Source organism: Schistosoma haematobium, chromosome 4, assembly GCF_000699445.3.
Source record: "Schistosoma haematobium chromosome 4, whole genome shotgun sequence".
Lineage (NCBI taxonomy): Eukaryota > Metazoa > Platyhelminthes > Trematoda > Strigeidida > Schistosomatidae > Schistosoma > Schistosoma haematobium.
Window position 1 is genome coordinate 5,467,695 of NC_067199.1, and position 144,179 is coordinate 5,611,873.

The 144,179-nt window shown below is 35.6% G+C and overlaps 4 protein-coding genes across 10 annotated transcripts; 3 read left to right on the forward strand and 1 right to left on the reverse strand.

Annotated features, from left to right (window-relative positions):
- Positions 1-19,090: 19,090 nt before the first annotated feature.
- LPIN2_2 (Nuclear elongation and deformation protein 1) lies at positions 19,091-45,737 on the forward strand (the record flags this gene model as incomplete). 2 transcript variants are annotated; one of them, XM_035730995.2, is made up of 10 exons in its annotated part: positions 19,215-19,394; positions 24,742-24,825; positions 26,285-26,441; positions 30,477-30,624; positions 33,779-34,136; positions 36,292-36,674; positions 38,283-38,529; positions 40,348-40,496; positions 43,708-43,947; positions 44,672-45,737. In XM_035730995.2, the coding sequence occupies 10 exons, from the start codon at positions 19,215-19,217 to the stop codon at positions 45,255-45,257; spliced, it is 2,532 nt and encodes an 843-aa protein (XP_035588718.1). In that variant the 3' UTR covers positions 45,258-45,737. The 2 variants fall into 2 exon arrangements, with proteins under 2 accessions (XP_051066031.1, XP_035588718.1); XM_051215511.1 differs by lacking the exons at positions 30,477-30,624; positions 33,779-34,136; positions 36,292-36,674; ... (2 more) ...; positions 43,708-43,947; positions 44,672-45,737 and having other exon boundaries at positions 19,091-19,394; positions 24,742-29,080.
- A 261-nt stretch (positions 45,738-45,998) lies between these two features.
- TBL3_1 (Transducin (beta)-like 3) lies at positions 45,999-89,696 on the reverse strand. Of its 3 annotated transcripts, XM_051215513.1 has the most exons (22): positions 89,475-89,696; positions 89,380-89,434; positions 89,240-89,341; positions 89,162-89,206; positions 89,053-89,130; positions 88,864-89,015; positions 87,136-87,303; positions 87,023-87,098; positions 84,429-84,815; positions 80,697-81,115; positions 78,498-78,699; positions 78,199-78,294; positions 76,248-76,316; positions 73,938-74,008; positions 71,948-72,158; positions 70,198-70,256; positions 67,080-67,183; positions 65,546-65,854; positions 63,149-63,335; positions 61,393-61,583; positions 46,847-46,970; positions 45,999-46,807 (listed from the first exon to the last, which is right to left on the reverse strand). In XM_051215513.1, the coding sequence occupies exons 1-19, from the start codon at positions 89,489-89,491 to the stop codon at positions 63,154-63,156; spliced, it is 2,802 nt and encodes a 933-aa protein (XP_051066032.1). In that variant the 5' UTR covers positions 89,492-89,696; the 3' UTR covers positions 45,999-46,807; positions 46,847-46,970; positions 61,393-61,583; positions 63,149-63,153. The 3 variants fall into 3 exon arrangements, with proteins under 3 accessions (XP_051066032.1, XP_051066033.1, XP_051066034.1); XM_051215514.1 differs by lacking the exons at positions 45,999-46,807; positions 46,847-46,970 and having other exon boundaries at positions 59,983-63,335; positions 87,136-88,808; XM_051215515.1 differs by lacking the exons at positions 45,999-46,807; positions 46,847-46,970; positions 61,393-61,583 and having other exon boundaries at positions 63,034-63,335; positions 89,053-89,341; positions 89,475-89,539.
- Positions 89,697-104,217: 14,521 nt separating this feature from the next.
- On the forward strand, positions 104,218-122,540 carry ACBD7_1 (Acyl-CoA-binding domain-containing protein 7). Of its 3 annotated transcripts, XM_051215518.1 has the most exons (7): positions 104,218-104,446; positions 104,925-105,796; positions 105,830-105,958; positions 109,371-109,656; positions 112,273-112,385; positions 115,620-115,931; positions 120,619-122,540. In XM_051215518.1, the coding sequence occupies exons 2-6, from the start codon at positions 105,346-105,348 to the stop codon at positions 115,913-115,915; spliced, it is 1,275 nt and encodes a 424-aa protein (XP_051066037.1). In that variant the 5' UTR covers positions 104,218-104,446; positions 104,925-105,345; the 3' UTR covers positions 115,916-115,931; positions 120,619-122,540. The 3 variants fall into 3 exon arrangements, with proteins under 3 accessions (XP_051066037.1, XP_051066036.1, XP_051066035.1); XM_051215517.1 differs by adding an exon at positions 118,531-118,620 and having other exon boundaries at positions 104,218-105,958; XM_051215516.1 differs by having other exon boundaries at positions 104,218-109,656.
- Positions 122,541-128,671: 6,131 nt separating this feature from the next.
- ACBD7_4 (Acyl-CoA-binding domain-containing protein 7) lies at positions 128,672-133,557 on the forward strand. Of its 2 annotated transcripts, XM_051219301.1 has the most exons (4): positions 128,672-128,819; positions 128,854-128,968; positions 129,001-129,063; positions 133,207-133,557. In XM_051219301.1, exons 1-4 carry the CDS (start codon positions 128,805-128,807, stop codon positions 133,284-133,286), a joined length of 273 nt encoding a protein of 90 aa, XP_051066038.1. In that variant the 5' UTR covers positions 128,672-128,804; the 3' UTR covers positions 133,287-133,557. The 2 variants fall into 2 exon arrangements, with proteins under 2 accessions (XP_051066038.1, XP_051066039.1); XM_051219302.1 differs by lacking the exon at positions 129,001-129,063.
- The last annotated feature ends 10,622 nt before the right edge of the window (positions 133,558-144,179 follow it).

Consider the following 144,179-nt stretch of genomic DNA (forward strand, 5'->3'; position numbering starts at 1 on the left):
CAGTAAGTTATACCTATAATCTTGAGGGAATTGATGCTCCCTGACGGTCGATAGGATTCGATCGACTTCTGTTTACTTTCTATATTACTGTCAACAATGGATCATATTTCAGGCTTAATTATCACTATATTCTTGATATTATAATACAGGATTACTTTATCATATTGATCGAGTTATCGAAACATTGTCTACTTATCATTTTTTCCCCTGGATACCATAACACTTTCTAGTACTTTGAATTTTTTATGATAATGTATCATTATTATGTCACGTATTTAAGCGCTTTTGCCAAATCATTAAAACTAGCTCAACAAAAAATTCCATGAAATAGTGTGTAATTTATTTTTCTTTGTTAATATTCTATTAAGTTAACAAAAATCGATTAAATAAGAATGAATTGCTTTATAATCTCATGAAATAGTTCCATTTATAGTAACGGAACACTATGTATAACCAAATACCCAGATAATGTTAGTGTACAGTGACAAGGATATCAGATGCCATGAATTCATTTTTGTCCCCCCCCTCCAACTAAATAATAAAAAAAATAAATGAATCAGGATTATCAATTTTTATTTAAACATTCAATCATTAGTATACAACTTCTAATAATTTATAGATTTCATTCAATTATTAAGTTTTTGATTGAGATCATGAATCGATTGATGTTAAAGTACCATTGAAAACCTCGAAGCATTGGACGACCGTTTCGTCCTAGTATGGGACTCCTCAGCAATACGCATCTACGATTCTGTTCGAGAGATTCTAACCCATGGCTTTCGGTCTCGTTTAACCTCTAGATCATTGAGTCGGAATCCAACGATGTTATTGTCTAACCTCAACCAATCCACGAAATTACGCGTCCATCTTCCATTGTACTAAGGTGGATACCTGTCATGGATTACCTGACATGGATTAGATTCACTGGTCACGTCTCCACACTAGAACTCCAAGAATTCCGTCATGATCCTATTCAGTAGTGAGCACATGATAATTGCCAGTATGGGGTTGTGGAGATTATTAAGTTTTTGATGCCAGCTTAGTGGTCTATAGGTTAAGTGTTAAGGTTAGGTGAGTCCGGAGGTCCTGATTTTGAGTCTCATGTGCAGGATTGTGAATACGCACTGTTGAAGAGTCCCTTTATAGGACGAGACAGTAGTCCAGTGCTTCCAGGTTTTCAATGGTGGTCTAACGTCAATCGATTCATGATCTCAATAAAAAAATTAAAATTGTACTTGATAAAAAGCTATGCTTTATTTTACTACTAAACTCTTTACCCACCTTCATGCATTGTATTTACATTTACCAGTGTATTAGTTAATAACTTTACGATATTCAAGACTATTCTTCATCTATTTTCTTTACGCACAACCAAAGTATAGATCATATTTCTTGTGAATACTTTAAAAAAATCCTTTACATGTATTCTCCTGAGAATATTTTACAAACAATTTCAGATGTATCCAGATATACTGATTTTTAGGGTTGATTAATAAAGGTACTTTATTTCATTGCTTTATTTTTCTACAAATATTGTTCAATGTTTTATCAAAGTTTTAGAAAGATTATAAATATCACTTGAATAGCTAACTCTGTCAAATAGTTGAAGCCACAACAAATATATATTATTTTTAATAGTTGAGATCATGAGTTGATTGAAGTTAGATCCCTATGAAAAACCTAAAAGCACCGGACGGCTGTTTCGTCCTATTGTGGGACTCCTCAAAAGTGCGCATCCACGATCCCGCCTCGTGAGATTCAAACACACGACCTACCGATCTCGTACACGAACTCCTAACCACTAGACCACTGAGTCGGCCGGAATCCAACGATGTTAATGTATAACTTCAACTAATCCACGAAATTGATTCACACATCCACTATTGTCTTCAGTGAGTTACTATCTCACAACAGACCTGGTTGAACCCCACAGATCACTACTTCTCACTAGAACTCCAGGAAATAATTCTTGGAGACAGTAACTAGTGAGCATTTGTTGATACGTATTTGTAAAGTGTATGATTTTCATAGAATCTTATTCAAATGTCTTTTTAAAGAAAATATGACTCAAAGTTTTGTTATTACAATTACGTTAGATCATTACTTATTATGATGAAGTGATTTTAGTAAAATAATAAGTTCCATATCGAATGTATTCAACTTGCAATCAAGTCTAAAAAGAAATCAGTGAAATCAGTCGAAAACATGAATCATTTTTTCTCTTTTAACTTCGAATCATTTTCTGTTGATAGCAGTTACATAATAACAGATCACTTTAAACTAGGTATGTCTTATTGGATTTACTATCTCAGTCATCACAGTGATAAAAACTTATTTTGGCAAACTTTTTTTTCAATATTCTACTCCGTAAAAGTATTCCACATGAATAATTGTAATTTGCCACTGGCAAGATTATAATTTATGGACGAACCAATCAGGTATAAGATAATAGGTCTTGGATTGATCTATTTGGTTAAATAGAGTTTTGACATTATAGCTGAGGTCAGTTCATGATGATTAGCTAATAAATGTAGATTAACGAACATATATGTGTGTTTGAAAATCTCCACAGTTCCCCAAGTTGATAATTAGTATGTTCTTAGTAGTGACTAATTTCTGTAATTCTAATGAGAATTCTGTACAACTGAAGATCAACCGTGTCAGGTGTGTAGTAGTTACTCATTGCTGAGGAATGTAATACTAGGACAGAATGGCTGTTCAATGATTCCCGGATTTCAGCTGATATCTTGATATGAGTATAATGTGTATGTGTATACTAATGAACTTTCAAATGTCTAAACACTTATCATTTAAGTGAGTAAAAGTAATAAATGTTTTGGCTGTCATATGCATTTGATCAAACATACTCATTTATTCAAGTATTAAGATATATACAAAAATACGGGTAAATCATTACTGACTAGAACAACACTGTCTATGTGTCCAATAAGTTAGCTCGAAGGTTTAACTGATTGGAAAGTATACAAACTCGTGTCTAGATAGGGTTACTGTGATATTTTCTCTCATATTTTTCTAATTTTTATCCATGAGTTACAAAACAAATGCAGAACATGACAACGAATGAAATGTATAAGAGGAAATTATTGTAAATCCGCTAATAATGCGTTGGAAATCTGTGCTCTTCACCCTTGACTAAGTTGTATGACTATGTACTGTTGTTATATCTAATAACATTTCATTACAGTACAAGTAAGTGAATAATATAGTGGATAATCATACTAAAACAAAAAAATGTCCCAATCCCTCAGATTCTCATTCTTGACACGGTTTGAAGCTAAAACCTTCATTTTTAAAGTGTCAGTTTAACTTGATCGCTATTAAGCCTGGAAGTCTTAGGTTCGATTATATCTTCAAAATCACTCATATATCTATTCATAAAACTGTTTATATAAAGTCCTTTTTTTCTTAAACTATAATACTTAAATGGGAGTTTCTTTGATTGCAAAGTTTTCTTTTACAAGAATCGTTATCTAAATAAGAATTCTAACTACCATAGGTTTATAGATTTATATCAGAAGGGGTTTTTTGTGGATATTACAGTAATCTCAATGGTTGAGATCATGAGTCAGTTGAAGCCAGACTAAAATGGAAAACCTGAAAGAACTGGACTTCCAACTAGTCCTATAATGGGACTCCTCAGCAGTGTGCATTTACGACCCCGCCTCGTGAGATTCCAACCCAGGACCTACCAGTCTCGTGCACGAACGCCTAACCATTAGACCACTGAGCAGGCCGATATCCAATGGTGTTAATGTCTAACTTCAACTAATCCACGAAATTCAGCGACACATCCACCATTTTCATCAGTGAGTTACTATCTCACAACAGACCCGGTTGAACTCCACTAATTACGGCTTCTCCCTAGAACTCCAGGATATATCTCTTGAAACCAGTCACTAGTGAGCATATGTTGATTAATATCAGAAGGGGCTTTTTGTGGATCATGATTCAATTGAAGCTAAACTTATTAAATGAATAGTATGAAATCTATTTGCGGAAACGTCTAACAGAAATCTCAACAAGCTTTACATTTTCTTTCCCGATTAATTATCTCTACCATAAACATTCTCATATACAAGACGTATAGTAACTAAAACTTAATAATAATAATAATTTATTACTAACAGTGTAGAACATCGAATTTCTAGTAAACTTTTTAATCTGTTAATTACATCACGTTTCATTGCACTTGAAGTGTTTCAAGTACTTTTAACTTAGATCATTTTACTTTAGCCATTTTTAAATGCAAATAATACTTAGATAGCCTAACTATCTTAAACCTTTCAAGTAATATTATTTATAGTATAATCATATGATTATCTGTTCATTCAGTTTCATACAGAAAACATATTTTCTTTTAGTTTCTGCTAGGTTTGAAACGATTACGAGTTTACTTAGTCTGCAAATGGAACAAAGACTTGTCACCAATGATCAATAAACTAGCTATTCTACTGTGTCCCATCTTCGCTAACTAGAGACAGAAGTCGAAGTCCGAATGGGGAAGTATGTTCCACAAAAAGCCAGAAGCACGAGCGATTACAACAGATACAAATCAAAACGTATATATATAGCACAAAACCGTCTTTGGGAAGCTTTAAAAAATAGCATGCTAAAAGACAAAACGGACCAGTAGGATTTAAGATTCTCCCAAGTGGGAAATACCATATAAAGGTGAAAATGACGCTTTTGGAGCGAACACAAAAATATTCAAATTTTCAAAATAAAATTACAAAATAGGACCTTTTTCAAGTGAATTCTGTGGATCTAACGTCCCCAACAGTTTCAAAGTATCTTATTAATGATATTTCAACGTTTGATTCAACATTATTTGATAGACACCATAGTATAACTATTTGTCATTTAATACGTACGTGCTTATGGCCACTGACGGCCACATATTGGTACAAGGAAGCACCAAATAGATATGTGCCACACAAATCTCATTTGATTTGTGTGAGGGATGTGAAACTGCTCGAATGCCAAAACCGAAGTAGGTGGTTTCCTTAGGAGGACACACCCGGAGCCTTCAACCTAAAGTTCTGATCCACAAGGTAGTAGAGAGACGTAAGGAGATGCAGTCCCATGGTAGCCAGTTGTTATGACCTTGAATGTCCGACTTTTCTATCACGCGACTTATCAACCAATCAGGATCCGGCCTACACTATCTTCGCACTATGCCAAACCAATGACGTTCAACCGGTATGAGCAGTTTAGCGTCCTTATTGGTCCTATGTCCTCCTAACCCTTCCACTTGAGTCCAGAACACAATACCAGCTTCCGTAATATGAATCGAATCAGAGCAGATCAGACCAGATCGTTTATTTCAGACATACCCGGTTTATATATCAATCAGACAGACCACAACGTACCATAAAATAGGAAATAATATTTGTACACAAATAAGCCAAAAAGTGGCTGTGAATGAGGGGGACAGTAATTAATAGACTGAGCATAACTTAAGAACCGTAGATCGTACAATAATAAAATATAGGTCAAAATAAAGCTTATAATAAGAGGAATATAAATATACATAGTGTAATTGTTGAGTAGTTATACAATAAGAATATTTATAGAATATCAGTCCATGAATAGTCCTTGGAAGTTACCTGTAATTTAATCTTCACCGGATATAACACCAGTGACCAACGGTTGGTTCATACGCCATTTGTTTCCTTAGGATACTGGAATCCATGTACACCATTGGTTTGTAATGAGGATTTTACAACTCCCCTAGATGGAACCTCTGTGTCCACCAAACCGGGTAAAACTCCGGGTATTCGCCTTTCGTCCTCTCTATTTCGTAAACAACATTCCCGCCACTAGAAGTCAGTGAGTAGGACTTTCCTGGAAGAGACTATATACGCATGGCTATATGAGAGCATTTGGAGAGAGAGAGAGAGAGAGAGAGCTGACTCTCCCCACTCTCGGCCTTACGAGGCCTTTTGGGGGGAATCAATTGAATCATGATCTAAACTATTAAAATTACTATAATATCCCCAAAAACCTATTCTAATCTAAAGTATGTATTAATTTTTCAATATATTTACACATATCTAAATACAGAAAGTATGATTTCTAGTTGACAATTACTACTTAATAGTTTTTTATACTTTCCTAAATAATGTTAATTTCTGTATATGACATAATGGGCATTATATTCTTCTCAATTTTACCACTTCAGCATAAAGAGTTGAAGTTTGAATTAAAAGATTAATATAGGAAATATATATATTATTTATTCAAGTATTACTTAAGTAGTATGTTAAGATGATAAGAATAATCTACTTCGTGTTTTATTACTGATCATATCTAGATAATAATTTATCAAGGGACATTTTGGTTAATAAGCTTATTTAAGATCTTCAAGAAGAATGTGATGAATTTTTAATAATGAACTTAATGAACAAGCTTAAACACTAAATATTTGATTAATTAGGATTGTAAATGATAGGTAAATCAATTTTAGATAACGTTTAATCATATTTAAGTGTTTAATATCTTGAGTGTAATTGTAGAATTTTACTAGAATGAAATACCTTCTCTTTGATCATTTGTTCTGTCAACTGATAATCATTTCTTTTGACAGCATTCCATGACTGAAAAAATGGAAATTTTAAGTTTATTCTGTGGTAAAAATGATAGCTCAGGTGGTGAAAACTGATCTACTATTGTAGTGAAGAGCACGAGTGGGTACAATCGAATGTATTTGAGCACAAAATTACATAGCATCTCACTAAAATCTGAGAAGCATACAGTAGATACTTCATTTGCAAAATATCAATCCATCGTCTCAAACGTGTCTGTTCCTTTTGCAAATATCAGTCCATTGTCTCATATTCCATTGTTCATGTATTTTCATACTGATTGAGTTCCGTTGCGTTCTTTTTTTTATCGATCTTCTGCTGAAATACATTCTATTCCTAACTGTCGTTATATACCACTTATGTGGATATAAGTAATTGTATCCCGATAAGAATTATGAATGGTAATTTTTGGGATCCATTTGTGGACCAATATTATGAGTATGTTTTTATCGTATAATTTTTATGTAACTAAACTGTTCATATTCATGTCCCTCTTATTGTGAGCTTTATTTTGACCTATGAACTATTATTAGACGATTTACCATTCATGAATTATGCCCTGTCTGTTAATCGCTACCTCCCACATTCACAGACACATCTAGCTAATTCTTGTACGGATGTTGTTTCATATTTTATTGGTACGTTGTGGTCGGTTTGATTGGTATATAAACTCAGTGTGTGTGAAATATAATGATTCATATGTCACAGGCTGAGACTTGCGTTCTGGACTCAACTGGCTGGGCTAGACAGGGAAGCAGGGCCAATCAGAACCCTAGGTCGTTCTTACGTGTTTTACACGTCTTTGGTCCGATCGATAATACGCTGCCGTCTAATCTGCAGTACACAGTTACAACAGTAATCCACACCAAACTACTACATAGTTTCTTCGTTAAACATGAAACTACACCATTCGCAAATCTTCCATCACTTATCGTTTACATCCTTAACGATTTTTCTCTTTCTCAATTCCTTTGTTTCCCTTTCTGTTTTTTTTTCAATACAATCTTCTCAGCCTTTTTTTGAAAGCATTCAACTTGTGATTGGTGTTACATATTACTTATGTCTGTCAAGACAAGTAGCACACACTACGACACGGTGCATGTATATCTACACAAAAAGAGAAGAAAATTCTTGTCAAACATTATAAAATGATTAAGCGTCGGTTGATTTATGATACAAAATGAGCAGTTTGAATCTAATAAATGGGACGACTTTTGAAATGATGGATGTCTATCGTTTTCTAGCCGTGAGATAGTAGAAAAGAAAACGAAATTAGACTATTTTGTGAGGAATGACTTAAATTTGAAGCCATTTATTGTCTTAGTTGATAGCATCATCAGCAGAAACATCAGACATACATGAGGTGTATGTGCTACTCAAAAAGTAACTAATAATTTATTCCATCGAAACTGAATTTCATTGGTTGTGGTCAACATTCATCTTGTCATCCACTAAATATTTATTAAAGGTCTTATAGTTCCTCAAAATTTCCCTAGTTCGATAATGAATTGGATACATCCGTCCTAAGGGTGTTACAAATTTCTTATGAACACAAGACTTGCATTGTTGACTGGAATTCCTATAGCTTCTGCTGTTTTTAAAAGACGAGATTGAATCCCATAAGGAAAGCAAGTAGGAATATGATAACTAACTTTAAATGACCTATTTTTGTCTACTACATGACCGCCATCTATCAAGTTTGATAGAACCGAGCTGCGTATTGATTTGACAGTACCCTTACCTATCCATGATGGGAGGTGTTCACTAACTCTTTGGTTCAGTTGTCTGGTGTTGAGCCCAATATAACTTTCTCCACAGGAGCAGCTGAATTCGTAGATACACATAGAATTGGAATAACCAGGTAACTTATCCTTAAGTTTAGGAATCACTATAGATCGGATCGAGTACGATAGGCAGAGGTTAGTTGCATTAAACATTCTCTTCACTGCTCTAGTCAGTCTATCATGTAGTACATCACCAGCTAAATCTTCATTAAATTGTAGCTTCAGGAAAAGAAGTTAATTACTAACTGTTGACGTCGCTATTTCCTTATTTGTCACATGCAAGTGTTTCTTCAGGAAACCCTATGAATGACTTATTTCAATCAACACATTATGTATGAGCTCTAATTCCTTTTTAATTGTATCGACTGAACATATCTTCATAGCTCTATTTGAGTAAGTTCAATGATTGATTTATCCTTCTTTTTTTTGTTGGAAAATAAGTTTAAACAAATAAACACTTCTATAGTTAGTAACGTTTTGTGAAAACCTTTTCAAACTTCTTTCTTTCTTTTTTTAACTATTTCCGTCCAAGTAAGTAAATAAGTAGTTTAATGAGAGTTTAGAAGAAAAACAAAGTGCTGAACAGTGATTGTCTTTTATTTTTCGTTTTAATATACACTTTACAACTAATGAAGTTATTTCTTAGCTTAAAACCAGTTATTTGACTCAAGTTTTCAGTGGATGGTTGGGTTTCTATCAATATAATCATTGATATATATATCATGTTGAAGAAGATTAATACTTCAATTTCAGAATGGCAATGACATTTGATTGATTTTGTAGCGATAAATAAATCTCCAAAATAAATAGTTCTGTAAGTTTTCGACATTGGATGCTGACCACATTAGTTTTAATGAACTCACCTAGCTGAAGGCGCTCGACCATGCATCCGCGCCAGATCACGAGTGAGAACACCGTGCTCAACAACCCCTGCAATCGCTAGCCAGATTAGATCAGACGATCCTCGATATATTGATAGCCTATCAAATATATTTTCGAACCTTCTCGCTTCTGTCTTTTGATTTCACTTGATGGGTACGATTCGTATTAGGTGTTACCGGTTAAAGCGTTGTCAAACTTCGAATACTTGTAGCATCTTCATTTTCAACGTTTTCATTTTGAGTTGACTGATTAAATGTACATTTCCTAGTAGAATGAAAAGTCCAGTTATACCTCGTATGTGATTAATTTTTTTGATTTATGGACTTTTAGAATATAGAATTGAATTAATGAATTATTTTTATTATTATTTTGCAATGTTTTTGTTCAATTAGTTGCTATGGCGTTATGACGTAGAAAGACCATGTATTTGCCAATGTTGTCAGGTATTACATCTACAAAGTGTAAAGCAAATGAAGAGGCTTAATGTAAATTGTAATTGATATTTCGAAACACTGAAGATACTGTTTTAATTGAAATAAATGAGATTTTCAAAAAATCGAAAATTTAGGACGACGCTCATTTCAAGATTTAAAAGGCAGTTACCCACTGAATTGGTTGAAGTTAAAAATTAATATCAGCTCATTGGTCTAGAGGTTAAGTGTTTGCATGCGAGACCGAAGGTTTTGGGTTCAAATCTTGCATGCAGGATGATGAATGTGCACTGCTGAGAAGTCCCATACTACGATGAGATAGCCGTAAACTGCTTCTAGGTGGTCTAACATTGATTAAGTCATGATCTCAATCAAAGTTTAAACGAAAGTTGAGAATGAACACAACTGGATCAGTTTAGTAAGTTTTGCTTGATACCCAAAGAAGAACTCTATACATACTGAGATTTTGGTGGCCCGTGGATCTGGCTCCATTTAGATTGCACGAATGATTGTTATCACCTATCCCCGTATACTTAAATCACGTTAGTCAATAACGGAATTTAGATAAGTCAATTAACGAGAATGGGATTTTGAATACATATATTTTGTATGTAAAGTGAATGTAATAGAACAAAGCAAAATGACGCGCAGGGGAAATGGTTAGTAAGCCAACTCGTTTTTAGCCAGGCGTTACTCAATATTTATAGGTAGACAAAATAAACTACAGACATGTGATGAGACATGGGATATGAAGTCTACACACATATACGCTCATATAAAAACAGTCAAGACTGATAAGCAAATAATTAACAATGTCAAAATATGACTCAAGTAGAATGAATAGAATGGGCTGTCCGAAAGTTAGAATAAAGTATATGGGCTTAATAACATAATAACTGACACTACAAGAAACCTTACAATGGCAATTAGTTAATAGGTCGGTGGATTTCATGACTCATTATGCTTGCCCTAAATATTGTTCCAACCAAATTCAAAATCAATCAGAATTACACGTTAGTGAGTATTAGGTGATTAGAAATGTTTACTGAATACCTCAATCACTTCTGTTTATGAACATTTATAAGCTCAATAATAAGGTTCACAATTTCATCTGGTACCCTTCGCCTAATCTCAACATAGTTCATTCAATTAATCAACTATATACAGCCCATTATACTTCTATGATATAAATAAATAGTCATATAAGATAAACAGTAAGCTTGTCAATAGTTATTCAGTTAATACCTTAAAGTGACAAACTATATTGTCAGTTATTGTTTGTGACTAAATCCTGCTCAAACTTGTCCAATATGCATATTACCCCACTTTTAGTTCAGAAATCAAATTATTCTTATCATTAAACAAAAGAGCAAAGAGAATCTCAATTTATAATTCAGGTAAGATTTAAGCAAAATAATAAATTCAGGACCTAGCGTCCACTATGTAATCGATAAAATCTGAACCTTTACAATTATTCTTTAAATATCACACCTAAATATTATCAAGATAAAGTTGAAACCTTTTCTTTAAACAACGAATCATTATTACTAGCCTTTGTATTAATAAGATTAAGATTACGATACTTTCATCCACCTGTTCTTATGTACCTTCTCTATTTCAAATCACTTCGTGATTCATAACTTTAATAGTAATGAGCTCGGTGAAAACAAAATATCATCTGCTCACTAGTGACTGACTTCAAGAGATATATCCTGGAGTTCTAGTGAGAAGCAGTGATCAGTGGAGTTCAACCAGGTCATTTATGAGATAGTAACTCACTGATGAAAATGGTGGATATGTCGCTGAATTTCGTGGATTAGTTGAAGTTAGGCATTAACACCATTAAATGCCGGCTGGCTCAGTTGTTTAATGGTTAAGCGCTCGCGTACGAGTCTGATAGGTCCTATGTTCGAATGTTGTGAGGTGGGATCGTCGATGTGCACTTCTGAGGAGTCCCATACTAGGACGAAACAGCCGTCCAATTCTTCCATGTTTTCCATTGTGGTCTAGCCTCAATTAACTCATGATTTCAACTACTGAAATTACTAAAATCTCCACAAAACCCCTTCTGATGAAAACAAAACACTCAAAATAATATACTATACAGAAATCTGAAATAGACAATGAAACTTAAACAATAAACATAAATGGGACTATAACCAACAAATTTGTTTACTAGTTCAATAAATAAGTGTTTTATCTGAATATTTATTAGTTTTTGTCTACAAATATTCAGATTATTATCGATAACTTCAATACAACTTCTATTTTTAGGATGGATATTATTATTTCATCAACAACAAGTGTTTGTTCATCAATTATAACATTGAAAGCAGAGTACATCCTATCAATTACTGTGTAGAAATAAGATCGTAATAAATAATAGAATTAAGCATTATTATTATTATTATTATTATTTAAATACATAAACACTTGTACAAGTAAGCACCAAACAGATTTGTGTGAGGGCTGGGATACTGCCCGGGTGGTTTTCTTAGGGAGCCACGTCCGGAGCTCTTGACCTAAAGGTTTGGTTCACAAGGTAGTGGAGCAACGTTAGAAAATACAGTCCCGATTGGTCCATACGCCATTTATTCCTTCAGGATACTGGAACCATGTACACCATTGGTTTGGAATAAAAGTTTTCCAATTCGCCTAAGTGGACTTACCATGTCTACCAACCCGGTTAAAACGCCAAATATACGCTTTTTGTCCTCTGTATTTCGTAAACAACAACCCTGCCACGAGTAGTCAATGAGTAGGACCTCTCTGGCAGTGGTTTTATTCACGTGTCCATGTGAGAGCATTTGGAGAGAGAGAGCTAACTCTCCCTACCCTCGGCTGTACCTGGGCATTCGGGGGCATAGTTATTCATAGTAAGTACAATTATTATCTCAATGAAAAGAAATTAGAATTTCTAACGATTTGCAATATTTCTTTGAACTATTTTACTTGTGGTAATCTAATTTGGTTATTTATTTACTGAATGAAGAAGTGAAACAGTATAAATTCAAATTTCTATTCATTGAAATACCACTTATAGGTTTTCATCCTATGATCATTAATCTAATAGATTCTCAATATATTTGAAATTATCAGGTCGAATGGTGGAGAAGATATGCAGCTCAAGTGAATGATTTTCGTGGAGTTTTGTTCTCTGAACTGGATGGCTTGGCCCAGCAATATCGAGTCAAACCTTGGTAATGATATTGGAAAATTCAAATAGTTATGGATACAGTAAAGGGGACAAGAAATACTGTTACATTAGGATTGTGAATTATAACATTTATACAAGAACATGACACTATAAGCAAGTGAGAAATTTCAACAAAATAATGAGGAATGTAACAACAGTTCTTCAGGTTATAGAAATAGTTTAATTATATAGTTCTAACTACTGGACAGCAAAAAAAGTAGTATGTGTAAAATACCTAAAAGACTTGAGAAGAATGAAGTTTGGACAAATAAATGCTTTAAACAGTACTAACTGAAAAATAATTGAAGAATCATTGAAGACCAAAGTTACTCGAGATTCTTCCTATATTACTAATAATCGCTTATCAAGATCATTTCGTGTTTATGAATACCCTTCAAAGATATTCAAACAAATAGTTAAGGAATAGCTGTGTCTTTAATTCAATATAACTGCCAAGAGACTCTTTAAGACAAATGTCCTCAAGTCATAAATAATAATAGTAAGATTTTGAAAGCTAGACTAATTCTAGGAGCTGTTAACTTTCTCATTCAAAACTTACCGGTGGAAATTATTAAACATTGAACTGTCTGAAAACTTCCATAGCAAAATGACAAATGTCGAATCCCCTTTAGTTTTCGGCATTTTTTAAACTTATGTGATGGAACTATTTCAAATTCCTTGTTACCGTCATTCAAGGAATCCAATTTATAAACACCCTTTCTAACTGAATCAATAATTTTGCAGCCATATCTAAATAGATTTTATCTTTTCTAACAAATATGAAAACATTCTGCTTCCTAACTTGCAAGTATAATTTTAAATTTGGTTGAACTACTATACTTTCATACTTACTTACACCTATTACTCTGTAATAATCAGGAGTATTTGAATTATAGTATGAACTAAGAATCCCAGAAATAACGTAATCGGATCAAGAAGTACTAGATAACTACAAACGAATATACTGTATTTAGAGTTCGAAATCAAGCATTCAACAAGTACAAAAGTATCATTAGTTCATTCAAACACCACATACTCCCAATCGAGCATAGGTCACTGACCAGCATTTTCCAACCCACTCTGTCCTGTGCATTTTTGTTCCTCCGCTGTCATCTGGTTTGTTCTCTCCTAGAGTAGGTTGTTGTTGATAGTGTCTGACCAACGGATCCGAAGTATTTTGTGTAGACAACTATTAATAAACACTTGTACCTTCTGGATGATGACTATCGTAGTTCTCCAGGTTTCTGTCCAATACAGAGTAACTGTTTTGACAATTGTATTGAAAATTCTGAGTTTGGTGTTGTTTGACAGACAGTTGTTTTGAGTTGCAGATGTTCTTCAATTGTAGATATGCTGTTCTTGAATTGCCGATCCGTGCCTTCATATTTGCATCAGATACACCGTGTTCATTAATGATGCTGACCAGATATGTAAAGGTTTCTACATCTTCCAAAGCTCCTACGTCAATTGTGATTGGATTGTTGCATGCTATGTTGTATCGGGGAACCTTGCTTTTCCCGTTGTGTATGTTGAGACGTACTGCTGCTGAGGCTGCTGCTACACTGGTCATCTTCTCCTGCATTTACTGTTGCATGTGCGATAAAAGAGCTAGATCATCTGCGAAGTCTAGATCGTCCAGCTGCGTCCAAACTCTCTAGAAAGACGCTAGCCTGAACTCCTATATCGGAACATTATTTGATAATCTGTTCTCTCTTTTTTTCCATAACTCAAGGAGGATTTTTTATAAGTTTCTAAATCAAAAGTGGTTGACACTCTTACTCTCTTATTAGGAAAATTTCTTCAAACTATATTCAATTTTTTTCCAAATGAGTTATAAACATTATTGCAATATTTTTTTAGTATGATAGTCTACTACCAATTTGTCAGTAGCTAAACCTGTACAGAAAAAATACTGTAGGTGGTTCGCATGTGTTTAATGGTACCTGTTGACTTGAATAGCATGAACAAAACTGCTTACGAATGTTGGGTATGTTGACTATGGAATGCTACAGTTAATCAGAGAATAATAAACAGCAGTGACAAATGGGTTAGGAAATCCGTGAAATGACATTGATTAAAATAGCTAGTAATTGTTTTTAGTGTGCACGTCTATCTCCTACGCCAAAAGTCATTGTTGGAAATTATAAGAGAAGATTTCAAAAAGACTAACGATGATTCGATATAAGTATAACATAAAACCATTAAACCAATGACTACTGAATACAGATGTGTCTGAAGCTGAAGTTTTCATGATTAAGGCGGCTAGGACTGCCCACTGATTCTATAATGAATGATTCTAGATGATGAGTGCGTCATGAACATAAATTCTGATGTCTTAGATTCTACTTGAGCTAACCCCGTTTAGGCAAAAGTGATAATAAACAACTAAACGAAAATTAAGTTGGAAGAGTTTATTTCAGACAGCCTTTCATACAGATGGATGAGGAGAGATGCGAAGTGGAGGACGCGAACGTAATAAATGTATAATGTGTGACCCAGCCTTTATAAGCATGACAGAGACAGACACATAGGTACTAGGATGCACATATATAAGCATGCTCGAGGTTACGCGTGAGTGATTGGCAATGCCACGGACATGAGTGTCAAGACAAGTAAAATAATTAGATTAATTTATCTGTCCAACGATTAGAACAAATCACGTAGGCATATGATAATAGATTTGCTACAGGCATGTAGGTAACCATATTCTTTAAAATAAGGAATTAAGGTTGTATAATTTGGCATCATTCATAATGATACTGACCTATTCATAATTTCTCTTATTCGAATTCATTTTGTTTTGAATACATCGCATGATAAACTTAAGAAACTATTACTGTTATTCTATCCTAGTAAATTTCTTTCACTGTGAGTCAATGTATCTTTACTCCCAATTCTACATTGCTCAGTAAAAAAATAATGGTGGTTTAAAATAATTGCTTATCATTTTACAGAACTAAATGTAGAATAATCTTATCAGAAGGGGTTTCGTATCACAAAGGGATTCTGTGGTGGTCTAGCTTCAATTGATTCATGATCTCAACTAGTTAGATATTTTGATCAAGTTCAATGGGTTTGTTTTAATATCTGACAATGCTATGAGTTGAAATTATTGTCTCGTAAAATTTGTTCACCTCGTCAAATGATTTATAATTTCATTGATCTACCTAATAAATTATGGATTTTTTTGTATGTATGTGTTTATCTGATTAAGAATGAAAAATTTTTAATAGTTGAGATCATGAGTCAATTGAAGCTAGACTACCATAGAAAACCTGGAAGCACTAGACGGCCGTTTCGTCCTACTGTGAGACTTTCCAGAAGTGCGCATCCACGATCCCACCTCACAAGATTCCAACCTAGGACCCATCAGTCTTGCACGTGAGCTCTTAACCATTAAACCACTGAGCTAGCCGGCATCCAATGGCGTTCATGTGTAACTCCAAACAATCCACGAAATTCAGCGACACATCCACCATTTTCATCAGTGAGTTACTATCTCATAAATGACCTGGTTGAACTCCACTGATCACTGCTTCTCACTAGAACTCCAGGATATACCTCTTGAAGTCAGTCACTAGTGAGCATATGTTGATTAATATCAGATGGGGTTTTGTGGGTATTATAGTAATTTTATAGTAGGATCATATTTTATAAACGCCAAAACAACACATAATTACTGAACTACTAGTTTTCAACTTAGTTTACAGTGGGAGTAGAAAATTCTAAGGAACTTTATTAGTAGTATATATAATATTCATGTACATTACAAACAGATTATACAAAATTATACTCGAAACTCAGTGTACAAGCAGTGACTTGTCCAGCTCACAGAAGGACGATATCTTGTAAAATGCTCATGAAATTGTTGTTGTACCCGCGTACGAAGAAACAGAAAATAAATCAAGCGGTAAAATAAACAGAGTTGAACCAAACTGAGCTCATTATACTGCGACAAATGTTTCTCATGAATGCGATTATCGCGATTCTCTAATTGTTTTACCAGATATTGGTTATCATAATGACTCTCAGGTTTTTGATGAAATTCCTTACATAAATGAGAAAAATATGTCGGATGAATCAAATGATGGTCAAAAACCTAATGCAAATTTGATAGATACTGATTTTCCTAGTGGATTCTTTATTCAATGCGGGAAATATATTTTAAATAGGGTCACATTAATTGTAACTTGGGGATATGAGGATCCAAAACCATTTCGTAGGGGAGGATAGTCAGAAAATTTAAAGTCAGGATTTAAACTTCAAGTCTTCAAAAAGAGGGGAGGTGTTATATCCCAACGAGGATTATGAGTGGTAACTTTTGAGAACTATTTATGGACCAATACGATACATATATTTTTACTGCATAATTGTTAATCAACTAAACTATGCATATTCATGTTCCTTTTATTATAAGCTTTATTTTGACCCATAGACTATTATTATGCGATTGCCGTTCTTGATTTATGCCCGGTCGATAATTCACTGTTCTCTAATTGGTGGTATCATTACATTATATACCGACAGGGGCTGAAGGCCACAAAATATAACATACATATGTTATCCTTTCAAATTTGTTATTTCGTCTTAGATATGAAGTACCTCTGGATAATATGTCCAGGTACAAATAAAACCTTTATACATTCAGTAAATCGAACGTCTATCACTCACTGTTCTTACTATGCACATATACGCCAAGGTTTAATCAAACAAATTTAAGCAAAAACAGTAGGCAAAATGTATTTATTTAGCATCATGAAGTAGTGGAGAAAACTTATGCCTCAGGGTGGAGCTGAAGTCTGTGAACTAAGTATTTAATGGCAAGACTTTTGTTGTCTTTCTAGGCGAAGTCATCAGTAAGACGGTCGTATTGATGTGGGGTATTAGGCATGTCTAGCAGCTTGTCCGATTGACATGAGGTTTATGTACGTGTTAACGGATCATAATATGTTATTTGTAGGCGAATTGAGGTATATATATGTATATCTGCAATTCAAAACAGCTGTCTGTCAACCAACACTAAAGTCAGAATTTTCAATAGAAATGTCAAGACAGTTCTACTGTATGGAGCGGAAACCTGGAGAACTACGAAATCCATCATCCACAAGATATGGGTGTTTATTAACAGTTGTCTACACAAAATACTTCGGATCCGTTGGCCAGACACTTTTTGTGCCCGTTGATCTGTCTCCATTTAGAGCGTACGAATGTTTGCTATCGCTGATTCTCGTATATCATCGTCGACTTAAATCACGTTAGTCAATAACGGAATTTAGATAAGTCAATTAACGAGAATGGGATTTTGAATACATATATTTTGTATGTAAAGTGAATGTAATAGAACAGAGCAAAATGAAGCGCAGGGAAGATGGCTGGGAAACCAACTCCATTTCAAGCCGGGCATTACTCAATATTTATAGGCAGAAAAATAAACTACAGACATGTGATGAGTCATGGGACATGAAGTGTACACACATATACGTTCATATGAAAACAGTCAAGGCTAATAAGGGAATAATTAACAATGTCAAAACATGACTCAAGTAGACTGAATAGAATGGAATGTCCGGAAACTAGAATAAGATATATTATGGGCTAAAACTAATGACTAACACTACACACTATTAGCAACAACGTACTGTGGGAGAGAACAAACCAGATCCCAGCAGAGGAAGAAATCAGGAAGAAGCGCTGGAAGTGGATAGGACACACATTGAGGAAAGCATCCAACTGCGTCACAAGACAAGCTCTCACATGGAATCCTCAAGGTGAAAGGAAAAGAGGAGGACTAAAGAACACAATTACTTCGGGAAATGGAGATAGACATGAGAAGAATGAACAAGAATTGGATGGAACTAGAAAAGAAGGCCCAGGACAGAGTGTGTTAGAGAATGCTGATCAGCGACCTATACTCCATTACGAGTAACAAGCGAAAGTAAGTCAGTAAGTAAATCCCTAGAAAAATTATTCCATTTAAAAAGAAATATAAATGAACCAAATTAACTCAGAAACAAACAAAAAAATAGACAGGCATTATAATCTTAATTGTTATTGGTTAAAAATTGTCTATCCATCCATATGATAATATTAATGTCATAAATTGACCTTGTTACTGATTGGATATAATTGATTTATCGATCATTATGTTATGATAAATTTTATGATGGCGTGATAACTAAATACATCAGCTTACCTACCTACCTACCTACCTACCAACCTACCAACCTACCAACCATTTATGAAAGATTGTACTACTTAAACGGATTTAAAATGTGATATATATTCTTATGTCGTTAATCATTGTGATCTAATTCTAATGAATTATTTGGGTCGTTTAATTTCAAGTGCTCATCAATATTATAAAAATATCAATGTAGCTAATTTAACTGGTGCTATTGATGTGATTGTTGTAAAAAATAAAAATGGTGAATATCAAAGTACACCATTTTATGTAAGATTTGGAAAAATGGGAGTGTTATATCCACAATCACATGTGGTAAGTTATAAATGAAATGTTTCTTAATTTGATTTGGTTTTCTTTTGTAAACTACTGATTGTATTATGATGTATGTTATGTAAGGTGAGACTATCATTTATGGATGACTTTTGAGTGACGCCAAAGTGATCTTGAGAGTGTCTACCTACATAATAGTGTTAAATGAAGGTTATTAAGCAGTTTAGAGGATGAGACTATAATTTATGGATGACTTTTGAGTGACGCCAAAGTGATCTTGAGAGTGTCTACCTATATGATAGTGCTAAATGAAGGTTATTAAACAGTTTAGAGGATGAGATTATAATTTATGGACGGCTTTTGAGTGACGCCAAAGTGATCTTGAGAGTGTCTACCTATATAATAGTGCTAAATGAAGGTTATTAAACAGTTTAGAGGATGAGACTATAATTTATGGACGACCTTTGAGCGACGCTAGACTGACCTTGAGAGTGGTCACCTAATAACTAGGATCAAATGAGGGTTATAAACCATTGTGTGAGGGAATAGAATTATGATTTACAGTTGGTGGTTAGGGTTAGGAATTAGATATAGAGTTTTCATCACGAACTGACATCAGCTATAATGCCAAGAAGCTATATAATTAGTGTTCATATACAGTTTTTATTTAAAGTGTGTTATTATACTTATTATCTAAATATCAACCTTCGTCTCTAACTTGTCTTTATATAACTTCTAAATTGTAGTCAGAGGTAATTTTTCCACACCCTAATATACTTTGAACTAGAGAATATAGTTTTACAGTGATCAAAATAGTAACAACAATCATCTTAAATTATGAGGGTTATGTTTGAATAGCTGACGGGCATTTCTAAACATACATTATTTTCTTTTTAGAACGTTTAATTGTCCAATATTAAATAACTTGAAAATTAGCATAATCAAACTTATATCATATTAGAAAAGTCATTGGATCTTACCAAAATTGTAAAACTCATTTGTTGTTATTCTCAGCTAAATCGACTGTAAAATAGAGTCTGGTTAGCGTTTTCTACGGGATGGGGTCGCTAACCCCATGCCCAACCCTCCTCCTTTATCTGAGCTTGGGACCGGCAGTAGCTCCAGACGGAGTAAATGTTATGAATAAATTGTTCCGATCTTACTTCACTTATTATTTCTTACTGATCCACTCAACATATTATGTCTTCTAGTACTATGAATAAATGACGTATAGATTTTCTGACACTAAACGCAAGTTAATAACGTCTAATGTACAATACAAGGTACTTTTGTCGATAAATGTTAGTTCGATTCTATCTAGCTCCCTATCTGCTGAAAGTAAGGTTTTCTTTCAAAACTTGTGAGTTATACTTATAGGAATGGAATTTTAGAAATTACATGCTTAAAGGATTTGACAATTGTCTTCATAATTATGAGTAATTAAAGTCATACTATCTAGTCAATACCAGTGTCATTTTATCAACTAAATCTGAGATGTGGTCATCATTTTAAAGTGACTTCACACTACAGCGCAATATATTTGATACCAGATCATTGGAGGCTATGGATTTAAAAGTTAGAAATCTACGTTGTATTTTAGAAACATTTCCACATCGATGTTTGTCTCTTGGCCCAGCAGCTTAGGACGATAACTGTTCGAGTACTCATATCCAGGGGAACTAACCACTGAGAACGTACGGCGTACGGCCTTATAGTTTCAGATTGGATAATGTATCCGCTTTATTATATGCACCTTCAGAACGCCGTAAGTGTATCCATAGATCGATCAAACAAGAGGTGCGTTCCAGAGCAAATTATTACTTTGCTTGAGTCTATAATTCCATTCATCTAACCTTTTATAATTCAATATCGATAAGAGTGACGAAGGATACCAAGTTTTGGGGAGGGTGGGCATAACAATTATTGTCTACACAAATATATCATGGCATACCTAACAATCTATTCATCGTCACTTTTCATAGTTTGGCTACTGAATGTTTTCACATTAGGTGTCTATTTTTCTCTTGTATACGGAAAAGAATAGGGATCTACATGGGCCACAAACGAGTAGGAAATCCCAACCCCTATTTTGGTGAACTATTTAGTAAACTTTTATACTAGCTGCTTTTGAGAACACCAGTTCACCACTTGTCGAATGGATGCAATCAGAACCACGAAGGAAAAAAAGATTATTTTATTTTATCACTTGTATGAAAGGCATAAAGTAAGGAAGCTGTGCAAAGAAATAACGAATGTGAACACACTGAGGACTTAAAGAGCATTAATAAAACAAACAACTATAAGATAATAGCGAACAGGATTTAGAGCCATAGATATTATGTACATGGATCTGCTCCAGGCTACTTAATATGTCCATCAGACAAAATCTGATATTTTGGTTAACGACGCGTACATAGCCGTCTACATTCCAGTTATATCCCTGGTAACGTGACACATGTATTCAAATAATTTATTTTGGACGTGCGGTTAAATTAAAAATATTTGAGATAAATTTACAAAGTAGTCAGCTGATCATACATAAGATATGAAGTTAACCATCGAATCAGTACCACTTAGTGACGCAAGAGTGATCGAAGTATATATTGATAATCAAGTAATCTTTCAAATTGTTAAAAAGATATGACATCTGAGCAAATATGAGAACTACAGAGAGATCATATTACTGTCAGTAACAGCAACAGGTTTCAGCAAACAGTTGCTGAACCGAATGAAAGACTCAGTAGATGCCCAACTCCGAAATCAACAGAACGGATTCCGTATGGATCGGTCGTGCACAAACCAAATCGCCACACTAATGATCACCGTTGAACAATCGATCGAATGAAACACGTCACTATACATCAACAACATTGATTATCTGAAAGCATTTGACAGTGTGAAAAAGAGAACATTATGGAAACTTCGACACTATGAAATGATCACCTGAGAAAATCGTCAACATTATCCGGAACTCACAAAACAGACTACAATGAGAAGTGGTGAGTGGAGGACAGCTGACTGACGCATTCCAAGTGGGGACTGGAGTCAGAAAAGGTTCCTCGCTCTCCCCCTTTATCTTTCTTATGGTGGTTGACTGGGTTATGAAGACCTGAACATCTCAGAGGAAGCGCGAAATAAAATGGATAGATTGAATAAAACTAGACGATTTTTAATCTGCAAATGACCTGACCCATCTATACCATTCACATGAACAAATGCAGGTCAAGACAAACAGTGTAGCAGCAGTCTCTTCATCAGTGGGTCTCAATATGCACAAGGGAAAAAGCAAGGTGCTCAAATACAACACAGCGAACACCAACCAAACCAATCACACTTGATGGAGAAATTCTGGGAGGGATGGAAACGTTTACTTATATGGGAAACATCATCGACAAACAGGGAGAATCTGATGCAGATATGAAGGCGAGGGTCGATAAAGCAAGGACAGCACTCCTACAGTTGAAGAACACATGCAAATCAAAACAACTGTCATTCAATATCAAAGTCACAATCTTCAATGCGAACTTCAAGACAGTTCTACTGTACGGAGCTGAAACTAAGAGAACTATCACAACCATCATCAAAAATTGTTAGGTCCTGAGAAACATAATAAATGGTAACTTTGGGATCTATTGATGGACCAATACTAAACGTATGTTTTTATCGTATAATTGTTAAATAACTAAACTATTCATATTTATGTTCCTCTTATTATAAGCTTTATTTTGACCTATGAACCATTATTATCCGTTTTACCATTCTTGAATTATGCCCTGTCTATTAGTCACTGCCTCCCACATTCACAGCCACATCTGTCTAGTTCTTGTACAAATGTTGTTTCATATTTTATTGGTACGATGTGGTCTGTTTGATTGGTATATAAACCGAGTATGTTTGAAATATAATGATTAATATCGCAGAGGCTCGGGTTGGTGTTCTGGACTTAACTGGCTGGGCTAAGCGGAAAGCAGGACCAATCAGGGCTCTAGGCTGCTCGCATGTGTTTTACGCGTCCTTGGTTCGATCGACAATTCGCTGCTTCTGATTGGTGGCCTTGAGTGATAACAAAAATGTGCAAGTATTTATAAACAATTGTCTACGTAAGATACTGAATGTCCGTTGGTCGGATACCACAAACAACAGCCTACTTAGGGAGAGAAAAAACCAGCTTCCAACTAAGGAAGAAATCAGGAAAAGATGTTTGAAGTGAACAGGACATACATTAAGGAAATCATGAAACTGCATCTCGAGGCGAACCTTAGCTTGGAATCCTGAGGAGAAACAGAAAAGTGGAAGGCTGTAGAGCACAATGCTTTGGTAATTGGTAGCAGATATGAAAAGGATGAATATCGAGTTGAAAGAACTGGAAAGTATGTCACAGGACAGAGTTGGATAGGGAGCGATTGTGAGCGTACTATACTCCTCCTTGAGGAGTAACAGGCGTAAATTATTAAGTAAAAGAAAATCTAGCGATATATGTTATAATTTTTGTTCGTTACTTTTGTATTAGTTTTTTTTTACTCTCAATTTTCAACAACCATTGATTTTAATAAATCAAATCTACTTATTCAATTGAATCTGTTCTCACTTATTCAAGTTGTGATTCATTGAACCAATTCATATATAATTAAAATATTATTTTTAATTTGATCTTTATTAGCAATCACTGTAATAATAACCATAAATAATTATAAGCATCTATATAAATTATCAAGATAAATTATGTCATTAGTCTCCATGTTATCAGTTTGTGTAACTAAAAATTACAAATTGACAATTGAATGAATGACAAGTGTATCTATAGTGATAAGAGTCAAATGATTACCTAGAGACAGGTTTTAAACAAAACTTTTTCAAGATGCTGTATTGGTTATGATTAATTAACTTGAATAAAATCAATGAACGTTTTGATGTTACTGATTATTATTATTATTGTTCAGATGTAAATATTTCATGTCTGTTTGCCAGAATAAATCGGATGATTAACATGATGTAAAAAGAAAACTGTCTTAATTTCTACACTAGATTCTTCTTGACAGAATTCAAAACATTGTTTTCTTCAACTAAATAGTCATTGATATTCCTTGACATCTTTAGTGAGAATAAGAACTAAATTAAATGTAACCAGCTGATGAGTCCTAAATAGGACGAAACACGCGTCTTGGATTCCACTGCTAGCCACTATACATCTTTACTAATAACTTACTTAGTGTTTCTGATTATCACTTTTACTCTTTATCTCTCTTTCTTAATAACAATAAACTATTGTTTTTTCTTTCTGTTTTAAATTGTATTCCTTATTGCTGACAACAATTTATTTGTAGTTAACTAAGTAAATTAAAAAGTAAGTATTTTATTGTAACCAATTCTTTATTATTGTTCTTTGTAGGTTGATGTGTGTATTAATGGACAGCCAAGACCAGATATATGCATGCATGTTGAACCGACAGGTTATGCTTATTTCGATAATGAGGTATGTTTTAAATCTATATATTATTGTTCAGGATCTCTTTTAATCTTTGTAATCATTCAGTGAAATGATGATAAGTTCAGTAGATTAGGCTGACCCAATCGACAATTCATACATTTTTTCATATGCCACTTATGGATAACGTTCTCTGATTGGTTCGTCCATAGCTTAAATGGATGAAGACGGACAACCATGAGACCACAAACTGATTGTTATATCCTAGTGAAGATTAGATTACGAGTAACTTGTGAGACCTATTAATGGAATAATATTATCTATATATTCTTATGGTATAACTATTCAGTAATTAGATTATGTATATCTATATTCCCTTTATTGTAAGCTTCATTTTAACCTGAAGATTATTATGATACGATTTACCGTTCTTGAGTCATACCCAGTCAATCCATTACTATCTCCCACATTCACAGCCACTTTTTGGCTTTATTGTGTATGAATTTTATTTCCTATTTTATGGTGCGTTGCGGTCTGTTTGTTTGGTATATAAATGATTCGCATAGTGGAGGCTGTTATTGGCATTCTAGACAGCTGGACAGGCTACGCGAGCAAAGGCCAGTATGACGTAGGCTGATCAGACCGGACGAACGTCATTGGTTTAGAACAGTACGAGAGCGAATAAGTCGTATTTTGATTGGCGAGTAGATTACGTGATAATTAGCGGGCCATAAAGTCACAACACTGATCCTTATTTTTTGCTTTTACTTTTCCTTAACAAACTGGTGAAGTTGTAAGTTAAGTATAGCTAATCAGTATGTAAACTATTGTACGTATTAAATATTTTTTAAATTAGTCCAAGCTTAACTTCATTAGAAACTGTGAATTGAGTTTGGTCAACTAATATTTGGCTATTTCTTACAAGGTTATTGAGGAAAGAGACAACTAAAAACATACATCCTACACAATACAAGCTGCTAAGTAACTTGAAACCAATTTCTTTTTATGCAGAACAGGAGACGGACACCATATGGTGTCCTCGATGTAGAGCTACTTAGACTAATGAACAAACTAAAACTTAGTCAATAGAATTCGATCAGCACCAAAGGAATTGTTGGAAAGGATGCATTATTGCCTCCTTACATACCTGTTCATTCTATCCTTTCGAATCATATTTTCAATGCGTAGTCGTTCTTATTATCATTAACCTTACGTTAAATAGATGATTTTGGCATTCATCGTATCAATTTCATCTCATCGCGCTGTTGTAGTATAACAACTTGGTTCACATTTGTACCAATCTGTACTTTGGTCATGATTGATTGTACTGGAAAGAAAATCCAGATTAGTTAAGTCTACTGAACATAAAAAATCAGTGATAACTTGAAGAATCGAATCATTGGTGTTTTATAGTCATGATTTATATCTTTGTTCTCTGGACCACGTTAGTCATCATATGTGTATAAATTTTAGATCTTTTACTGATAAACATTAATTTATTTAATAGGAATGTAAACTTAAAACGAAAGATAAAGAAGTGTTACTTAGAAGCAATGAAGAATTACAAACTTGGACACAAAATGACAATGATCATATTGATTGTGTTACAAATGAATCAAATACTGAACAATTGGAAAATGTTTTTGAAATAGATATTCAAGTTAGTAAGTGAAATAATTCCGTTGATTATATACCTAAATAAAATTAACATATCGAGACTGACATAGAATTATTCATCCATTCTTTCATGGAGAATTCTCGGAGTTTTAGTGAGAAGCCGTGACCAGTGGAGCTAATCCGTGTCGGATAGGGACAGATATCTACTTCAATACGATGGGAGGTGGTCGGGCAATTTCGTGGATTGGTTGGGGTTAGATGGCTCAGTGGTGTAGAGGTTAAGCGTTCACGAGCGAGGCCGAAGGTCCATGGTTCAGAAACCGAGAGCGGGATCATGGATGTGCACTGCTAAGAAGTCTCACAATAGGACGAAACAGCCGTCCACTACTTCCATGTTTTCAATGGTGGTCTAACACCAGTCGGTTTAAGATCTCAATCAATAACTTGATAATCTCCACAACCCTATAATCTCATGGAATAGTTTGTTTCATAAAGTAATAGGATCAACGTTGCTGTATTTAGTTACTCACATCAGAACCATTAAAGATGACAGCTGGATTGAATTCACCAACTTATAAATAATTTAATTCCTGTAGCCATACAGAATTGGCATAAAAGTAAATGGTGAGAAGGAACTATTTCAAGTTTAATATTTATTTATTCAGAAAATGGTATACTCTTTTTAAATACACTTAACGCCATGATTATAAAAAGACTTATTCTAGCGAAACAACTTATGCCTATCTATTTGTGTTAGCACAACACATAGAATACATAGTTTATAGATGACATTTAAATCTTTAGGAAATAATTAATAATATCTTGCTGATTTTTTCATACAAAAGATAGGCTTAAAAATGAAGTTAGAATTCAATTAGATACAAACTAGTGATCTGATAAAGTTAATGCTTAGATAGCAACATATACAATTTAGGTACCAAAACATAAATAAAGTGATTACCAGCTATTATCAATTCTCCTACTGTTTGTCTTGAACAATCCCGCCCACGAAAAAAATGCAACTTTCAATAGATTTTGATTTTCTCTAAAATTACGGTTTTTAGGCTCACAATCCTTACCTCTTCATTGTTATCACCGTTTACTTTTTTAATTAGAGCTTTTAGCGACAGACTTCTTAGTGGTGTGTCCCTACAGGATGTCGTTGTTTAACTCCTAGATTGTGAAGGGCTATTCAAAACTTATATTTGCACAGTTAGTCTTAAGGTAATATTAAATTTATTAAAATTATTGCGTCAGTCAGCTGTCCTCCATTCACCACTTCTCATTGTAGTCTGTTTTGTGAGTTCCGGATAATGTTGACGATTTTCTCAGGTGCTCATTCCATAGTGTCGAAGTTTCCATAATGTTCTCTTTTTCACACTGTCAAATGCTTTCAGATAATCAATGTTGTTGATGTATAGTGACGTGTTTCATTTAATCGATTGTTCAACGGTGATCATTAGTGTGGCGATTTGGTTTGTGCACGACCGATCCATACGGAATCCGTTCTGTTGATTTCGGAGTTGGGCATCTACTGAGTCTTTCATTCGGTTCAGCAACTGTTTGCTGAAACCTGTTGCTGTTACTGACAGTAATATGGTCTCTCTGTAGTTCTCACATTTACTCAGATCACTTTTCTTTGGCATCTTGATGAAATATCTTTCTTTCCAAACTATCGGCATTTATTCCTTCGCCGAAATCTTCCTGAATAGAACGTGGAGCATGCTTCCAATTACTTCTTTGTGTGACTTCAGTACTTCAGTTGGTTTATTGTCATGTCTTGCTGTTTACCACTCCTGACTTGTCTGATGACTATCGTGATCTCTTTGATCGTTGTTGGAGTGACATCTTTGCTAAGGTCTGTGCGTGATGTTTCGATATCCGGTGGATTTAATGGATCTTGTCTATTCAAGAGTTTGTCGAAATTTTCCACACATCTGTTCCTCTGTCCTTCAATTTCAGTGATCGGCTTGTCTTCACTGTTTTTGGCCGATCTCTCTGATTTACGATATTTCCTTGCCAGCTTCTTCGTCGTGTCATGTAGTTGTTTCATATTCTCTTACAGCTTTTTCCCTTATCCTTGTTAGGTCTTCCACATATTTCTGCCTTTCGGATCTAACTTGTTTGCCTCCGTGCACTCAGCCTGTGTCTTGACTTTCTCTGCTCTTTTTCGACTGTTGTTGATTGAGGTCTTCTTGTTCTCCCTTTCTTCAGTCTTGTTTAGGGTTTCGATGGAGATTCATTTCTTAATGATGATGCTGATTGCCGCCCATCGCTTCCTGACACGTTGAAGTTAATGCTTTTTCAATCTCTTTCAAATTGTCCTCCGTAGCAGTTTCTTCTTTCAGTTGATCCTGTATGGCTTGGAACCTGTTTTTGAGAGTTATCTTGAATTCGTTGAGTTTATCAGTATCTCTTAGGAAGTCTGTATTGATCCTTGGTAATGCTGTTTCCCTAACTGTCCAGTGTTTCTTTTGCCTCAGCTTCATCTTGGCAACCACGAGCTAGTAGGGATATGAAGCTATGTCAGCTCCCCTTCTGGTTCTCACGTTTCCCATTGACCTTGTGATTTTTTTAGTGATACAAATATGATCTATCTGGTTCTCTGTAGTGTGGTCCGGTGAGATCCATGTAGCCTTGTGTATACGCTTGTGTGGAAATATTGTGCCTCCTATGACCAATTTGTTGAATGCACATAGATTTGCAAATCTTTCTCCATTTTCGTTTCTTTCTCCCAATCCATGTCGTCCCATAATATCTTCATATCCAGTGTTGTCTATTCCGACTTTGTCATTTAAATCTCCCATCAGAATAGTTAGGTCCTTCCTTGGGCATTTCTCAATGATTGACTGCAGCCACTCGTAGAATTGATCTTTAATGTCGTCGTTGCTATGATTGGTGGATGCATAACATTGGATAATATTCATTGTGATCCCCTCCTTCTTTGTTTTGAATGATGCTTTGATGATTCTGGATCCGTGAGATTCCCATCCTACAAGTGCATTTCGTGCTACTTTGGACAGCATAAGAGCGACTCCCTGAGTGTGTGGAGCATTTTACTCTTCGTAATCAGAGTACAGCAACATATTCTTCGAATCTAACCTTTTCTGTCTGGCTTGAGTCTAATGAGTTTCACTGATTCTGAGCACCGTCAAGTTGTGTCTCCTCATTTCCGTAGCTATTTAACTGGCCCTTCTGGTCTCCCACATTGTGCAGACATTCCATGTACCCATAAAAAAGTTTGCTCTGCTTATCTTTTACTATATTTGATCAATATGTGTGTGATTGCGTTTTATTTGTTGTAATGATGTTACAACTTTGGGAGCAACCTGGGCGCTTCCATTGCAAACTATTTTTTTTACGAACCCATTAATGCACTTGTAAGCCATAGAACATTCACTCTGGCTTACGTAATCCTTACTGTCCTGGTACCCATAATCATTATGTATTTAACTGGAGATATGGTTCGTTTTCCGAAGTGTAGTGTCGATAGAGGAAACTTTAAAAACAGTTTTCATGTCTATGATCCACGTTGTTGTCCAATGATGTGGCTTAGACGACACATCATTTAGGATCAAATGGTCAAATTGTTGGAAACACATCTCCTGCTCCATAGGAATAGATGGTTGTTTCACTTCTAACTAACATATTCCTTAATATGCGTAAGTCATTTTAATTTCTAATAAGGCTTGAATACACTTCATAGTAGTTTATCAGGACTTACACATAACTGTTTAATCTAAATGGCTTGAACTGTTATGGGTCTTCGACTACAGCTACCTCTTATACATTGTTGAAATTGGGTAAGACTTTATAGGAATATAACTGCGGGTAATTGTATAGTATTAATTAAGTAGGCAGTCGGTTGGTGTGTCTAGTTCTGGAGTTTGTTCCTTCCAGTAATTTTATTTCTCCAAGTCACTGTTAAGAATGATAGTAACTTGATATAATCCTCTACTCGTGTATAGTATTCTACTGTACTATCATAAGAATCGTCAGTTAAAAGAGAATACTGTATAATCCAATTCTATAAATAACGAAAAAAAACGTTATCATCACTCACCGTTTTCATTAATTTTTAGTTCCAAATGGTGACAATTCAAAACCCATAAATAACTCGTCTGAATTCCAGTCAAAATCCACAGACGTTATTCCAACTATTGACAAAGGAAGTTCATCAAATAATATTGAAGAACTGGATAAAGAAAATACAGAAAAGGTTACCTTAAAGTAAGTAAAGTCATCTAAAATTAAATTCATATGACTATCTTTTGTTCAATTGAGAGGTGCAATATTTTGTGTTGATCTCGGTTAAGTTTATAGGTAATTAATATCATAATTATTTTTAGAAGTAAACTATTTAACGTTCAACCAATGAGTTACATATTCACACTCCGCTCTTTCTACATCACTTTGAGCATCACCATTAGTCCTTATACAAAATGTTTGACTCAAAACTGACTGCATAATTTTGTACTTAATTACTAAAGTGTATGTCTGTAAATTTTTCAATTTATAAAATAATTTAATTATAATTACGAATCAACTGATGTATCTAAATTCTTTTAATCCCAACAAATTAACGAACATTGTTCTAAGTCTTGAATAAGAATGCATACGATGTGTAATACTAAGTTCATAGTCCTTTAAATAACTGTCAGAATAAGATTGTTTTGCATTCACTGTAAAATATTGGTTAATTTTAAAGCGTTTTCAATGTTCACTTGTTTACTGAAACAGAAACTTCAATTGATAATATTTTAACCGGTGATATAAATTTATCAGTATTGATTGAGATCTTAAACCGATTGATGTTAGACCACCATTAAAAACATGGAAACACTGGACGACCGTTTCGTCCTATTGTGGGACTCCTCAACAGTGCACATCCACGATCCCGCTCGCCGGATTCCAACCCGGGATTTTCAGTCTCGCGCATGAACGCTTAGCCTCTACACCACTGAGTCGGCATCCAACGGTGTTAATGTCTAACCTCAACCAATCCACGAAATTGCGCGAGCATCTTCCATCGTACTGAAGTAGATTCCTGTCTCTAACCGACATGGAAGCTGTGACCAGTGGAGCTAATCCTTGTCAGGTAGATACAAGTATCTACTTCAGTTCAATGGAAGATGGTCGGGCAATTTTGTGGATTGTTTGAGGTTAGATATTAACAGTGTTGGATGCCGGCCGGCTCAGTGGTCCAGAGGTTAAGCGTTCACGCGTGAGACTGAAGATCCTGGGTTGGAATCCCGCGAGCGGGATCGTGGATGCGCACTGTTGAGGAGTCCCACAATAGGACGAAACGGCCGTCCAGTGCTTCCATGTTTTCAATGATGGTCTAACATCAATCAGTTCAAGATCTCAATCAATATATAAATTTATATATAGTAGAAATTCCATATTATTGATTATCTCTCCTCGATTTGTTGGTTGTTTATTATTGTTAGTAGACAGAATAGAGATGTTTTGTTTTTCAATTGTTAGCTTGTTTTTCATGATATAGGATTTATGTCGTTTGGTCAAACTCTTATAATTTTACAAATTTTATGTTTCTTCCTTTGATTTCTTTAATTTTCCAATCAAAATTATATCTATATTTATTCATGTACACATTTAAATTGGTAATGATACATTCTAAAGCTTCACAATCAAATGCTATTCAGATTAAGCGTTATTTAGTAGTTCATAGAATGGTACTTAAGCAATAATTGTACATTTATGTCCTCTGAAACTAAATCAGATGATAAAAAGTTATAACAGGTAACATGAAGTCAAACGGTGTGTGGAGGACTAGTAGTTAAAATATTTAATTTTTAGTCACTTAGTATCATGTTTGAGTACCGACCCACTTTGACGTAGGATGTCGTATGGTATCACTAACCCAAACACATAAAGTTTAACTCAAAACATGCCATGCAAATCTACGCTTGGCGAGCTACATTACTGCTTCCAGTTTATATTATGTTTCATAGATATATTCTTTGGGCGACTCCGATCATATATTGTCTGACATCGACAAGAAGCACATTGAAATTGATCCAATTTACCAACCAATCAGGAAAATTATTCCCAAACATAGGAACAAAAACCAAACCAATGGGAGATATAACGGGAACAAAGAAGTAAACAATGATAGGTTTAAGGTCAACAAGAACCAATCAACATCGAGGTCTACAGTACAAGCTGTGAACCACATGTGGAGAAATTCGAACACTTCACTTCTACCTGGAGTTTGTGCAGATGATGTCGTCCAGGAGAACGATGAAAGCTCCACGACCAAACTATCCAGCAAAGAGAACAAAACTCCAAAATTGTCTGACATCACCAGTTTCAATTGATTCAAATTACTGATTATCTTATGCTTCTACTTTCTTTTCTATCTTTAACACATCAACCATTTCACTTCAAGTTTACTTAAAGTAATTGAAAGTAGGGCTAATCTGCATGCACTATAAATTTTACGAAGATGATCAAGATAATTGTACAAAAGCGAAAAGACGAACGTTTGTGTAAAACTACAGTGTAACCATTTAGAATAAATCAAATAATTAACATTTCTGGTCATCTTTAAAATGTCTAAGAAGATTGGTTGATGAGAAAAGGATTAATCAACTTAACAGTTATTTTCTCACTCTTCTACTAATTTATTAAGAACTGATTGTCTTGACAAAGTCAAATTACAACTCAAACTGTAATAATAGGCTTATGTTAGTAATGTGTGTTTAAACATTTATATTTTCTTTTTAAGAGTCTTTCAATGAATTCAAATAAATTATTTTCACTATTTTGAGTGATTATTAAACTAGTAGAGAACACAGTTTATCAGAATTACTCAGCTCTTTGATTAGTTTAGAACGTTGTTGGACGTATACGGGGAGTTGGTACTTCTCGGTCGCCAATTGTTAAAAGATGATTTTTAGCGAAAAGGTAACTCGACTAACTCGTGAAAACCTGAGAATGTGAATGCAAGGCCTAAGGGACATTTACTAGTGGTCGACCACACAGTTTTTCTACGAATAAACCTTTTCTCCCACAATAGGAACCTATGAAACAGGATAAGATAAAGCATTCTTTAGGCTGATCATTTCCAAGCTCCTATTTTCGTCATGAGAAGATATCATTGCTGTTAACACTGGTTGTCTAAGAGAAACACCTACTAATGCCATATCTCTATACAACCAACAGTACGAAGTCCCCCCCCCTTTGGACCATGAGTTAACTACTTATAGTCTTACCACTCTCTAACCACCTTACTTGGTATGGTCAAATATAAGATGGTAACAAGAGTCTTTATTTCAGATAATGTTTTGTTCAATCTATTAAACTGTTATGGATAAACTATAATAAATTTACTTCTTTACATTTTTTTTTATTTTTACAGAGATTTAATTCAATATCTTCAAGATACAAATCATTGGCCAAATGAATTTTATATTTATCGTCTTTTAAATAAATCTAATCCTATTAATAATCAATTAAATAAAGATAATTTGGACAATAAAACTACACAATTAAACATGTATCCAAGTAGTCCATTCAATAATTCACAAAAAAATCAATCAACACGTTCTAAATTTTTCCGTAAAAAATCATCTATCAATTGTGAATTATTATATCCGGAAGATTTTCTTAAATTAGATACTGATAAAATATCATTCAATTCTATATGGATTGTATGGTCTGATAAATGTATGTTAGCTGAAACAGCTGCTTTAATATTATTGAAACATTTATCACAGGTAAATTAATTTGATTCTATTGAATAATTATGATAAACTATTATGTAATAATGATATACTTGAGTCAGTCAGTCAGTCAGTCAGTAACAACGTAGAACTTCGCACGTACGTATATCAGTTCGAGTTGTCATACCACATTAGCACAGAGATGTAGTGGTCGATTCAAATCCTGTAGTGGTAGAGGTAGTAAGAGTATAAGCAGTAATTGGAAAGATTAGGGTTTGGAGATGTTATTTAAAGAGTATAATCTAGTGAAATAAATTTGGGAGGAGGAAAAAAAAGAGACAAGGAGGAATCAGGAGATTAGAATTTGGGAGAACACAAAGAGTTTATGCACCTGCGCCATTGCAAACGATTTTGAGCCATGTCATTCAGGGTCTCTAACCATCGGTTGCTGTCATCTCGCCGTCCCCAACCAGGTAGTCTACACCTACCAACATGACTCAGTCCACTTGTCAGTGACTTCATGGACTTGTTATCATGAATTCACTTTACTTGATAAACGGAACAAAAAGTCAAAGATACAGTGAGTGACACGATAGGCTATTCTAATCTGTTGTCCCCGACCCTGTGAACTAGATCAAGAATTCTTCATGAGGCGTAGAGAATATATTTTACAAGCACTCAGAAAATACGAGGTCACTAAGCACAGAAATCAAGTTTATTTATACAATGATAGAGACGCCATCAGGAGAGCTACAAAATAGCGTACTAAAAAAATCCGAGTGTGAAATGTAAGCTGTAGGTTAACTAAGCGTCTCTTGGCGCGAAAACATAAAATTCAAATTTTCAGAATAAAATTACAAAATTAAGACCTTTTCCAAGTGCGAGTTCTGGGGATCTAACGTCTTCAACAAATACTATTACCTGTCTAAACTAAAATTGTATTAATTTTAAATGATTATTATCAGAATATGGATTTGTGATCTAGCTTAAGTTGACTATTAAGATTTTGAATGAGTTTTATAAAGATCATTTTTAGTTGATATACAAATGAAAACCAGAAAACACTGGTTAGAGTTGGTTTTGTTAGAATCATTAAGTTTATCATTCAATGATATACATTTCTAACTTCGATCGATTTAAGATTATTCGATGTGGTAGCCTATTAAACTAACTGGTTACTAAAAATAACAGAGAATCTTATCTCTAAAGATTGTTGTCAATATATATATGATAAACATGACATTACATTCATGTTAACTACGGTATACATCACCAAAGTAAGATAGTTTGTACTGACTCTTTTTTATTTCAAATAAAGTTTAGGTAGAAATGATACACATTCATCACAAAAGCGTGAATGTATTCGTCCCACCATCGGAAGTATTCCAACTCTTTCTTATGTGTTGCTGTGAACTAATTATGCATTCAGTATTAGATAAATGCTCTTGTCATCGAACAGCATCAATTTCTAGAAACAATTGTCAGTAAGGGATTGTGGAGATTGTTGGAAATGGTTAAAATCATGGAACGATCTATGTTAAAACACTATTGTAAAACTGGAATCACTGGATATGTATTTTGCCCTAGTATGGGGCTCCTCAGCAGTTATGACCCTCGATCCCACACGTGGGAATCAAACTGAGGGCCTACGGTCTCGCGCGCAGTCTCCTGACTTCTAAACTACTAGGTCAGCATCCAACGGTGTTAGTGTCTAACTTCAACTAATCCACGAAATTGAGCGACACATCCACCATTGTACTCAGTGAGCTGATATCTCACAACAGGCCTGGTTGAACTCCACTGGTCACGGCTTCTCACTAGAACTCCAGGAAATACTTCTTGAAGTCAGTCACCAGTGAGCAGATGATTATTATCTGAGTGGGTTTTGTGGAGATTTTAGTAATTTCAATAGTCGGAATCATGCGCCAATTAAAGCTAGACGACCGTGGATGCGCACTGCTGAGGAGTCCCATACTAGGACAAGACGGCCGTTCAGTGCTTCCGTGTTTTCCATAGTGGTCTAGCTTCAGTTGGCTCATGATTTCAACTATTGAAATTACTAAAATCTCCACAAAACCCCTTCTGATAATCTCTAATTAACTGATTTTACTTCCTAACTCTTAAATCTACAATAATTCAATTTCATCTTTATCATTTTTATTATTTTCAATAACCACTTCACATCCCAATACACCATTATTCTCCATAGACTGAAAAAAATATTCGGTTAGAAAAAGATGCTTTACATCCAGCATATAATATTATACTTCAACAACATAAACGCGATCGTGGCTCAGAATTCCCATTGATGAATTCATCATTTAATGAAACAACTGATGATTATGAGACAGAAATACAAACTAATCAATCGAATACAATCAACAGTAGTAGTACTAGTGGTTGGTTATGGTGGAGAAAACGAAAACAAACTAATCCAAGTGATATTAGTTCAGATTCTGGTTCACAAGATTTAACGTATCAAGATTTATCACATCAACATTCTTCTGTACAATCAATGCTAGCTCCAATTGATCTTGGTATATCAAGTCCAGTTTTAATGCAAGAAGAATTTGATCAAGAGAATTATGAACGGTGAGCATAAGTGAAAAGTAATTTTTTATAAGAATTCTATACTTCATTAACTGGTAGTTTAGTGTGAATAAGAAGTAAGCTGTGTATAGATCAATTGAATAGTTATGCAAACATTCATTTGTATTTGTCATTTGGATCTTCCCATTGATGTTTAAAACTGAAACTGATCGGTCTCTTATTGGCATATGTGCATCATGTGCGGATTGCTTCGATATTTCCCCAAATCACAAACATTATAAGCATGGGAGGATGGTAGCTAGCAGAAGAGTTGGTAGCACAGTGAATGATCTAAAGGCGTTTGAAAAGAACGATACTGCGTTTGAGTCACGGAATGAACATCAACTCTGTTATTCAGGTACATTCAGCTGATAAGTCCCAAATAGGACAAATCTCGCGTACTGGACCCCTCTGCTAGCCATTATCTATCTCTAGATATGCGAATATGTCATGATAAAGTTTATTCTATTGGGTATATGTAACATGTCCCAACCGTGTGAAGAATGAGAAAGAAAAGAAGCAATAAACAAACAACTCCTCCCATGTATCAGAATACTTGAAAACATTTAAATGGGTTTACAATTCGTAAAAGTGGACATTTCAGTAGTTAGTATTAATTAAGTCCAAGTAATATTTTGTGTACTCTATTCCTTTAGGGTTATATAGTGCCAGAATTTGTGAAAGTATTAAACATTTTCATATCTAGTTACAAACATTAGTAGTTCTTTTGAGATACGAAACTTAACTTATCATGAATTGTGACTTTATTTTAAAATGTATTATATAATCTTATTTAACTGGATTCAAATTTTATTCTTGTTAAAAAACGCCTCTATGTTTTTGGTACTTATATTATATAGTCTATACTATCCTAAATACATTCTCGTAGCTCAATTGCTCAGCATTGTATCTGTCAATTTACTCCGTCTTATCCGATGAGACCGAAAATGACATGAACATGTTTTTTATGTGACTGCCTATCAACCACATATATCGTAGTGTAACATCTGGTTAAGCTTTAGTAGGTAAGGCAAGGCTTGAACTAGATTAAAGGTCTAATCCTTTAATTCAGGTACTTCCCATGAGATTGGTAAAGGAAATATGCAATATTGAATTTCACTGCCCCCGAAGTTAGAAAAAGCCGCACTGTTTCAAATTCCGCATCCAAGAATTGTTGTTGTACCTCAGGGAATTGCACTTATGGTTGTGATGTACATTCCTACAAACAACAGTCCAGTAACTTTCAATAATCTTACAATAGACAAAGACTGGACATTAATTGTTTTTATTGCAGTCGTTCATGAACAATATAATAACACTATTCAAATTACCTCCTTCGTCTAGACGGTTTTGAGGATCCGCTAGGTGTTCTACGGCCATCACGAATCGCATAAAGGCAGTACATGTGTTTATTGATCTTTCAACTAATAAGCTACCGTCACATAACTCAACAACTGATAGCTTCGACTGATAATTGTCGTTACTTTTTAATCTATGTCAGTTTTGATTTTTAACTTATTACTTGTTAATTGTATTGTCAATTCTCACATTTTAAATTTTATAATCATATACTGTATAATCTTATACTGGGAACGAATATTATTTCAACAGTCCTTACAATCTGCCTAAAAGTGAATTGTTAAATGTACCAACTACTGCTAAAATTCCTTTACACTCTTCAGCAATCGATGTAAGATGTAGTAAAACACCAGATCCTTCACAGACATCATCTCCTGAAGAGGCAGGATATTTCTCGGATGATAATCAAAGTAATAATGCTTATCATAAAAAAACAACTGCTAATATTGAGTCGAGGAGTCCAATTCAACAAGCAAATCGTTTAACATCTCAACAGCTTGTAAGTAGACAAATATCAATTCTTCTTTACTAGTATGTTTGTTTATAATTAACATATATTTATCCTACAATTTAATTACAGTTTTGAATTTTTTTTAAAAAGTGATCTCAAGGATTTTTGGTTTAAGTTATGGTAGTTCACTTGATATTTTGATTGTTTTAAGTCTATAATTAGACTTATTCCATTGATTATATTTCCTTTCTAAGCAATTCTCGCGTATCATGGATGAGAAATCCTGAGATTAAGCATACGTTGCTGAACAAAGATAGGAAATCGATTGGTTGGAGTATAAATCTCCTGAGATTGAGATAGTTGAGACATATGTTATGTGTGACCGACTACCTCGACTATATGATTCGCGAGAAAGAATGAATTCGTGGAATGAAAAGTACTAGATAGTTTAGATGCTTAGGATCTACAAAAAGAAAAGAGTGAATGTCCTTAAGCCATTGTGAGCGATTCTGAACCATGTATCATTCATTCGACTGATAGAATCCTGGATAAGATGATGTAATGTGAATTTAAAGGAATCGTAAAATTTAGTGTATTGCTTTGTAACCTATCAGTAGTGATTCTCTGTTTTCTATAATAACTAAAGTTCCCCAAAAATGACTAGAATTTGGACTTTTAGTTGGAACGTTGTATAACATGTGTGTCGTATAAAAGGTTTCTTAAAGGTCTTTCAATAATTTGACCCTCCTTATGTAAGTATCATGATATTATTATATATATTACCTGAAAAGTACAGGTACATTCGTACTAAAACCTTGGACCATACTAATCACATAATTAGCAGTGATACTGTGAATTCTTGATATCGTTTCTTTGATAAAGCTGACGATATTATTGAATGGCATTTATGTCTTTAAGATGATTATTTAGTCTGTAGTCTTATTGAATTCATGTATCAATCAATGTTAGACCACCATTGAAACCTGGAAGCACTGGACGGCCGTTTCGTCGTGGTATGGGACTCCTCAGTAGTACGCATCCATGATCTAACATCGATCGGTTCGTGGTTTCAATGAAATTCAACTACCTATACAAACCCAAATCGATAATTTGTTATTCTTTAGTAATGATCAAACTTAGCATTACTTTTGTTTCCGAAGTTTAATTCATCATACAGATAGACTGACTAAAGAGTCTGTACAATCTTTTTTATCAAATCTTTTTTCACTGTATGTGGTAGAACGTGTTCGACTTCTTTTATCTACAATACTGATATCCTTCATACAACTTTATTTTGTCTTCTTTTTTCGACATGATCTATATAGGTATGTCCTGCCTATTATGTAAACAAATTTCCAAAGAAACATCCGACATCAGTTATTAGTGTAAGGAATTTGTGGAGATTTTTGACTTATAAGGTTTACATCATGAAGTGACTTTAGTTAGATAATCATTAAAAGGCATAAAACACTGGACAACTGTTCCGTCCTAGTATGAAACCTGTTATCAGTGCGCATCCATAACTACATCGGTAATTGAACCCAGAACTCTCAGTTCTCTCGGCGTCAGCTTAACCTTGAGACCACTGATTCGGTATTCAGTGATTTACATTTCTAATTTCAGTCAATTCATCACATTGCATAGGAATCTTCTAATGCCACTGATGGATAAGTATTTCAGGTTCGATTTGGTTGAACTCCACTAGTCACAGCTTTTAGTTAGAGCTCCAGGGTTTAGCCACTGGTGAACACATTATTGTTATTAGCTTAATGAGATTTGTGGTCAGTTTGTAATGCAAACCATAATATTAGTTGATTGAATAATGAAATTCTTGATAACTTATTTCAATATTATTTTTTTTTGTAGAAAAGCCTTAATTTACACAAAGGTGCAAATGAAGCGGTTTTTTCTGTTGTCAGTAAATATCAAGGTACTTGTCAATGTGCTTGTTTTATATATCTATGGGATTGGTCTGATAAAATTGTAATATCAGATATTGATGGAACAATAACAAAGTAAGAGAAGTGATTTTCACATGAATTTTGTTCTATTTCTATTGATTAGTGTGTTATAAAAGATAATTAATCAATTTTAACATAAGATATCTGGAAATTTAGGTTGTCTTTAACTAAAATCTTAGATTAACTCACTGTTGATCATTATAAGAACTCTGAATAATAATTATCTTGTCATTACTGTATTCTCTTCATTAGATAATGTTTATGCAAACTGTCAAAATTGCTTACTTTCTTACGCTTGTTACTCCTCGTGTAGGAGCACAGGCCGCCGACCAGTGCTCGTTATCCAACCCTGTCCTAAGCAATCCTTTCTAGTTTGTTTTCTCACATAGTAGGCTGTTGATGATAGTATCCGGCCAACGGAAATTCAGTGTCTTACGTAAACAATTGCTTATAAATACTTGTACCATTTTGTCAGTGGTTGTGGTAGTTCTCATGGTTTCAGCTTCATACTGTAGAACTGTCTTGACGTTCGTATTTTCAAAATTAATCCAACCTTAATGATATGGACTGTTAATTGAGTGATTATTATGTTGAACATAATGTTATTTTCAGTATATTGTGGGATATTCTACATTTTCTTATCAAGCCTAATCTAGCTAGAGAGTAAATGAAGCTTCTATAAAGTTGTTCATATATTTGATATTAAATAACATCACTTCTTGGATTTCATACAGATAGCTAAAAGACATCACCTTGTTCTTGATCCTAGAACCTGCAACCAATCTCTACTTGTTCAACTTTTTATTACATTTTATAACGGAATAGTGTGAAGAGATCAGCATGAGGCATAAAAAAACAGACAAATTAAATGGTACTAGCAATGGTGAAGGAAAATAGGACGGGAAAAGGTAAGAAAAACTAAGAAACGTTTTGGCGGGACAGAGACCTGGTCAAGGTCTGTTTTAGACAATCATGTTGAAGCGTTCTGACTGATCCATTTCCAACCAATCAGCGCTAATGAGGGGGTTGAGAAGATTAGAATATTCTTGTGTTAAGTTAATATGTACACTGTGCTATGTCCAATGGTCCGTAAATTACCACGTGACGAGATCGTCAATCAGAACACCGACCTATACAATCTTGACACTATGCCAAACCAATGACGCTCTAACCAACACGAGCAGCCTAGAGTCAACTCGGAGTCCTTATTAGTTCTTCTCTCCAAGCCCTGCTCGTTTGAGTTGAGAAAACGATCTCAGCTTACACCGTATAAATCATGTATTTTAGACATACTCAGTTGGTATACAAGCAAACCAGACCACATCATACCGTAAAATAGAAAATAACAATTATACAAGATCAAGTCCAAAATGGCCGTGAGTGTGAGAGACTGTAACTAATAGATTGGGGATAACTTAAGATTAGTAAATCGTATAATAATAGCCAATAGGTCAGTTGAAAGTTTATGATAAAAGGAATACGAATATATATATATATAATCTAGTTACTTAATAATTGTTCAATAAGCATATATGTAATAGTAGTCCATAAGTAATTCCTAGCAATTACTATTCATTTATTCTTCGTTCGGATATAACACACATTTTGTTACCTAGCTTGATTTGCTGTTTTACTTCTGACCAAATTTACATTACTGTCCAAGTCTTGTTTGTTTGGAGAACCGGTCACCTGAAGTGAAGTGTTCAAGAATACTAGGCCGATGAAAACTTAAAACAAAGATATAAGTAATACGTTATTAAATATACTTAAAGAAGGATAAACACTTGGTACAGCTTTTATGTCACTAGTTCTAAGTGGTTTCATTTGAACTCTCTAATTATTGATTACATTTATCACATAACTTCAAATCAAGAATGTTTTTGATTCCATACATGATACAAACCTAATGAACTGATCCTTGCATCTTTCTAACTGTCTCTTATGTTAATCAGTGTGACATGGTTCGATAGGAGACGGCAAAGTATGCGTAACATATGTTGATAAAGGTTTAGTTCCTCATCGACTAGATTGCGGTTCCCAACCTTCGTCTGACATCAATACGGGTTAACCAATGATTCTACCACAAGCTATAAATACATCAAGCACATCTATACTTAGCGTACATGTAGAGATTTCCTTGAATTTTACTTCTGTAAACATTTATAGAGTTGGACTGGAGCCAGTGATACTTTTGCTTTGATAGGTGCACAAATTTCCTGTTTGATCAATGACATAACTTATCAAAAGTCGGAAAAACTATGTGTTGAAACTAAAATTTCACCACACAGTCTCTTAGAACAGCATTATACATCCATTTGATTTTGCAGTTTTGGTGAGAATCTGTAAATTTCATGTTTGATTAGTCTAATAAGTAAATAAATGGCAAATTTTTTGTGTAAACTATTCTCAGTGCACTTCCTACTTTTCTTACTGATAAACCATCTACTTAGTACTTTATGTATCGTATAGGACACCAGTGAGAAACCTGTGCACAGTCAATCATGTCTCAAGTGTGATAATCAATCATCAGTGTGCACTGTTTGAAATATGGATTGTTGGATTTCATCTCAAATTGTTTGGAGTTACGATGTTTACAACTCATGAGACTTCAAAGCGTATAAGCCTAATCAAGTTTTGGGTACGCATTGTTTTGATGCAACAAACTATTTACTCTAGCTGCTACCTTGATGTGGCATTAGGGCTTGCTTATCATGGTGACTCAGTTGCATTATATTGACTAGAATACTCATATATCCCTTTAGCTCCTAGCATGTTAGTAGGTCAGTTAGAGAATAATAGGACTGAAATCAGAGGACGAAATCGTACAGTTGATTGTACTGAGATATGACATCAGTAGGGTTTTTCCCGCAAACAACTATCATCCTCAGTGTTGACAAATTGTCATAACGAAAAGACAAGGTTAGAGGCCGGTTCGCAAGAGCCATAGCTCTCCTTGTTCCACAAATTTCTGTTGCTGACGATAAGCACATCAAATTACAAAGCTAACAAATGAAGAACTTCTAACGAAAATGCCATCTGTGATTAACCTCAAGTAGTTGTTCTATAGGCTTTAAGGATATACTCTCAGATCGACAAGATCACTCTTGATGTAGTTTTCTTTTCAGGTACCCCAGGTAAAAATATACTTCTTCAGTTTGTGAGATAGGAAAGTAACAACTCTTCACATAACTCTATCAGCAGAAACTATGACAAAATAATTGTTTCTTAATACTGGTTAGTAAAATATTTCATTTAATAATTATAGATCAGATTGGTTAGGACAATTGATGCCATTGGTTGGAATGGATTGGACTCATCATAACATAGCTCAATTATACAATAAAATAGCTAATAATGGATATAAATTTATTTATTTATCTTCTCGTCCTATTGGTCAAGCTAGAGCAACAAGGAAATTCCTTTATACCATTCAACAAGATAATTATCGTCTACCAGATGGTCCAATACTTTTATCACCATTTTCTGTTCTGGAGGCATTCCGCAAGTAAGTAATCGAATTTATCGTATGCATTTTCAAATATGCGTATACAGATTTTCAAACTAAGACGTAGGATCAGTTTATGAAGCCATTGACTGTCGAGTTAACCCTATGCAGTTGGGTGCAGATTATCTAATTGGGTTCCTGACGATTATCATAACCAATGTTTAGTGATGTTGGGTGACATGGTTTGAAGTTGGTCACAATTACATAAATGCATTCATTCTCGTACATCTTGAGTCTTAAAATTCGTCATCTTGTTTTTTTTATTCCACCAATTCATTCTTTCCTCTCAAATCATATTGTTTACAGCAAAAATTTTCTACTGACAACAATACTGTTACTACTTCTACTACACTTATATTTGTCTTGATAATTGAATCTCACTGTGCCATATGTGGTGTGACAATTTGAACAGATACATATATGTTCCCGATTCCGTTTTCCGTATGTCTGGCTGACTGGTAGGTTGTTTGTTGTCAGTAAAATTTCAAAGTTTTTCAGTATGCTGTCTCAGTTTATAAATAAAAGTTAACTAACATATACCACATGTATTAGTCAATACAAAGTATGATATACTCGTAAATGCGCACTGCTGAGGAGTCCCATACTGGGACGAAACGGCCGTCCAGTGCTTTCAGGTTTTCCATGGTGGTCTAGCTTCAAATGACTCATGATTTCTATCTGTGAAATTTCTATTAATAAACATTGTTTTTATAATTGTTTTCAGAGAAGTAATTGCAAAACGAGCAGATGAATATAAAATTGAATGTCTTCGTGAAGTATGCAATTTATTTATTGGTGATAAACTTAATCATCAAAATGAAGATGAAGAAGATAGTATTCCATTTATAGCTGGATTTGGAAATCGACCAACAGATATAGCAACCTATAAAGCAATTGGTTTACATGATCATCAAATATATACAGTTGATTATTTAGGTAATGTAATATGTGGTGATCCAGGAGAAAATGAAAAAGATAAGAAATTAAAGAAAAAGAATAAAACTTCTCATGTTAATTCTAATCAACAATTAAATAATGAGAATAAATCTACTTCTAGTGTTACAACTACTTCAGAAACAATTATCACATCATCAACAATATCTTCTGATAGTTTAATTAATACTACTACTACTACTAATAATAATAATAATAATACAGGACTAACTACTACAACAGTATACGCTAATAGTGTATTAGCTAAACTTAATTTAGATTCATTATTACAAATGGTTGATGTATACTTTCCACAAATGAATGATCGACTTATGTATGCTACAAATTATTCAGATTATACATATTGGAGAATGTAAAGAAGAACTAATCAAACAATTTTGGATTGTTTATTTTGTTATTATTGTTATTATTATCTTCTACGATGATTGCAAATCTGAAGCGTTTTCACTTTGATCCAAATTTAAAAGCATTTATCATGTAGATATTTCTGTCGACAACAACAATAATGATTATTGTTATTATTATGTCATTAATCATTGGCACTTCCCTCCTCTCTCCCTCCCCCCCTTCCCTGATGTATCCATTTTATAAGACATTGTGAACGGATTCCAGCTACTACTCATCTCAATCAATATTAGTTGATGTATGTGCAATTTCTTTAAAGACTAGGTTTTCTTTTTGTTTTTAAAAATAAAGAGAAAACAGGAAATTTTTATACAAAAAACTTTTTATTCAAGAAGAGTTTTATTACTATCAGTAGTAGTAGTAATGTTATTTTGAGTCTTGAAATTATAATATGATTACTGTGTGTTATGAATAAATGTTTGACATATTCATTTGTTATGTTAATTACATTTCTCAGTCCTACAGGAGGTCAGTCGCTGCTCGGATAGCTCAGTGGTAACGTCTCTGATTGTGAAGCTGGGTGACACGGGATCGAAACCGCCAGGGAGTATCAGTTCCCTCAAGATTACAGGTACACCTTGCTGACCAGTGCCAAGTAACACGAAACCCGGGTCCAGGGTTATATATATATATATATATATATATATATATATATATATATATATATATATATATATATATATACAGACCATATTTGAGATGTTTACAGGGTTAATAAGAGAAAAAAAGAATGGAAATAGCTGTTATGTGGGATTTAGAATTATTGTTTATCTTCAAAACAGATGAATCCGATGTTCGATAGGTCATTTTTAGGATAGGAAGCTTGAAAGTTTACTATTCACCTGTAACACTAGTAATAGATGGTTATGTATTATGATGGACTGGCTGTAATTATAGGAGCAGTGGTGTGCGAAATAACCCGAGTACTGATTATTCCACCTAGATTGGGCCTATATAGGATTAATGATCTTCGATCAGTCAATCACTAAATAACAGTGAAACAAAAGCCAAGATCAATCCTTAACACCTTTTGATCCAGAATGCAGTTCTCTCATGTTTACTTATCGGGTAGCCAGATTAGAACGCTAAAAAAGCAAGTAGATAGCTTCTATTTGTACAGATCAATTTTATGACTCAACTCACAATAATACGGAGTAAACTGTTGACCATACACTAAATATAAATATAAATTACAATATATTCATAACTACACGTATAAGTGAAAGAAACAGTTCCATCCGTAATTAGGAATAACTTCAGAAAGGTAAAACATAACAATAGTTTGTGTCAAAGAAAGGCTTACAAATAGTAGAGAAGTAAAACGATTCAATAATCGAAGTATTTAGTAGCTATACAATAAAAATCGGAAAAACTTTTCGGTAGAACCTTACGAAACATTCATCCATGATCAATATTTGTCCCATTATAGCAACAGCAAATCACCTGTTTAATCAGTTATTTTCTAATTGTTGATAAGAGGATCCAAGGTTTTATCAACTATCTAGAGTGGTATCTGAAAGGTAACGGTATTGAAACCTACCTGAAAACACTACAGTTGTTAGATCTTATGAAGTGTTTTATAGCTCAGTTCGAAGAAGTATTTGATAACCCTGTGTTCATTAGACTGGTTGACTGAATTATAACTTAGGTCTTATTGATGTTTTCTAGAAGGGAAATTAAAATTTCTTAATTAAAGTATTCAGATCAAAAAATTTAATATAATTACAATGTTAAGCAAACTTCTTATGATCGAATTTCATCGATTTACATATTCAGATGACAATTTACTAAAATACGTTACAAAAATTTAACTCTATGAATTATGAACTCAGTTAACGATGTGATAAAATCAATACATAGCTGTTACCTATGTCAAGTTCCTTTAAAGAGGAAACCGGAAATAACAATATTTCTGAGGTGAAACAAACTACATAGGCTGCTTGTTTATCCTTATAATTAAGGAACTACTGAAATAGAGCAACATCTACATTTATTCATTCATTTATAAAGTAAAAGAGAATGTTTATTTTGAAGAGAGAGAAAGATAAATCAACATGAAAACTTAATGATGGTTCATGGTCATTGAGCAATGAGTTCATAGATGTTAGTTATTCTCTTCTTCTTTTATCATACATTGACAATTTATTGAATATTAAATTCACTTCGTGTTGTTATTTACTTGAATCTTCTCATTGATGTTTAGAAGTACAATTGATCAGTATCTTGTTACCATATATGTATCACGTACAGCTTGCCTAGATATTGTGTCAAGTGGAGAAGATTTGTAGCTCAGGTGGATGATTTTGGTGGAGTTTTGTTCTCTGAGCTGGACCAAACCATCCAGCTCAGAGAACAAAACTCCACCAAAATATTGTGTCAAGTCACAATGGTGGTTGTGTCGCTGAATTTCGTGGATTAGTTAAAGCTAGACATTAACACCGTTGGATGCCGGCCGTCTCAGTGGTGTAGAGGTTAAGAGTTCGCGCACGAAACCGACATGTCCTGTATTCGGATGTCTCGGGAGGCGGGATCGTGAATGCGCGCTGCTGAGAAGTCCCACAACAGGACGAAACGGCCGTCCAGTGCTTCCAGGTTTTCCATAGTGATCTAGCTTCAATTGATTCATGATTTCAACTATTGGAATTTCAATTTACTACAAATTTCCATTTTTTCTTATAACTAATAATGTTATCTATATGATTCATAAGTCTAATATCATATGAGATAGATATAAATTTCATTAACAATTCTGACAGTATCAAATAGAAATACACCTACATACGTATTGTCATCTCCGTCATCATTATGACATTTCTGAATGATTCTTAACTCTGATAAGTTTTACATTATTATACACCTTAATTAATTGAGTAAATGAAAAATTCCGATGAAAACATTTTTCTTCATTCAAGTTTAATAGATAAATGATCGTAGGTAGATTGTTGTTTTTGTGAGTCATTTCATCACAAATTCATACTTCACTATATTAAAATAAATCAATGGTGATGTCTCAGACTGTGAAGCTGAATGGTGCTAGTTCGAATCCCACCAAACATCTCGAACGAATGTCAATCAGCACGGAACTTAAATTCAAAATTTCCCCTTGACTTATTCCAACCACTTGTTATCTGAACATAGTGTGTAAGATTTTGAAGCACATAAACTAGTGACTACACTGCAACTCTATAGAAAGATTTCAATTAACACTAAAACACTAGACAAACATGGTCAATTAATTGTTTATTTAGAATCAAGCAACTAATAAAGTATACCTTAGAAATATTTTCAACTGATTTATATGACTTGATGTCTTTTATTATTCGAATATGAATAATCAAAGTTGAAAATCACAGTCACAAAATAGCTAATTAAGTTTCCAGTCTCATCAGTCATAGCTTTTCTTAGTCTATATTTTTGTGTTAACAACCAGTGCCAATAATGTTATTAAATCTATTTACAAAAAAACAACGCGTTTATACGAAACTACGAAAGGTGTCTTGCAGTGGAATCCAGTACGAGCGTATCGTCCTATTTGGGACTTGTCATCTGAATGTAACAGCATCATAAAGTTGATGTTCACTCCAGGAGTTAAGGTAATCCGTACAGGATGCACATATGCCGATAAGAGACTGACCAATTGTGGTCCAATAAATCGATGGGAAGATTCAAATAAATGATAAAAAATGGATTGCATAAATTTAGATTATTTTCTCACTGAAATACAACAGTTACATTGCAATATCTATCTATATTAGTAAATTTCAGTGTAAAATAACACTTTCTGCATATCACTATTTGCCCATAACTTGCTGTCTTGAGGTTATTTCCTAAATGATTCTTGGCTCATTTTAAAGGTTACATTTTTTATGATCCTCTAAAGAACAATCAATTATTTTCCTTAAAATTAATAATAAGAAGCTACACGTTCTCCGTTTTGTTTTATAATTTTATCTATTCAAGTGGTTAGTTGTATAGATTTACATATAAAACATTCAATGAATATTTTATGAATATGATCGTGGATGCGCACTGCCGAGGAGTCCCACAAAAGGATGAAACGGTTTCCAGGTGTTTCCATGTTGGTCTAGCTTCAAATGACTCATGATCTCAACTATTTACATTACTATAATAGACACAAAAAACCCCTTCTGATAATAATTAACATATGTTCACTAGTGACTGGCTTCAAGAGGTATATCCTGGAGTTCTAGTGAGAGGCAGTGACCAGTGAAGTTCATTCAGGTCTGTTGTGAGATAGTAACTCACTGATGAAAATTGTGAATGTGTCACTGAATTTCGTGGATTAGTTAAAGTTAGACATTAACACCGTTGGATGCCGGCCGACTCAGTGGTGTAGAAGTTAAGCGTTCGCGCCCGAGACCGACATGTCCTGTGTTCGAATCTCGCGGGGGGCGGGATGGTAGATGCGTACTGCTGGAGAGTCCCACAACAGGACGAAACGGCCGTCCAGTGCTTCCGTGTTTTCCATGGTGATCTAGCTTCAATTGGCTTATGATCTCAACTATTAGAATATGATTTAGTCAACAAATGATTAGGTAATGAAGAAATTAATCAAAGCTACAAATTCAACAATAATCAGTTACTTTTGTTCAGTATCATAATATACCTTTTATGAAATGATATAAGGTCGTTGTAAAAAGTGGGAAAGTTGTAAAAATTTAAAATTATTCATTTACTTAACTGAATAATCATTTTGCGGATACAGCTTCCTGGTGAACTGAAGGAAGTTCTAAGAAGCTCTGAAAGAACCGAAGACATTCTATTCAATTGCATTTTGGAAGAACATCCCAGAATCTCGACGTGTAGTTTCCCGATTATACAAATGCTAAAGAGTACTGTATGTGGATTGAATGACTGTAATAATTATTACGTTTTGACTAAAAACTATAAATACCTGAGTGTTTTTGTACCATATTTGACACTGTTTGAAATAACATTCCTTCTCACTTGTCTTCTGTTTCCTAACTTGCGACTTGGAGGGTCCAAGCATTTGAGTGCTTAAGTAGTACGCGGTATAGCAAAAATCCAAGTTCTAGATATAACACATTTTAAGAAAGTAAGTAATATCATGTTTGTCTAGTTCTCAATTCTAATCAGATCGTAATATGATCGCTATTCTAAATGATTCGACATCGCGTAAAATATATTTTGATTTTAGTTTGTTGAAGCTAATCTACTAGAGATACTGAACTCAGGTGTCATGACAGATAGCTTCCAAAAATTCTAAAGGAGCCGGTGCTTTTCGTGCAGTTTGTGTAATAACTGTAAAAACGGGCTACAAAGATGAACAGATGAGTCTTGCACAATGCAGGAAAGAAGACGAAATCTGATGGAGGATGAAAAATTCATTCACTCTGCAAAAAAAAACAACCGTCAATCTGTTAAACTAAATACAAACCTTAGCGACATTTGATGATTAATCCACTAATATCGTATATTATCCAAACAATGGAAACACAACTGGATTTTCTACTGAAACTACTGATAAAATGCCACATTCCGTTAAAAATAGAACAAATGAATTAAAACATGATCTTGCTTTTTATCAGGCTTTGAAGGAACTAGTAGGAAAAACAACTGTATTATTTCTTCTACCGTCCTTTTCACTTTGACTTCCTGAATAGTCCTTTTTAATGAATCGACAAAACGCTCCGATTGACCATTTGATTGAGGGTGGTATAGAGGAGAAATGAAACGGTTGACTCTGTTTCCACTGTAGAATTTATCAAACTAGGACGAACTGAACTGTGTTCTATAATCAGAAATAATAGCATGCGTTGGTTCGAAACGGCTGAACACTTCTGTAAGTTTTTGTATTGCGGCACTGGTACACACACTGGACATTACAAAGACTTCTGGCTATTATGAAAATCTATCGATGACAAACAGGAACTGTCTACTGTGAAAAGATCCAGCAAAATCTATGTTAATGCGTGACCAAGGTTCTACCGTTGCTGGCTATGGTTGAGGTTCACCTTTAATGGATAGTTTCGATGACTGTGCACAATCGTAGTATCGCATTGCCATTTCTTCAATATCTCTATCAATATTTGACCAGTAAATGTAAACACGAACTATTGAGACTTATGCAACGATACGAAGAGTATATAATTTTCAGGACCGACTGTCGAAGACTATTAAGTATAATAGTTCAATCACCAGACAGAACAAAGTTATCAACAATTGATAGAGAGTCTCTCTTTCTGTGGATGGTTTAATTGTAAATACCCATTGCCGAGAAGAAAAAAATTTATGACAAAGCAATTATCTAATGATTCCTCATTTTTACTGATTGTTCAATCCATGATGAAAACCAACTTCTAACGTAGAAAATTATTTTAGGATTATATGTGAACATTTGACAGTTATATTAAGTAAGCAATAATTATTTCAAATTTACTTGGTATTGTTTACTTGGTGTTCAGGACTGTAATTAATCATCAGTCTCTTATAGGTATATGTGTTTACTGTGCGTATTGCTTCGATATTGCTTTAATTCACAAGCATTTTAAGTAAAGATAGATAATGGCTAACAGCTGACGAGTCGAGAATAGGACGAAACACCCGTCATAGATTACACTGCTAACCATTATCCATTATTGTGAATCATTATTTCAGTTTATAAATAAGTCGATAAAATTTATGTTATTCCATATTGACCTTATCATACATTGATGAAATGGTGTTTATATGAAAATGTTTTGTAATGAATCTTACGATATTATCACACGATATTCTATGAGAATCTGATGATTGTTATGATAAATATAAAACGTTTATTGCTAGTTTGCTATTAAAAAAACAACATAATATCTTAAAATATAACCTAATGGTATCATAAAACGTCTAATTGATTATGAGAAAAATAGTTTAGTATCGTATAATTCTTATGTAACTAAACTATACATATTCATGCCCCTCTTATTATGAGCTTTATTTTGACCTATGAACTATTATTATACGATTTACCATTCTTGAGTTATGCCACGTCTATTAATTACTACCTCCCGTATTCACAGCTACATTTGGCTAAATCTTGTAAAAATGTTGTTTCCTATTTTATGGTACGATGTGGTCTGTTTGGTTGGTATATAAACCCAGTATGCTTGAAATAAATATTACAGAGATTGAGATTGGTGTTCTGGACTCAACTGGCTGGGCTAAGTAGGAAGCAGGACCGATAAGTACTCTAGACTGCTCGCACGGGTTTTATACGTCACTGGTCCGATCGATAATTCGCTGCTCTCTAATTGATAGTATCATTACGTTATACATTAGCAGGGAAGACAGACCAAAAGTTATAACATAGGTACAGTGGTAAAAAGAGGGAGTTTCACTAAAAGTAATTAACTTTATACAGAATAGATTTTAAATGAGTTCAATATGTTAAACTTCATTTCAGTTTTTTGTTCACATTTTAAACGATTATCATTCTTTCCTGTTAGTGTTGGGGACGATTAGAATAAGGTTAGGGACGGCCAAATGAAAACGTGGCATCAGTACTTGAAGTCACTAACTTCTAGTCTGAGCCATGTTGGGAGATGCTGACTACTTGGTTGGGGTCAGCGTAACTATCGTAATCAATGGTTGGAGACTCTGGGTTACATGGCTCAGGATCAATTACAATGGCGTCGGTGTATACACTCTCTGTCTTCCCTTAAACTATGAGATTAAAATTGCTTTATATCTTTCTTTGTACCAATTAATTCTTTCTTGCTGTACTATATCCTTAAATGCATTTTTCTTTTATATATTACCACCATCGAATTAACTACTTCTATGAATTCGGGGTTTATTTTGTTGTGCTGATGAGGTATGGCAACTTGGACCGATGCATATATGTGCCGGATCTTACGTTGTGGTTGACTGACTGAAATCCACCGGGCATGAGCTGTTTTGATATGACGACAAAATTCGCATTTAAATTTTATCTTAGTATGAAAATTCTCAAGCGGTTCCGTTATCGTGTGATACAAAGTCGCAACTCAAGAAAAGCCATATCAGTTTTATACTCTAGCCATATGGTACTACTAGTGTTAGTAGATATTTAAATGAAAACTTTGTTCAACTTTCTTATTGGTTACTTAGAAACGGAACTTAATTTGCTCCGTTCTGTATTTATCATAATTACATAATTCTGAATGCGAACTTCATGTACTCATGTAGTGTTATACAAAAATAACTACAATTTATAGCAATTCTTAATACTGGAAAGCTTAAACAGAAGCACTGTATTTACTGGTACATTTTTTCTACTTTTCTGTTGTTTGAAAGATACAAGTAATGAATATAATAGAATTCATATATCTGATGTCATGATGGATGGTAAAAGAATTTTAGCTGTTGAAGAAGTAGGAAATTTTTGTGATTGAAGAAGGGTGACATAGATATTGATTATCAAAACATCTAAATGTTTAGAGTCATCACAGAATGTAACAGGCACAACCGAAGCCGCACCCGATTGGTTCTGTTCTAATAAATGTACCTGTCCCCTTGCGGGTCAGGGATTCAAGACATGTAGTAGTAGCACTAGAATTACTACAGTTATCCATGTAGCATTTACGATCTAAGAAACCATAGCTGATTTAATGAGCCATTCGCGGTTTCATCGTTTTAAGGTATGTACTTAGATATGTATAGCTTAATCTCTGAGACAAGCATATGAAGGCTGGCAGGATCAACCCGTTTATTCATAGTTATATAATAAGCCCTTGTTGGCCAGGGTAATTTTACATTGATTTTCAGGAGAACCAGACACCATCCAGACTTTCGCGTGACAACCCAAAAAGAACAGCTCAATCCCGTCTAACAGGAGAACCAGACACTCTATAGGCTGTAACGCTACAATCTGAACAGTACAACTCAATTCTGTGGCGCAACCACACAGGTACCAAGCACCCTGGTGGACCATTCGCACCATTCATATACATATTCCCACCACATGTATAGTTATTCCGATCAGTGATCGCGTTTTTTTGAAGAATTACAGCATGAGACCATGTTAAATAAAAAGTGATTTGTTGTCATATTGCACGATCATTACAGTGAATTCTTTAATGTAACAAAATTTATGGTATTGACTAAAGAAAAATTAAGGCTTATAACTATATAAGCTACAAAATTCAATTTGAAATATGTCCCATTAGATCTTTAGTCAGTAGTTCAATACTATCATATTCTCGTTTAGATTTGATTTACCAGGACTCTGTTTCGTATGAATTCATGTGTATGAAATACTTTAAAATCATAAGCTAGAATGAAATAATATTTAGTGCTCACTAGTATACAATGATTCTTCGATTGATCTTATTTCGTCATAATAAACATATTCAAAGAGATATTTACAAAGTATGTTAACACAAGATGGATTGGGATACTGAAATCTCATAGTGTAAAGATGAAAATGATTATCTATCCACTTTTGGATTTTAACAATTAAACTAATGACTCTGAGGACTATAAATTCTAGTCAAAACCTAAAAGGGGATGTTAATAAATAAACAAAGCGTCTATTGAATTATTATGATCTTGTGAATCTTAGTAAGGAGGATACGAATCAAGACATTTTACGATAGGTAAACAAGTGATTAAAGTATATGAATTAATACATTCGATTGAAATAATAAATACGGTATTATCAGCGATGATGAATGGTGGCTAGCAGTGAAATATAGAACGTGCGTTTTGTCCTATTCGGGACTCATCAGCTGGATGCACTTGCATCCCAGAATTGATGTTCATCCCGAGACTCGAACTCAATATTGTTTACTTAAAACGCTACTGCATTACCCACTTAGCTACTGAGACCTAATAGCCACTAATTTGTGCAATAAAGCAAAGTTTATATTTATTTGGTAGTTTGTTTGAATATTCCCATTGATGTTTAGGACTTCAATTGATCTATGAATATAAATACGGTAGTTTGTAATGTTATTACAAAACGTTTTTTACATTTCAAATATCAAAAGAACAAATTATAATTGTCGTAAATCATTGTGTCTAAAATCTTTTTATAGAGTTTTAAACCAAACAATTACCTTAAGGTGACAACCTGTGTAACATAAGACTTGGCTTGAAATAATAATTTGAAGTATGATAACTGGGACGAAATCCAAGTATGAGTCTTCTTATTACTGCCATTTGTTCGGCAAAGTACATACGATGTGAAATCCTTTAGAGTAGTTAGAACATCTCAAACTAAGCAGTAGAATTCAGTCAACGCTATGTACTGAACAAGCATAAAATTCTTTACTCGTCAGTGATCCTTCAGTGTAAATATCACAGCCCTACAGACAATTCGACACACAAATAGTTCACTGATATGTTTCTTAGGTTCTAAACAGTTCTCTGGCTAAAACCATTCCATGTTGTAAACCGTCATTAAGTCTCCGAAAACAAGTGATCCTAATTTTCTCGAAAGTTTCAAAATGACAAATTTTTCATACCTTACCTATACAAGTACGTTTCTCAAGGGTTGTCTAAACTTTTAGGTTGGTAAGAAATGTGGATTGCTCTAAACAAGTGTTTAACCCAATCAACAGATTCAAATACTACGTGGCCAATCTAGTTTTAGTTATACGACTTAAATAGATACTTTTTTTCAACTGTTTCATAGTCAGTAAATTTGGGGATATTGAAATTAAATGTATTTAATCACTTAATGTGAACTGATAAATATATATTACTGACTAAGTTTAATTTGTCAGTACCAGAGACAGTCTTTAACAGAGTGTTGCTGAACCGGATGAAAGACGCAGTGGACGCCCAACTTCGAGATCAACAAGCTGGATTCCGTAAGGATCGGTCGTGCACAGACCAAATTGCAACACTACGGATCATCGTCGAATAATCACTTGAGTGGAACTCGTCACTATATATCAACAACATTGATTATCTGAAAGCATTTGACAGTGTGGATAGAAGAATATTATGGAAACTTCTTCGAGACTATGGAGTTTCTGAGAAGATTGTCAACATTATCCGGAACTCATACGACGGACTACAGTGCAAGGTCGTGCATGGAGGACGGCTGACAGATGCATTCCAAGTAAAAACCGGAGGCAGACAAGGCTGTCTACTCTCTCCCTTCCTCTTTCTTCTGGTAGTCGACTGGATTATGAGAAAACACGGCATACAATGGACAGCTCAGAACAAATCAGACAATTTAGACTTTGCAGATGACCTGGTCCTTCCATCCCATACACATCAACAAATGCAGATAAAGACAGTCAGTGTAGCAATAGTCTCTGCATCTGTAGGCCTCAACATACACAAGGGATAAACCAAGGTCCTCAAGTAAAACACGGAGAACACCAATGCAATCAAAATTGGAGAAACTGTGGAAGATGTAGAATCCTTCACGTACCGGATGCAGACGTAAAGGAGAGGATTGGCAAAGCAAGGGCCTCATTCCTACAATTGGAGAACATATGGAACTCAAAACAACTGTCAACCAATATCAAAGTCGCAATCTTCAATACGAACGTCAAGACAGTTCTACTGAACGGAGCTGAAACTTGGAGAACTACTACAACCATCATCAAGAAGGTACAATATCCATTGACCGGATACCATCAGCAACAGACTTCTGTGGGAGAGAACAAACCAGCTTCCAACTAGAGAGGAAATTAAGAAAAAATGATGGGGATGGATAGGACACACATTACGGAAATCACCAAACTGCATCATGAGGCAAGCCCTGACTTTGAATCCTGAAGGGAAGCGGAAAAGAGGAAGGCCAAAGAACACATTACGTCGGGAAATATAAGCAGACATGAAAAGGGTCAATAGGAACTGGAAAGGATTGCCCAGGACAGGGTTGGATGTAGAATGCTGGTGATTGGCCTATGCTCCTTCACGAGGAGTATCAGGCGTAAGTTTGGTTTGTGATTTCCTTCCTATTATTGATTTCCGTTCTGGACTTTTGAGTTTAGACTGATTTATAAATGTTCTTGAATAAAATACTGTCTATTCTATACTCTATTTCTCGATATTTGGTCGTGGATGGTGTACTTAGTGTAACGTGATCCTGTTTGCGCATAGTATGTCGATCGGGTATCCAGTCTAATAATATCACAATCTCGGTAACTAGTTTGATTATCGTATTATAATAAAATATCATGGAAACGAGAGAATATATTTCCTCTAACGTTATATTAATTTTCATAACTAGAAAATAGTTTAATCGCAAGCTGAGTAATATAATACCTTTAGATAAACTCATAGCCCACCCGAACTCTGTCAATAATAATAATTATTATAATTGTGAATGACAGACTAATCAGTTTTTCTCACATATTTAGGCAAATTTAAGCAGGTCAACTTACTGTGAACTAATTATATTGGGAGTGAAAAGAAATTTAAAGAGATATAAGATATTATTAAATCAATTAAATGATCCACATAGATATTTGGTCACAGGTTTGGTCATTTATGTAGCAATAACGTAAAATGATTTAAAGCAAGCTTATAGAATACGGTCAATATAGACAAACCTTTTGTGTGACGTGTTTGAGGACAATAGATCATTATTCCTGGACTCAAGTATTAATCAGTTGGTTAATATTAAAAAAGCGCATGTGCAGTTCTTAGAACGCTAACACTCTCTATAAGGTTTAAATGTATTTCCGTCCTAATTGAAACATAGTTGTCTATTTTTTTATTGAGATCACAGACAGAATGTCATACCACCATGGTAAACCTGAAAACACTGAACAGCTGAGTCGCCCTAACATGAGACTCCACCGCAGTGCGCAACCACGATCCCGCACATCGCGCTGGAATGTAGCACCTTAGACATCGTGCGCAAACACGTAATCTCTAGACCACTGAGTCGACATACAACAGTGTTAATGTCTAACTTCAGCCAATGTATGATATCGTGTGTCCATCTCCCATTGTCCTCGGTGAATAATTGCCCCACTCCCGACGCGGTTGAACTCCACTGGTCATTGACCTTTCACTAGAACTCTGAGAATAACTCCGCAAAGCTAGTCACTTGTAAGGAGATGATATGTCTGTGGTGCACGTTTACGCTACATACGAAGCACTAGTTCTCTCGAAATTTCAGACACACCATACGGAGAGTAGACAAATTTTACGAACCTAGTTTAGCAGTTTTATTATAGTAGTGACCTCCAAAACAACGCCTATCTTTAAATTAAGTAATTCAGACTACTCATTACAACTCGGTCGATAGAATTTGATTAACACTCAAAACTAGACAAACCACCGATGTATCCAGATACATGACGCACAACAATGCTGAATGATATCTATTAATAACTGTCTAGTTGAGTAGATCAATGAAATGTCGTAAACACTTATATATGTATACATACTACAGAAATCAGAATAACAAAGAAACCCACGTTTATACCGTATCGATCGGTGTAAGAAAAACCATGTGCTTTCTCGCTTAAGGAATCAAGTGATTTATAAACCTTCAATATTTGAGTTTCTAATTAAATTAATATGATCATCCAGATTTGTTCATTATTATTTTGAGTCCGTGGTTGATAGGAATACACAGATGTTTTAACGGAGGGTCATCATCATCATCTATTCGTTGAGCTGGGAACAAAACATGTCTTTACTTTGATTTAGCCAACCTATTTGGGGGCTACAATCATATGATACAATGACGTTCGGGAATATAAGGTTTAGGTCAGAGAGATACTCGTAAAACCTATTTCCTACTTCTTCTTCTGTGTTCCAGTCGGTAAAACAATAAGTAGAGAAAACGATGTGATGACAAAAGATTAAGCGGTCAATACATCAAATACACGAAGAGATATTTCAATCTTTCAACCTAACTAGGTGAAGTTAAATGAATGACCAAATATGAGTCCTGTATGAATTGCAGAGAAAGGATACGTTGATATCACAACAATCCATAGCCTTAGCTAAAATCTATGCTGGCCGATTTTTACATAAGGTTTGAGCGTTGAGGGCGCTAATATGTAGTTTCGAATGACAACTTGAAAGGCTCAGCATAACAGTGTCGATTAAACAAATACATATTCCTAATTGTTATATTTCAAACTTTGTAATACAGCTGAATTTAATCAAACTACAAATACAAAACTCAGTGTAATTTACAAGTCACTTCTAATTACACTTAAAAACTACTATTAATAGGTACAAATTTACTTTTTTCGCACGTGTCAAACGTGTCGTATGATATTTATTTATTTATATATTTCCTCACATTACCTAAGCTCTTCATAATTACATATAACTAAAATAAACACGTCTTGTAGCTCAAATCATTAGATTTTATAGATTAAAATAAACGTGAAATGGTTGCTCTGGGGTGAATGATAAAGATTGTAACCTAGGAAACTAATTTATAAACTATGATATATGTATTCTTGTTGTATAATTACAAAATAACTGGACTACAGTTGCGTTTGTTGTAAACTTTTTTTAACCCATTAGCTATTATTATTCTTAATTTGTTACTAATTACATCAAACTTGTTCAGTTTCATTGCCACATTTGAGATGTTTATGTTGGAGTGATCTAGAAAATTTCTTGCAAAAGACAAGCAAGCATCAGGAATCACTGAAAAGCGTTTCATTCAATCAGCGTTCACTTGAAGTTTTAGCCAAAAATATCAAGGGAGTAAAACGTCGTATGTAGAGGTTCTGATTGGCTGATTGCTATACTGCTACTAAGTTTAGTAGTATTCCAGAATCTTCGAGTAACCCAGGGACATTTAAAAATATTATAAAAACGCTATATTTTCTGTGTTAAAATGGACCTTGGTGTGAAGTACTTCTCGCATACTTTGCATCTTCTCTCTCGTTATTCAGGTCGCTGTATAGTTCTAGCTTGGCGGTTACAGAATAGCTTAGGAAACGAATATAGTGTTCAATTTGCGAGACTTATCAGTGTATGTATAACTTGTTTTATGGTATGATGTGATTCGGTATGTCTACATGTAAACTTATTTATGCTTTAAATAAATAATAATAGAAGCTTAGTTGCAGTATTCACTTTTCAAACTCAAAGCTATGGGACAGGAAAAAGCGTGAGAGTTTTAAAATCAATAAGAGTGAAGTTTGCGTTAACTCGAGATTTTAATCAGACCGTATCATTGGTCAAGGTTCAAAAACGATACTAAACAGAATATGCGGGGCCAAATTATATTATGAACGGGAATCAGATCAGTGAACTTACAAAGTGATGTACATCGATATTCCTCAGATATAACAAATATACGAATAATTTTAATCGTGACACCATTTACTGGCTAATAGTGATGAAATTTATTTAGTCAAGAGGTTTTGGAATGATTTCTATATTCAAGGAAATTACTGAAAATAATTTCACAGTATCACTTCTTCAAAGAACATGTTATTTTACATGTAGCATTTCACTTTAAATTATAACTTGTTTACATTAATTAGTGACTAACATAATTTCTATGAATTGAAGTAAATGAACTTCCATTTCTTAATTTGATTTTAAAACGTTATATACTATGAACAGCTGATGAGGATCTATTGGGACGAAATCAGTTCAATTTAATTACATTCATTGAACAAAAAATAGCTTCTTTTAAATTTCCTACCTGTTTGGAAGGCTGTAGAATGTAGTAGTTAAAACGTTCAGATTATAAGCCAGCAAAATTAAAAACTACTTCTTTTGAATATTGCTAGTACTGTGGTTTGGGTTTACTTATATTCACATAAGTAGTATGTAACGGTGGTCAGGCATAGAATGTATTTCAGTAGAAGATCGAAAAAACAAAGAACGGAAACGGGACTCAATTGGTATGAATTTGAGACACGGGATTGATATTTGCAAAAGGAACAGTCAAATTTAGGACGATGAATTGATATTCTGCTAATTAACTATTTACTATATGCTTATCAGATTGTATTGAGATGCTCTGTAATTTTGTGCTCAAATACATTCGATTGTTCCCATTCATGTTCTTGTTCATCAATCATCATCATCATCATCATCATCATTATCATTTTACAAAAGAAAAACCAAAGAATAAAATATAAAATAACAAAAATACATGAACAATTACTTCATAAAATATGTATATACTTCATTTTTTCCATTGGATTTTACTACAGATTTATCATATGACTGAATAATGGATATACATATACGCAATCTGGACATTGTTTCAACGATAGAAAAAAAAGAGAAAGAGATTGTACACTCTCATAAAGATTTTATTTATATACAATGATTTGTGTTGTGTTGATTAAACGTTTACATCATTAATCGTTGATCTGAATGAAGAAATTTTAAAACCAATATCAATAAGATAGAATTATATAAATAAATATGCGTAAATTTCAACTATTTAATCATACCTTGGCAATACTATAATTGATTGACGAACCAATCAGATATAAGATAACGAGTCTTGGATTTTGGCATGGAATTTATCCATAATTTCAACAAAATATCATTTTGACATTTATAGCTGATGACAGTTAATGATGAAAAGCCGAAATCTAATTCTTAACCCTAACCATCAACAGTAAACCCTAATTCTAGTTATTCACCATGGTTTATAACAATCATTTGGTCCTACTATGTAGATGGACATTCTCAAGGTCACTTTAACATCGCTTAAATGTTATCCATAAATTATAGTCTCACCATGTGGGTGACCGAGGTATATTACTTGTCTAAACATAGCTTACTATGAATTGGCCTGGAAAAAGTCAAAGACGACCAAACAAGAAAACTTTAGTCCAAGAAGCTTATGATTCTATTAAATGAGCTGAGCTGGTACGTGTAGACTACTTTATTAAGATCAATCAGATATTAGTCATCTAAAGTAAGAAAGTAGATATCGAACGGATGGATAGATAAAAGTCACGTATATAAGTATATTTCTATTATACCTTTGACAGTTAAGCATTTGTCTTATACTTTTCTTAATACCCCTTTAAAAGAATAGGTGTACAACACAAACCAAAACAGTGAACTATGAAATACACGCAATACACTCTGTGACTGATAGATTCATACAAATGACTAGGAGTTATCACTCAGTAATCAATTCATGAATGATAATAATAATTTTTGAACTAAACGAATTACTAAAAAAAGAAATATTCATTAACACAACCCAAACGAGTACAATTATCATTAGCTTATACCCAATGTTACTGTAATTCGAAATTCGAATACTCACACCGATTAAAAAATGGTTACGCCTCACAAATTGGTCACTTTATACGATATACAACCTACCTGAATCACTAATCCATGATCCTAATCGTTGACCAACACAGGTGTGCACAGATGACAATAGACAATTCGAACGATTAATTTACTGAATACTTGTACTTACAAAATATAAGTCCTTAAAATTTACAGACTTATTAGTTGGTACATCACTTGTTTACAAACTAGTGACACTAACACGGATCTTAAATTATATTGAGTGCAATAGGATTTCAATAATTAATATATCTATAAAGTAAGATTATACTAGGAAAATATATCTTATAATCCATGTCAACGAATGATCTAAATAAGACAACCGCTGAAAACCAGAAAGGACTGGCCAGGTGTTTTGGGCTAGTATGTAGCTTCTCAACAATGCACATCCACAATCTTGCTGGGAAAATATAATTGATTTCCTTACTCTAAAATTTAATGGAGAGCAGAGATGTGGTCTGGTAGTTGCGAATAAATCCTTCACAAAGACAAAACAACTGTACATTGTATTTATATCATGATACTATTAGTAAACTGAAAATAACCGTATAAAAAGGTCAGTAGGTGAAGTTGTTTGATGTTATAGTATACATAATGAATAAGAAGAGAATTTAATCACCTTGTCTAAGAAAGTGAAGTATTGACATTTTGAGTTGAATTAAATGATACATTATTTTGATCATTGTCTAACTCCATTGGTTCATCAAAAGCGTCAGTAGAAATTAAATGTTCATCAGTCACCTCAGAAATATAGTTTAAAATTGCCAGTTGTTCTTCCAATCTACATATACGTTGATAATGACGAGCTATTGTTTAAAAAATAAAAACACAAAGTTACTGCTCTAAATATTACGTTACTGAAAAACAATAAAGTAGTATGTAGGCATATATACAAAAATAAAGTTGAATAGTATGTGGGTTACATGGTATTAATAACAAGACTGTATAAGGATCATAGTGTACGGCTATCGTATTCTTTACAAAACTCCATACTTTGTATATATATAGTCTCTATATTTCCAAATTGAAACTTATCTTACAATTTATACACTGTCAATATGATAGCATGAGAGAAAATCGTGTACAGGTCATCTGTTTAATGATGTACTACATAGATGGTGGTTGGAGGTAGTCGACAGGAAACCCTGGACCCGGGTTTCGTGCTACTTGGCACCACCCAGTGATCAATCAATTATTAGGCAAGGGTTAATATAAGATTATTTTAATAATCCATTGTATCTTTTATCGTCAGTATACCAAACACCTTTGATATGAAATTGTATTGTGTAACATATTATTTAACGGAATGCATTGTGACCTTTTTTACAGTGTGACTCCTGCTATTCAATAATGACGAATGTAAGTTTGTATATAAGCAAGTTCATTCTTTGGTATTTGGGTATCTATGGAATAAATCTTTTCTTGTTCCTGATGCAGTGTTCACCTTCTTTATAGCGTCGAACACCATTAAAATTTCAATTCGAGTTTAATCACAGTTTTGGTGCCAATTTGTAGTTTCGTCATATTATAGTTTCATTTGCAGTTATATTAAGTTCTATTTTCAAGTCGCTAGTTCAATCAAAATAACCCATTGTATCATTAAATCGAAATAACGAGAATTCAGCAATGAAAAGTTTCTTTTCGACAAAATCATTTACTTAAGCTGTACATTTGTATTTATAGTTATATGCCAAATATATGCCCATTTATTGTTATTTGTTTGAACACATAAATAATGGTACAAAGGGGCAACGAAGCAGGTGGTTTTCTTAGAGGGTCTGCCTTAGATCGACTCATGCATCCAACTGTTAAAACCACTACAATCTCAACAAATCTCCATACTGGATAATAATCATAAAACATTCTCAAACGATAATAAAAACCGATTGTAGTTTCAAATTACAAAGCAATAATTTTAAAAAAACAAGACCAAAACATACTACAAAAGGGAATTAGGGTCGAGGATGGATGAGAGGTTAGACGTATCGTTTTTGCGCGTGGGATTCACTTTATGATGAAATTTTCTCTAACCCTCTATGGACATATATTTAGCATACAACTATAAATAAGAATGTACAGCTTAAATAAATGATTTTGTCGAAAAGAAAATTTTCTTCGCTGAATTACATTTGGTTTAATTAAGAATAAATCAGAAGGGACTTTGTGAAGATTGCAGTAAATTCAGTAGTTGAGATCGTGAGTCAATTGGAGCTAGACCACCATGGAAAACCTAAAACCACTGAACGGCCGTTTCGTCCCAGTATGTGACTCCTCAGCAGTGCGCATCCACAACGCCTCGAACCCAGGACCTGTCAGTCTCGTGTGCGAATGCTTAACATCTAGACCACGGAGCCGGCCGGCATCCAACAGTGTTAATGTCTAACTTCAACTAATCAATGAAATTGAGCGACACATCCACTATTGTCATCAGTGAGTTACTATCTCACAGTGGTCTAATGGTTAAGCGCTCGTGCGCGAAACGGATGGGTTCTGGATTCGAACCCCACGAGGCGGGGTCGTGAATGCGCACTGCTGGAGAGTCCCGTAATAGGACGAAACGACCGCCCAGTGCTTCCAGATTTCCCATGGTGGTTTAGCTTCAATTGACTCATGGTCTCAACTAAGAATTAAATTTCAGATTTCTCAAAAAAGTTCTAATCGTGGATGTAATTAATAAATTATGGACTTGTATTATGACTAATATATTTTCCATAGGTGAAAACTGACAAAAATATGAATCCGTAAAAGCTGTATACAAAATGATAAAATTATCACTATTCATTCTGCAAAGAACTGTTCAAGAGCCTATATATAATTAACATCAGGAATACGTTTATTCTCCTCTTGATACTACAATCAAAGACACTACAACCAATCACATAACATACCATTACATAGTTAACTGTCAATATCTCAGGAATTGTTGTTTATCTGTATATGCTGTCCAACCAAACAATAAATGAAGCATCTTTTATGATGTACAGTCAATCTACAATAGGTATAAAACAGAACTTACTTGTATACGGAAGGAGATATTGTATCGCTTGACTAAAATTTGGCCATTCAAGTAATTCTTCTGGTTTCCAACGGGTTAGAATCCAATTCAATACAAACTGACTTATCATTGATGTTCTAGTCCTTGTATTCCAGTTGATAGCATAAGATAAAAGTCGTTGACTTAGATTAAGTGAATCATTAAGACTCTCACTGTGACTTTTATTTGCAAAATCATCAAGTACTGACAATAAGTTCGCAGCTTGTGTTGGATATTTGATACTTTGATTATCTTTGCAAGTCTGTTTGAAATTATCTTGAGTCAAAAGTTCTACAAACATATAGTAACAGAAACAGTTATCATATTTCGAGTTACTAGTCGTTAATCACCAACCTAGTAGAAATTACTAAAAAAAACGAAATAACTTCGAACTACAATTATTCCGACAATTTACAGTACTTCTGCCGATCTATTAATATTGATTAGAGAGAAAAATTGAGCTGAAGTGTCAAAAATTGGTTACTCTCTTTAGTTTAATGCTATTTTCATCTGTTATATTTTACAAAGGATATTCGTATATGTTTACTGTACAACTGGAAATATTTTGTGTACTTTGGTCTATTGCGTAGTCCGATCCGAGAGGATCACCGGTAGTTCAAACAGTAAATCCTGACCTTCAATCCTCATGACTTTTTGAAATACATAGTCCAGTTCCTTTCCTTCACACAACCTATAACCGTGTCATTGTGATGAATTTTGGGCTATTAGCCATTGTCTCCAATCATTGGTTACAAGTATTTTTTGAATCCTAGACAGGAAGTCAAAGCCATTCAACATGGCCTTTTAAGCGTCAAAAAACATCAAAAACTATATTTAATAGAATTGATCGAATTTAACAATATGTGGAGGCACACAAGTAGCAAATATTCGTATTATTTATTTTTGTGTTTTAAGTAAAAAAAAGAGAGTTTGAACTGTTAACTGAGCGATTTGATATTGTTCAATCACACCATTCTACTAATCAATGAGTATTCAAATATTAACGAAAAGGTCAGTCAGTGAGTTAGACATAACCAATGTTGAGCCTGGTACTGTGGTGGACGCTACTCACAAGTATGCAGTATGTAGCGAAACGTGGGGTCAAAATTGCAACAGACGTCAGACGGAGAGAAGAGTTTCAGTAGAGCGAAAGCATGGCGTAGGCAGAACACTTGGAGACTATTCATATTGCAGAACGCATAGAAGATGTAAATGGACGATTGAAAGTTATGTATCTGTATTATGTAAACGCTTTGTAACTTTCCAAAATAAATAGAGATTCAGACTCCCTATTGCCTTCTTTTAAAGTACGACTGTGCGTTAACACAAGGTTGTTATGTTAAACCAACAAAACAAAAATATATTCGCAAGAGAATCTAGTGCGAATTGATTGAAGATTAATTGGGTGGAAAATAAACAGAAATCGCTTATCGAGTGATACAAGAGAAAAATGTTCAGAAGGAAACTGTTCGATGAAAACTGTTTTCCATAAATATTCCAGAAAACGTAATCTTACCCTGTAGTATGTCTAATGTTCGCTTGGGTTGGTCTAATTTGACAGCCAAATGAACAGCATCGGCATACATTTGTTTGTGTACAAGATTATCCAATTCTTGTTGTCTATAAAACCAATATCGCGTAAAAATAAAATAAAATAATCGCAATAACTCAGTAGTTCAGTGGATAATCCGTCTGTGTTTAAAGCAATAGGTACTAAGTTCGAATCCCAGAGTGAAAATATACACTATGATGGATAAACGCTTAGCTCAGATTGAGGTATTATCAGCGAGATTTACCTTCTTAGACAAAAAGTGCGTAGAGTAATATCTGAAAATGATTCTCAGATCCTGAGACACAACACAAAACTATACTTCGAGTATTTCCAAAGCCCATATTTTCTGATTAGAAAGAAACTATTTCAGGAATATGCTCCATAAAACGAGCATATCAGTCTTTGGGGAAAATATTCTAAAACTCAGCACTAACTAGACTTTACCCGATAAATTAATAAATGCTGAAGCCACTACGAAACCCATGGTTGCTTATAGCAGGAACGGATATAGGTGTTGTTAGAATAATAGAACAAACTAAGTTATTTTGCTGAGCATAACATAGCAGGCTAGACAATATCTCACAGTCGTGTGGTAAATTTAATGAAAGCGTCGGGCAGATACTGGGAAAATAAGTAAATTATTTACTTGGTCAACGTTACCATATACATTCAACTATAAATATGCTAGATTTATTCGGCTTTTGATGATAAACACTCCGACACTTGGTTTTGCTTTCATTCTCTGAATACTAGAGTCGATCAGGCGTTACCAGCAAACATGGGAACTAAATAAGACTGAAAACCATACAATGAGTTGATAAGTGGAACTCATAGCAGTTTTTGAGCCCATACTGAGAACTGTAGTTTGTGTTCTAGACAAATAATTCAGTGATCCAAAAATGTTTGCCTAGGATAACATTCGGTTTCATAACAGTGGTTTATTACGCCTTCACTAACTGTCGAGAATGAACCTTTAAAGTGAGTCAAGAAATCATACAGACAGATAATCATAACCCAGCTACAAGAAACTGTGGAAACAAGGTCGCTCTTCGTATAGTAACACCTGGTGATATAACTCATTTGTAAAGTAAGGATCTGTGTGCTCAGCTTTGAGCCATACTTTATGCGTGAATCCTGATGTTACTACCCCCGACTGCCCGAAACAAAGTAGTTGGGGAGGATCTGAAACTCACAAAGTGGTAGTTGAAAATCGAACAACTTTGCTACTAAAACCACGAATTCATAAATAACAAAATTATCTGAACACTCAATGAAAGATCGAGTGATGTATGGGGTAGTCAATATCCTCACTGATACCACCAATGCATTAGTATACCTTCAAAAATGTTGAATGTGTAACAAATAACAATGACCAGTGCCGTTTTATATTTGTGAAATGTGATTTATTTTAATTTAGGATATCCTATAACTAGCTTCCTTTTTAGTAAACCAGAGCGACCAGTCAAGAACAAAGGTAAGACAATTACTGAGATTCAAGAACAGAAGAACAGGTGGGTAGAACACTTTGCGAAACGTTAATAGACGAGCCCCACTAAACCCACCGGATATAGAAGCACCACGCACAGACCTTCCTATAGATTTCACTCCATCAACCATAGAACAAATCAACATGAACATCAGACAAATCAAGAGTGGGAAAGCAGAAGGATGTGACAATATACCAGCCGAAGCACTGAAGTCAGACATAGAAGTAATTGCAAGCATGCTCCACGTTCTATACAGAAAAGTGTGGGAGGAAGGACAGGGGCCGATAGACTGGGAAGAAGGACACCTCATCAAGATACCACAAAAACAAGATCTCAGCAAGTGTGAGAAATACACAGACATCACAGTACTAACAGTTATCAACAGGGTGTTGCTGAACTGGATGAAAAATATAGTGGACGCCCAACAGGCTGGATTCCGTAATAATCAGTCGTACACAGATCAAATCGCAACACTGCGGATCATTGTTGAGGGATCGGTTGAATATATTAACTTCCTTGACTATGAAAAAGCGTTTAACGGTGTGGATAGGATAACCCTATGGAACCTTCTTCGACATTATGGTGTGCGTAAGAAGATCGTCAACATCATACGGAATTCATACGACAGATATTCAGAGGTCGTGTACGGAGAACAGCTGACAGACGCATTCCAAGTGAAGACCGGTGCCAGGCTAGGCTGCTTGCTCTCCCCCATTCTCTTTCATATGGTGTTTTATTGGATTGTGAAGACCTCGACATAGGAGGGGAAACGGAATACAATGGACAGCTTGAATGCAACTAAACGATTCGGACTTTGCACATGACCTAGCTCTTCTGTCCTATGCAGATGAACAAACGCAGGTGAAGACGCCTAGTGTAGCAGCAGCCTCTACAGCAGTTGAACTCAACATACACAAGGGGAAAAGCGTGGTCTCGAAACACAACACAGAAAATACCGACCCGACCACAATTGATGGAGGAACTCTAGGAGAGGTCGAAAATGTCACCTAGCTGATCAGTAGTATCGATGAACAAAGAGAATCCGATACAGATATAAAGGCGCCGACTGGCAAAGTAAGGGCAGTGATCCTACAGTTGAAGAACATATGGAACTCAAAACAACTGTCTCCAAGCCAACACCAAAGTCTGAATCTTCAATACAAACGTCAAGACAGTCCTATTGTACGGAGTTGAAACTTCAAAACCTACTACAACCATCATCAAAAAGTACAAGTATTTATAAACAATTGTCTACACAAGATAATCAACGTCCGTTGGTCGGATACCATCAGCAACAGACTACTGTGGGAGAGAACAACCCAACTTCCAGATGAAGAAGAAATTAAGAAAAGATATTGGAACTGAATCATCATCAGACTGCATCACTAGGCAAGTACTGACTGGGAATCCTGAATGGAAGAAGGAAAGGAGACCAAGGAACATATTGCGTCGGGAATTGGAAGCAGACATCAAGAGGATTAATAGCAAATAGAAACAGCTTGGAAGGATTGTCTACAGCAGAATTGGATGGAGAATACTGGTAGGTAAAATTTCTCAAAAACATATTTAAATATCTATAACACAGATAGACTTACGTTTGAATATATTCCTCTTGCTGTTGTGATGTTTCATTCAGCAATATTTCTGTAATATCCTTTAAAAAAAGTGAATACATTATTTCTAAACAATAAATCTTCATACGCAAAACAGAAAAGAATAGACTTATTTACATGAGTAGCTTGTTTAATAGCAAGTAAGTACGGATAAGTTCTATCTAACTCGAGATTCATAAGTGAAGAGGTAGCTTAGTGGGTAAAGTGTTCGAATTTCAGCCACCAATCCTCAGGTTCGAACTGCGCTTCTCCTACCTTGGTTTGGGTAACCGAGTAGTATAAAAAATACGAAAGGAAAAAAGACCACTCACCAGGTACTTGTGTATGAACCACACTCGAAGTGTAAAAGCTGATAATACTATCGTATACGACATTTCTTCAAAACCATCCGAAATACATGTGTGCTAGTAACCTTATAAATAGTAGCTATCAGTGAAATCTAAGAAGTGTGTTTCGCCTTATTTGAGACTCGAGCAACTTGTAACTAAGTGACAATATAGAGACAATCCGCTACAGTGCATATATACTAATAGAGACTAATCAATTGCAGTCCTTAACATTAACAGCGAAAAAAAACATTTACAAACTCATTATTGATGCTTTAGTTAGTCAAACCAATTTTTATCACAAGTAATTCACTATTCTAAATATACACAGTAGAAATAGAAAACATCAAAAAACTACTGTATTTTTATTTCAGTTTTCTGTCGATCAGTCTGTCAATTATAAGCTATGTAGGATCTGATACACATGTACATCAAATAAAGTTATCAGATTTCATGTCAAGCACCTAAGAAAGTAAACTGAAAATGCGTAAATCAGAAGTCAAAATAATTATGATATTGAGAAAACTAAACGAGAACTGAAGTAGAATACCTCTCCATACTCTACTAGACGTCTTTGAAATCAAACTTCTAGAAACTGTGAAGGTAGTCCCTGTGTTGACCAAGTATGATACCACTTCTTTATTGTCCAGAAGGTGGATAGATTGAAAACCCAAATCGGTCAATCAGCCACATTCTTATGCAATTAGCGCTAGCGGATAATTGAAGAATACTACAGAATGTTCCTGCGTAAAATTGTAAATATACTAATGTCCTTACTGTGATCCACCTCCATTTAACCTTGTTTATTTGGAATAAAATTATATACCCGTCCAAGTGGCGTTCTGATTTGGGGGACTAGTTGAGTGAACTAGTGTCCGGCGAATACCAAGCAATGAGGATGTCTGGGTCGGATTACGAAACGGTTTACACAAAGGGTACTATCAACAGTATACCTCCAAGTAGAGTACATAAAACCAATAGTTCATAAGTAAATTAACATTTCCATCTTTTCATCTATAGAATATTGAATAATCTTCCGAAAGCTAATTGCTTAAATAAATTGTCAGCCTATAATTTCAACTCATTAATTTAGCTCATTTATCACGTACAGCTTAGTGAACTGGGCTTTCAGCCATATTTTATTTATGAAGGCTAATATAATACTACCCAACTTTCAGAACAGGAGTAAGCGAAGGTAGATTCCTACCTTTAATCAAATAGATTGAGAATTGAACGTCCTAACCAATGAACCACTACTCCACTGACGCATTAACAGAAAGAATAACACTTCTAGGTTTTCAATAGTGGTCTAACATTGATCAGTTCATGATCTCAATTAAAAACTCAACAATCCTATACCTTATTTTAAAAAAAAACATGTTAAGTGATAACTGTTAATCACCTACTTCAAAATAACACAATGTTTCATCTTCACCACCAGTGAAAAAACCAGATTCATCTGGGCAAATAGCTAATGACCATATTCTTCCATCGTGTGCTTCATAAACTAAAGATGACGTTTCTTCAGAGGATGGTTTATCAAAATTTTCTGATTTTTCTTGATTATTCTTGGGTGGTTTAGATATATTCCACAATCTTATTAATCCTTTCTGATCGCTTAAAAACATTATTTGAAAAAGAAAAATAAGAAATAAATATTAGGAGTGTCATTTGTGAAATTCGACAGATACATGTTAGAAACATTAAGGTATAGAGAATTATTAGATAAACATGTTACTTATACTTACAAAATCAAATCTTCATTTATCTACTCTTTAAACTCCCCATGGAAACCATCTTTCATTTTTACCATGCAAGTAAAGACGTTACTTTAACACGACAAATGTCTATCCTAATTTCAAGGTTTTTGTACATAAATTTATACGTATTCATCACTATAGGGCCGTGGTACGGCCAAGAGTGGGGAGAGTCCGCTCTCCCTCTCGAAATGCTCTCACATGGCCACGCGCATATAGCTTTTGCCAGGGAGTCCTACGCACTGCCTTCTCGTGGCGGGGGTGTTGTTTACAAAATTGAGGGGACGAAAAGCGAATGTCCGGCGCTTTAACCGGGTTGGTGGGCATGGAGAGTCCACCTAGGGGAGTTAGAAAACCCTGATTCCAAACCAATGGTGTGCATGGATTCCAGTATCCTGAAGAAACAAATGGTGTATGAACCAATCGTTGGTCACCGGCTACCATGGGACTGTATCTTGTGACGTTGCTCCACTACCTTGTGGGTCGGACCTTCAGGTCGAAGGCTCCGGGTGTGGCCCCCTAAGAAAACAACCTGCTTCGGTTTGTGCACCCGGGCAGTATCACAGCCCTCACACATATCAAATGAGATCTGTATGGCGAATATGTATTTGGTGCCTCCTTGTACCAATATTTATGTGTTAAAATAAATAAATAAAAATAAATGGAGATTGTTGAGTTTTGATCGAGATTATAAATCATGTACTTTTTTAAATCAGTCTTCTCTGGTTTCTAGAATGAAATTACCTTTTGGAGTAGGTGAGTATCAGGGAGGTTAGTGTTATTTCGTGTAATAATATATATAGAGTACAAATGGAATATATTCCAAAAATGGGATTGCAATTAACCACTTAAAACTCAGTCGTTAAAACATGATAGAGAAAATGTATGATAAAAAGACATACGTTTATTTGTTTATATGAGATAAAATGAACACTTTTGACTTATTTATTTGAACACGAAATTTGGTACAATGGGTCACCGAATACATATATACGCCACACAATAACAATGAGGCTATTGCCTTGTGTGACGGCTGGAATACTGTCCGAGTGCCCAAATCGAAGCAGGTGGTTTTATTAGAAGGCCATATTCGGAGCATTCGACCTAAAGGTCTAATCCACAAGGTAGTGGAGCATCGTAAGGAAATTCAGTCCCATGGTAACCAGTTACCAACAATAGGTTCATATGCCTTTTGTTCCCTCAGGATACTGGAGTCCATGTGCACCATAGGTTTAGAATCAGGGTTTTCCAACTCTCTAGCTGGATCCTTCGTACTCATCAACCTCGTTAAAGCACAGGACATTCGCTTTTCGTCCTCTCAATTTCGTAATTAACACCCCCACTGTGAGGAGGCAGTGAGTAGGACTTCCCTGGCAGTGGCTGTATATGTGTGGTCATGTGAGAGCATTTTGAGATGAAGAGCGGACAATTAAGGCTAGTCTATCTATCTATCCAATCGTGTAAACATGATCAAAGCATATGACATGAGATTTCCTTAGGTTACAAAGTGTATTAGCTAGAATTAACGGATTGATTCCTAGTCTTCATTACTTACTTTCTCATTTTACAACTTCTATAATATGTATAGAGAATGTGGACAACAATATTATTTTCTTCAACTTGTCCACCATTAACTTACCATGATAATATTTGTTTATCGTGAGAAAGAAAAACTGCCTTATACACTGGTTGATCATGGCCTTCCAATGTCTGAAATTAATGAAATTAACATAGCAATGAAGAGACAGTTTTAATCACGAATTGATAGCAGTGGAAAAACTATTGAAAAACAACAAGTAAGTTATTGAACAGATATCCAATTCTAGCGTGAAATTACTCAGTATTTCACATACATGACTCTATCAGGAATAGAATCCAGGAAATTTAAGACTCACATGTAGCACATCAAATTTAGAATGTTAAGTAAAAATCCAATAGTCTACACTTCCAATCTAAGTCTATTCGTGGTACGGCACGTCTGTCATTAACGAAGACAATATGTTTGATGAACACCTCTCATCACAACTTCTAATTCTAAAACTTCAGTAATCTATCTTCTAGTTATATACTAATAGACCAGTCTCCATAATTCACCCGAATAAAAAAAGGATAAGTATGTGTTAGTAACTTCATTGTTTTCACAAATAGTTGTCAAAATTAACAATTGGTGAAAATATAGTTAGTTATTCAATGCAATATGTAGATAAAGTAAAATATAAATTATGAATTAACTGGAAGAGTAAATCACTATATTTTGTATAAAATCTAAAGATAATGATTTAAAATACTATCAATCATGTGGTGCTATCAATCCAATCACAATTGACGGAGAAGATTTGGAAGATGTAAAAACCTTTACATATTTGGGCAGCATCATTGATGAACATGGTGGATCTGATGCAGATGTGAAGGCAATGATCGGAAAAGCAAGAGCAGCATATTTACAATTGAAGAACATCTGCAACTCAAAACAACTGTCTGTCAACCAACACCAAGGTCAGGATTTTCAATACAAATGTTAAGACGGTTCTACTGGATTGGGCGGAAACCTGTAGAACTACGAAAGCCATCATCCACAAGATACAAGTGTTTATTAACAGTTGTCTACGCAAAATACTTCGGATCCGTTGGTCAAACACTATCAGCAACAACCTACTGTGGGAGAGAACAAACTAGATGCCAGTGAAGGAAGAAATTAGGAAGAAGTGCTGGAAGTGGATAGACAAACATTGAGGAAAGCACCGAACTGCGTCACAAGGCAAGCCCTCACATGGAATCCTCAAGGCCAAGGGAGGAGAGGAAGACCAAAGAACACATAACACCGAGAAATGGAGAGAGACGTGAGAAGAATGAACAAAAATTGGATAGAACTGGAAAGGAATGCGCAGGACAGTGTGTTGGAGAATGCTGGTCGACGGCCTATGCTTCATTAGGAGTAACAGGTGTATGTAAGTAACAATGTGGTGCTATAAAGATTTATTCGATCACCAACACACAAAGGCTAATAGGAGACTTTGTAAATAAATGAAGTTACCAAAGTAATCAACCATTTCGACCAACATATTCATGCAATAAAGTGATGTAGATGTCTTGAAGTAATATTTTGTATTCGAAGGACGAAAATTGTAGTCTAATCATTTGTGTACTGTATCTCAATACATTTGAATGATTGACATTTAGTGAAAGGGTAAACGATAATAGTGGGCAAATCTACAAAAGCAGTTGTGAAAATTTCCGCAACATACTAAACGTAGGTTTCATGAGACAAATTGCTCTTGACAGCAAAAGTGAGTGGATTTGACCGACTATAAATCGATTCGCTGTGCAATGTCTGTTAGAAAAACATTCAGATTTATCAGTTGCTTATCGAACAATCAGATACAAATTCTAGTAATTAAAATCAGTACATGACTGTGAGTAATTCAAAGTACAATCAATGAACAAATTGTATGGTTGAGAGACCAGAAGATGCAATTATGATGTATATTGGGAAACAACTTGTTGTAATTTGACAAAATAATGATATGGCCATTTTTATAACTGAGGACACAACTGGTTACTTACTGCTATATAACGAAAAGAAGACTGATGCTACTTACTGAATGGGAAGGTAAAACTGTGGATGAAGATTTTATTAGACACCAACTTCAAATACACAACTGATAAACATTGTACCAACAATTACAATGGGTCATATATGATTTCGTTATCTGATCAATAATTCAGTTTTAATACATTGAATGGGGGATTACTTGACATGAACTAACTAATGATTTAATACATGTTTACAATTGACAACAACAGCAACAACAGATATAACTGGATTCACTAACAAGATAATGAATTACTGAGTTGAATATCTGCTTCACCTGACGCTACTCATGAGTAACATAATGAATTAAATTAAAATATATAAAAAAGCCATTTAAAAAGGAAACAGTCAACTTACACGGATACACGAAAAATCTTTCAAATTCCACAATCTCACATCTCCATCACCCGAAGCAGTAAGTGCAATCTTTAAAAATAATGTCAAACAAATATTGCACAATATTTCGTTTTACCAAAGACAAATATAAATTAAAAGGGAAACAATTCATAACACATAACGAAACTATAATTATAGAGTCGTGGAGATCGTTAATTTTTTTATTAAGATCATGAACTGATTGATGTTATGCCACTACTGAAAACCTGGAAGCATTGGATGACTATTTCATCTTATTGTGGAACTCCTCAGTAGTGGCCCTGAGATCGTGGATGCGCACTGCTGAGGAGTCCCACAATAGGACGAAACGGTCGTCTAGTGCTTCCAGGTTTTCAATGATGGTCTAACATCAATCGGTTCATGATCTCAATCAAAAAAATACAATGAAACTGTTCATAAAGTTATGGTTTATTACAAAAGGAAAGGAAATTTTTACTTTAGCTTGTGTTATTCTACTACAAAAAGAGTATTAACTTAAAGTTGAATTAATTGTTTTTGAAGATATCGCATGAAGTTACCTATAATTAAGCCCAATATTATTAATTCAATCCTATGAAAATTCTCTGTGACTATCAACATAAGACTATTTCCGTAGTTACAGAAGCAATACTAATACCAGTGAACGGCAAATTCTTGATTCAAGTCCACTTAATTCCATTAGATCTGTATACAAGTTAAATAAATTCTTTTGTTAAATGATTAAAGGACTATTAAACACACACAAAAAAATCATGAGTTAAGCATATCTAAATTACAGTAAAAAAAAAGAATGCTTTCAGTTTGTAATCATTCTTAATTCTGCCAAAGGTACAAGTATCCTAGAATAAACTGTTGTATTCTCACTACCATACATTAATTTTCACTCGAACACATGCATGTATAAACAGAGTGTCCTGTGAACATATTACTCGCTCAATAGGTTGTCACATTTTTAATGGTATAAAAACACGAAATCAATAGAAGAAAATTATTATAGTGAGTAAATAGGATAAGGATTAAACATAGGGAAAATGAGCTAAAAATTACTCTCTATTATGGAATTTTATCGGTTAATTATAAACCGACTATTGCCTTATTGATCGATACCTTCTTAATCTGTTTGGCTACACAACATTGGACCAGTTATTTTGTACTCTTGTGTACTAAGATTTGATTTTTTGCGTTCACCACCTTGAATGTGAGCTTGACATTAATTATTATCTTCAATATGAGGTTTTGAGAAGATCAGTAGAATACTAATCTTAGTTAAGCCACCGTTGAATACTAGGAAACACTGGAAAGTTGTTTCTTCTTAGTATAGTACTCCACGCCAGTGGACTTTCATAACCCCATCAAGAGATCGGATCCAGGATATTCGGTCTCACACGCGGACCCGAAATTCAATAGTGTACATATCTGACTTCAATCAATTTATGATATTGCGCGACCACCTTTAATTAAGTACTGTGGATAACTGTTCCACACTCGACATGTCTGAGCTCTACTAGTCACAGCTTCTCACTCGACCTAGGGGAATCGCATCTTAAAGCTATCCACCGGTGAGCACATGATTATTATTATTAATGTAGGGATTGAAAATGAATTCAAATATTATTGATTGGTTGATATCATATCTATTCCATTAGTTAACACATTAGTATCAATCACGTTTTATATGTAGAAGGTGCCCAGGTGTCACATCTAAAGTTTTACTAGAATACAATCTGAAACGAGACATCCAAGTGGTTGGCTTAAACTCAACTACAAACCACGTTTACTTCTTTCTCAAGAAATAATGTAGTAGTTCCAATGAAAGCAGTGATACATGGTTTAATTGTTAAATATTTAAATAACATGAAAATCGTCAATAAATAACCCATTTTCTTTAACAGATCTCTAGAATCAGGATAAAAAAAAGGTGAATAGATCTTACTTTCTCAAATCTTGAAAAGCAAACAGACCAAACACCTCTACGGTGACCCTGAAGAACCCCTTGACAATGTAAACTTTGTTTTTTAAATTCCCATATCTAAAATTTCATGAAATAAAAAAAACTAGTGAAATCACTGGACGAATTAATTGGTTAAAAGATACAAAATACTACATCATGAATAGGAGCGTGTAAAATTAAGAATATGAAATGTAATATTATCAATTATTTCATTAACAACTGAACGAAGATTCAGTTACCTGACCATTGTGTAAAGGAAAATACAATGAGTTGTTAGTTACCTTGACAGTTTTATCACGTGATGCAGTAGCAACAAGACGATTATCAACGGAAACATCAATTGAATTGATTACTCCGCCATGGGCTCCATGAATTGTGTTTAATTCTGATAACACAGAATCTGGTTTATCTAAGTTATTACACTGAACATTCCAAACTTTTAAAATACCGTCTTCTGAACTAGATATAAGATGTGTTGTCAATCTGTATAATACAAATAAGCATAGATTATATAAATATGCACATTTTCTTACAAATAAGCTAAGCAAAAACTTTTTCATGATGAAAAACTACTTGAACACGAATGAGATGATGCTATACCAATGTATTTTCTGTTTTCCCAGCAACTTTTGTCAAGTCTTTAGATTTCCTTACTCTTTACAACTTTTGAAAACCTTGGAAATTAGTGAGAATTAATAAAATTAACGTGAAGTTTGCATTTTAATCGCTTAAATTGTTCTTTACACTTAAGGTTCCGGGGATAATTTACAATACCTCGATGTGAATAAAAATGGTGTAACTTGTATGGAACTGATACGATGTCCAAAAGTTAGGTCTAACAGTCAGGTATTAGTTGACTGGAGAATGAATGATCTGCAAACTAATTTCCGCTAATTGCCTGTAACATTTATTCATGTTTATTTTTCTGTTGATATTTTGAAAATAAATGCAGGTCACATAAAAAAGCCTATTCTGGCTTACGGTCTTGTCTTTCATTTCAGATCACTTGGCGGCTGAAGTCATGTGAACACATATCAGACACCCACATCATATTCTTACATATCGTCTATTGATAAGTATTCCTTTCTTACATTATAACAATCGAAAATTCACTTCATAAAATCATAGATGCCTATACCACAGAAGTAACAACTTTTACCTACGTTGAAGATGAAGAGGTATATAGACGTCAAAGCCCAACCGTTTACAATCATTTCGTATTAGCGAAAAATAAATGAAAGGACATCAGAGGATTAACCTATGCTACCGTCATAACATTTCAAAAATGGGTTATCGAGGTTTCGTAGATGCTTAAACCTTCAAAGGTGTGACACTGGATATACTATCGTTAAACTGACTTCCTCTAAACACCCTATTATCAATTTACCATGATTGACAAGGAATACGAAGATAGGACAAACATTAGTGAGCTTAGTGATCAGATAGAAAGTTAGTAACATTGCGAAAAGATTTGTGATGTATGCATGAGAAGTAGGGATAAGTAGACAATGTGTTTTACTATCCATGATGGGTAATTACATTCACTACAAGAAGACTATTCTGATCAGACGAGAGAAGAAAAAGTGAAACCATATTTTTTCTCTTAATTCGGTGTGATTGTTGCTGAATATTGTTTTCTTTTTTCAAAGTCATTATGATAACTGCTTAGAATAATATCCGTTTTATTTTTAGGGTAATACTTTGCTCAACATAAGGTCGCTTTCATTTTCAATATGATTTTTATCCAGTATGATATTATTTGTATTAAACTAACGTGAGCTATGTTTGGCTTGACATGGGACATGTAGTGTTTTTTATAACTCTAGATGTTTCACATACCTTTGACGCTTTCTAATTAATAATCCAGTGAGTATATAAATTAAGACACAAATGAGTGTATTTTTGATTAGGATCGTTGTGTTTTCAAATGAGTAAATCTTCATTTGTACCAGTGTTTTGTATTGTACGTTGTAAGAACTGTAGTGGTTTCTCGACGTCTTCAAAGATAAGTAATAGGATGTGACGAGGATATGACAATACATATTCACTCATATTTTTTTTCCAAAAGACAAACTTTATTGACCATAGATAGTAAAAGATATCATTCAGACCAGTGCATGATATAGTAGTTATGTTAGACTCAGTAATTCCGTTTAGATGATGTTTTTTCACAACACTTAGATACTTGAAATACTCGAGAACTGTGATGCCTTTTGGAAAATCAACAAACATACTGGAAGTCTGAAGTACAGCTATTTGGTTGTATTTCAGATATTCTATACAGTTTAGCCATTATCATTTGCTATCTACATTATTATCATTTACAAATTCTACACCACGACGATTTTTTAAACAAAAAAAATTAAAAGTATTATTGTGTCCAAAATGCATTCAAATCATAAGTTTTCATTGACGGAAATACAGTTCAGTCGGTTTAAACAGGAGACTGATTAACTGTGTTCATAGATTTATTGACTTACCTATCAAAGCAAACAGAACTGATATGAGCAGCATGTGCCTTATGAATTTGAGTAATAAGATCCAATTTGACAGGAACATTCTTAGATTTATGTAGTGATGACGATATTGAATCTTCTGATTCTATTAGATGCCATAAACAAATAGATTGGTCTTTAGAACCACTTGCAATCCATTGACCACATATGGATACAGTCAAATCCATAATCACATCAGTATGACCACCTGGAATAAGGTGACATTTCCATGAACCATTTGTTTTATTATTAAGATTATCTTCAGTTGTATTTTTTCCCTTTAAACTGAGTCCATATGGATTTAGGAAAATTTTCATGTGAGGTGACGCATCAGCTAGAATAAGATAATTGTGATTTTTGCCTACAATGCATAATTGATCAACTTGTCCAATGTCACCTAAGAACTGTTAAAATGAAATTTAAATTCTACTTTAAGAAATTGAATATTCTGGCTTCTTATTTGTAAGGTCTATTACAAAAGATCAAACTAATTTTGAAATCAATCAGTCAGGAACAGTTAAGGTAGAATCTGACACACAAGTAGCTTAGCCCAAATTGCTAATATCAAATTATTACGAGATAGCGAAAGAATTAGAATAATAGTACGGTGTATGCCACTTATGTATGTCGATATAAGTAGTATGTAACACAAATCAGAAGTGGAAAACCTGGCAGCAGAAGGCTAAGAAGATCGAGTTGAAGAGAATAAAAGGTAAAATAGAGAGGAATTGTGAACTTGAAGAATCATACAGAATTTGAAGGTAAAATGACGAAAATCTGCAAATAAAGTGTTCAGTGTATAGTTCTTATATTTTACCAAGATAATTTGTAATTCTGTATTAAAATAAATTTGGCTGTCCCCACCTATGTTCTCGTCTATTACAATAGTAGTAGCAATGATGGTGAGAGATTAAACATTGAGAATATGGTTTGAGAAAAGAGGATGAATCACATCAATTAGCGTCTTCAACCACCAAGATCATTATTATTACGCGACTCTAACCAGCTGATCTGCTTCTAGCGAAATAGCTCAAGCCAATAGTCAGTGATCTTGGGAAGGACTTTTGCGTTTTGAGAAACTGACCTATCCAACATTTGTTGTGGTTTGCAGTAACAATATAAATTGACATCAGATTTGTGAGTAATATACACGGTAGATTAAGGAATGTATTTATTAACAACAAGCGAACATTATTAAACCAAACAATCGTAGACAACCGCATAAGAATGAAAGTAATCCGACGTCTAACAAGATAATTTAGTGTAAAAAAATTCTAATCATGCTAATAAAAACGTGTTATGTTTAGGAGAGAACAAACCAACTTCCAGACGAAGAGGAACTTAGGAAAAGATGCATCACGAGGCAAGCCCTAGCTTAGATTCCTGAAGTGAAATGGAAAAGGGAGAGACCAAAAAACTCATTACGTCGGGAATAGGAAGCAGAAATAAAAAGGATGAATAGTAACTTGAAAAAACTGGGAAGGATTGTGCAGGACAGAGTTCGATGGAGAATGGTAGTAGACGACCTACGCTCCTCCACGATGGGTAACAGGCGAGAGTAAGTAAGTACATATGTTTGTAAGGATTTTAGAAAACGAATGATGACTCTCTTCAGGGCAAAAAGAGATAGTATAACCTTTTAGGTTTTCAATTTCACGTATTCTAATCTGTCATCTTACTCGAACTAAACAGTAAACCTGTTATGACTTGAGATTTGACTATCTGATTCAGTGAGAAGAGTGACAGTCAGTCAGTCAGTCAGCTACAACGTAGGACCAGGCACATATGTGCATCGGTCCAGGTTGCCATACCGCATCAGCACAACAGGATGAACACCGGATTCATAGCAGTGGTTATGTCAAAGGTGGTAATATATAAGAAAAAGATTGCATATAGAGATATAATACAAGAAGAAAGAATTGGTTCGTAGAAAGAAAGATATGAAGCGATTTTAATCTCTTAGTTTAAGGAAAGACAGGGAGTGTATACACCGACGCCATTGTGATCGATTCTGAGCCATGTCACCAAGAGTCTCCAACCATTGATTACGATAGTCACGCGGACCCCAACCAAGTAGGCTGCATCTACCAACATGGCTCAGACTACAAGTTAGTGACTTCAAGCACTGATGCCACGTTTTGGTTTGGCCGCCCCTAACCTTCTTCCAACCATCTCCAATACCGGATAGCATTGCACGTCGTGGTAATCGGTGTTCAGGCATAAGTAACACGTGGCCCAACCATCTCAGTCGATGAAGATTCATAACCTCATCAACTGATTTACCATCATTCCCTAATACCCTGCGTCTAACCTCACTATTACTTACCCGGTGATCCCAGCAGACGCCAGCAATATTTCTAAGACATCTGTGGTCAAATACTAGTAGCTTACGAGTGTCTTATACTCTTAATGGCCACGTTTCGCTGTCGTAAATTAAAACAGAACGGACTGCCGCGCAGTATACTCGTCCTTTTATTGATAGACGGATATCTCGCCTTCGCCACAGGTGACGTAAGTTGGCAAAAGCCAAACGACCTTTTCGAATCCGTGCTGAGATTTCGTCCGATACCAACCCATTAGGGCTGATCAGACTTCCAAGATAAGTGAAGTTGTCAACGCGTTCGACTACTTCACTCTCTATCCTTAGTTCAGGTGTTGATGCAGACCAGTCCTGAAGCAACAACTTGCATTTTGAGGGAGAGAAGCGCATTCCAAACATCCTGGCATTGTTGCTCAGTGCTACCAGAAGACTGCATTTTGTCAGCGTCTTCACCAAACAGGACTATGTCATCTGCGTATTCTAAGTCGATGAGTGGACCTCCTGGATGGAGATCAATACCCGAGAACTCAGTCGACGAGAAAGTTATTTCCATCAGTAGATCTATGATGAAGTTAAACAAAAATGGGGAAAGTGGGCATCCTTGACGGACACCACTTGAGGTTGCAAAGGTAGATGACAGTTCGCCATAAGCTCTGACTCGACTAGTAGTGTTCGAGTAAAGAGCCTATACAAGGTGACAAGTGACAATCATGTTACTTATCCCAATTTGTGAATACTGATGGGTATGTGTAAGTTTTCTTTAGAAAATAGATAATATACAGAGCACTGATCTCGATGACAATATGACTTCTAGTAAACTTAAACCAAAAGTTTTAGAACAAACCAAAAACTCTTGAAATAACCGTAGTTTTTACAGTTCTAGTATATATGTAGTCTGCTGATTTGCAATAATTTTTGATATAGAGAATATTTGTAGTTTATGATGGGTTTTCGTGCGCGTTGAATTTTCTAAGTTGGATGGGTTATTCATAAACCTTTCATTGTCTGTCTAGACTACGGGACCCGATTGGTTAGTGTCCACAATTGTGTGAAATGTATAAGTGAAAGTGGAGATATTAGCTTGTGCATTTGGTCAAGAAAGATAGATTATAATCTATGAAGGCAGTGATGATACCCAGTGGTTTGAAATGAATTGGATGAAACATGGTTCAAAGATATAGCTTTAACACTAAAACAAACAATCCACTTTAAGAGGCAAAAACAAATCACCACATACATTCAACCAATCATAAGTGAGTTATATTAATGCGTATAATATTAATAATACCAGATATGTTGCACTATTTTTACACTTGGTGTTCGGAAGCATTACGAATAACAAACTTATATTTTCAAAAAATTATGAGATGAACAAATTAAAAATAAAACTACTATACCTCAGCCGTTAATTTGCCGAGCATTGGGTTATAAAATTCAACATGATTACTTTGACGCACAAGAATTAATCGTAAGGATGAGTTTTCACTTTCATCCAACACATTATCATTACTGTCTTTTATATTGTATACATTCAAATGACTGATGGAATGAAGTCCATAGTCAATTGAGTGGCGATCTAACGCAGTGGAACTACTAGAATCAGACTGAGGAGTCCGATCTAAGGGACCCTTGATCTCTAACACACAACGCCCAGTATCTACATCCCAGCAACGCAAACAGCCCCACTGACCGCCAGTCAACAATAAAGTATTGCTTTCAGAAAACGTGTGACCCAAGTGATTTGTTAATGCGCCAACAGGAAGGAAAGTACAAGCTTCTAAGCTCTATAAAAATGAGAAATATGAAAATTGTAATTGGGAATTTTGTAAGTTATTTATCATCTGACAAAATCAAGTTAATCCAATCAAACAGAAGATAAAGTTTACTGGGTAAAAGTTAAACAGAAATACACTTTTTTGTTGATAAAATTGATCATTACAGATAGTTATAAATTCTGTATTCTAGTTCAGGAAACTGATAAATAGATGTACTGAATTTGGACCCGGCACAAAGTGTATAATTTCAGGTTGCTAAACTTCAATACAGCGCAGCAGTAAGCCAAGATAAATGGGGAAGGGAGTAAGTAAAAAACAAATCGATACGAAAAATAAGGTGACAGAACTTTTCAGACTTTAGAATGAAAAAACAAAGCAGTTCCTTCATTGTGTATGATTTCATGCCGTATTTCTCTAGGTCTTCAACCATCGACTTTAACTACCTTGTGGACCTCATCCAAGAAAACTACGTTCTATTAATATCACTGATAAGGCTATATTATTTGGGTATCGATAATCTATTCAAAGACTTCTCAACAAAATATCGACCTTCGAAACATTAAAAGAGAAGATTGTTATGGTGTGCATCACGATTAAAAACACTATTTAAAGAAACAACATAAATATTAGCTAAATCTATCGCGTCTGCACTGCATTAATATTTAGGATTATAAAAATACCTTGAAAAATTCAGATTAGCTTTGTCTCAATGTTATCATCTTGCATACTTTCAGTGAATAACTACAACACATTTGCTACTAAGATTCCTTACGATTTAAAACCTGCAAAGTTGATTTTACCATACAGGAATACTAAATAATATTTATCCCTATCAAAGTTAGTCGTACGCTCATAACGATACACTAAACTGTCGCACGAGTACATTTTTACATATGTAAAACAAGCACAGACTTATTCAAACTGGTTAGAAACACTGATCATGGTTAACGTTTGCCAACATTTCGGTTCTCCATACCGAAAGTAAGTGCGTATTATATTTATCACATGAATTATGGATTAGTCAAACTACATATATACCACTGCGAAGAATATTATTAATGGATATTTGACGAAATTGTTGATTAATTTCTGAGTTCTTTCAGTCTGGTACATATATATACATAAAAGGGAACACTTTGTCAACTGTTTTACAACTTGAGCTGGACTGTTGTTAAGCACAGTAACAGATATACACAATTACAAGCACAGATAATTTTTATTATTTTAATTAGATACCGGTCAAAAACATAGAATTATGGTTGCCCCCAACTGATGCGACTGGGTAGATTTGGATCCGTGTTACCAGCTTTACAGTCACAGTCGTTATTCCTGAGCTATCGGGGCCGAGACATACCGCCTGTAGGACTAAGATGTATTTACAACTGATTGGTCGCTGGGTAGCGACTGAAATCATTTGTCGGAAGCACTCAGTGTTGAGTCACCTGGACTAATGACTGTACCAAAGACCTGAAATGCATGACACTGATCGCTACCCAGTGATTAACCAATTGTAGGCCATCAATTTACTCAAGATTACAGGTACGCCTAGACAACTAGTGCCAACCAGTCAGTCAGTAACAACGCAGAATTTGGTACGTACGTACATCAGTTCGAGTTTCCATACCACATTAGCACAGAGATACAATTGTCGATTCAAATCCCGTAGTGGTAGAGGTAGTCAAAGTATAAGCAGTAATCGAAAAGATTAGGGTTTGAAGATGTTATTTAAGGAGTACAATACAGTGAAGTAAATTTGGAAAGAGAAAAAAGGGACATGAAGAATTCACAAGATTAGAATTTGGGAGAACACAAAGAGTGTATGCACCTGCGCCATTGCAAACGATTTTGAGCCATGTCATTCAGGGTCTCTAACTATCGGTTGCTATCACCTCGCGGTCCCTAACCAGGTAGTTTACACCTACCAACATGGCTCAGTTCACTTATCAGTGACTTCATGGATTTGTTCCATGTTTTGGTCTGGCCGCCCCTAGCTATCTTCCAACCTACTCCTACACCATTGAACATCGCACGTGCCAAACAACCTCCAATCACCTAATATTAAGCATAGTGGACAGGATTTTGAATCACTGAGACTGGTGGTTACGTCATAACTTGATTGATCGAGTTCGATAAGCACTAGAACTAGACAAGCATAAAATTCGTTAGAACCCAGTGATCAACCAATGTACGTTTAAATATTTCTTTTCATGACTTACCTCAAAGGTAGGTATGACTTTTTGTTTTGTGAAGTCTACGAACGACCAGACAATAAGAACTTTATCGCGCCCACATCTGAAAACACATGATAGAGATAAATTTTGTTTCTTACGTAACTAATTCATCCTTTCCAGCACTGAAGTCCAAACTTGTAACAATGCTTTGATGACCTTCAAGAGAAGAGACATGTTTTCCAGTCTCAGTGTCCCACACAGCTACAAAGTGATCACCCACTGACGATGAGAAAAGGTACGGTAGTGTCGGATGGAATTTCAATAGTCTGTAATGGGAGCGAAATCCAGGAAATGTTTAATAAAATACTTCATAATAATAGAAGAGAATTCATGGATCAAAAATAAAACAATAAACGTGGATATTTCCTTTGATGAAACTGATCCGAAAATAGGAATCAAGAAATTAAAATTTTCACCAGTGTAGGATATTATCTCGACTTCTGTAATACAGCCACATACTACTAAGTACGCTTTCATATTGTGGAAAATATTTGTCAGATACACAATTGATATTATTCCTGGTGTTCAGATAGAAGCAGATAGTTTTCTCAGGAAGTCGATCCCCGAACCTTTGAACTAGAGCTCTAACCCACAAGGCAGTGGAGTAAAGTCACAAGATACAGTCCCATAGTAGCTGCTGCCCAACAATAGGTTCATACGTCATTTGTTCCTTCAGGATTCTGGAGCCCATGTGCACCATCGGTTTAGAATCAGGCTGTATACGCATGACCACTTGAGAGCATTTCCAGAGGGAAAGCAGACTCACCACCCTCGGCCGTACCATGGCATTTGAGGGATACTATACTTCACATGGCACATTGAAAGAAAACTAACCAAGTGGAATCTCAATATACAAATAGAAACATCTTATCAGTGTATTAAGGAAACAAATCAAAGGCCACCTAACCAAACAGTGTGGGATTTCACAACCGCAAAGCATAACAACGGATGGTGGTTTTGCAAGTGGAGAGAATGAATAGATGTAAACTACGGTTTAGCCAATCATATCCGAAGTTCGTTTATTTTTATTAGAGTTCTGTCATTAATGTTGTACTTTTCTGGTGTAAGCAAACGTGACCATATGGCATGAGAAACATTCGTTTGAAATTGTCAGTGATTTTACACATAACATAGTATCACCAAGTGATGTCATTTTATTTGGCTAAATTGAAAAATTCAAGCCAACCAGCATAAAAATGATCAAATACACATTTTTGAGTACATCAATATAATAGTTCTTCAAAATACGAGTTTATAAATAGATATTTCATTCTTACTTCAGTACAAGAATTCATCCAGAGTACTGTCACTTACTAACTATGTCAAGTCCAAGAACATTAGAATTTCACTTTGATGACCTTTTGAGTTCGAACTTTCAGTGCTGGCTATCCGAAAGATCAAAACACATCAGACGATACGATTTAATGGTGCAGCGCACAACTCCGTAACCTACTTTACCCAATGCCTATATAGTAAATAGTTACGATGCAAAAAAATGAAACATTTATATATACCACTAGCCACCACGTATGATAGGAATACTGGACTCTAAAAAGTCTGAGATGAGAAAGAATGTAAGAACTGTTCGATTAGTTTAGACCAAATAGGATCTCAGATTAACTGTAAAAGTCCTTTGCTAACAGATGAAAATATTTAAACTAGAAATACATGTTTACTTGAATCATCTCGTTAGTAAGCCAAGAACCATCAGATAGTCCAGCCGAGCCGCTACTGTGGACGTATATTGTTGGAAATTTTTTAGTGTTAATCTCTACGTGTAGCAATACAGTAGTTTGAATTGTATAAACTTAAAACAGTTCACATACGTTATCATTCCCTGGTGCAGTCGACAGCTTTTTGAGAAGCCTTCCTTTGGACCAATATGCCATAATCTAACAACCATATCTCCTGAACCGGTAGCTAATCGTGTTGAAGTTTTGTTAAGCGCCATTTTCTGCACGATTCTTTGGTGACAAGACTAGGCAGCAAATCTGAGTTCCAAATGAACTACTTACCATCCATACTTTTGTAGGCCTCAGAGAAAGGCTATCAAGACGTCTTAAAAGCAAGTTCTTAGTAGCAATAAATATCTCCTACAAAATAGGAAACTAAACATGTGTTTACCGATCCGGCTTCATCGACAACGAAAGATGTCATAACCTCATCATCCTGAAATCAAGACAAAAACGTCAAACACCTTACCTGAATTCTGTTGACCAAAGTGAACGAATTTTCATCGAGTACATTTATACACAGTGAGTCGTCAACATCTCTTCCACAATAAATTTTACCTGACTTAGTGTGCTGCGTATTTCAATAATTATGCAATGTAATTCACTTACGAAGATTGGATATTGAGAGTTAAAGCAAGGCTGAAATTTATCAGCTAGTTTGAACCTTCATAAGAGACTTATTTAAAAAAAAGTTTGAAGCCTACTTTAGTTTAGTAGCCATGTGACTAAAGTCAATACGAGCGCCGGCATTGAGGTGAAGTCAAGGTCTCTAGGACTCAGAATAATGTCCTATTATTCATGGTTAACAACTTTTTGATTATCTTAGAGACTGGTCAGCTCTTTTGCTTCAGATCAACTCTGTCTACCGGAACTTATGATAAGTTTAATATTGCACTTCTATTGATCAAAAATTTCAGGTTCCGAACAAATTCAAATGGTGTTTAGAAGCAATTGATCACCTATTCCTTCACGTAAAGACCTAGACACATGAATTAAGTAAAATTAACAAAAGCGCTAGCACACTGGTATAAAATATTATTCCGAGTTCTTGGGGATGTATTTTTAGTGGCCCGTGGATCTGACTCCATTTTAGATCGTACGAATGTTTGTTATCGTCTATTCTCGTATATAATTGTCGACTTAAATCGCGTCAGTCAATAACGGAATTAAATAAGTCGAATAACGAGAATTGACTTGTGAATACATATATTTTGTACATGAAGCAAATGAAATAGAGCAAAGCGAAATGACACGTATGGAAGATGGCTGGGAAGCAAACTCCATTTTTTATATATATATATATATAGTCAGACAAAATTAAGCTACAGACATGTGATTAATAGGATAGGAAGGGCACACACATATACGCTCATATAAAAAACAGTCAAGACTGATAAGCCAATAATTGACAAGGTCAAAGTATGGCTCGAGTAGAATGAATAAAATGGGATGTCCGAAAGCTAGAATAAGGTATATGGGCTTGGCATAATAATTGACACTACATATTAAGTCTCCTCTTGAAGGATATAAGTGGTGTTGTTTGGACCACTTTAGCCTGTGGTGGAGTCCAAGTATTTAATCCACGCAGATAGTAGGCGTATCTACAATCAATGTCAAAATGTCCTGTCTCTATTTTTTCAAGCAGAATTCATAAGGTTTGTTTCGGAACGTGCTTCTGTAAGTCTTTTAAATGATAACTAGGAGTGTAATTCATTAGCAGCAGCCTGTGTCGCAGTAGACTTCATGATGTACTAGGGGAAAGGCGATATGCTGAAATGCAATACAGCGACCACCAACTCAGTCACACGTGATGGAGAGGCTGATGACGAGGTGGAAACTTTCACATACCGGGCAGCATCATCGGTGAGCAAGGAGGATCTGACACAGATGTTGAAGCACGAACTGACAGAGCACGTGTTCGTATTTTCGGGAGCGCTTCAAAGAACTTGAAACTGAGAGGCACAACAACTTTAGGCAGTGCAATATCTGAACGTTTAATTGATACCGAGCATACGTCTGACATCCCACAAGCCTTCAAAATCAATAACAGATAAAAGGCTCAGTTCCTCTCCGGTTTACCGAAACAATAGCAATAAAAATGGTTAAAGCTGATTTATGTATCCAGAAAGTTGTAATAATAAACTTATCTCCATCTTGGTAAATTAATTTTGTCATTATCACTTGCAACATGGAATCGCATTACATAAGAATTACTGCTAGAATAATTCGAATGATATTAAAGTAAAAATCGAAAAACTGTTTAAGCTGAATGACCACAACTGAGTTGACATCAACAAATGGTGGGATTTTTTGAAGTACACTCTGATTTAAAATCATGCAAACTCCTGGCAGGTGTTATTTTATCAGATACTAGCCATCCCCTACACTCTTATCTTTCTCCTTGTATATCTTCTGGTAGAACGAGACGTAATTACATTAAAATCCTTGCACGCAAGGAAAAGTATAAAAGTTCTATAATACCTTACCTAGCAAATATACTCTGTGACGAACAGGTTGTTAGAATTAACCTAGTCAATAACTTACATTCTTAACATGTCTTTAATTTTAAAAGTTTGTAGTTTTTTTTGGTTTTTTTTATATTTCTTTTTGTATTTGCTACTGCCTTTTTGTTCGTTGTTCACTAAGTAACTTGTTGAAATACCCTGTGCCGAGAATTCTATATTGTACCAAAATATAATAATGAATAAAGCCATTAATAATAATAATAATAATTCAGTCCATCGATTAACGTATTTAACTTTAGTGGTTACGGAACAAACACTTCACATTTTCTCCGTTGATAATTATCCTAACAGCAAACTCATCAACACCAAACTAATTCCTTGGAGCAGATAATTTGTAGCAGCAAATAAATCCCAAAGATCCATAGCTCTGTAAGTAATCGACATTCATTGCTGACCGCATTAGCTCCACTGGACCCACCCAGATGAAGGCGCTCGATCACGAATCCCCACCATATCACGAGTGTGTATGCCGTGCTACACATCCCTTTCGACTACAGTCCAGTTTAGATCAAACATCCCTTCGACATACCGATAGCCTTCCAATTATATCTCCGAACCCCTTCATCTCTGACTTCTGACTTGACTGGTTTGGCATACTTCGATTATAAAAGTGTTACTGGTTAGGCGTTATCAAACTCAGAATACTTGTGACGGCTTTAGATTACTCCACGACGATACGGGAGAATGATTATCTCGCAAGGCATTAAGCAGTGAATATGAGTTAAAAATCAAATAAGATGGATCAATCTATCAGGCTAATTTGATCTAGTCTTCGGGTTTTTATAGCTGTGTGAAAGGAAGGGGATAACATGAACTGAATATGCTACACCGAAGTATTTCAATAGTATACAGGTTCTTCACTCCGGTTGCTAGGCTATCAACCGTAAATTTATAATGTAATAACTCCTGATCTGAACTCCGCCTGTAGCTCTTCTAGAGTTACTGCCGGTCACAAGCCCGGGTAAAGGAGGAGGGTTGGGCATGGGGTTAGCGTCTCCATCCCGTAGAAAACTAACTCGCTAAAAAATCGCTTGCCAGAAAAAATAATTCAAACCATTTTAACTCTGCGCTGGGAGTTAGAAGGTCTTCATTTAGAAGAATTATGAAGCTTCATGGTGAAGGCCGAGTTCCTTCGGAAGCCACGAGGTCGATGCATCTTCTAACAACCAGAGCAAAAATTTTCGTAAGTACACAGAACGTCCGAGCAATGTGGGAGACCGGGAAGATCAGTCAAATAGCAACGGTAAGAGGAGATACAACTTAGCAGTACTGGGAATCAGCGAAACCCACTGGACCCAAGCTGGACAGAAAAGGCTAGCTACGGGAGAGATGCTGCTATATTCCGGTCACGACGAGGAAAATGCTCCATACACTCAGGGAGTTGCTCTAATGCTGTCCAAAGTAGCACGAAATGCACTTGTAGGATGGGAATCCCACGGATCCACAATCATCAAAGCATCATTCAAAACAAAGAAGGAGGGAATTACAATGAATATTATTCATTGTTATGCACCCACCGATTATACCAACGACGACATTAAAGATCAATTCTACGAGTGGCTGCAGTCAATCATAGAGAAGTGCCCAAGAAAGGACCTAACTATTCTGATGGGAGATCTAAATGCCAAAGTCGGAATAGACAACACTGGATATGAAGATATCATGGGATGACATGGACTGGGAGAGAGAAACGAAAATGGAGAAAGATTTGCAAATCTATGTGCATTCCACAAATTGGTCATAGGAGGCACAATATTTCCACACAAGCGTATACACAAGGCTACATGGATCTCACCGGACCACACTACAGAGAACCAAATAGATCATATTTGCATCAACAAAAAATTCCGAAGGACAATGGAAGATGTGAGAACCAGGAGAGGTGCTGACGTAGCTTCAGATCACCACCTAGTTGTGGCCAATTTAAAACTGAAGCTAAAAGAGTACTGGACAAGTGGACAAACAGCACTACAAAGGTTCAATACAGCCTTCCTTCGAGATACTGACAAACTCAATGAATTCAAGATAGCTCTCAACAACAGGTTCCAAGCCTTACAAGATCTACTGAAGAAGAAGAAACTACTATGGAGGACAACTGGAAAGGCATCAAATAAGCGTTAACTTCAACGTGTCAAGAGGTTCTGGGCCTAAAGAAACACCATCATAAGGAATGGATCTCTACAGAAACACTGGACAAGATCAAAGAAAGGAAGAACAAGAAGACAGCAATAAACAACAGCCGAACACGAGCAGAGAAAGTCCAAGCACAAGCTGAACACATAGAAGCAAACAAGCAAATGAAGAGGAGCATTAGGGCCGACAGGATGAAATACGTGGAAGAATTAGCAACGACGGCAGAAAAAGTTGCTAGAGAAGGAAATATGAAACAGCTTTACGATACAACGAAGAAACTAGCAGGGAAATACAGTAAACCAGAGAGGCCGGTCAAAGACAAAGAAGGCAAGCTAATCACTGAAATCCAACAACAGCTGAACAGATGGGTAGAATACTTCGAGGAACTCCTGAATAGGCCGGCTCCAATGAATCCACCGGATATCGAAGCAGCACACATAGATCTTCCCATAGACGTCAACCCACCAACGACGGAAGAAATCAGAATGGCCGTCAGACAAATCAAGGACGGGAAAGCAGCGGGACCCGACAACATACCAGCTGAAGCACTGAAATCAGACATCGAAGTAACCACAAGCATGCTTTACCTTCTACTCAAAAAGATTTGGGAGGAATAACAAGTGCCGATGGACTGGAAAGAAGGACACCTCATCAAGATTCCAAAGAAAGGAGATCTGAGCAAATGTGAAAACTACAGAGGCATAACACGACTGTCAATACCAGGGAAGGTCTTCAACAGAGTGTTGCTGAACCGGATGAAAGATGAAGTAGACGCCCAACTTCGAGATCAACAAGCTGGATTCCGTAAGGATCGGTCGTGCACAGACCAAATTGCAACACTACGGATCATCGTCGAACAATCAGTTGAGTGGAACTCATCACTATACATCAACTTCATTGATTATGAAAAGGCATTTGACAGTGTGGATAGGAGGACATTATGGAAACTTCTTCGACACTATGGAGTTCCTGAGAAGATTGTCAATATTATCCGGAACTCATATGACGGACTACAGTGCAAAGTAGTGCATGGAGGACAGCTGACAGATGCATTCCAAGTAAGGACCGGAGTCAGACAAGGCTGTCTACCCTCTCCCTTCCTCTTTCTTCTGGTGGTCGACTGGACTATGAAGACCCGGACAGCTCAGAACCAATTAGACGATTTGGACTTCGCAGATGACCCAGTCCTCCTATCGCATACACACGAACAGATGCAGACAAAGACAGCCAGTGTAGCAGCAGTCTCTGTATCAGTAGGCCTCAGTATACACAAAGGGAAAATCAAGGTCCTCAAATTCAAAACGGAGGACAGCAATCCAAACACTCTTGGTGGCGAAACTCTGGAAGATGTAGAATCCTTCACATACCTGGGAAGCATCATCGATGAACAAGGAGGTTCAGATTCAGACGTAAAGGCGAGGATCGGCAAAGCAAGGGTCGCATCCCTACAATTAAAGAACATATGGAACTCAAAACAACTGTCAACCAATATCAAAGTGAGAATCTTCAATACAAATGTCAAGGCAGTTCTACTGTACGGAGCTGAAACTTGGAGAACTACAACAACCACAATCAAGAAAGTACAAGTATTTATAAATAACTGTCTACGCAAGATACTCAACATCCACTGGCCGGATACCATCAGCAATAGCCTTCTGTGGGAGAGAACAAACCAACTTCCAGCTGAAGAAGAAATTAGGAAAAGACTATGGAAATGGATAGGACATACATTACGCAAATCGTCAAACTTCATCAAGAGACAAGCCCTAACTTGGAATCCTGAAGGGAAGCGGAAAAGAGGAATGCCAAAGAACACATTGCGTCGGATAATAGAAGCAGATATGAAAAAGATGAATAACAACTAGAAGGAGCTGGAAAGGATTGCCCAGGACAGGGTTGGATGGAGAATATTGGTGAGCGGCCTATGCTCCTTCACGAGGAGTAACAGGCGTAAGTAAGTAAGTAAGTAACTCCTGATCTGGTATGTTGTAGTGGCCTTGGACAATAACCAGACAATCTTCAAAGCTGAATACGAGATTGCTCGGAAAATGGATATTCAATATTTAACGCGGAGAAATACATAACGATGGAGAAAGCGCGAACAAGCAATTGAATGAGTTGGAGTTGATCGAATGGCATGGCTCGACCATGCAGGCGTGTTCCCTGTTACCTTATATCTTTTAACCATATTAAATATATTGTCCTATCTCTAGCCTTAGCTTGCTCTCCATCATGTATTGGTAATTGTTATGATGCAATGAGTTGGTGTAGACGATGATGTAACTTCCACGTAAGATCTTATAGATTAGGTAGTTATATCATAACAAGTCTATAATTTTAGGATTAGGTCTATTACTAGAGCAGTAATAATATCATAGTAGACCATAGTTCTACAATATCTCAACCAGCCGACATCAAGCTAAGTATTTTCCACGGTCAACTGTGCATTGAGGGTTTCGAAGCCAAACAGATCTTGATGCTCCAGAACCCCTATATATTTACCGGCACAGAAAGAACCTAACAGTGTACTAAAAAGATGCACAAATCTACGTTGATTTTCTCTTGATATCCTCTTCAAGTATTCGCTTGTTAAAAATTGACTATCGTTTAACTGTAAAAATTATGTAGCCATACCTGCACGCAATGGTGGTAACAAGGTAGAAAATATCGATCTCTGACTAATATTCCTGCTCTCTTCGATGATCACTTAAAGAGTTATTAGTATATTTGTTCTGCCCTGTCTTCCTGATAACTTTATTCTATTCTTATTACCGTATGGCTTTCTTCTTGGCAGACTTCGTAGTATAAGTTTACCAGCCGTCTAGGAAGGCATATCGACATAATACGGATCAGCCTTGTAGATCCCTCCAGAGCATTAGACTGAGTTAATCGTCGAGCTCTTCCGGAAGCTGAATCTAGCCAGAACTATTGAGTGTCCGATGAAGTCGATTTAAGGTTAATTATGGGAGATACATGTAGGGCCAGCAAAATGTTGCTGAGACCTAGACAAATTATCCGATAGTCAAGTCACTGCATATCGAACAGTTCATCGAGTCCCGTCAGAGTCAGGGAAAATAAAAATATATCAATCATTCGCACATATAGACAAGGGCACGCAGCAGTGGTCATTTACTTTTTCTTATGCCTACTGTAATTATTACGTTATTGTAACAACGTTATGTGTGTTACACAGTCATCAAAGTACCAATAGTATCTGGATACAATGGAAGGATAATCCATGTTAGGTATCAAGCATGACGTGTGATTTAGAAGTGAGCTGGAAGGCCAGGTACTTCTCGTCTAACCGGAGTAGGCACTAAATCATCCAAGTGGATCACGTACTTGGCGATCTGCAGACCGTTAACCTTCAAAGTTAGTTCCGCTTTGCCAATAACAGTTGAAATCCCACAAGGCTTGATTCCAAGGTCAGTTGATGGTTATCGCTCATCGATAGCTCAAGTTATACTTAAGAACCACAGAATCTACTATATTCGGATGATCTCAGTAAGATACGGGGTCTTGCCAACATCTTTACTTTTCAAGAACCTTAAGGCACGAAAGGTGCACAGCTAAGTCATCGATCATCCCCTTCCTATCGATACTAGCTAATGCAAAATGCTAATAGTTAACTTTTTGAGTCCTTCAAGTGTCTCAGTTTTCACCACTGTAAAGGGATTTGGCATCGTCCTAAGCGGTACCCTTGGTATCTCTTCTCACTAGGATTCGGTAGCCAACGAAGTACAGTCCTTCTAGGTATTTCTCTCTATGGCTTTATGTAGCCGGACTTCATAACAACTATAAACTGTTTTAAGTGCATAATTCGGATTTCATCCAGAAAGGACTGTTAAGTTATGTTCTCCTTTTTTGGAATGAATTTAAAAAGTAGAAACATACAATTTACTCGATCTGTAAAAAAACCACTCATCACTCCTGGAAGTTCTGAACTTGCAACCCAGGAAGTAAAGAAGGATTAAGGGGAGGTCACAGTGATTTATAATAAAACTCAAAATACACTTCATCCCGGCAGAGTACTTGAATGTCTAATTTATACTCATGAAAACATCTATTTAAGATAAGAGCCTCACGAACATTAATGTTAACTTATTAATGATCAGAAGCAATGAGATATGAAAATCTATAAAGACAGCAATATTGACAGGATCTCGAAGGAAGACTTGAACTTTACTCTAGTTCTCTAGTTGTTGCAGGGGTTCACTTCAGTGAGAGATTTCAGATTTCAGATTTCTGTAGTTAGGACAGAGGGCCTACGATTAATGTTATTCCTTTTCTAATATGCTTCTGTGAGTGTCCAGTCTTGTCTTGAATGAGTCAATTGAACGTACGGACAACACTTCTTCGGGCAGCAGCTCCCAAGTATTGATGACTCGGCTTAACAACCTGTATTCCACGGGTGTTTTGTTTGTTCTTGGCTTTTCTACCCGCCTGCTATGTCCTCTTAAATGTCCCGATTTAGTGGGAAGAATAAGGGAGAATATGCTAGGTCCGAAATCGTTTATTGGTATTCCATACATCAAAATTAGATCACCCCCTAGTCTGTGATAGGACAGAGAAAAGAGGTCCAGCTTTCCAAGCCGTTTGTTGTATGGAGTTCTGGAATTGTAGATGCCCTCTGTACTTTTTACAAGATATTCGAGTTACCTTTTAATCAGGGGCTTGCAGCCTGAACGCAGTTCTCAAGCTTATTTCTCACTAAGGTTGTGTATGCTGTAGCGAACATGTTAGTATCTAACTTACTGAATGTCCGTTTAAAACCCAGAGCGTTATAAACCCCTTAGCTGCGACCTACCGGCGATGGGCCGCCGTTTTAAGATTGTGAGACCGGATCACAGGTACAGGCACTTCCCTCTATTAATCTTTTTATCCCCAAAGTGCATGTACAAGTACTTTGCCAGGGTTGATAGACACCAGTTAATCACATTATTTAAATCTGTCTGGAGTGCGCGTGTGTCTTCATCTCCCGTTATTTCCTGCCAGATTTCTACATCGTCAGCGTATCATAACATTTCGGACTCAACAATACTTGGGAGATCATTTACATACAGTGTTAAAAGTAAAAGACGTGGGACAGAACGTTAAGGTACTATACTTAGTACTGGTCTCCAGGTGGAACACTTGTAATTTATTCCTACTTTCTGTTTACGACCTGCTAAGAAATCTTTAAGCCGTTTTAATAGAGGTCCGGAAATACCAAGATTTTATAGCTTTAAAAGCAGTCTTTTGGCATCTTGTCAAATGCATTGATGAAATATATTCAGAAAACATCCACTGAGTTTCCATTGTCTAGTGCCTTTATCCAAAATTCCCTTGCTATAAAGAGATTCGTTGTACAAGATAAACCTTTTATATCCGGGCGAAGATTAAATCACGAGTAACTTCTGTGACATATCAATTGACTAATATTATCTATACATTCTTATTGTATAACAATTCAATAATTAGATTAGGTATATTTATATTCCTCTTATTATAAGCTTTATTTTCACCTATAATTTATTGTTTTATGATTTACTGTTCCTTAGATATGTTCAGTTTATTGACTACTGCCTCTCACATTCACAGTCACTTTTTGGCTTTATTGTGTACAAATGTTATGTCCTGTTTTATGGTGTGTTGCGGTCTGTTGGGTTGATATACAAACCCAATATTAAAGATTCCCATTGTGAAAATTAGAACAACACATATAAGCGAACAATTGTTTTCAATTAGATCGTCATCAGGCTTTACTCTAATATACATGAATATTTATGGGAAAATTTTAAACCAATCAAGGCAATATGAGTCAATAATCACAATAGTACTATCGTACTATCAACTTGTACTTTTACCTATTATGTGTAGTGACTTATTCTATTTCATTGTGATTATTGACTCATATTGCCTTGATTGGTTTGAAATTTTCGTATAAACCCAATATGTCTGAAATAAATGATTCGATTCGATTATTATTTATTTATTTATTTGAACACATGAATATTGGTACAAGAGAGCGCCAATATATATGCGCCACACAAAACAATGAGAATTCGAAGAGACGTAGAAAAAAAACTAAAGAGCGCAAAAGAAAAAGAGAACGATGACGAAGAGATTGGAGTAAGGTAGTGTGGTAGTAACGACGGAACGAAAAGGTACAATCAGAAGAAATCTTTCAGGTAAAGGAGACACAACCACTTTTTATGAAGAAAGTAAAGGAAGGTTACAGCAGGATTGCCACTGGCTTCTATTCTGAGCCATATCTGATAACGTCTCTAGCCACTGTGTAGCACCATCTCTCAGACCCCAACCAGGGAGTCGTGAAGGACCGACAGAAGCCAGTCCTTTGCAGCTTTCTTTCATACCACGACACCATATCATGCACTGACCACCTCTCCGCTTCTTCCAACCAGTCCCAGAGTCGGCAAATAATGCACGACGTGGAATTCTCTGGGACGACATTCGGAGAACATGTCCAAGCCACCGAAGTCGGTGTTTCAATATGGTGACACCAATTGCATTATCATCTCTGTGCCCGAATACATGATGCCGAACCTCTGCATTACTGACATGGTGTTGCCACTGAATGTCAGCAATCCTTCGGAGACAGCGATGATCCAACACAGAGAGTCGTCTAACGTCCTCAACTCGGAGAGGCCAGGTTTCACAAGCATAGAGCAAAACTGCTCTCACTGACGCGTTGTAGATCCGACCTTTTACAGCCAGACTAACATCACGAAGGCGCCAAAGATGGCCCAGATTGGCATAAGCCGCTCTGGCTTTCACTATTCGTGCATTGATCTCATCACTCAAGCCACCACTAGCACTTATGCAGCTACCCAGATACACGAACTTCTCAACTACTTCTATCTGCTCACCATCCAGGGTGAGTACAGGATTAGAATCCTGCCAGTCTTGTAGAAGTACTTTGCACTTCGAAGGTGCAAAGCACATACCATACCTACGGATACTGATTGTCAACTGATTAAGTGCGGATTGCATACCTTGGGCATTATCGCACAGTAAGACAATATCGTCCGCATACTCAAGGTCGAGAAGTCTTTCTCCGGGCAACAGATCCACACCACCATTACTTACATTCATCAGAGCTGTTTCCAGAATGTCATCGATGGCAAAGTTGAAGAGGAATGGTGAGATTGGGCAACCCTGCCTAACCCCACTGCTCGAATGGAACAATGGAGAAAGGTGGTTGTATGCCCTCACTCTGCCTGAGGTGTTTTTATATAGGGCTTTTAGGATGTTAATAAACTTCTCAGGCACACCCTTCTTCAATAGACAATCCCAGAGAACAGTCCTGTCCAACGAATCGAAGGCAGCCCTGATGCCAAGAAACACTACGATTGTTGGCCTTTGAAAAGTATGGCGGTGTTCTTACATTTGGCGGAGGGTGAATATATGATCAATACATCCTCGACCAGAACGAAACCCAGCCTGCTCCTCGCGAGTCAGTCTTTCTCGGGTTTTGAACAACCTACGAAGAATGACGGAAGCCAATAGCTTGGACGCAATCGGAAGTAGACTTATCCCCGATAGTTGTTACAGGAACGACGTGAACCCTTTTTAAAGATAGGGACAACTATCGACTCATTCCATGACGTTGGTACACACTCTAGTTCCCAAACCTTTGTAAACAACGTCATCAATTCCTTAGTCAAAAAGTCACCACGATCTTTAAAAAGAGCCGGAGGTAAGTCATCTGGGCCAGGTGATTTGTAACGCTTCAAGAGTTGGAGTTCCTTGCGGACTTCCGCCTCATTTGGTGGATCAGTCGTCACCGGCCATGGAGGGCAGGACAGTCTGACCGATGTTGCCGGAGCAGCAGGCCAGTTGAACTGCCCTTCGAAAAATTCTGCCCATCGTCCAAGACGTCGATGGATGTTAGTGATTGGCATCCCATCATCCTCACAGATTGTTTCACTCACACCAGACTTCTTGCTGCCAGTGGCTCGGATGAGCTGGAAGAGCTTCCGGTAGTTACCAGATGCAGCTGCTGCTTCCAGCTCATTAGCACGCATCGACCACCAGGCTTCTCGGTCCTTAAGCAAGCTTTGCCCAATTTCCTTACGTAGCATCCTTCGTTTATGGTCAAATTCACGGTCACCCGGAGTAGACCGACGGGCTTCAATGAGTTGTAAGGAACCTGGAGAAACCCAGTGCTTAAAAGCGGGACGTTTCGCAAACCCACAACTGACTGTTCCCGCCATTTTCATGGCGTCATGCAATTGCAACCAATGCTCATCTATACTTTTCGGTGGAGTGGTAGCTAGCCTAGAAACTAGCTCGGTTCGATACCTACTAGCAACAGAAGTTGCAACCAGCTTGCTAATATCAATCCGTTGATGGCGGTCACTTCGTTGTCCACTGAAAAGTAAGGTAAGATTGGCGTAGACCAAGGCATGGTCAGAGTCCAGATAGGTACTCCAAAAGGAGCGGCAGTCTTGTACACAACCACGCCAGCGGTAGCTGATCGCGATGTGATCAATCTGAGTCCAGGCTTGAGATGCAGAGGGAAGACGCCAGGTGGCACATCGGCGATGACTGTGCCGAAAGTTAGTGCTAGCCAGAAACAGGTTGTGGTCTGTGCAAAGTTGCAGTAGACGGTCCCCGTTATCTGACCTGCGACCAACGAGTCCCCATCGGCCACCTAAACGACTCTCTTCTGTGCCTAGACGCCCGACCTGAGCATTCAAGTCTCCGGCTAGTACTACAATATCTGTCGAACGCACTTTCTGGAGAAGAACAGATAACTGGTGGTAAAACTCATCCTTGATTGCATCTGGGCTGCAATCTGTCGGGGCATAGGCGGAGATGACGAAAAGACATCTTTTCTCACGCCGATTTCTTCTCACTTTGATGGAACTTTCTAATCTAACAGCACATAACCGACTGTTAATGGGGATCCAATCGACTAGTGCTGCCTCAGCTCTAGCGCTTAGTGCGACACCAACGCCAGCAAGACCAGACGAAGATGCCACAGAGTCCCTGGATAAGCGCACGTAAAACAAGCTTTTCGAAGCGACAGATGGAGATCGAATTTGTAGTACTTCGCCAGAGTCTTGAATACGGGTCTCGGATAGACAACAAACATCAATATTAAGACTTTCCAAAGACATAGCCAGCCCTATCTGTTGTCCAACCTGCATAAATGTGCGAAAGTTGAAGGCAGCCAGTTTGAATGGTGCGCGTGGTTTCAGAAAAACTGCTTCAGTCCTCGTATTCGGTGGTAACATACAATTTTCAACCGGACAGTGACTCGAGAACGTTTAGATACAGTCGAACTTCCACCAAAGACGAGCCGCTGTATAAGTATAAAAGAGGGTGAATAATGTGGAAAATAATAATTCGATTCGATTCGCATAGTGGAAACTGGTATTGGTGTTCTGGACTCAAGTGGACGGGCTAGGCGGACATAGGACCAATAAGAACACTAAGCTTCTCATACCGGTCGAACATCATTGGTTTGGCACAGTGCTAAGATGGCATAATTCGTATTTTAATTGGTGGGTAAATCACGTGATGAAAAGCCGGACATAAAGTCATGACAAAATCCTTTCTGAAACCATGTGTTCGCTGTCTCACAGGTTATTGGCTTCTACAAATGTCATTATAATCTGCTTGACTATTCTTTCCAATATTTTAACCACAACACTGATGAGGTTGGCAGGTCTTTAGTTCGATGGAAGTTGTCTTGGTCCTGTTTTATGTATGGGAGTGATGAGTGAATCCTTCCAGTCTTGACTTTGTATTTGGGTGTGGTTCATTGTCTAGAAGAGGTTCCTGAGTGAAAACTGCCCCAAAATAGTCAGCCATATCCTCTGCTTTTTCCTGATCTTCCTCTATCATTTCAGATCCACTCTCTCCTTTAAATAGATTGGGAATCCAATGCTGCATCGTTGTTCGGTAATTTGTGCACGAGAATAATCTTTTAGGCTGCTTGAGTGCAGATCGTGCCAGCTGCATTTCAAATTTTCTCTGAGCTTCACGAATTTTTGTCATACACTTGTTTCTTACGGATCTGTAGCGTTCCATCGTATCTACTGTGCCAAGGTGGATGGCAACATCCCAACATTTCTTCTTTTGTCTTAGTAAACGTCGAATATCCCGGCCTATCCAGGGACGGCCGTACTTCTTCTTCTTTGGAACTGTCCAGGGTATGTATGGTTGAGTTACCCGATTGTATAACTACCTGAAATGAGTCTACGCCTCTTGTACTGATACCCTTTAGTCAATTCCCCAGTCTTCAGCAGATGCTATGAAGTTTGTTGCATCCATGCCTGCCCTCCATAGGTTAGGACGGACCGGCGTAACTGTTTGACAGGCCATGTCAGCGATGAACTTGAATAAGATGACTGCATGATCGCATCTCTCCAGAGGTGGGAGGAGAGTCATTTGGCCGACATCATCACCGTGTGTGAAGACTAAATACAAGAGAGACGAGGAGCTTCGTAAGTCATATCTGATGGGACCTCTAATGTGTTGTAATAAAGCTAATCCAATCGAGGTTTCTAACAGTTTGCAACCGAACGACCTTATCGATGACCCTAATTCTAAGTTAACCCAGTTTATATACGGTGCATTAAAGTTACATACTATAAAGCTTTTACCCCTATTACACCAGGACCTAAGTTTGCCTAGGAGGAATTCATCTAATACACATTCTGGAATGTGATATACCACAACTAATTCAGTATATTGTCGTCTACATTCAAACTTGAAACGCACCAGTTTACATGTCCCTGAATCATGTGCCACTGTCTCAACTACGTTCCACTGATTTGTTTTACCTTTAAATCCCTGAATGAAAATAACACGGAGCATGCTTTGACATTACTATCACGCTCTCCCACAGCCGCAAAACAGACAAATAGTTCACTAATTTTCTCAATCAAAGTTTGAGGGTTTGGAGTTTGAAGTATGATAGGCGCATTTAGTAAAGCGTGCGTTTCATCATGCTCGTAATGTGTTAGCCAAGGGTTAAACCCATAGTATATTATGATCTCATAAGGGTAAATGTAGTGGGTTTTTTGCCAAAATTTTACATAGTCTGAAAGTTAGAGTTTGTAACCCTAATTGTATTATAGTCATGATGGCGCACATTACCCTAGGAACAATAGGGAAGTGACATTCACTACCGATACTCAATGTGAATTTTAAGCTGAAATCGATAGAACTGTCACTTGTTTTGTTTGACTTCGGTAAACAGTTAGGCCCGTTACAATTTTTTTGATGATACTTCTAAGCTGCCAGCTTTGTTTTTTGGAGATTTTGAGTAGATTTTGGTAAATATTCTTCATATATGTGAATTTTGAGTATTTTTGGCAAGGTTTTCCCAAAATTTATCAAAACGTTGTCTGGGATGTATCTTTTATTCACGCTGTACGGTGGGGAGCCGCGAACGTCTTGAAATCCGTGTACGTATTTTCTATGTTTGTTGAATTTATCTACCATACCTAACTGCCCTCCACTTTTTCATCTTATTTTCAGATTTGACAATACTGTATGTTGTTATGTCGACCAATCAACTTTCAATTAGTTGAAAAACTTGCTGGAAAATCTTTTAAATCAAACCGATATCAGTCATATAAAATACAAACAGACCATCTTTTATGCCTGTCAAATACTGAAGTCTTCTGTCCTTTTTTAAAAATCACATGGTTTATCACTTTAACAATCATTTTAATATATTAGCGAGCACTTTAAGCTGAGCAAAAGCTCACTGTTTAATATTAGTATTATTTCTCCTGACTTGTTTTAAACATCTGTTCGAATCCAGTCTATTTCTAGTGTAGTTGTCCAATGACATGTTTTTAATTTGATTGAGGCAAATGACCTATCAATTTTAACAATTGGTCATCAGTTAATTTTAAATTAGTCACTGCCTAATTTTTTCTGCAATAAATTCTGAATGTATACTCTGATTGTATTATTTTATTTGTATTTACTTGAAGGTATACCATATGGTGTTCAATCACGATTTCTACCTCTTATATTTCGCAATAAAGGTCTCTCACTTACTTCATTAGGTCTACATAAACTCCTTCATATTCCTTGGCTACTTAAAAGCTTTTATGCTCCGGTAATTGACAGACATGTGAACAAAAGAGTGTGGTTATTTATCACTTTCAGTGGTTTGTTCTTTTGTACAGTCTTATTATTTCACGAATGTGAACAATTGGTCAGTGGAAACAATTATTTCATGTTCACTATTTCTTCTTGTCTTTTTATGTATAATTTTTGGGCAGCTTCACAAGACATTACTGTTGATTCACTGACCTTGTCCACCTTAACATCAAGTCAAATCTCTTTAGGGAATACTATACAAGTTGTTGGCTACAAATGTGGAGCTATCATTGGCGGTGGGTTTCTTGCTTGGTTATCAGCTTTTGTAGAAATCAGTTATCTTTTCATATCACTTAGTTGCTTATATGCTAGTGGGATGTGCTTTTGTTTGATCGGAAAGTATTGGAAATTTTGTAATGTAAAACAATTTCACGAAAAAACGTATATTCAAGTAAATGGTAAGGTTAAATTGATAAACTGCGCCGTGATTTGTAGTTTTACAACGTTTTCGCATACTATTATTTTGTTTTTCATAAGCATTTTCGTCTAGATATAAACGAATAGTTTCACAGTAGATGAGTTCCGAGTTAATATCAAATATTAAGGAGGAAATTATATTTGTAAAACTCGGCGGTTCAACTTTAAGTAAATCCAACGTTTCGCACGGGGATCTGGTTTTTATTTTTGTTATGCGAAACTTAAGAAAGTGACGTACTCTTCAGACCTAATTCTTTCAATGCAGTTCATTTTTAGATAGACCAATACTTCCATCTTTAAAGGATATTATCAGTGCAAGGGGTAGTGATTATTACCCAGCTGCCTAACTTAAGGCAAGCGGAACGAGGTCAGAATCTTGGACCTTCTAGTTAAATGCTAGGTGTTTTAACCACTAATTAGTTATGTCTTACTCAACTAAGCTATATTTACGCCAAATACGTAAATTGCTTCCAATGCTCTTGATATCTGGAAAGACAATCAAATAATGTTTGTGTTGAATATTTCATGTGTAAAGTCGAGTTCGTCGGGGGGCGGTGTCTGCTACTTAACAGTCCTGTCTCCATTATAGGTCGAAAGAGTGACTTAGTTCATAATATTCTCAGCAGGCATCAGTCGAGGCTTTTGAACTTCAGTTCATCGTCTACTCAAAAGTGTGTCGTCGATGAGTCAAGTTAGCTAATGTTAAACAAACCGAAATCAGTCGTTTGTCAGATTGGTGCAAGTAGGTTTGCATTTCCTGCAAAAGCGTTCATGAAACAATAGTCACTAGTTAGAAAGATCCTAGATGACCTGGCTTAAAATTAGTTTTAATTTTTCTAGATACATTCATACTTTCAGATAACGTTTTACACTTTATTACTTCTTACTTTTCCTAGTCCTTACCTTTGTATGTTGTAGTATTTCTCTATTTCTTTTGATTTCCTCTCTTCATACTTTTGAAAAAGTATTTCAAATTTAATGTATAAAGCAAAAATCCACGTTGTTGTGTTCGTCTGTCAACACCCATGTAATTGAATTGAGGAAGGTGGGACGTGCTTTTTGCTTTCCATATGTGACATTCTGAATCAATTTCTTTTGTTTGTTATGGGACGTAGTTTGGAAGTGAGTAGTAAATGTTTGCTTCTTCGAGCACTAACCGTTAATGGAGGTCCGACTAAGCTTTACGTCACTTCTGTAAGCTATGCACTAATTTCATAACACTAAAACATCCAGAAAATAAGATGTAAGGGTGCTAAATCCTTCTAATTCGTACGTTGGACTTATTATTTCACTTTAGGGTGGTTGACGTTAGGTTGCGCATTTTCATGTGTGGGACGTCAGTATTGGCTTGTGAATGGATTGAATTATTTTTTCAAATTAACCCAGGTGTTAGATAACTTGAATAGCCATACAAACAAATGGTCTAAGCAGTGCAGCGACAACCATAACTTCAGAGTTTGGTATTTTCACGAGAATATTAACTCTACTATGAAAATACGATGTCACAGCCAATAATTGTTTCAATGAACCCCAATAGAAAGCAAAGACTTTTCGGTTGTTCTGTAAGGTATTCTTAATCTATGCTAAGAGACTTTAAATGATATCTCTTAAAACCAATCAAATTCCCGTAAGCGCATTCGTTTTTGATCTTCAAATCTTGAGTTTTGATATTTATGCGGTTTCATCCCTTGATTTTATTCGTTTCTTCTAAAATATGTTTTCGAATGTTTAGTTTATCGTTATCAACAATACTGTGCATAAGATGTTAGGCGAATTGATTGGTGAGGTTGTGGAACTTCATCAACTGGGGTGCTTAGGACATGTGGTACGTACGCCTAATCACCACCTACTTTAATGTTTAATGTTAGCTGGTGTATGAATTAGCTAGGAGAAAGCTAGTATCTTCTAAGCCGAAATGTAACGTTAGTTCATGAGGTCATTGACTAGTAGCCTAAGGCATGTTGGTAAATGAGGACTACTTGGTTTGGGTCTGCGCGATCAATGGTGGAAAACGTTGGATAATATGTCTCAGAATCGCAAAAACTGGTTAGAGACTAGGTAACATAGCTCTCAATTGTTCCTAATGACATAGGCGCATTCGTTCTGTCTTCCCCTAAATCCTAAGTTTTCAAATTATCTTATGATTTTTTACATGAATCCATATCTTACATGCTTAACCTTTTCTATGACCACTACTATTTTTGCCATTCTGGGATTTGCTTTGACAATTTCATCTCACCATGCTAATATGATCCGGAAAATTGAACCGATTCACATTTGTGCCAGGTTCTTAGTCGCATATAAATGACTGATAATTTAAATCAGTCACAGTGGCCCAAATGCATGAAATCCTTGCTTTGTTCTAGATCAGAAGTTCCAGTACTCTCATCAGCATACCTTTTCATTCCATTTTTCTGAACCACATTCACAGTCTTTAGTCCTCATTGCCATTACTTACGCCTGTTACTCCCAATAGAGCATAGGCCGCTGACCATCCTTCTCCAACCCACTCTGTCCTGGGCCTTCCTTTCCAATTGTGTCCAATTTTTGTTCATTTTTCTCATGTCTGTCTATATTTCTCGGTGTAATATGTTCTTTGATCTTCCTCTTTCCCGTTGGCCTCGAGGATTCCATGTGAGGGCTTGGCATATGACGCTGTTGGGTGTTTTCTTCAATATGTGTCCTGTCCACTTCCATCGCTTCTTCCTCCACTGGAATCTGGCTTGTTCCCTCCCGCAGTAGGTTGTTGCTGATAGTGTCTGGCCAATGGATCCGAAGTATTTTGCGTAGACGACTGTTAATAAACACTTGTGTCTTGTGGATGATGGCTTCCGTAGTTCTCCGAGTTTCCGTCCCATACAGTAGAACTGTGTTGATATTTGTATTGAAAATTGTGACTTTGTTGTTGGTTGATAGTTGTTTTGAGTTACAGATGTTCTTCATCCTCATTGTCATTGGTACTACATTATTTTGATTCTTCTAACTCATCATGTTAAATTGTATGGGAACTTGGTCCAATGCGCATCTTTGTCAGGTTATGCATTATGACTGAATGACTGATCTCAAATTGTTTTCGTTTTATCTCGTTTATTGTGCTCAATTAAAGTATGACAAATTGAGCTGACGCATAATTATGCAAGATTTAATACTGTTTATGATTAATTGGTGGCAGCAGTCTGTTAGCTTAACGGGTTAAATTCAGAAAGAAGCAGAAAAAAGCGCTGGTTTCATAACATACTGAGGATGCCATTATAACGTATTTGGGTTAATCACGCTCTACAGACCCTATGCATTTTATAGTTCAATTGATTGAAGTCATAATTTTGCATTGTAATATTATATATCTTTGATTTCTTTTATTTTACGTGATTATTTGACTTTAATTTTGATCAGAGAATGAGAATTCAGACGATGAACAAAATTTAACTATTGTGTCAAAACGATATTCGTACACAAAAGCCTTCAAAATTGCCCTGGGTCATTCAGGTGGTTCACGTTGTCTTATTGTTCTTCTGTTGATTTATAAACTTGGAGAGCAAGGATCTATGAATATGCTACCTTTGATGCTTTTAGATAGAGGATTTTCTCTATCTAAAGTTGGATTTTGGACAGGTGTTGTTGGACAGTTGGCATCTATAATTGGGTCTACATCTGGATACTATATCCAGAAAAAGCTCAGGTTTGTTTAAGCTATCGGAAAAATACTTTCGAATGTTTAAAAAATGTTACGAAAAGACGAAGTTGGTCTAAAATACATGGTATGCTTGACTCACTCCATTTCAAACAGTTTGATCACACATTTATTTACCAAAGGATTGCATGTGAAAACTAGTGTAGGTCATTTAAGTAAACGGTCAAATAGACAAAATGTTTTTAGCAGAAGTATATAACACAAGATGGTTTATTATATTAGTAATAACGGGTTTTCACTTTGTCGTTGGCACTAATATTGATTATGAATTATCAGGTCGGGTTAGAAACAAGAGTGAATTACTTCTGGATACCTAACTAAGGTTAATATTTCCCTTAGATTAGAAGTCATAAACTTGAAAGTGCACCGAATGCAGTTCCTATATAGGGGATTAAAAGCTATCAAAATGTTATTTGTATCACCTATTTCAGTTTCTTGTTTTGCCTTCGTTTATCTGGGATTGAGGGGCTAACGAAACACGAAGCCATTTTCGTCATGTCTACCAATTGAATAGGTCGATTACTGTTTCCTACACTTTTAAACCATTGAAATTAATAGAATGTTGTTATAGGATGTTATAGAGATCGTTGAATCTAAAGCTTCACATCACAGACTGACTTTTAGGTAGATGACCAATGAAAGCGACGAAGCAATGGTCAGTTGTTTCATTCTAGTGTGGAAATTCTCAACATCACACATCTACAACGTCATCTCCTCAGGTCTCAAGGTGAGCACCTAACATTTTGACCACAATTTACATTTCTAACTCCAATCAATTCACGATATGGTGTGACCAACATCCATTGGGATCGGGTTCATTTGTATCACATCCAACTGGTGACGGCTTCTTACTGGGACTCTAGGATTTACATCTCGAAGTTAGTCACCAGCAAACACGTGGTGATTGTTATCATGTATTTGAAATATCGTTAAATTTTGCCTATTCATATACATGATATTAACGTCCATGCAAAATACGAGTTTCGTTCTATTAATGACGATCGATTTGGCAGTTTTATGTTTTTTTCTTGTCTGTTTTGAGACTCCGTTTCAAAATTATGCTGTCCAACTTCATTTTGTACTGTATAGGAAAGGGGTTTTGATATTAACTAATTTCTATTTTAGAGTAAAAACTTTTGTAGCTATCTGTTTAATAATGATGTCTCAGTCGCCTTTAGTAATATTTATAATCTTTTCCACTTGGCAACAAATAAAAAACGTTACTTAAGTTAGTTTTTCTTAAAAAAAGGTCAGAAAATAATGCAGTATTTATATTCTCAGCTTACATGAAGCCAGTAGGGATTAGATGAAACACATGCGGCACATAATTCAGATTTTGAAATCGTTTTCTCCTTAATGCTAAATATTTCAGGCACTTCCTCTCAGGCTTATACACTAGACACTCAAATTATATGTCAGTGATTCAAACCATTTTAGCTTATTTGTGCATGAACAGTTGAACATTTACATTCCTCCCTCATTAAATATCACGGTTCAGTGCATATGACGTAATCCTTCATGTTCATACTTTGTCGTTGAGCATAAGACAGTTGTTCAATTGTCGCTCAACAAACGTGTGCTAGTTTAAGAATGATAAAGAGGAATTGTAGTTTCTATTCGATTAGTTTTTCGTCATGGCTCTACACTAATGTAATATATATGTATGATTTGCAACAGTGAAATAATACTCAATAATTTTATAATGACACATTGATAATAAAATAATGTTGAGTAATTGGGAGAAAGAGGATTATAATAGTCAAAGTAATTATTCGAAAAATCAAACAGTTGCTACGTTGCATAATATATAAAAAGAAGGGACTAACAGAATATTTTGATGGAAGGTCGGTATTGTAGTAGTTGTGTAAGAACAGAGGGATGAATTTTGAGAATATGTGAAATACAAGTGGAAGTAATTAGAAAATAGTTTAAATATTTTTAGAAGAAAGGAATTCATCAAAGTTCAGCTACAGGCTCACTCCAATACTGATGGGCAAGTTATGGAGAGTGATTGTAAAAACTTTTGAATGTTAAGGCTTGGTTTGTAAACACCGATCCCAATGGCTTCAGAGTTGTGAAAAAGTTGAACTCGTAAACCAAGTGGTAAATTTGATAGAATATGGTGGATAACCTTAAAAGCTTCATTCATATCAACTTGGTGACCTGTGTCCACCAAGTCAGTGAGAATATAACTGAATCACTCATACTCGTCTTTTGCTCAACCAAAACTGATGTTGTTCTGCTACGAGATGACAGATTTGCCAAACTGTACAAATTATATAACCGGCTCTAAATGAGCAGTTGAATTGGTAAATATACATGAGTGTGGCGCATTCAAGCAGTCATTTTTAATAACGGTTCTTATTATAGGTCGGTTGTAGAGCCATGATGAAAAACTAATGGAAATGAAATTCCTCCTCAATTCGTTCTTTTTTTTCATCAAATGTCGAAATGAGCATTCCCACTGAATTTGTAATTCACTTAGTGGGTGTATTTGTTGTTTTTATTTTGTTCTCTGAGTTGAATGATGTAATTGTGTTAGGCTTATATGATCTTTTTGGATAACATTATCATCAGCTTACAATTTCATTTTGGCACTTTTAGATCTCCACTAACTTCAGTTCTAAGCCTGATGATAATTCGGGCTTGTCTACAATTCCCTCTAACAATGATTGCTTTCAAATCTATTTGGATAAGTGCACCTAACGTTTCTTTCTGTAAGTCATTCGATTTATTAATAAAAATTCACTCTTATTTATACCAGTATGTTTAATTTTTTTAGTGCTGTATTGTATTTAATTATAGTTTTGAACAATGTGAATTAAAAAGCCAAGTTATGTAGTGTGTTGTTTATAATATTACGGAATATCCATTACATTACCGAAGTTTATAAAAGGGATTAGATTTCAACTAAATAATAATTTCAGTGGTTAAGATCATGAGTCAGTTGAAGCTAGACCACCATGGAAAACCTGGAATCACTGAACGGCCGTTTCGTCCTATTGTAGGACTCCTCAGCAGTGCTCATCCACGACTTCGCCCCTCGCGAGGTTTGAACCCAGGACCTACTGGTTTCGCGCTCGAGTGGTCTAGTGGTTAAGTAGATCCTGGGTTCGAATCTCGCAGGGGGCGAAGTCGTGGATGCGCACTGCTGAGGAGTCCCATACTAGGACAAAACGGCCGTCCAGTGCTTCAAGGTTTTCTATGGTAGTCTGGCTTCAATTGACTCATGATCTTAACCATTGACATTACTATAATATCCACAAAACCCCTTTTGATACTAAATAATAATTTTCAAACGGACTAAAACATTATGATAGATTAAAGATCAAAGACATAACTTTACTATGAGAGAGATTTTGATATGATTTCACAGGTAGGTAAATAAAAATCCTTATCAATTCGATTAGAAATCGAATAGAGACAATCATATAATGAATAATTTGATGTCAGATATATGTAAATGCTTATGTAATGCATTCGTATTCACTTACTGTCATATAAAATACAGAGATTGTTATGACTTGTGAACCGTTAAACATCACGTGGTTTATTCGCAAATCAGAATGCAACTTATATCATCTTAACGCTGTGCCATAACGACGACATATTGACCAGTATGAGCAGCCTAGTGTCATTATTGATCCTTTTTCCCTCCTAGCCCTGCCTGTTGAGTTCAGAATGCCAATACTAACTTTCACTATACGCATACTCATAGGCATACGCAAAGCAGACCACATCATACCATAAAATAAAAAATAACCACTATACAAGGTCGAAACAAAATGTGGCTGTGATTGTGAGAGACTGTAATTAATAAATTGGGTATAACTTAAGAATAGTAAATCGTATAATAATAGTCTATAGGTCAAAATAAAGTCCATAATAAGAGGAATATGAATATAAATAATCTAGTTAGTAAATAGTTATGCAATAGGAATACATGTATAATATTAGTCCATTAATAGTTCTCAGAAGTTACCCATAATGTAATCTTCACTAGGATATAGCATAGATATGTAGGCTTGTCTTGTAAATTCAGCAGTATGGAGTGGTTTTATTTTTTTGGTGTATTTGGCATATGGCTAGCAATGGAATCCAGGTTGCATGTTTCGTCCTGGTTGGGACCCATCACCTAGATATACCTTCATTCTTGTGTTGATGTTTACATTGGAACTCGAATCTAGTATCTTTCATTCAATGAATTATTCATTAATCTAATGACTTCACTTATCCACTATAACAGGTATGGATGCATTATTGTCGGTTCGTAATTTTTCATTGTTGATATTCAGAATTGAACTATCTGAACGCATTAAGTAGCACAGTGGATAATACTTTAGGATTTGTAGGGAAAGGTCATGGATCAAAATCTTATTTTGTGAACATCAACACTGAGATGTAGGCAAATCTATTATTATTATTATCATCAGCTTTATTCAATATTATATTTTTGGTACAATATTGAATTCTCAGCGCAAAGTATTTCAACAAGTTTCCATTTCTTTCTTCTTGGTCAGTCCTGGCGATAAATATTGAGTGATCGCCAGTTAGATGTTAGCAGTTCACTAAATGAACATCTGAATAATGTGCATTCTTTTCGCTGTATATTGCCAGCAACCACGTTGGCTCTTATTGAGTTTTTTGTAACTTTGACAACGAAAGGTTGTACACTTTTCAGAAACGCAGCAGAATAGGTCATGCGATTAATAAACATAATGATATATTAAAAGAAACAAAAATAGATAACTTGTTGAAATATCTAGATGGCAGGAACAGGTAGCCCAGATGCTCAAGCAGGCCGCCCTAGGTAATGATTCCCAAATGGTTATTACTTCTACTCATATACAAAACATTCTATGACTTGATACATAATTTTAGTTCAAGGCAGTCTGATCAAGATTCATATATGAGAACAGAGGCTGATCAGTTCTAAATATCAATGAAGAGAATAACATCGTTGTTCTTGCTCTCCTGAAGTTGATAAAGAAAACTATATGTGTAAATAATTAGTATATTCGTCCTGTTTAAATTTTACTAGAAAGTGTCATTTTCCAGATTGAAATCAATCTCCAAGTATTATTCTATTCGAGAACCTGCTGTAAATAAGGGATGTAAAACTCGTCCTACATTGAAAATGAAAAAAATCCATTTCTGTAAATACTCCTTATCTACACTATGATATCGTGAATGAATGAATAAAGCTGTTGAGGTTGCCTGGTTCTTTAATGTTGTTATGATTTAGTGACTTATAATTTGTACTACTGTTAACAAGAAAATAGTCTCATTGATAAGTATCAGCTAACTGAGACTTATTGAACCAGAATGAGAATAAAAAATCTAGAGCACTGTACTTATCATCTGTTGTGGTGGTGTTTAGTAAGAATTTTACAATTAATTTCGTTCTTTTTAAAAATAAAACCCCTTAGATTCATGAAATTTTTAATTTTAATTACGAGACAGAATTCATTAGTTATCTTTTTTTTGTCTCGTTACTGGATATCTAATACTAATCGTGTCTTTCAGTATGGAGTTGTGAAGATTGTTGAATTCTTTGGAAATTACTAGCCGACCTAAGTTAAATCACTATTGAAAATCTAGAAGCACTAGATGGCCGTTTTGTCCGAGTATGGGATTCCTCAGAAGTACACATCCACAATCCCGCATGCAGGAATCAAACCAAGGATTTTTTTAGTTTCGCACACGAACGCTTAACTTCTAGACCATTGATCCATCATGCAACGGTGCTTGTTTTCTGACGTTCTGATTGGTTAATACTTTTAAATCTAATCATGAAGATAATTGATTAGTTTAAGTTTTAGTTGGTTCTTATGATTCAAAATAAGAAGCAGCGTTTCAAGAAGGCGATAACTTTTCATCAGTTTAACGAACATATATTTTATGTAATTCTTATAATAATATTTACTTTATTATTTTTTTAATTCATTTAGGGATAGGTTGTTCATTAATGAATATTTTACTAGTTGTGAGTGGAGGGATTACAACAATTATGTTCACGTTGATGATGCATTGTACATGTTCTGAATCATCTAAAGCCTATCAAGCAACTCATTATTCTATATTAAGTACAGCAGAATTATTGGGAAAACTTTTATTTGGTACAATAGCCGCATATTTCACAGATGTATTCGGATATGGAGTTGCCTATTTGTGCTTTTTAATTTTATCTATACTTCCAATTCTATATGTTTACAAATGTTCTGGGAATTTTCGATTTTTTCCCTAAATGGTTATTCAACTAGGTAAGTTTGTTTTTTCCAATTCAGTCAAATATTGAATAAAAAATGTTTTACCTTGGCATTCGGGTATAACTATCGGTCAGTTCAAGACTTGTAACCATTTGTTCATATGTTATAGTGTAACACGTTCTCATAAGTGATCCTATTCCTTCACTAGGGAAAACAAATTAAGAGTGTTTTAAACTTGCAATTACCTTAGGTGGATTAATTCAGTAATGAAATTATGCAGGAAAAAAAATGAAAATTAGGCTTCAATTATTGCCGAATTTTTTATAAAAAGCAACAAGAAAATAGAATCGCAGCATCGAAGTGTTTTGTGAATCATTTTCAAGCTAAGATTTTCGAAAAAGAATTGTATACAATGATTCAGATTTATGTACACTTTCTTATCCGCCTAAGTTTATCTTCGTTTTCCATCAATTATATGCGTTACTGGTCTATGAACATGGTAATTAGTGTCAGACATTGTCCTTCACATGTCATTTGATAGCCCCGTTTTATATTTGATTCCTAAATAAATTGTACAATTAGCTCATATCCATCCTTCAAAATTCAAAGGGTATGATGTTTAGCTACGTACTTTAATAAAATCCACGTTCAACCCAAATGTTGTCAGCAATAAGAGAGCTTGTGAACCAATTTCTATGTATCATGGTCATTGTAAAAACTAAATTATGTTTCAAACACTTCCATATCAATTTATTTTGATGGAGTTTTGTTCTCTGAGCTGGATGGTTTGATCGTGGAGTTTTCATCGTTCTTCTGAACGACATCATCAGCACAAACATCAATTTATTTTCTCGAAAATATCATTTGTTGTCTAACATAATGAAAAATAGATCTCATTGACTGAGTGGTCGTTTTTCATTGTTACATCTATTGTTTGGATTTTCTTTAGTGTTCTGGTAGAAAAGAGGTTTGAGGTAATTTATGTTTGCACTTCTGACACAATTCATTCTTTAAGTATTTTTCCTAGGTCTGTAAATGTGTCCATTTGCGAAGATTTTCATCATGCTATTGAATTAAAAGTTAAAAAATTGGTTTGACCCATTCTCCATGTAATTAGATATGAATCAAACTCTAATTTTGAGGGCTAATGATAGTTTCTGCAGTCGAACTAGGAAGAGCAGAGTTAGAACCTGAGACTTAGGGACTGGGATTTTAACGCGTTAATCACTAAACCACATCTCCATGTTGCTGAGTAGCAAGACGTTCAGAAAAAAATTCTCTTATTTTTTTCTCCAGAATGCAACAAGTTACAGTAATCTCGGAACCGTTCAGTTGTTATATATTTTAATAGTTGAGATCATGAGTCAATTGAAGCTAGGCCACCACGGAAGACCTGGAAACATTGGATGGCCATTTTGTTCTACTGTGGGACTCCTCAGCAGTGCGCATTTACGATCCCACCTCGCGAGATTCGAACCCAGGAACTATCGGTCTCGCGCTCGAGCACCTAAGGTGCAAACCATTAGGCCGGCACCCAACGGTGTTAATGTCTAACTTCAACTAATCCACAAAATTGGGCGATACATCCACCATTGTCTTTGTTATATCCGGTGAAGATTAGATTACAGGTAACTTCCAAGGACTATTCATGGACTAATATTCTATAAATATTCTTATTGTATAGCTACTCAACAATTACACTATGTATATTTATATTCCTTTTATGATAAGCTTTATTTTGACCTATAATTTATTATTGTACGATTTACGCTTCTTAAGTTATGTTCAGTTTATTAACTACTGCCTCCCACATTCACAGCCACTTTTTGGGCTTATTTGTGTACAAATATTATTTTCTATTTTATGGTACGTTGAGGTCTGTCTGATTGATATATAAACCGGGTATGTCTGAAATAAATGATCTGCTCTGATTCGGAAGCTGGTATTGTGTTCTGGACTCAAGTGGAAGAGCTCGGAGGACATAGGACCAATAAGGACGCTAAACTGCCCACACCGGTTGAACGTCATTAGTTGGCCTAGTGTGAAGATTCGTATAAGTCGTATTCGGATTGGTAGATAAATCAGGTGATAGAAAAACCAGACATCCAAGGTCATAACAGTCTTCAGTGAGTTACTATCTCACAACATACCCGGTTGAACTCTACTGGTCACTGCTTCTCACTAGAACTCCAGGAAATATCTCTTAAAGCCAGTCACTAGTGAGCATATGTTGATTATTATCAGAAGGGGTTCTTTGTGCATATTATAGTAATTTTAATCGTTGGTTTCAAATCTCACGAAGTCGGATCGTGAATGCGCACTCACGAGGTGTCCCATAATTGGACGAGACGACTGTCCAGTGCTTCCACGTTTTATATGGTGGTCTAGCTTCAATTGACTCATGATCTCAACGACTAAAATTACTATAATATCCACAAAAAATCCCCCTTCTGATGTTATATATTTAAAAATAATTCATTTCGTCAGCTGAAATACACCAAAATATCAAAAATGATTTCGAATTAAAATAATTTATATTTATGATTGTATTTTTAATCGCTTTCATAAAATTTGATCAAATTCTAAAAAAAATGTTTCCTTCTTTCCAATCGAAATAAATCTTCTGACTGACTACTTGAATCGGTTTCCTAAGCTCTCTTAATTAAACCCAGGCTGAATCTGCAGGACAACTTGAACACGAGAAGAAGGATGCGAAATACGGAAAGAATGCTTTACTCCAAAGGTTCGTTTATGTACAGAAAATCTAGGGTTTTTATAGTCTTTTAGATGGCATTGGGTTTCCGGAAAATTCTGGAACACTATTAAACATATTAGTTGTATAGATAATCATCCAATGAGAAAATCGACACGTGACTTTTTAATTCCTAGATGTTTCTAGCAAAACTTCTAGTGAATGCTGATTAGATAAGATGCTTCTCAGTGTCTTCAGAGTTTCTTCTGGTTTTTTTCGAGGAGTTTTTTTGGATCTCTCCAACAGTCTTATTTCTCATTTAATCACTAATCAATCAAATTTCACCAAGATGCTAATCAAATTGATTTTTTACAATTAGTTGGTCACTGGGGTTTTATTTATTTATTTTAACACACAGATATTGGTACAAGGAGGCACCCGGAGCCTTCGACCTGAAGGTCTGATCCACAAGGCAGTGGAGCATCGTAAGGAGATGCAGTCCCATGGTAGTCAGTGACCAACGATTGGTTCATACGCCATTTGTTCCTTCAGGATACTGGAGACCATGTGCACCATTGGTTAGGAATCAGGGTTTTCTAACTCCCCTAGGTGGACTCTCCATGTCCATTAATCCGGTTAAAGCTCCGTACATTCGCTTTTCACCCTCTCAATTTCGTAAACAGCACCACCGCCACGAGAAGGCAATGAGTAGGACTTCCCTGGCACAGGCTATATACGCGTGGTCATGTGAGAGGATTTGGAGAGGGAGAGCGGACTCTCCCTACTCTCGGCCATACCAGGGCATTTGGGGGCAGTGACTGGGGTAGTGACCAATGCTATATGTATCAAGTCCTTAGTGTTAATCGAATTTTATCAATCAAGTTGTAATGTAGCCACTAGTCTAGGTGACTCCTTTCTACTTTAAATGAGTTATTCGATACTATTCACTCTTCTCAATTGTTCATCTTTCTTTTTAAATTTAGTTTACTTGTTAATCATAAAAGATTAGGACAATCTTAAATTAGAAAGAAAGATTAGTTCAACGAAGAGTTCTCTTTTCGGCTAATTCATTTTCAAAGCTGTACAATCGCAAATATATATACTTATTTTTACAGGGTGATAATAATACTGATAATAAACTTCTGTTATACATGGTGAGAGTGAGGTTAAATAAACAAAGGTATCAGAAAATTTTTTTAAAAACAAGGAAACTTTAATAATCGTTTGATAGTTAATGGCTTAAGTATTCATCGGTAAGGATGGCTCAGCATGATAAAATAAAATGTTGAAACAGAGATGAAATGTAATCGGAATGATCGTGGAAATAAAAACAAACCGGTTGGGGGTAGAAGATTTGAAGCGAAGATGGAAGGTGAAACAGGTGGCTGTAAGGGGACAAGTGTATGAAGAAAGAGAAAAAAAATTTAATACATTAAGACCATGGTAGAAGGAGAAGAAGTTGTACCAGTCTCTTTTGTACACATAATTCTGGTTTTTCAAAATGTATGGCTATTGCCTCGGCAATGCAAAGAAGATGCAGTCCAATTGTCTTAGGAAGGCTTCTACTTACCTTGTAGATGACTTTGAACGCAGAGTCTGTCATGATTGAGTGACCTGTGTTCACAAGGTGTTCGATTATAGGACTTTTTATTGAGCCGTTGCCTCCTCTTTTTAGCCACGTCGGACAATGTTCTTGAATTCTTTTGGATAAATTGTTGATTATGTAAAGAAAATAAATTGGATCATTCAAAATAAACTAGAGAAAAAACAACAACTCTAGTTGAAAGTTTTGTTAAGTTCATACTGCTCATTGTAAAAACAGTTTTTATTTTACTAAGAGGAAAATTCATACAAAATTATAAGTAGCTTAATTAGTTGAATTGGATGGGAAAAAAACAATCATCATTTTTCCCATAGTTTATCTACTTACCTCTGGTTGTACTTGTGTTGTTATTTACTTATTTATTGAATAACTTCATCACTTTATTTTTTTGTTAATGTTTGCCTTACATTAAAACTATCATTGAACTTTTATTTCCTTGAAAATAGCTTGAACCAGATTACCAGGCGTAACGTTGGATCTACTTCAAATTCTTTCACTGAAATTCTACAAATACAACATTCTTCCTCTTTAATGTCATTGATATTTTATGTTTGAGTTTCCTAGAAAAAACATATATATATATATATATATATATATATAATATATATATATATTCGTTTGTACTTGGTTGTTGATTTCTCATTAATAAAGTATGAGTTTAGGCGAATTTATTTTTCTTTTAATGGAGTTTTATTCTCTGAGCTGGATGGTTTAGTCATAGAGCTTTCATCGTTTTTTTGAACGACATCATCAGTAAAAACTTCAGATAGGATTTATTTTTCATTTGATATTTGATTTCGCATAGTTTTTTTTACGTAATCCGAACTTTAAATAAGATTCTAATGATTTGAATTACTATAGTATTGATACCTTAACTAAATTTTGACCAGTATGAATTGAGATATGTGCATCTCTCTATATGGAATATCTTGATATATTTATTATGTCATAAGTTTCTATAGAATATGAGTGGCAGCAGAATCCAGAACGCGTGCGTCTTCTTATTTGGGACCCATTGAAGATCGAATATTATTTCTGAGATGCAGGTAATTTGGATTTGTTTGAATCGCAACGGAGCTGACAATGTGTGTGTGCACAGATATTCTTGCCACTTGTTTTCTTTATATAGTGGATTGTGCGTGACGATGTAAGGTGTATGTAGTGTGTTGTGTTCCAAGAAGATTGAAGAAAAAAACAACCTAATTCGGTCATGTCACTGCATGTTTTCCCAACTCAGTAATTTCATTTCTTTCTTCATTGATGAGAGCCTTTGTCTAAATAGTATAGTCTTTTCTCCGGCCTTCTGTTTCATTAACCGTATGATTCACTAACAGCTCAGTTTTATTGTATTATTTATTTACAATATTCAAGAATTTGTAGAGAGAAACGTTTCTTCTTAGCAAACATTCATTTTCATAGTTATGCATTCGTAAGCAATAAGAGAGAAGCATGGTAAGTTTTGAAAGTATATAACTAGATGTCTACTTTTATCAGGTTATGAAGTTTTAGTGCCAGTAGAATATCACTAAGCTCTGTCTGAATCATCCAACAGGCAGATTAGTAAATGTCAGACAGTTTACGGTACCTTATTAAGCTAAAAGACAATTATCTGGATCAATCCTACCTTGACGTGGTGGTTGGGCTTGCCTATCGTGATGAAGCAACCGAACCATACTGGGTGGGACAACCGTCCCTCAAGGTTCCAAAATGTCAGACAGGTCGGTTGATGAGCAGTGTGACTAAAAGCAACAAACCTAAGGTTTGAGGAAAAAGTCGTACTGCTGACTGTACAGAGGTGTGACAGCAGTAAGGTGTTTCCTTCAGACAACCAGCATGACAGCGATGCTGCCTTCCCACAAGGAGGGGTGGGGTTAGAAAAGGTCGACCCTAAAAATGCACACCTCGCCTTATCCCACGGATATCCGTCTCCGGAGGTAAGGTCTCAATAAGTACGGAGCTAACGCAAAAACTACCCATAAAAAGGTCGTGTGTGACCGACCTCAAGCAGTTGTCCCCTGGGCACTGAGGTAATGCTCCCAGGTCACTAAGACCACTTCTAATCCAATTTCCTTTTCAGGTACCTCCAGAAGAACCCTTCCACGGTGTGGGCAACCGGGAAGTGATAACCGCCTTCATACCTCTAACAGCACTCAAGACCACTGTATTCATAATCAAACTCCGTCTAACATCTGGATCAATCATGGACAGGCGCATACGGCGGTGGACTCGCTTTGCTTTTTGTAAACTGTTAATACTAATATATCCTGTTGCCTATTGAGTGTATTTATTCTGTCAAGTCACTTACGAAGTTTATTCACCTAGTTATCATGATGAAATAATTTAGACCAAGTATTAACAATTAAGTGACTTAAATGTAAGCTAGGAGGTCACACAATTTCTGTCCGACTTGAGTAGATCGCATTCGTAGACACATCACTTACGTTAGTGATCTAGATAATTGTTTCCACGATTTATGAGAAACCAATGTATAATCATTAGATATTAAAAGTTAAACTGGAATTATGTTGAAAATAATGAATGTATTAACATCTTTCTATAATTCTACAAGTAACCATGATGCACTCATTAAGACATATATCAGGATGAACCCATCGGTCCACTCGCTCCTTTGGGATTGAGGACATGATCTCGTTGGCGTTGTCTCAATCGGTTGTCCACAAATGATCTAAAAACTGCAATGAAAACTATAGTACACCATGGTGTTCAAACTGAAGTCACATTTTAACCTTGTTAATTATTCATTTATCAACCATGACTTTTTTTGAGTATATGTGTGTGTACACTTCTTATCCTATCCATCACATGTCTGTAGCTTAATTTTGTGTGACTAAATATTGAATAACGCTTGGTTAAATTGAGTTGGCTCACACACCTCTACAACGCGTCATTTCGCTTCGTTGCTCTGATCATCTGTCCAAATCAATGATTGTACAAAACATACGTATTCGGAGTCCATTCTCGTATTTGATTTATTTAATTCCATTACTCACTAACGCGATCTAAGTCGATCGAATGAATAGATTGGCCTGTCCAAAAGCTAGAATAAGGTATATGGCTTAACATAGAAACGGACACTAAGTGTTTCAGGTGGATAGTCAATCCCCTCGCATATCAAACATCAGAATCAGTGGTTTATTACCTATTATATAAGTCCATTATTATCGGACGACGATAACGTCAGTGGAATATGTGCCCAGCTCAACTTTGTATATTTATCGATCTAATTTGCGTTAGTAAATAATGCGATGAAGTACGGGAATAATTTCAAATACATACAATTCACACATGAGTTAATGAAGACAGACAGTCAGAGAAGGCGAACGCGCCTGCTGAATTTAATTAAAGCTTGCTTGAATATCTGGGCGTTCATGCAACCTAGATATTTCAACAAGTTAACTCTGTTTTAATACATCAATATATCTATTAAGCGTAAAGCCTATTCAGGAGCGTTTATGAAAAGTTTACGACTTCTCGCTGTACCAGTTAAAAAATACAAGAGGTTGGTAGTATGCATTAAACATAATGAACAATATTCAAATGTTGATTTCTGAACTGATGACATCTTACTGGTGATCACTCAATATTTATCGTCAGGATCGATCAAAAAATAATAAAGGAAGCTCGTTGGAATTCTTCGTACTGAGAATTCTATATCGTGCCAAAAAATAATATTGAATAAAACCATTAACAATGATATTAACCGGACATTGATTATCATGAAAAATTAAAGCAAATATATCGATATATACCGTTATCCATGCATACCCACAGTCACACATGAATGACAGAATGACTAGTAAGATCAAGATAGTTCATCTGTCCTAAAGCTAGGAAAATTCGCGTTGGTAGTAAAATGCAGACTTATACAGTGGGCATTAAAGGTCACTAGAGATATCTTGCTTATACGTCAGCCACGTGTACTGAATACCACAATGAGAATATTATTTGATTTCTCCCTCCATTTCGTATGCTACTCGTGTTAACATTACTCAGGATCTGGCTAATATCTATGTTTACTGACCGATCAGTATGGTAACACTGTAACAGCTTAAACTGGCTGATTCAGAGTTGTCTAGAAAAAGCCTTGTAATGTTAAGACATTATAGCTCGAGTGTTTATTTACTTATTCTGTGTGGGGTTTATATCTCCAATTATGCTACGGTGGTTGTCAAAAAGTTTGTGTGTTTGGAAGCATAAATTTTGACAGCAGCGAAAAACGCACTCTACACGGCCAGAGAAAGTATCGTCAAACCGGCAAGTTAGCATACCAACACATCAAAACACTCATTAGTATCGCAATAGATGCATCTAACTCGGCAACCGGGGTATATTTAACACAATCGGTAAACAGAACCTGAAAATCTTTGATATTCTTCTCGAGACGGTTGCTTGACAATGAACTGAAGTCCAGCCCTTTCTGCAGAGAGGGCCAAGAATTTACACAGTTTTCTGACCATGAATCTTTAACATTTTCTATGTGCTCATCTTCAGACAAGCACTCAACAACCTCAACTATACAACTTATTTCTCGGGCAAGTAATGTTGTTGCAGACGCCTTGTCTCGCATTACATTCTTGAATAGTTTCCAAGGAGTCTATCTTCCGAAACTCGTCCAGCTTCAAAAAGAAGAAATTGATCGTCTCATACTAAACGTGGGCGGCAGTTCGAGTCTGAAATTTTCCGTTGTTTTACTATTACACTGGGAATCAAAAGGTTTCGAACGACAGCCTATCATCAAGACGCCAACATGTTAGTCGAACGAGCGGGATTACAAACTCTATGTGTTTCGTGCAGTCTGTTTTCATTCGACCACAGTCAACAGATGTTTAAGTTAATCGTGCTTTATGACATAGTACACACATCTTTATACGTTGTGATTTATCATCATTTGAAAACGGGATAGGAATTACACGTTAAGACTAGCTATTGGCTTTGAGCTAGGATAAGACGGGTTGTGGAGCATAACTTAACTTTTCAGGGCCACTTGAAGATCCTTTTCCGTGGGTGGTTTTCGCAATACTGTTGTGGGATAATCTTTACTTTCATAATAATTATTTTTCTATTAAGTAGTAATGACCTTACACATATGCACTTCTGTTATTTGTCCCTATGTCAATGAAAGTAATGTTTATTATTAGTGCAATTTCGCGCTTGTGTTAGTTCATCGCCTGTCTTGTTCATTAAATGTATGGATTATTTATAGCCTGATTAAAAGGCTCGCTCTTCGAGTACGCTGGTAAATTTCACCTCGCTTACCATAAGTTTAACTTTTATTAGTGCTTCATTTCGCCCGCATATATGTGCATAAACTAAATCTTACCAATACATTTCATATCTGACCTTTATTACCGCCGGTACACAGCTGAGTTGGCCTAACCGATTTCTACTGTTCAACGTTTAGCAGTGTTTTGTTCACTTTATTTTCTCAGATTAATTTTACTTTACGTCCATGTGTTTTTTTAAACTGTAAAGCTTTCCAAATATGGTGGTCGAGACAAAACATCCTTGTTGCAAGACAACCAAATACTTCCTGGTCGAGTGATGGCTGTAAAATATGGCATAAAGTGTATGCTCTATATACTCTATTTAGTAGGCTACAGTTACTTTACTTGTGCTGTTTATAGCTCCATAATAAGCCCATTCACAAAACAGAAGTGTCGTTGGTGCCGTAAGCTAGAGCTACCCGACGTTGATGTCAGTGTTCCAAATGAAACAGGTTGGTCAAATACGGGCGGTACACTTCGTGCTGTTTCAAGCTTAACTCCAGGACATTTTTTACTAACTCGCCTTAGAAAAATTCAGACAGATCAACATGCCCCCTCTTGTTTAAGTTTGGCTGTTGTAACGTTGCTAAACCGCTTATTGATTTGAGCGATAATATTAACTCATTAATTCCATATGAATTTCATTAGAGAGATTCGGAATCTGAAGGTGAGGTGTAGGAGCATAAGGGCACAACTCATAGTCAATGAATAATCGGATAGTGTAAACCATATGTTCTATCGTTTGGTTATATTTGTATTAATGACAATGAGGTTCCTTATACTAACGATCTGTTTAGTTATTAGGCGGTCCATAATAAAGTGTGTCATTGGTGGGTGAAAGTTCAGAAAATAGTTGATTAGACTCTTTAGAGTCAAGTAACAATGTTATTAGTCTTTTGAACTTGGTGATAGTGTCACAGTTACGGATAGGTATTAGCAACGTATTTCATAATAAATTATGCCGCACTGTAAAAAACGTACAACGCCTTGGTTTTCGGTGTTTTCCAGTAAGCATTGCGTTGTTTCTGAGTCTATAGAATGGGTCACAAATCGTAGTCACGCAGGAGGTTAGAAATGGGAGTCCATATATTGCTTTGCAGAGAATTATTAGATCGTTCCTTTGACGATGGCACCATAAGGGTTCTAAGGAGAGCTGGCGAAGTATTTCTCTAGTTGATTTCACGATATAATGTGTTTACACTGAATTTAAATTTTTAGAAATTTCACAAGTTGAAATCATGAGTCAGTTGAAGCTAGACCACCATTTAAAACCTGGAAGCACTGGACGGCCGTTTCGTCCTGGTATGGGACTCCTCAGTAGTGCGCATCCACGATCCCGCACCACGCGGGGCTCGAACCCAGGACCTACTGGCTTCGCGCGCGAGCACTTACTTGTGCTCTTGTGCAACGAGTTGTGATAATTAACTGTTTATGAGATCAGCTCATCAGAAATATGAATATCACGTGGAGCAAACTTCAATCATACAACAAGAGCTATTGTGCTAACATATAAATTACAGGATGAAAATTCACGGACGGATTCACAGTTTAATTATGGGACGATGTGCATTTAGAATTATAAAGGAGAATGTCATGGCTGTTAACTTCGGTACATATTCAACACATTAGTCCCTTCCAGATAAAGGACTAAGTCCAGATGTTAAGCCACTCAATCGGCTGATTACAGTGAAATTCAATGGAGCTAATGTACTGAAGGCAGTAAACTCTTCGGAGTTAGAAGTATGATGTCCGAAAGTCAATTTTCATTTGAAATCCTCTAATATGCTGAACGCGACCGTTTATCGATTGCAAAAACATAGAGTCAAAAGGAAATTTATTGTGTAGAGGCCATCCTTCATCTATATACACCTATTTAAATGTATCTTTCAGTCCCTCAGGAAGTTAGGCCCATTGGTGTTTAGTGTTTTGTCGCTTATAAAATGAAGCCATTCCTTGGAAAAATAAATACGCATGTAATTTGGTGGTTTCTGAGTGGTGCGATGTACCGTTCTCAAATGGTAGTTTCTGATTGTTCCGTCTCACTACTGATAATGTGTCAAACAGTACAGAACATGATTTTAGTAACGGATTGTCATGCACATCTGAAATTAGTCGCTTCATAATGGAAAACCAACTAGTGATGTTTGCTTTGGCTTCAGAAACAACTTTGAGGAGGTTGCAGGTACTGAACTACTGTTTATTCTGGGAATCTCTAGACAACCGTTCAGAAGTGTAGTGATGGGTCGTCCGAAGAAAACTAGTATAAATCTCAAATGCTTCACTAAGAAATTAGTACTTAGCGGATTACAGTAAGTCACCATCCTGTACCATTAACCGTAAATATTCCACGTGAATGAAATCCTAGTGTATTAGGTTCCCGACTCTACATTAAGCTGGCCACATTGAAAGCTGAATGGAAGTACACGGAGATACCGACAAACAAGAAAGTCAGACCGACCTAGATATTCTAGCTAGCTAATGCAAGTCATGTTTTGCGGCTATCAGTGAAAATAAATGTGGCCATCTGTACGCTAGACATGCAGTTACCAAGATGTCTTTGAGTGTAATTTAGTGACCCAGTTGGTTTCTATAACTAGTTTGACTCACATTTCCACAATGATGTTTCTTTTGTCAGATCTTCGGCCTGATGTAAAAGCTGGAAGGATAAAGCCAGGGACTGAGTGAAAAATGAAATCTTATTCCCTAAGTAAAACTGTCTGAAAATTTCCGAATTTTTCGTCGTATTAAATAAAAAGGTGAAATCAGAACATTTCCCTTCATCCATCATTTAGAATAACAGAAAGCTGTGAATTATTTACGACACTGTTTACTACGTTAACGATAGATGTATGCTTAGTGGATAAATATTTGAGAAAAGAAGCACAAAAACCCATAAGTAAAGACCATCCCGAAAATCGATATCATACACTCGATGTGCACTTAAGTAGAAAAAATTCAGAAAAACACTCGACATAAGAAGACAGTCTTCATTAAGAAGAATAGTAGGTCGGTGTACGTGTGTAAATCAATGCGAATTGTTTTCCAATGAAGGTCCAAAATGTAGATACTTTGCGGAAACCATGGCCGTAAAGACGTGCTAATAAATTAACGCTTCAAAAACTTCAACTTAGACCGCACGCTCACCATGCACATTCAAACAAGTGTCCGAAACACGGTTGAAACTAAATCAGTGGACTTAAAACTTACAGCGCGTAATACAATCTCGACCTTGGTGTAGTGACGGCAGCGCTCCAGGGGTATCGCGACACTTTTTTGCTCTACTTTTTCATTTCTGCTTTGTGCACAACCAAATTTTGAATTTAATTACGAATAGTGACACAGGGACCATGGTTACTATGGAGGTATTTATACTTTCCTAACTTTATGTGTTTTTAGGAATTTAACAGTCACGCTGAAAAAGTTAAAAAGCTTAAAACAAAACCTAATGATAATGATCTCCTCGAACTTTACGGCTTGTACAAACAAGCTACGGTTGGTGACAACAATACATGTACGTTTTTTAGTTTATAGTTTATTTAATAGGTGCACCTGGTATCCTCGATCTAAAAGGAAAGGCAAAATGGAACGCTTGGAATGGAAAAAAGGGTAAGCAGTCGTTCAAAGCCATATATATGTAGTACAGGCATGCATGTACTTAAAAACTATCTTCACAAGCCCATAGGCTAGGTTTTCCATCTGATTAATGACAGGTTGCCACAACACTATAACAAATATGCATTCTGCAGACTAAAGCTGGAAATTTTTCTGCTTAGGATGAGTGGTGAGACTCAAAATAATCATTCACTAATCTTATATGATTGGGACACGTGCGCTTTTGCTTAATTTGCCATACATGGTTGTGGTTCCTCACCAATAGTTTATATTTAAGATTGTAAGGTCGACCTTAGTATTGCGTATTTTAACTAAAACATACAGCACAATGACAGTCGTAGGAATAAACATCAAATTTGACCTGACTACCAAGGAAAAATTTGTTTACTGTTGTCTAATTTGTCTTTTTTCTATAAGCTACTCTTATGCGCTACAAACTGAACTTGCAGACAGTATGTAAAACCGTGAGACTAAATGTTGGTAACCGTGGTTAGATATCCCCATCACAACCGTCCAGAAATATATTAGTAGTGTGACGTTTGGTCTGCTTGGTTCCCGGTTATTCACCCGTAAACCAATGACCCTGAAGTACATTCTAATTTGATGTACAGAGAAATAGAAGCATTTTATGCTGAAACATTGTGCTAATTAGATAAAAAGAGTATACAAGATAAAGGTGGTTGTGTGCGTTCGACCAATGTAGTTGAACTTTGTAAAATATTTGGTTCAACCTGAGTTCCACTCCTTTTGGATGTAAAAGACAAGTTTCACTTTGTTTAGTAACGTGTTGTTCCAAAGTATTCCTCATACACTATAAAAAATTGTTGATCTCTTGAATAATCTTAGAATGAAAGAAAATACAGATTAAAGTAACGATTTATATATATGCGTCTATATACGCATTTGTATTACCGCTTTTTAAAACATGACAGCTGAGTGTTAAAACTCAGCAGCAAAATCATCCTGGACTTTACAATTATTAATTATTATATTAAGGTTTCTAAGCTGCTTAACAAATAACCACAACAAATACCCGTTGATGGCAATCCTAAGGGATCAGTGACCATTCACCCTCCTACAAACAGAGAAACCTATATACCGTGAACTGAGTTCATAGTCTTCAGCTTGTAGCGTGGCGTCGTGTTGAGATTAACTATGAACACCGCTACAAAGAAACACGTGCCAAGTAAATCAGAAGGCGAAGTTTGGACGTAACCAAATAAATCCATAAAATCTCTGAGAAGCCAAATATCAGAAGACAATTAATGGACCAAATCGAGATATATATTTGCTGGCGATCTCGTGGTATCGAAAGGATACCGAGATCGTGCCAGGATACAAGCTTGGTTACAGAACGTAACCGAATTCGCGCGAAGTTACAATCAAAGTGTGTGTATAAGAATGGAAGCACAAAATAGCTGTCATTAGCACAGTCAAACAAAAGCACGTTAAAACAAACACTGGTACAGTTGGTTATAATAATAATTGTTTTTATTAAACCAGTCGTGTTCTCGTGATAAGTGTGAGTCACTACAGGAGCCCCCCGCTAGAAAGGGTTTACACTTTCGATAAATAGCGGTTTAAATCGTTGGACTGATCGGCTGACGAGCGATTGTAGGACGGAAGGATTGGCGAACAGGAAAGCGATCGTTGATCGTCGAGTTGCTAACGAAGGTCGTTTTCGGAGAACGGTACCAGGAGCGATGTGCTGTATTTATTGCTTGAGTTGGCATGCCACACCAGAGTGGTTTGTATCCAGAATCTGAAGATGGCGTTCGTAGGGGGCCGGACCAGAAACGCTGCAGACGTAGGACGAAACCACGTTGAGCTGATGAACCAGAAGCGACCATAACGACCAAGTTCGAGACCAAGCGTATGCCAAGCATTCGAAACCAGTATATCGACTGAGTGCGTTGACAAGAGCGTAGATGGTCAGTCCAGCTTTCGCCAAAGTTGACTGGAGTCGACGGAACCAAACGGAGAAGGTCGATGGCTTGGGCTCAGGAAACAAAAAGAAAATAAAAAAGAAGAGTGTAGCATGCGTGTAGTATAGGAATAATCCTACACCGTATCGTTTGTTAACTGTGCGGCTAGTCGCGGAAGCGTACGGGTAACCGTACTCGGCGACCGGAACGTGAGACGGTAGTCTCGTTCGTATCTCGTGAGCCTGCAATCTCATCCGAGGTTAGAGGCGGCGTAGTCTGCTGATCTGGACATGAGACTGTCGTCTCGTCCGTAGACGGTGCAGATGACCGGGACGTGAGAATGAGGTCTCAGATGTATCTAGCGTGGGACCTGAAGAACATTTAAGGATCCCGCTAGGTTTAATAGATCTAGCATTGAATCTCAGGGTATCAGATAGGGCACTGTCATCGACGTGTGCTGGTTTGAGACGATCAATGCTGACGATCTCGACGCGGCCATGTCGATCAACCTTGAAGGTCTTTTCGTGACGAGCGATCACGTGAAGAGAGCCTTCGTAAGGTTGTTGCCAAGGTTTGCGTACCGAATCTACTCGTACAAAAACATGTGAACAGGTAGATAACTCCCGAGGGAGAGCGACCTGTCGATGTTGAATTCGAGTTGACACCGGAGACAGCGTTCGCATAAATGCAGACAGTCGATGGACGTAGTCTGATTTACCGAAATCAGGTCTGCTCCGTGGTGTGAAGAATTCTCCGGGCAGACGCAATGTCGTGCCGTATACAAGTTCAGCGGCGGAACATTGGATATCTGCCTTTAAGCTCGTTCTGATCCCTAAAAGAACGAGCGGTAAGGTTTCGTGCCAGTTGCCGTTTTCGTGTGCTCGTAGAGCACTTTTAAGTTGGCAGTGAAACCGTTTACTTAACCATTTGGTGCTGGGTGGTAGACAGATATGCTTATGCGTATGCATTCCGTACCAAGCAGCCGGGTCAGCGAGGAGAATAGTTAATAGGGGAAAATTTCTCGAATAAAGCGTGGAATTCATCGTCACGCGGATAAAAATTGCCAGGGATTCGGTACAGATAAATGGGAGTCTATTATATTAATACTATTTTTATCGTTATCCGTCATGTCGCGTATATTATATATTAAAAAATAAATATACGACAGACGTGGATAGATAAATCATAGACTCACCGAATTGGCTTCTTTGGAAGATTTGACCAGAGGTTGAGGCGTGTTCCAAACTTTGGGATCACCAATTGTAGCGTGGCGTCGTGTTGAGATTAACTATGAACACCGCTACAAAGAAACACGTGCCAAGTAAATCAGAAGGCGAAGTTTGGACGTAACCAAATAAATCCATAAAATCTCTGAGAAGCCAAATATCAGAAGACAATTAATGGACCAAATCGAGATATATATTTGCTGGCGATCTCGTGGTATCGAAAGGATACCGAGATCGTGCCAGGATACAAGCTTGGTTACAGAACGTAACCGAATTCGCGCGAAGTTACAATCAAAGTGTGTGTATAAGAATGGAAGCACAAAATAGCTGTCATTAGCACAGTCAAACAAAAGCACGTTAAAACAAACACTGGTACAGTTGGTTATAATAATAATTGTTTTTATTAAACCAGTCGTGTTCTCGTGATAAATATGAGTCACTACAAGCTAATTATGAGTGCAAATATCCTGATTTTGTTTGATACGAAATGCCGTCAATTTTTCCGAGTATTCGTTGAAGGCAATTGAGAAGCTCACATAATATCGGTCACTCATGTGATAGGATGCAAATTTCACTAAGGGGTGTTTTAAACGTATGGCTGAATTATCCGCCTAAAAGCTTACTATACTAGACGTATTTTGGCCTTGGATTACAGTTCATATAGATAAGTTTAGAAAAGCTATTTGTGGTATAACTGGGTATCTTTACTCTCATTTCATCGTGTAGTTATTTGCGAAATGTAGCGATTGTACTTACCGATGGTATAAGCCAGTAAAGTGTTTCGCATTGATTTATTTTATTACCAACCATCAGCTCGCGGCTTCACTTTTCGATGTTTGAGAAATAGTCTATGTATCACTGTCCTGATAAATGGTCCCAAAAAGTCACCAGTCAGTCTTACGCAACGTAGAGCCTGCTAAAACGCTAGCAAAAGTCATGAAAGTGGTTTCTTGTTAATTCTATTGCTGTTTACTTCTAAATTACAGGTATTTGCAGCGAAGAAGCCAAAACGTTGTACGTGAATAAAGCTAGATGCCTTATTGAAAAATATGGACTGGAATCATAATTACTATTAATTTTGTTCAAGGAAACTAAGTTATTCAGTTAATATTCATATATTTTTGATATGATTTACATATTGAGTTCGGTTATAATTTTTACTCTTTTTTCCTCATCTTTTTTATTTGTTACTTTACAAATGTTAATCGTAACGATAGGGGTCAGTAAACATTTATGATAGTTGTTATTTACTGTATATCTAAACGTGTTTTACGACATTAACGACTTCTATTGTCTTTCATACTTTTTTGTAATATCGAAATATATATTAAAGGAAACGTGGAGATACTTTTTCTGTTTAGAAACAGCCAATCTCAGCAATTTGGATAAATGAAGACGTTCAATCAGTTATATGTAACGTAGAACTAGACATATGCATTGGTCACCATATCACATTATCATGACGAGATAAAATTGTTTCCTGACTAACCATAGAGTAGTAAAAATATCAGTAGTGAAAAAGGCTTGATGTAGAAAAAGAAAAACAAAGGTATAAGGCGATTTCAAGACTCAGGCTCTATAGAAAGACATGAATTAAATGGACGTGTGCTATGGCGAAAGATTCTGAGATGTCACTCGAAACCCAACCACTGGTTACGATAATCACGTGGAATCCAACTAGGTAGCCTACAACTATTTAAATGAAGCAGTTCAGTTGGCAATGACTTAATGCCATGGAGTACTGCAAAGATATGATTTCGTGTAGAGGCCTGATAAAGAACTAATTGAGAAGAACTATTTCTTCTCTCAACCTGTCTTTTTAATATCTCAGTGGGAATATTTGATTACTTACATTGACCGGTTTTAAAAAATAACTAAAGTAATGGAAGTCCTCTGCGTATTTGTACTAAAAGCAGCATCCACGAGTTGTACTTAATAATTAAACTTACAGAAAACTACATACCAGATCGAAATCCCATAGACACTAATATTTCTTTTACTTGATCAGACCCATCATTCAAAATGCCGGTAGTTGAAATCCTACAAGAATAGCGTCAAATTCAATCCTTCACCCAGTATTCAAAAGAATTATTCTTAAAACCAGTTCAAAAAGTCATTTAAACAAGTAGAAACAACAAGTGAATTTGATTGATGTAAGGACTTAAGTAAATATTTGTGAATATATCTCGTTCGTTTTAGTCAGAATGTTTGTGACCATCCGTCGCGCTGTCATTTATTGACGAGCTGAAAATATCGATCGTCGAACTGTTGTATGGATTTAAGGGATACTGTGCTCGCCTGGTGATTCCTAATTCTGGGGTTCACTTCTGTATGGTTCCCCCAGATCACGCTGTAGAGTTAGTTCCAACTTAAATCTAACAATCATCCTAGCGTTCAATGGTTTTTAGGCTGTTTTAATGCGTAACAAGAAGCACGCTTCATTGCTAACTTGAAAAGGACTCAATTAAAATTCGTTCTTTTATGATTAAAATTGGGAACGTACCAGATACTCAAAACTTATCAGACAAGGATAAATGCCATATGAGTTAAAAAGATTCAGTATAATAATATTCAGCTTTTATGTTGGTAAATTAATTTATTGTGAGAATCATAAGGAGGGTAGAGTTGTTTCCCGAAATACTGAAAGGTAAACCTAATAAAACGCGAATCACATGGGTTAGAGAAGCCTACTAGATGACTGAGAAATTCTGAATATTAATAGTTTTTAACGAAGTGACAGGAGGTGTGCGTATCAATCAATCAACAACTCATCACAGTATCAAACATTCATGCGCTTAAATTTACTGGGCAACATACATGAGGAATATACCTTCACCTTGTTCCTGACACTGTCATCGTATCTCCAAAACTAAATGGTCAGTAAATTTGTTGAAACTAATGTAACCTATCTTAGTAAGATTTAACGTAGAAGTGCGTTTATATCATTATTATTATCAGATGCAAAAAGCGGGTTTAACGAATAATAATAATATAATAACCATAGATGTATTATTATTGAAAGTATCTCACTGTCATAAAAATGAAGAGGATTCAGCGAATAAAATTCTCTTCTCAAGGAAATCATCTACTTAAGCTGTACATTCGTGTTTATAGTTCGACAAATATATGTCTGTAAGGAAAGAGATTGTAAAGTGATCCGAGATTTAAAATATCAAAAGGAGGGCGCGTAATGATCTCAGGGTTGGAGAAGGATAGGAGGATGAAAATAATTTACCGGTCGGAAATATGAGACAATTACCTACTTGACAGATACGAAAGGAAATGAAAAACGTAAAGCTCACAATAATTGGATAATCATGACAAATAGTTAGAGGAGAATAATACGTGATTACGTTTTAAAAAAAGTTACAAAATAAAAACTGTCAAAACGTACTGGGTAGGGGGGATAAGGACCAAGGAGGGGTGAGTGGTTAGACATTTCGTTTTCGCACAGATAGTCCGGCCTTGAATTGGTGGATCGTCAACTGTTCAGCAGTGCATAGGTCTTTGTTTCAACCTCCGATTGGTCTAATTCTTTTGGTTGTATAGATTACTTTCAAGGATGACTTCTGTGAAGTAACGTGTTGAAGATGCCACAGGTATTCGGGGTTTGACAACGTTTTAACCAGTAACACCTATATGAAGCGTACCCACCAAAGGAAATCAGAAGACAGAAGCAAGGAAGTTCGAAGATATATTTGGTAAGCTATGAATATATCGAGGATCGTCTGATCTAATCTGGCTAGCGATTGCAGTAGACGTTGAGCACGGCGTTCCCACTCGTGATCTGGTGTGGATGCATGACCGAGTGCCTTCAGCTAGGTGAGTCCATTAAAACATGTGGTCAGCATCCAATGTCGAAAACTTACAGAGCTATTTATTTTGGGGATTTATTTACCACTATAGTGTCCAGAGTTGATCAGTTGTTCCTGTATTGAGTTGATAATAACTTTAGATCCCGCTTTTAAAAGCCACTCGAAGTATTATTTTTAAACGCGTTTGGAAACTAATTGTTTAGTGTGGCCATTATAACTTCTCCCACAAGATCAAGGAAATTTTTAAAATTTATATTGATTCGGTACAAAGTGAACTTTTATCCTTACCTGGTAGACCGGCTTGAAAGGACAATATCTATAAAATCAGACTTGTTGGAACATATTTCTTTTTGTTATTCACAACTATTTCGTTCATTTCTCAATTAGATTTTATTTGTCATCACCTTTATTGTTATTAATAATGTACTGTTTTCTCACTGTGGTTTTTCAGGCTTTCTCTCTTATAATGTCTGGTCACTAAAATGAATACACTTTGATGCTTGGTTTAATAGTGTTATATATATACCTGTCATACAAAGTATCTTATTTAGTTTCTCACTAATTATTATAAAGTAAATACCATAAAGATACCTCATAATAAGTACATAATTTATGTAACGTATTAAGTTTACCTACTTGTATTATTGATATATTCACATTCCTTTCTAACTTATTCACATTTAGATTATTTAGTAATTAGTCATCAATACGTACGGTGTACGAGATGATATTGACAGCATAGTGATTAGCCATGATACAATCAAATGTATTTTAAAAGCAAAAATATGCAGTATCAATACACGTATATCTTTTAGTTTGTTTGACTGATGTTGTAAGATGGTTAAGTTTTTTTTATATTTTGAAGAATTTGATCACATATGCAGTTGATATTTTTCATGAACTATTAAAAGCCAGGGAGCACTGGGAAAACTGTCTCAACTTAGTATGAAGCTTCTCAGAATTCGCACATCCATGATCCTACACCACGAGTCGAGTTTAAACTCTTCATAGTAAACGTCTAACTTTTAAATCATTGAGTTGGCACTCAATGGCTTACATTTCCAACTTCAGTCGATTAGAAATATTGTGTAACTATCTTTCAAAGTCATTAGTAGGTATTTACCTCATACCTAACATGCTCCAATCACTCAGTGATTCTCCGGTTTTTAATAGGTTACCAATGTTTGTCTGTAATTTTCTATTCATGTTTACTAATTTATTTATTCGTTCATTCATGTTACTAAGAAATTATTCTTAATAAAGTGAAAGAAAGTTCTTTCATGAAATTTTATTCCGTACTTTTCTTTATTTCGTCTGGTTTTTTTTGGTGTCTTTCTCCTCATTTTTCCTTTTGTTCAAATTTTTAACGAATATCAAATTTCAATTTCAAATGAAAAAGGGAAATTGAAATCTTGAAATCTCTAAAATGGAGGGCAAATAAATAAGGAAGAAATGATGAATGAATGAGCAGGAGACACAGCAAAAGATCGTACGTACGTATGTGTGTGTGTGTGTATGTGTATGTGATGGAAAAAGAACCCCAACTCGTCACAATTATGATCATATTAAATATGAATAGTGAAATGAAAGTAGGAAAAAAAACATTAAAAACAAAGGAATGAAATAGGTTGGGTTATAAAAAGTCATTAACATTGTAAACATTTAGAAAAGATTCAACTATTAGTTATGTGACTGACTGTATATATTTTATTCCAACTTGAAAGAAAAACAAACATACAATCAAATACAGCTACACTAACAACAAGGGATCACAAAAAGGGACGAAAAATCAAATCATTTTACTCTCTTTTGCGTTTTTTTTTCTTGGATCCAATTTATTATGAATGTTATTCATAAAACAAAACAGAAAAATATTAAAAAAAAAATAAAATAAAATATTCAATTTTGTTTAAAATTGTCATGGAATCATATTTGGAAATCAGAAAAATAAAGGAGGAAAAACAACAAAGAAAAAAAAAACAAGAAGGGAAACAAAACATCAATTTCGATTATGTAATCATTTAAAATTACTTTTTTTCTCCTAAACTTCTTTTCTCATGTCATGTCACTATGGTATATTTGTGAATTAACTCTTCTTTATAGGAATATATATATATATATATATATATATATATATATATATGGAGAGAGGGAGAGAGAAGGTGGGAGTGAGAGAGAGAGTGTGTGTGTAGCAGATTAATTATTATATGTAAGTGTATAGTATTGTTAAATGCAAGATGAAGTAGAAGTTTTAATCTTTTTATAATGTAATATGTTAAACGTTTGTACAATCAGGAAGTGAATGGGTGTTGATTATTATTTTCTTTTCTTTTTTTGAAAGGAACTTAATTTGTTTTAATTTTAATTTCTTTTAAGCGGAATATTTGAATAAACAATATTTTAAGAATGATGAGTGAATTAAGTGATTTTGTTATTTATTTTGTTTGACAAAAGTATTTATGTATGTATAGGATATTTGAGAAGAAATGAAAACACTGATATTATAAATGTTAATAGGGTTCTAGTGTTTGTTTAAGTTTAAGAATTTTTGTTTATAATTGTCTAATGCTTAATTGTAATTAAAAAATATAAGTATAATTTGAATAATACAAAATGGAAATGATCAATGAAATTGTATTCAGGAAAATGATGATATGAAGAGAATGAGTAGGCAAATACTCTGATATGGTCAAGGGTGGGGAGAGTTAGCTCCCCCTTTCGAAATGTTTTCACATAGTCATGCATATACAACCGCTACCAGAGAACTCCTACTCACTGCTTTCTCGTGGTGGTGGGAGGTGCTGTTTGAGAAATTGAGAGGACGAAATGCGAATATCCGGTGCTTTAACCGGGATGGTAGATATGGAGAATTCACCTAGGGGAGTTGAAAAAACCCTGATTCCAAACCAATGGTGCACATGGACTCCAGTATCCTGAAGGAACAATTGGCGTATGAACCAGTTATTGGTCACCGGCTAACATCGGACTGCATCTCCTTACGTTTCTCCACTGCCTTGTGGATCAAACCTTTAGGTTGAAAGCTCGGGATGTGACCCTCTAAGAAAACCACCTGTTTCGGTCTGAGTACACGGACAGTATCACAGCCCACATACAAATTAAGTGACTTGTATTCGGTGCCTCTTTGTACCAATATATATGTGTTCAAATAAATAATAAATAAATAATGAGTTTATAGGTATCTATATCAAGGTTGGACTTGACAGTTCCAAATATATTGAGAATTGAGTAGAGAGTTAATAACAAATATATTCTTTTTGAAGAAGCGGCTTATAATAAGTCACGAAACGTCACATAGATACAATTTTCCTACTCATTTGAATATTCAAGAGCTATTGTTTCATGCTAAATTTTCAGTCAATAAAATGAATATTTTAGTATTTAGTTTGTTTTATATTTAAAATCGATTCAATTTTAATATTGTCTAGTTTCAAATTCTCGGAAAATACTAAAACTAATACTAAAACTTAACTTATAGTAGTGTAGCGAAGAATACCGCTTGATAGCTGATTGAATTGGATATTTAAATGACAGAACTTAACTTTCAGGTAATTATACGACTTCGCTAATAACAAGTAATGTTATCCACTGTTCTGCTAGCAAGTAGTACGCTACAATGTCTAACAGAACCCCTTGTTTAGATTGATCATAGACTGTGTTACAAAAAATCTCCATGAACAAAAAAAGCATCAATTTAATCTTTTCATAAGGAGAAAAACTGGTCTACTTAAAGAAGTCTTATTTTGATTAAGTAAAATGTTTTAGCTTTTTGTTTAATTTTTGTTTTTTCATCCTTCATTTTCTGGTATACAATTTACAGAATAGACATAAGAGTCTTCTCAAGGAATATTTGCGACAACAGCCGCTTTTCCTGAGTTCCATTACTTATCAGTGTGCATGACAACTGTTTTTTCTTTTTGAAAATTTTTTTATGGGACAGATAGTTAAATACATTTGGGAATAATATTTAAACTTAGGTTTAGTAACCTTGTTGCGCAAACGCAACAACAAATGCAGGAGAATATGATCAGTGTATCAGCAGTCTAAGCAGTAGTAGGTCTCAATATACGCAATGGGGAAATTGTTATCAACCATTATATCCTTAATGCTCACTTTGGGGCATTATCTCACTGCGAACATACATTCAAGCTGTAAATAACTCCATATAACACTGAATCATGTGAAAAAACTAAACAGATAGATGTTTCGAATGCAGGTTGAAAATTGTAAAGAAATCAATAAACCTTGTAGCGTGGTGTCGAGACGCGGTTGACTATGATCACCACTACAAGATGCTTACGTACCAGATATCAGAAGGCAATTGGAGGTTGTAGCGAAGTATATTTGTTGGTGATTTCGTGGTATCGAAAGAATACTGAGATCGTGCCAAAGGAGTACAAGCGGATTCACTGAGCAAACGTAAGCTCGTACAAGGTCACAATCAACGGAAAAAAGAATGATGGATGTCTTTAGTACAGTTAAACAAAAAAGTACAGTAAAACAATCACTGGTACAATTGGTTATAATAATAATTGTTTCCATTAAACCAATCGCATTCTCTTGATAAAAGTAGGTCACTACAACCCCTCATAGTTACGTATAGATTTTGATGATGAATTCTATCCAGTCAAACGTACACATTTTAAAAATTAATTGAAAGGTATCATCTACAAAACCCTTCATAAAACAAATGAAAGCTGACAACACACTTTGGATTCAACACAAAGCTAAAAATTGTTATCTTGATAAAACAAGTTTTCACTAAAACGTTTACTCTCATCTAAACGTTTGAGTTAATCCTTACTAATCTTTGTTGGATATAATTAATGAACTAAAGACTTATGTACTAAATGCATTTCACAAATTATGATTTTTTCCTGAAAACGTGGACTCAGGTTTAATGATTGTGTTTACTTTGGATGAAAAATCTCAAGCTATAACAAGACAGAGATCAAATGTTTTGATTTTGAAAATGGTACGTAAATCAGTATCATCTCGTGATGACACAACTTCAAAGGTGAATGAGTTGCACAAATGAGAGAGCTACTGATTTTTAATATTTCTAAACATCATAAACTTCATAATGTATAACCTCAGTACAACGCAAAGTGCAGAATCTACAGAGGTATATTCCTTTTGCAATCCACATAAACGTTAATTTACATAACAATCACAAGTAGATAAGTATAAACCAAATATTCAGTTCAATAAAGTCATGAACCGATCTAAGTTAGACCACCATTGAAAACCTGCAGACTGAAAGTCATAGGTTCGATTTCAGAGTGAGAGATCGTGGATACTCACTTCAAAGGCATCCTATACTAGGACGAAACAGCCGTTCAGTACTTCCGGGTTTCTGACTTAAAGGAGTTCATGATTCCAATCAAATTTAACAATCTCCATAACCTCACGCCAATGATTCGTAATTGGAAAAATTTATTAGCTCCTCAATTAATCATAAGTATATATCGAAATATGTTACGTAATATAGTGTTTGTAAAGCCAAATTAAAAACACCAACGTGTGTTTTAAGAGTTTTGATACAGTAATTAGGAGTAATTTAGATTTGCTAAATCAATGTTAAGTACTTTTCATGTAATACCTTTGATTCATTCTTTTTCAGATACCTAGGAGTTATCATGTTTTTACTACATAAAAGGAATTACTATTAGTCCAAAGTAGCAATCAAAATTGTACTTCACTATGAATAATATCACAATAACATTATGAAAAATTAACCTGATTGTGTTACATATTCATTAAAATATCAATTACCATAATTTACATATTGATTTTTATTGATATGAAGATGGTCTCCGGGTGAACTCAAAGAAGTTCTAAAAAGCTTAGAAAGAGCTGAAGCTCTTCCATCCATTCATCTGTTGGAAGGACATTCCAGAATTTCAATGTGTAACTTTCGTATTAAACAAATATTAGAAACCATTGTATACGGATTGGATGACTGTAATAATAATTTCATTTTTACTAAAAAAAAACTATAAATACCATATTTAAAATTATCAGAAGGGGTTTGTGGAGATTTTAGAAATTTCACAGATTGAAATCATGAGTCAATCGAAGCCATACCATCATGGAAAACCTGGAATCACTGGGCGGCCGTTTCATCCTAGTATGGGACTTCCCAGCAGTGTGCATCCACGATTCCGTACCCCGCGAGATTCGAACACAGGACCTATCGGCCTCGCGCCAGGCGCTTAACCAACTAGACCACTGAGCTGGCCGGCATCCAAAGGTGTTAATGTCTAACTTCAACCAATCCACGAAGTTGCACCACCGTATACCATTGTCTTCAGTGAGCTGAATAGCATTCTTTCTCACTTACCTTCTGTCTTTTAACTTACAACTTGAAGAATTTTAACAATCGAATGCTCAATTAGTACATGGTAATAGCAAGAATTTAAGCTCTAGAGATATAACAATTGATTATTCGTATAGATTAATATTATTAGTAAATACTATTGTTTTCAACGATATAATACGTGACTAAATATTGTTACTACTATACAATCATAATAAGATTAATTTAGATAGTGGATATGATTATATAGATTAACAATAGTAAGTAATTTAATTACCTTATATTACTTAATATTAGGTCGATAATAATAATAATAATAGTAGTAATAATAATCGACTTGTAATCATGTATTTCTAAATCATTAATTACATCCATTCTATTTGACAAGTCGCATATTCCCAAATCTCATAATGAATTAATAAATAGAAATTAATTTTCATTAGTTTCTATTCATCACGTCTAATTTAATTATAGAATATATAAGTAGTATGTGATGATTCTAGAAATTAGATGATTTCATTACATAATTTATTCTACATAAATGTATTTTATTAAGTTACATGGTTGATTGCACCGAGTTATGACTATGACCTCAGAAGTCAATTGTAGCAGATAGGGAAAAAGTAACTAAATAAATGAACTAGTTAACTGTTTCATTATATTACTAGTTGATTAAAGTTAAATTATTATTATTTTCGAACTCAGTGGTTATAGTGCTAGTTAAGAGACTTAAAGGTCTTATTCTATCGGGCTGTGGGTATGAAGTGTTTAGGAGTTAGAAAACAGACTTACTTACGCCTGTTACTTCCGATCGAGAATAGGCCAACGACCAATATTCTCCAACACACTGTCATGCACATTCCGTCCAGTTCTATACAATTGTTGTCCATTCTTCTCATGTCTGTCTCCATGTGTTCTTTGGTCTTCCACTTCTCCTTCGACCATGAGGATTCCATGTGAGAACTTGCCTTGTGACACAGATGGGTACTTTCCCCAATATGTGTCCTATCCACTAACAACACTTCTTCCTCATTTCTTTCTCCACTGGGATATGGCTTGTTCTCTCCCATAGTAGGTTGTGGCTGATCGTGTCTGGCCAACGGATTCGAAGTATTTTGCGTAGACAACTGTTAATAAACACTTGTATTTTGCGGATGATGGCTTTCGTAGTTCTCCAAGTTTCCGTCCCATACAGTAGAACTGTGTTGACATTTCTATTGAAAATTGTGACTTTGATGTTGGTCGACAGACAGTTGTTTTGATTTTCAGATGTTCTTCAGTTGTAGATATGCTGTTCTTGCTCTACCAATCCATGCCTTCACATGTGCATCAGATCCACCGAGTTCATCAATGATGCTGCCCAGATATGAAAAGGTTTTAACATCTTCCACAGCTTCTCCATCAATTGCTATTGAATTGATGCATGCTGTGTTGTGTCGGAGATTCTTGCTTTTCCCTTTATGTATGTTGAAACCTACTGCTGCTGCTGCTACACCGGTTGTCTTCTCCTGCATTTGTTGTTGCGATATATATATATATATATATCAGTTATATAGGAGGTAAGTTGATGTCAGAATAGCCTAGTCATAACATCTCTAATTCTGACAATTGATGGGTAAGGAGTACGATTTCTTTCGAGACTCCATGTACACGTTTCTGACAAGTACCAACCAGTAGGAAACTTAAGCTTTCTTTTGAAGAACTTTTAAAACAGTAGTCGAGGAAAAACTATACAAGACACTCTTATTTTATTTTGCTTTGTTCATTAAAGTTCCATATTCAATAATTAATTGTTTTCAGTATAGAG

What these genes read in the sequence shown, in the direction of transcription:
- ACBD7_4 (XM_051219301.1), top strand. An exon ending in GGTTGGTGACAACAATACAT is followed by an intron (nt 128,969 to 129,000) that starts GTACGTTTTTTA and finishes TTTATTTAATAG; the next exon opens with GTGCACCTGGTATCCTCGAT. An exon ending in CGCTTGGAATGGAAAAAAGG is followed by an intron (nt 129,064 to 133,206) that starts GTAAGCAGTCGT and finishes TCTAAATTACAG; the next exon opens with GTATTTGCAGCGAAGAAGCC.
- TBL3_1 (XM_051215513.1), bottom strand. An exon ending in ACTCTCAATATCCAATCTTC is followed by an intron (nt 89,342 to 89,379) that starts GTAAGTGAATTA and finishes TGAAATACGCAG; the next exon opens with CACACTAAGTCAGGTAAAAT. An exon ending in GATAAACAAATATTATCATG is followed by an intron (nt 72,159 to 73,937) that starts GTAAGTTAATGG and finishes AATGTTTTTAAG; the next exon opens with CGATCAGAAAGGATTAATAA.
- ACBD7_1 (XM_051215517.1), top strand. Translation starts at nt 105,346, where the DNA reads ATGTATACTCTGATTGTATTATTTTATTTGTATTTACTTGAAGGTATA. An exon ending in TATATCCAGAAAAAGCTCAG is followed by an intron (nt 109,657 to 112,272) that starts GTTTGTTTAAGC and finishes TGGCACTTTTAG; the next exon opens with ATCTCCACTAACTTCAGTTC. An exon ending in TGCACCTAACGTTTCTTTCT is followed by an intron (nt 112,386 to 115,619) that starts GTAAGTCATTCG and finishes TAATTCATTTAG; the next exon opens with GGATAGGTTGTTCATTAATG.